This window comes from Galleria mellonella, unplaced genomic scaffold, assembly GCF_026898425.1.
Source record: "Galleria mellonella isolate WM207_F2 unplaced genomic scaffold, CSIRO_AGI_GalMel_v1 utg270, whole genome shotgun sequence".
NCBI classification, from domain to species: Eukaryota; Metazoa; Arthropoda; class Insecta; order Lepidoptera; family Pyralidae; genus Galleria; species Galleria mellonella.
Window position 1 is genome coordinate 1,684,504 of NW_026442062.1, and position 144,179 is coordinate 1,828,682.

At 32.0% G+C, this 144,179-nt stretch overlaps 2 protein-coding genes across 2 annotated transcripts; one reads left to right on the forward strand and one right to left on the reverse strand.

The window, feature by feature from the left end:
- Nucleotides 1-7,009: 7,009 nt before the first annotated feature.
- LOC113523451 (sucrose-6-phosphate hydrolase-like) lies at nt 7,010-8,714 on the reverse strand. Its single transcript, XM_026909432.3, has one exon. It carries the CDS (start codon nt 8,672-8,674, stop codon nt 7,220-7,222), a length of 1,455 nt encoding a protein of 484 aa, XP_026765233.3. The 5' UTR covers nt 8,675-8,714; the 3' UTR covers nt 7,010-7,219.
- A 6,965-nt stretch (nt 8,715-15,679) lies between these two features.
- LOC113509136 (cholecystokinin receptor-like) lies at nt 15,680-103,046 on the forward strand. Its single transcript, XM_026892438.3, has 12 exons — nt 15,680-16,139; nt 44,861-45,118; nt 46,675-46,789; nt 56,824-57,024; nt 64,858-65,040; nt 72,766-72,881; nt 78,219-78,344; nt 79,051-79,122; nt 79,764-79,936; nt 91,804-91,904; nt 93,357-93,473; nt 102,874-103,046. Exons 2-11 carry the CDS (start codon nt 44,873-44,875, stop codon nt 93,389-93,391), a joined length of 1,368 nt encoding a protein of 455 aa, XP_026748239.1. The 5' UTR covers nt 15,680-16,139; nt 44,861-44,872; the 3' UTR covers nt 93,392-93,473; nt 102,874-103,046.
- Nucleotides 103,047-144,179: the final 41,133 nt, after the last annotated feature.

The following is a 144,179-nucleotide window of genomic DNA, read 5'->3' on the forward strand; positions in this document are numbered from 1 at the left end:
CTGTACCCTGTAAATTCACGCCATATCCCACCCTTCAAACCAAAACATAGCCATGCAACCACAACTGTTTTACGGTTGAAACACGAAATTTAGTGTACACATACTATATAAGCTTCGGAACATAGCCTACAATCAATGAACATATCCTCGTCACACAGACGAAGTCGCGACTAAAGGCTAGTACACAATAAATGAAAACATAACGACCCAAAACCGCCCTTTTACCCTAATTAAAAAGAGAACTCCCATCAATATGGATTACGAAAGGGATTGTTTAAAATTTAATTTATAAAACACATTAAACTTTAGAACGCAAAACAATTGCATACCTATTACAAGTTATATCCCGTGGATTCATTCGCGTAAATGAATATATAAATTATACTATAAGTTAATATATAAATTATACTATAAGTTAATATATAAATTATACTATAAATTAATATATAAATTATACTATAAGTTAATATATAAATATCAACATCATTATCATATTAGTCTCTAATTGTGAACCGCTGAACATAAGTTTCCCCTTTGGAACTTTTGCCAATAGTTCTCAAGTTTGGCAGGCAGATTGACAACCGCAGTTAGACTTTGAATTTTTTTTTATGCAACCTAGAATGGTAAACAAGCTGGCGACCCACCTGATGGAAAGTGAATTTAGATGATTTAAGAGGGACGCCTTTGTTGTTTAGTCTCGGCATAGAATAAGCCACTATCTTTACCGTAGGTGTCGTAAGAGGCAACTAAAGGAGGACAGGGATGGGCAGCAGCGTCCTTCTTAAAACATTACCCAAAACTTAACCGCAGTTGCCAACCCGCCTGCTAAACGTGGCAACTACAATATCCCCCAAGGAGGAGGTTTATGTTCAGCAATGGACAGTTAAGGGCCGCTATAATGTTGATGAAGAGGAATACTGCTGCTCATTCCTCAACCATAAACTTAGTCTAATATATAGTGTAATAAATAGTGTTTCTTGTAAATGTTTTAAGAGGGACGTTGGTGCACAGCCTTCGCACTCCCTTACTCGCTTGTTACGACAGCCACGGGAAAGAAAAAATTGGCCTAATCTATGCCGGAACCACACCGCCAATATTAAAAAATAAATAGATGAAAAAAATCAATAAAAATTGATCTAAAAGTGATAAAGTGATATACTTATTAGCAATATAAATGTAAAAGTTCCCTTGTTTAATACCTCTTAGCGCTTTAACAGTTTAACCAATTTCTATGATATTTGATAAACACATACTATACGGGTTGGAGAAGGGCATAAGGTACTATATATTTCGGTCAGTAAACACATCCTGAGGGCCCTACCATGAAATGTTTTCCGTAATTTCGGAGCCAAACGAAACACAAATTTGATGTTAAAATTACATAATACATGCCGTTTGGAAATATTAAACATGTTAAAATGTTCCTTTGGACTTTTATGATAGGATGTATGACGCACGAAATGTTAAACTCCATTTATTGATTCGATTTTGGTATAAACAAAAACACGAAATAGAGTCCGAAATTCTGGAATTTCATTTCATAGTAGATCCGCTGATCATCCGAATGTAGTCGCGGGTAAAAACTAGTGTTTAAAAAAAAAGAGAACGAATTCAGACCTCCTTCATTTTGTAGTCGCAAATTCAAATTCAGTTCAAATCGTCTTTATTTAAATAGAATTTACTGGGTACAGAGGAATAACACCTGAGTCCTCAGAAATGGCAACGCATGGGGGTTATCATGGGCGAAACAGTATACTCTGTTATGTCCATGATACTGTTCATGTCTATATGCGACAGTTACCTCTTTTCATCAGGTGAGCCGTCAGCTTGTTTGCCATTCTAAGTTGTATAAAAAAAAGACTTATTTACAAGTACCTTCAATCGTCATTTTTAAAATTTACTATAGGGCTCAGAAAATAGTTATCTGTTGAGAAGAGACAGAGAAATCTCTGTTAACATATACATATGTATATTATAAGTACATATATATTTATTTAAGTGATGACTATATCTAAAATTACATGGTCATTAAAAATCCTGTTAATGATCAACTAACACCATGCACGCTTGTTATTCAATAAGTGTTTTTTAATAACAGTTTTAAATGTATTAAAAGATAGATAATAAATCTTTCGGTATCTTATTACAACATATAATTCCCATTACCATAAAAGACCTATTAACTTTATCTAAACGATACAAACAGCAAGTTTGTATTTGTATCTAGTGTTAAGATTATTTAGACCACTATTTTTAAAAAAACATTTGAAGATTCCTGTGTATATACAAAATGTTTGTGTATATATACTGTGAAGCTACGGTGAAAATATCTGGTTCTTTAAATTTTTCTCTGAATGATTCACGACATCCCGTAGAATAAATTTCGTGGACAGCTCGTTTTTGTAATATATACGAGTATGGTTTGGATATCGGCTGCTTTATCCCATAATAATATTCTATAGGACAGTATATATAAATATAGAAATCTTGATTATGTAGATAGAGCATCGAGCCTCATAAACGGGTCAACATTTTGTCAGCTAATTGTCAAATTAGCCGACTCGTTTTTATATCATATGAGAATATGTAGGACTGATGTATTAGAATTTGGTCTATCAGATCATACGGCTCAGTTAATAAAACTTCCTGTCAAAAAGATTTTAAAAATAAATTCTTGGCATAAAACAATTCGAGATTATAGCAAACGCAATATTCAAATTTAAAGAATGTTTAGAATCTTTCTCTTATTACGAAATAGATGATCCAACGAGTGCCTATCAACATTTCATTGACAACTTTAAAATGTTTTATGAATTATGTTTTCCTAAAAAATATATTACCATACAAACATATCCAAGTCAAAGTGGATATCCCGCGGTCTAAAAATTTGTAGTAAACAGAAAAGACATTTATTATGGAAATACAGACTAAATTCGACTAACCATAATAAATTAAAATATCAAATTTATTCTAAAGTATTCAAAAAGATTATTAAACTAACCAAACGTGCACAAAACAACTATGACATAAAAACATCAGATAATAAAGCTAAAACAACATGGAAAATTATTAACAATTCTAAATTCAATATACCTAAAGATTTTATCCGGACAATAAAAATAAACAATGAATACGTTAGTAACTAAAAATATAGCAAATCATTTCAACAATTACTTTATCGACAGAATTAATCGTACGACTAACTGTGGAAAAAATATAACTGCAAAGCTCCATCATAGAACACATTCTATGTTTATCCAAGTACACCCCAAGATATAAAAAAAATCATAAGAAACTTAAAAAATACAAACAGTGTTTATGATGGTTTTTTAACTAAAATTATTAAAGAGGTAAATGAACATATATGCGCTCATTTTATTATAAATTTAAGTATACAGACAGGCCTTTTCCCCAGCAACTAAAAAAGAATAGTTAAACCTCTTTACAAAAGGGATGATAAAGAGTAATGGAATCTTATAGACCCATAGCACTGATATCTATATTTTCAAAAATATTTGAAAAATACCTATATACTGAAATTAATGCCTACTTAGAGAAAAATAACATTATCTGTAATGAACAAAAGGGTTTTCGAAAAAATAAAACTATAAATATGGCGATTTATAATTTTTTGGAAAAAGTTATGTCCGAAATTGATAAAACCTCACCTGTTTGTTCTATATATTGCGATATGACACAAGCATTTGATCATGTAGACCACAGCATCCTAATACGTAAACTCGAGGCATATGGGATAAAATATCCTTAATTTGATAAAATCATATTTATTCGACAACAAATTACAGAAGTGACAAGATTAAATTGGAAAACAAAAAAGCAACAAAAGTTTATATCAAAACAGCGCACTGTAACATTTGGTGTTAGTGTGCTGGGTCCCCTTCTTTTCCTAATATATATTAATGACTTTCCTAACTTTTTTGACCAACCTATGACGTTATTCGCTGACGATAGTACAGTTACTGTAAATTGTAATGATATTAATTTATATGAATATATTATAAATAAATCTCTGACATCAATAATTGCTTGGTTAAAAAATAATAATAAGGGAATTAATTAAAAAAAGACTAATATTATGCACTTTAATCAAAGAACACAATCTAAATCTAATATTAAAATAATATATGAAAATAATATTATAAATGAAGTTGACACTGCTAAATTTCTCGGTCTAAATATTGACAAAAAACTAAACTGGAAAACTCATATAGACGAAATAAACAAAAAAATATCTAGCATATCTACTCTACAAGCTGTCTGTACAATTGTATCATGGTTTAGTAGAATCGATATTAAGATATGGCATTATTTTCTGGGGTAATTCAACAAATAAAGATATGACTTTTAAGATTCAAAAAAGATGTATAAGATCCATGTTTGGATTGAATGTCCAGATGTAAGCCATTATATACATAATATCCTCACTCTTCCGTCCTATATATATGAAATGGCCTTATTTGTGAAGTTAAATCCAATCTTATTTCCACGTCTATCTGATAAAAATTATCGAAATAGACGTAATAAAAATCTATTTGTATACATCCAGCCAAATGACTTTATTGCAAAAAAGCATTATATGTATGGCCCCAAAAATTTATAATAAAATTCCAGATGTATATAAAAATTTAAACACAAACTTATTGGAAAAAACTGAAAATGCTACTGATTGACAAATGTTATTATAATATATATACCTTTAATATGTTTCTCTTTCGACATTTGCTATTGACATTGTAATTCCATTTGACTTTTTATTTAGTTTATATATAATCTTCACAAAATATTAATATGTTTTGTAAGGCATGTATATATAAATATAAATTGCCACTGTCCTTGATTATTTTGTAGATAATGTTAGCAAAACATGTTAGGACTATACAAAACAATGAACAACATTTTGTCAGCTACATTTTCAAATAAATTTATCTTTATCTTTATCTTTATCTTTATCAGTGTTCTAAATATTTAAGCGCACAATGTATTTTAACGTATCTATATTTAATTATTTAATGAATTAAATGAGTTTTTGTGCAATAAAATGGTGCAACATTTATAAGATAAAATAAAAAGAGAAGTTATAAAGGAATTACTAATAACTATTTATCACACAAAATTGTATGAAAAATGAATGAATGAATTAGTATAAAGACACTCTATCTTTATAGGGGGGAAAGGGATTGTTAGCAATGGAGTTCGACATTGCTAGCAATATACCCTATCAGGTCGACCTCCACGTAGTTCCCCCTGGAGATTATCGTGAACAATTCTTGTTGAATTCGTCACGATGGGCTAACTGACCTGCTTCATCCTCATCTATCATCCCTCACTGGTGCCCCGCCGGTGTATACCAATAGCGCGGGTGGGGTTACCATTCCATTATCACCCATTAAAAAAAAATCTTTATAATCTAAGATAGAAATATGCAAACCTATTGTTAAATTTAATACAAAATTATTTTAAAATCTTCTAAAGCAGTTATTTGTTATTTTATATAATTTTAAAACGTTTAAAGTACATTAAGGCGTATTATGGATACGGCGATTTTTTATCATCCATCATCATCATCAGATTGTTATTATAACTCTTTCAAGTAAGATAAACGTTTCCTGTAGAGTTATAATCACTGTAATCTAATGTCATATTGTGCAGCCACGAACGTGTAGTATTTACAATTGAAATGTATATTATACATTGTCAGCCATTATATCAGCCATATATCTGCTTAGTATAGACCTTGCCAAAAAGGTAGTTTTTCTAGTACTTACCACGATTGGCAGGTGAATTAGCAACCGCAGTTTAGGGACGTTATATCCAATACTTATTAGACAATTTTGTATTTTTCATTTTCATTATTTTAAGACAGCGTATTTTCACTACACACAGTATAGTTTTTCCGGTTGCTGCTAAGTTACGCATGTAATCAACCTACTTCAAAAAAGTTAAGTTTCTCAATTCGATTGTATTTTTTTTTTATGTTTATTACTTCATAACTCCGTTAGTTGTAAAACGAATTGATTAATTTTTTTTATCTGTTAAGAGATCCTTCAAATTGGGTCCATAGAAGTTTTATCATTTTTTTTATACAACTATGGTGGCAAACAAGCATACGGCCCATCTGATGATAAACTAAGTTACCGTAACCTATGTGAGTACACTGAATAGTTTAGTTTATAAATTAGAATAACGAGTTTTACCACAATTGACGTTGGCTATTTTGTGAAATGTAATTTTAATTATTTTGATAAAAATTTCAGTATAACTTTTTTTTTTATACAACTTAGAATGGCAAACAAGCTGACGGCCCACCTGATGGAAAGTGGTAACCATCGCCTATAGACATGAACAGTACCATGGACATAACAGAGTATATTGTTTCGCCCATGATACCTCCCATGCGTTACCATTCCTGAGGACTTAGGTGCTATTCCTTCGTACCCTGTATATTCACGCCATATCCCACCCTTCAAACCGAAACACAGCCATGCAAACACAACTGCTTTACAGTTGAAACACGAATAGGACAGAGGTACCCAAGCAATCGACTTTTGTACAAAGTCTCCCTCTGGTAATATCATATTTTTAACGATATAATTGTAGAATTTACAATTTGCATCCGTGCAAAGCTGGATTGGATCAGTGATACTTCTTAATTTCTAATATCGCCTCATATAATAAATATTGTTAATAGATACATAGTAATGCTAATCTATGAAATGTTTAATTTGAGCGGTAAATTTAATATAAATTTGCTTGTGTGAAAGCGGATTCACCATGTAAACTTTACTGAATATGTAATGTTATTGGAAACTTATATTTAGGTCGTACCACTTTAAATTGATTATCTATTAACATGTCTGTAAAGTTACTTAATGAAAATGTACTAGGTATTTAGCTTTAGGTATTAAATAAACTATCAATAATTTTACACATAACTTAGAAAAAATATTACAATTATAATATTTATGTATTATAAAAATTATATTAAATAAACGCTTGTCATTCAAAACAATTTACATCTATGAAAAAATTTACTATGTAAAGCCACTTTATTATAATAACACTTTTATACAAAACTTAATTTCAAAATGTTTACTCAATTTTCCTTTTTTTTGTTACAAAATAGAATTAAAAATACACAAAATTATTATGTAATTAAAAATATAAATAAAAATTAATTAATTAACATAGTAAATATTTGTTAATCTTCAGGCACAGGAACAGTACGTTTCATTGTTGCTACAATAATTTCATCAACAAAACTCTCATTACTAAGACGCACTGTTATGTTTCCACTAGGAAAGAATCTACTCGAGAACGTAACTTCACCATATCCGCAGAACAGTTCAATAGAGCTTGCATCAATAAAAATATTCCAAATTAGTATATCTATAGGTTTCCATTGAGTACGTCTAACGCCATCATCTCCACCGCGATCAAGTATAACTAGATCTTCATTGTAATCATAACTGATCGTTAGCTTCGCTAAATCATCTTCTGATTCAATAAATAGTTCTATATTAGACGACGGCCTTGCTTTTAAAGTAATTTCACCTGTATTATCATTTAAGGCTATAGCTTCACTCCTGTATATATTCTTACCGGTATAAATTACATTATCCCTTACAACTGCAATTTCTTCTACAGGCTTCTGAATTAAATCATTTTCTGGAGACAAAGTCAACTCCCTGGGAATAGTCATTTGACCAGCCCATCCATAAATTCTTTCAGGATAATTTTGTTCCCACATACTAAACCAAGCTATTAATATTCTTCGGTCTTGCGAGTCTAAAAACGTTTGTGTTGCATAAAAATCATGACCGTGATCTAGTTCTTTGAATTTAGATATAGGGTTAAAACGGTGTGTCACATAATCAAATGTTCCAACAATATATCCTGTTTGGAATAGATTATTGTATTTATCACTTTCAGGTTCTATGCCTTGAGGAGAGAATAACAAAACAAAAAGCCCATTGATTTCGAAAAAGTCAGGGCATTCCCACATATAACCAAGCATTCCATCCGATTCAGCCAGAACTGAGACTTGCTCCCATGATATCATATCTTTGGACGAATATAGTAAAACACGGCCTAATGTATTATTATTAAAAGAGTTTCCTATGACCATGTAGTAAGTATCTTCATGCTTCCACACTTTAGGATCTCGAATATTTGGTTGATGTTCACTACCATTTATAACTGGATTATTCTTGTATTTTATAACATTAACACCATCTGCACTCGATGCTAAAGCTTGATACTGTTCATGATCATGTTCTTCATTAGCATGGTTTAAATTTCCTGTATAAAAAAAATACATTGTGTCATTTTCAACAATTGCACTACCAGAAAACACTCCTGTCATATCAAACCACTGATCTGGATACATTGCTATAGGAAGATGTTCCCAATGGAATAAATCTGTACTCTTTGCGTGCCCCCAGTGGGTTATACCGGGCTCCATACTACTGTTGGGATTGTGTTGGTAAAAAAGGTGGTACTCATTGTTGAAGTATGAGAATCCATTAGGATCGTTCATCCATCCATACGGAGGGGCTAAATGATATCTTGGATAATACATAGAATTTACATCAGCACTGCTTTTACAAAAATATAACATAAATAGCATAGTGTGTATAGATATTTTTAAAGTCATGTTCACTTAAATATATCCGGAAACTGTGTCAGTGGAGACTTGTACGTCAATAGTTTGCTTCCACTTAGATTATCGTTTTATATAGCATGCGATCTCGTATCGCGCTTTGGGCTGTTTGGTCATCATAGAATAATAACCAATTCTAGTAACCTTAACCATGAATTTTATAAAATATAGTTGATATTCACGTTAACTTTTTGTATTGTTTAATTACATAATTAGATTTGTTTTAAGAAAATAATTTAAAATTTCTAATTTTATATAAAAAAGAGCATTATATAATCATTATACATATATAATGCTCTCTTTTTATATTTCGGAACATCGACTTTTTTGAGGACTCGAATTTGAAAGAATTCACAGAAGTTGGACAGGAGTCGCACCTACTGAAAAACACTCATTGGCTAGTAATCTAAGATAACTTCTTGATCTCATAAATAGAATTGATTCTTGATATATTTAAGGTTTACACTTTTTTATGGAAAATGGAATGACAAACATAAGCAGCACTATGGACATTACAGAATATATTATGATGTCTATGGTATCCTTCCTGCGTCATTCTGAGAACTAAAGTCCTATGCCTTCGTACTATATAATTTTATTACCAAGTCCTTCAAACCGAAACACATCCCTGCAAATACAGCTGCTTCACTACTAAATATCGAATAGAACACAAGTACTCATTCAGAGAACTTTTATAAAAAGTCTCCCTCCGGAAAATTAATACCTAAAAATTGCTTATTTCAGTATTTTACTTTGATTGGAGATTTAAAATTTTTATATGGATTTGTTGGTCCAAGTCTAAATTAATAATCTAAAGTAGTGGTACAAATATATTCGATTCATTTCACACTTACTTTGCCGTTCATTGAGCTCGATGCAACAAATTTTTAGTACGCGCGGTGTACAATTGTAACTTTATAACAACGAAATCTCTAATAGTCTTCCCAGATTTCAGTTATTCCAATTCCTCTGAATTGTTAAAAGCATTTCTTGTTCCCATTAATTTAATTAAGTACATCATAAGATATTTATGATACATTCTAATTAATTCGTATTGTATAATTTATTTTCAAGTACTTTTATTCATATTCTCTCCGATACAGCGATAAATTCGATGTCCATTACTTTGAAATTTATTTTTTCTTTTAATTATTTTCGCTCATAAATTCATCTCTTCTCGTAGGTATGCAAAGTAGATAAATAAATTAGTTAATTTGAGAAATTGGTTTAAATAACCTTTAGAACTAATATTTTTTAAACTACATAAGTGGCACTAGATGTCATGTCATATAGGGAGAACAAAGATATACAATAGTATGGGATAGAGTTGACTGGAAGAAAATGCATGAATTAGTTTCATCAACAAGAGGAAACTCTTAAATGAAAAGATGTAGATGGCAAGCAAGCAGACAGCTGATTATAAACTGTCATTGTAGCCTATGGACGTCTGTTAAAGCAGGGATGTCACATATGCGTTGTCGACCATGAAGAAACCTTGACCTCAACTCTACTCACTCTTTTTGAAGACTTCTTTAACAAAATAAAAGAAGAGATAAAACTACATTGGAATATATATAGTAATAAATAAAATTTAGCATTTACAAGAATTGTAATTGCCATCTGTGTGTTGGAGTTTCAATCATCTGTAAACTCTAGGTAAAATAATAAAATAAAATAATATAATAATAAAAGAGAACCATGTAAATTTTCACTAATAATTCAGTTATATTTTACTGAAAGTAATATGTTATGTCTTCGGTAAGTATTGTTACGTTAACGATTTCAACAAAATAATAACATGATACCAAGATACAATATAGTCGATATTTTTGTATTGTAATAAATGTAATAGACGGAGAATAATCTTATATCCTTGATATATTTCTAGAATTGTAATACTCGTAAGTATCTCTTCGATTTCATATATATATTCAGGTCTAAGACTATTTTTAAGGATTTATTAGAAACATATTTAATGTATAAGTTATAACTTAACCACCAACGGTGTTGTAGATTTTTTCAATGAGATATATATTTCATCAACGTTTCTTTTGTATAAGGGTAATTTGAAACCGTTTTGTTCAAAATTTATTTTTACTACGCCGAATTGTATTTTTGTAAAGAACTATAAACAATTAATGGGCATCTAATCTGATTCGATCCGAAACATAGATTGTTTTCTTAGCATTCTTTTTGTAACAAAAAAAAAAAAACTATTAAAAATATTACAATAAAGAAATAATTAAAAATGGCTCCGTAAGTTAGGAACAGGATTAATACGTCCTTCAATTTTATAAAATTTCATGAAGTTGTATTATCCACCCAATAATCTGCGGAGACAAATTAACTTTCTTCTTGGACTATTCAAGTATAGATTTATACTTAGTTGTATTTTTCTGAATCAATCGTCTCCATATATACTATACAGTTACCATATAGTTCTACAATATAAATGTTCACCCTGTATATCACTATATTCATCATCTCAACCATCATATGTCCAACGCTGAATACAGGCCTCCCTAATAGGCTGCCATAAGGAACGGTCCTGAGCCACCAGCATCCACTGATTCCCTGCAATGCATTTGAGACTGTCACTCCATCTAGTGGAGGTTCGCCCTTCAAGAATCTTTCTTCCCTATTGGTTAAGCTATATGACAAGCCCATTCCCTTCAGCTCGTTTATCCTTAGGGCTATGTCGGTTACTTTGGCTCTTTTACGGACATCCTTGTATCGGATTCTGCCTCGCAAAAAAACTCAAAGCATAGCTCTCTCCATAGCTCGCAGAGTAATTTGAACTTTTTGCATATGAATAAATAGCTATTATAATCGTAACTAATTCCTGATGAATTTGTCACGACAAGCCAACTGATCTGACTTCGTCTTCATCAATCGTGCCACCTTGGGCACCTTTGCCCCATTCGTGTTTCTACCGTAAAGCAGTCGTGTTTGCATGGCTGTGTTTCGGTTTGAAAGGTGGGATATAGCAGTGAATTTATAAGGTACAGAGGAATAACACTTAAGTCCTCAGAAATGGCAACGCATGGGGAGTATCATGAGCGAAACAGTATACTCTGTCATATACATGGTACTGCTCATGTCTATAGGCGACTGTTACCACTTTCCATCAGGTGGGCCGTTAGTTCCATCAAAAAAAGTTATCACTTTTGATCAGAGATTCGTCTGATCATTTCCAATTTCTAAATCGTATAAAATAATATAATGTATTAATCATCCATTGAAAAGATGATGAATGCTTGGCAACATAAGTATACCTAAAGGATCACTCAGTAGCTATTGTTCGTTCCATTATTTTATCATTCATTTATTCATTCCATTATATTATCATTATCCAGAAGGCAATTGTTATTGATGATAAAAATATATAGTAAATTATATATATATATATATATATAGTCGCGATTAAAAAATAGGAGTTGATCGTACATGGATGAAAATTTGATGTTGTGTGTATTTTTTAATGCTAAATCATAATAAAATAAAAATAAAAAATTTTGTCGAAAAAATTAAATATTTAGGGGTGGGTCACCCTTATCATGGAGGGGTATGAAAAATAGATGTTGGCCGATTCTCAGACATACCCTATATGCACACAAAATTTCATTAAAATCGGTTAAGCCGTTTCGGAGGAGTTTGGTAACAAACACCGCGACATGAGAATTTTATATATACATATATATATATATATATATATAAAATAAAATTTTTAAAAAATATATATATATATATATATATATATATATATATATATATATATATATATTATATGTATATATATATATATATATATATATATATATATATATATATAGCCATAAAAATATTCTTCTCAATAGAACTCGAAATCCAGAGAATTGAACTTGGAATATTATTTCGCAAAGCAACATTTCTCCGACCGCGTTTAACATCAAGGAGACTGGAGGATGATATTTTTTATTCATGTATCGTCCATAACTGTCCACTGTTGAACATATTTCATTCATTATCATTGGTTAATTCTATTTGTGACTTTCATTTATAAAAAAACGTTTAAACCTTCATCGACATTTATTAATGACCTTTAAATTCATAGGTAAATTAGACAAGGACTAATCGCGACCGTCTGACCATTAACTGTCATTCAAACCAAAAGATAACTGATATTTATCAGTACTATTATTTAAAATTATAGTTCTGAATATAAGGCTAAGGAAAACGTTATCACGCGACTATGCAATAAAGTGTGAAAGGTACAAATAAACAAATAAGATAAACATTTGTACCTATTTTTTTTAATAAAAATTACAATAAAAAACATCAAATTAATGCAAATACACTATATAATATATAGCCATAAATCTCTGAATGCCAAATTGTTTACGCAAATTATGCTACACATGTTTCACCTCTGAACGAGGCATCTTCAGGCAAATAATTAAATTATTAAATTCGTAATTAGATTCGCAGTTTGAGTGCTGAACGGTTAACACTAGGCTCTTAGAAGCGATCTAATAATTTGCCTGAAGGTGCCTCGTTTAAAGGTGAAACTCGTGTCGGAAAACGTGCGTGAACAAAATGACATTTGGAGATTGATGACTAATATATAAATAAATAAATATATAATAAAAAGGTTGTGAAACTTCTGGCAGTAATAGTGGTAATCAATCTTCGTGTGCTGGCGTTCGTAAAAATACTAATTGTATTATTATTTATTTATTTATTTAACTCTTTATTGCGCCATAAATAAAAATATACAATGACAAGTGAATAACTCATTAATTGTATCGGAATTAAACAAAATAATTCTAATCACATAACCAGCAATTCTCAGTGTAAAATGGGTCACCCCTTCCTTTCCCGTGGGCATCGTTAGAGACGACTAGGAGAGGGCGAGGGAAGGGCAGCAGCGTCTCTCTTAAAATTTTCTAAAAGCCTTTACTGTGGTTGCAAGGCTTATGTCCAGCATTGGACAGTTAACGGCTAAAATAATATCTAATAAAAAAAAAATAATAATAATAAGTACTAAAATAAACTAGCAATTAGGCATGAACAACTTGACAACATAATTTATAAATCTCATTAGAATAAACATTCTTATTATAAAGTAATTTATTCTATATTGGGTATAAATACAGTTAGAAATCAAATTCTTGGAATAGAAAACAAGTTAACGGCCCAAGTTGCAAACTCTTTTGTAATTTCTGTTGCTATACCTTTCTTTTCTTTTTATTGTTATTTTTTTTATTAACTAGCTGTACCCTACAGCTTTATCCGCAGGATTCATTATATACATATATATATATATATATATATATATATATATATATATATATATATATATATATATATATATATATATATATATATATATATATATAGTATCCTTTATGCTAAGTTAGGATATAACCTACCTATGTATCAAATTTCATACAAATCCGTTGAGTAGTTTTTACGTGAAAGAGAAACATCCAGTCCATCCATCAATACAAACTTTCGTATTTATTTTATTTATTCATTAATACATATATATGTACATGGTGTACTTAATGCTAAAAGCATTCTCTCCCAGTCAACCAACAACAAATAGGGAAGTATCAGAATACTCTAAACAACACCATGGGCGTCATTCATCACGGACATCATAGTGTATTCACATTATAGTGTTAGCATTCATGTACTGACATTCATGGACTCTGATGATATGCTTCCGTTCCCTGTAATTTCACTATCGTACTTAAAACTTAAAAATTTATATGCAAGTGTTAGATATTTATTTTAAATTATATTAATTTTCATAAACATCTTGTGTCAAAATGTGTATCTACATTTATTAATAAAAATCAGTATAACAACTTTAATAATAATAAAATATTAAAGTTATTATTAGGTATACCAAATTTTGTAATGAATTATTATTGTAATGTATATAAAACATTCATATTTTAATTGATTTTCTAATTATTTATTATCATGATACTTGAATAAAAAGTAATGAAATTGTAAGAACACGTGGTCTCGCTGACTTGTTTACTCGAATTCGGTCCTGTAGATATAAAAGATTGTTATTTGGGTGGGGAGGCACTTCTTGTCCATCCGTTGAACAGAGCGGAGCTTCCTGGTGTATCGAGAGTGAACAAGTATAGTAAACCACGTGGTCATTATGTAAAATATATCACAATTATTGTTGATGGAAGTTTTAAAGAAATTATAGTTAAATAAGTGTCAATGGATTAACAGAAGTTGGGTATTTATGTTATATTATTTCTTATATGTCATATACAAAGTAAAATAAGTAAATATATAATTTAATAGTATGATATCTAAAATAAATGAACTATGAGAACGTGTGCTATTTATTACCAAGATGCTTACAACCTTTATATTGCTAAAGAATATATCATATGTAAAGTTAGAATTACATAGTTAAATAGTTATATATTAGAAATAATATTTTAAATTATAATTTGAGACAAGCATAGTTGCTTCATAAAGGAAATGTCAATGGGACGGTAGTTTCAAAGCAAACAACTTTTGCACTGTGTAGTCCAGGCATAGAATGAGCGAGCCCTTCTTTTCTCGTGGGTGTCGAAAGAGGCGACTAAGGAAATATAATGGTCAAAGAATGGGCAGCAGCATTCCTCTTAAAATATTACTAAAGCCTTACTGCGTTTGCCAACCCTACTACCAAGTATGGCAGTTACTGACAAAACTCCCATATGTTCAACAGTGGGCAGTTATTGGCTGATATAATAATAAAAAAATATATATGCCGTTTCCCTCTAGTAAATATAATGGTCTTTTTGTTTCTCAAATACTAACTGAATATTTTCAACCGACTTAAAAATTAAGGAGTAATTAAATTCATCAACTATAACTACAACTATACCACAAAATACTTGCACAATAATTACTAGGTTTTATTAATATTAAATAAATATTTGTTACAAATTATTATTAACGTAATCACGTTTGCAGACGCTTTTGTTGGAGAGAAAAAATCTTTTTGCAACCCTTCAACAGGATCTGGTGAGAAGTTAAAATGTACTCGGCGCATGCGTGCCAAAATTCACGGATGTCCACATTTGAGTAGTACATAGACTGCTTCTCCACCCAATAGGTGTGTCTATATTTTTAAAGCGAATGTGAGACAAAACTTTTAAAAGTCGTATCGTATTAAATAAATTACTCGCTTAATTAAGTATTAAATTTTGTAAATAATTAGAACGGTGTAAACATACTTTTAGTGTTTTTAGTGAATGGTTTTTCAATGGTTTCGAATTAAGTTAAAGTGTTCAAAAGTTTATTAGTAAAATGTAAATAAAATGTGTTTTATAAGCGTGTTAAATGTATAATGTGGGTTAATGTAGTGAATGTTACCATAGAAAACCCATTGACGTCCTACTAATGGGAACTGGCATCTGTTCTTAGACAAGATTCTGTTTTTAGTTCTTTGAATACAGTAAGTTTTATTCCTATATTAATAGTTTAATACATAAAACAAGGAAGTAATTAAGATAATTTTATTTATCATTTTACTAACACTATATATATGTATTCTTTTATACGTGAGGTATAAAACGAACTTTATTATTTACTATTAATATATTATATAATAATATAATTAACGTAATCCATTCCTTAAAACTGGGAACACTATTCATTAATAGGGTCTAAATTATAGTTTCTAAAATATTTTTTTTTGCTTCGAAAAAAAAAACATTTTATGTAATATAAAATGTTTTTTTTTCAAAAACTATGAATACATTAAAATTATCAAAAAAAAAAAAGAATAATCTGTATTTGTGCCATCAGAGCTATTTAATTATAAATATGTACCATACCTTGTACTTTGTAGGTTGTTCTTTTTTTTTTCAAGATTATTTTAGTTTGGTAATATAATTTATTTTTTTTTTCTAGGAAAAGAATATTTCTTGAGACCCTATTTATGAAAACTAGTTTTAAGTAATGTTAGGTTAAAGAAATTTCATACAAATCCATCCGAATTTAAAAATCCAAATTTAAATATTTGTATAAGTACGATTATAAAATTAATAGGATTACTAGTCGTGTCCTGTGGTTTTGTCCGCGCGATTGAAGACAAAGTATCCTCTATATTAATGTTTCTTATGGTTTATTCGTAAACTTAAACGCACAATTATATATGTAAGCGTACATATGGCAGACTTAACACCTAATGGTTTTCTTTACCAGTCAACGATGGGTCGAGCAGAAAATTAAATAGGCGGTGAATTCACTACTAAAATAGGTACAAATATTGTTACTTATACATATAATTTATCATCATATCAGCCTTTAAATGTCCACTGTTGAACATAAGCGTCCCTCTTGGGGGTTTTGCCAGTATTTGCCATGCTTGACAAGCGAATTGGCAGCCGCAGTTAGGCTTTAGAGATGTTTTAAAAGCGACACTGCTACCTATCCTTCGCCCTACCTTAGTCGATTCTTACGACACCCACGGGAAAGGAAGGGGTGGCCTATTCTATGCCGGGACCACACAGCATAGAATAGGCCATCCATACATATAATTATCTGTTCGAAATGTAAAGATAACGCATAAATAATTATAGTTTGATATTTTTTTTACTTAAGTGTATAATCGTGTGATTTAACGCCTCAAATAAAATACAAATCAGCAGCTTAAGCGTGATTAAGCATCAATTACTTCAGTTTATTGATTTATCTATATTTTTATACTAATATAATAAAAAGAAAAGATTTGATTATTTATTTGCATGCCATAAATTCTTTCAACTGTAGAAAGCTGCATTATCAGTGAATAATATAGACTATATAATATTTTTGAAAATTCTATCTACACCTTCGAAGCCGAGCTGGATCGTTAGTATAGTATGAATTTAACAAACTAACCGAATTGTGAGATGAATTCTAAATTGCATCAAGACCCAACTGTCTGTAGCATTAAAGAAACTCATAAATATTTTTAACAAGCTTTCACATTTATAATGGTATGAAATATAGTGTGTCGGCCGTTAACTGTCCACTGAACATAGCCTCTCTCATAAGAATTATTTTGCCAGCAGTTGCCACGCTTGGCAGGCGTATTAGCAACCGCAGTTGGGTTTTTAGTGTTTGAAAAGGGACACTGCTGCCTGTCCTTCCACTATAAGCTCCCTTTGTTGCCTAGAAAGGAGGGGGTGGCCTATTCTATGCCGGAACCTACACGGCTAATGGTATGAATAGCAGAATGTTGGGGGGAAGGGATTGTTTCTAATGGGGTCTAATAGCTCAATTGCTATCAGGTCGATCACGTGCCCCTCACTCCCTCCCGACACCAACGTGCTAAATTCCAGGTGTACTCTTTACGATGGGCTAACCGACCTGTTTCTTCATCCTCACCTATCATCCGTCACTGATGTCCCATCAGCGGATACTGTACACAAGCGGGGTTACTATTCCATTATCATCCCATAAAAAAAAATAGCAGTATGTTTTTCATTGATTTTAGCACAGAGTGAAAAACTTAAAAAGACTGCGCTTTTATATTTCTTTTTATAGTGTTGTATAAAATAAAAAAAAAAAAACAATGTGTAGAGATAAAGCCCGCCTCTTTGTGGATAATGGACAAATTAAAATATAATATATGGCTCTCGAAATACATTTAGAAGTATTATTTAGACACATATAAGTACGTGTGTGTCTGATACTGGCTCAATGCTGTCTTTTATATCTTTATTTTTCTCTTTTGTTATATGCTTTGTTTTATATCCGACTTTTTAAATCAAACTTTTTCAATTCAACAAAAGATATTTTTTAAGTATTATTTGTTTATTATGATTAAATAGAATAAATTTTCCATTTTAATAATGTCATATACATACGTAACGGAAAATTAATAAATTCACTGTGTTTCTGCCGTTTCCGACAGTTGTTTTGATTTCATCCGGAAGTCTTCAGGGGGCGTTTGGTGCTTTGTCTTAAAGGCACTGAGAGTTCATTAATTTCCGATATATATATATATATATATTGGATAAAAAATAAACATAAGTTTTAAAAATAATAATCCGAATAATATGTCAGGCCCGTGCTCGCGTCACAGTTGCTCATGACTAAGTATCACGATTTGATTCCGAAACTAGTCGACCCTTTTTTGATCTAATTATACGTAGTTAAACCGGTAGTTATTACATTCAAATAATAATTCTATTAACATTATAAATGAGAAAGTTTGTAAACAGTTTTGGATGTTTGTATGAATTAAATTTTGTACACGACTAGGTTATACCCTAATTTAACACTCTGGATACTTTGTATATTAATACACGCAGACAAAGCCACAGGATACAGCTCGTTATTTAATATTTTTATGTGTATTTCATGCGATATTTTCATCATTAAATTATGCATTTTATATATAGGAAAACCAATGAAATAGACCACCAAATCAAATCGTCAAATCAACAAAAAATATACATTGCACTTTAAACTCAATTTTTAGGATTACAATCGTGAAAATATCATCCAATTTGGTACAGTAGTTTGTGACGTACAGACAAAGAAAAACAATAATTTTAAAAAATATTACCTAGGCTCCTACTGCTCTCATTAAGACATCTTATATAATTTTTCTTAAATATCTCTTGTAGCACTTAGAATATTTTCTATTATAATGACTATGTATTAATTTAAGATATGATATTACCGTATGGTCCCAGCATAGAATGGACAACCTCTTCCTTTCCCGCGGGTGTCAACGGTTCTTCTCAGTAGATAATAACTTTCCGAACCCTATATTATATAAAATATGACAATTTAAAAGTGCTTATAAACAAGCCTATTTGAATAAATATTATTTTACTTTGAATTAATCCAACACAATAGTCTATCTATGTACAAAAATTTATTATAATTTGTTCAATAAATTATGTGTGATTATGTAATAAATATAAAAATACAGTAATAGTAATATTGAACAATATAATATTTTGACTTTGTTTCAATATATATATATGTATATATATTTTTTAACAACTCGGTGAACTTTACAGTCTCCCAATACGCTTACCCAAGGAAGCATCAATACAAGAACATACATATATAATTAAATGGAACAATATTAATTAGATTTAAATCACATAACAATAATAGAAAAAAAAACATGCATATCTTAAATCTCTGAACACAAACACCGTGTGGTTATCAGACGAAACTCCAGTAAGTTGGAGGCAAACATGTCTAATTGCGGATATTGGCTTAAAACATAATTGAGCAGTTTCAATGCAAGAGAAACGGGAGCTTGCTTAGCCAACTCTGTTCCTCTTAATGGAATATCAAATAAGTGCAGTCTACATACTCGCACGTAATTAGTGGGTGCTTCTATTAATGTTGATACTAATACAATTTAGTTACATTTTTATATTCATATACACACACACATTCATACATATACATACACACATGCATATAAACACCTACACAAATACATAAATACTGCTACATGTATACGTAAAACACCAAATTATAATTTTTTTTATATCTGTAGAAATAAATATGCTAACCCGACAAATAAACAATTAAGAAGATGACAATTTACTCAAATAAAAATCGTTAAGTTTTGTTTTAAAACTAGGCAGACATTTTATGTTTCGAATAGAAACTGGTAAACTATTCCACAATCGTAGAGCTTGCACCGTGAACGATTTGTATATATATACATATATTATGTATATATTAAAACATAAGTTTGCATATCGGGTAATAAAGCCTTAACCAGAAGTTTTCTTATATAACTTTAAAGTTTCCAATCACGAAATCCCTGTCAATTCCATACTGGCAACAATAAAACCCACCATAAATTTAACGAATTACCAACTTTATTACTGATGTCATTTATGTGAAAGTTTGTAAATAATATCTAAACTTCATGATGGAATTAAAATTTTGGAAAAAAGGCACTTGGAATTGTTGTTGTTCAAGTAAATGATATATTTTGAAAGATTAATTTACAAGAAACACGATTTATTACACTATATATTAGACTAAGTTAATTGTCGAGGAATGGGCAGCAGTGTTTCTCTTCATCAACATCATATCAGCCCTTAACTGCCCACTGCTGAACATAAGCCTGCCCCGTTGGGGGTTTTCCCAGTAGGTATCATGCTTGGCAGGCGTGTTGGCAACTGCGGTTAAGTTTTGGGTAATGTTTTAGAAGGACGCTGCTGCCCATCCCTTGCCCTTCTTTAGTTGCCTCTTACGACACCTACGGTAAAGATAGTGGCTTAATCTATGCCAAGACTAAACAACAAAGGCGTCCCTCTTAAAACATCTAGATTCACTTTCTATCAGGTGGGTCGTCAGCTTGTTTACCATTCTAAGTTGCATAAAAAAATTCAAAGCCTAACTGTGGTTGCTAATTTGCCTGCTAAGCGTGGTAACTACTGGCAAAGCGCTTTAATAGGGGGAAGCCTATCTTCAACAGTGGACAAGTAACAGCTAACACGATGATGATGATTTATTATGAGGCTAAACAATACCAGAGTTATTTGGGAGATGCATTCGTAATATCAGTACCGATATCTATATATTCGGTTATATAATGTAGTTGTGTAATTTTGTAATATTTATTAATGAGATTGCTGTGCCCTTCCAAGGTTCGTGTTGATTTTTTACCTTTAATAGCTAAGACCTATATTTTTGTATAAGTTTGTAATAAAATTGCATTGTTAGCCTAGTTTAGTATCTAAGGTTAATAACAGATGGCGCTGTCAAAAAGTTAGACGACGCTATAATTTTATTTGTTATGTAGGTTAGATAGGCGTATTATTACTGAATAATAAGCCTTTATTTACAGCGATCCAATACCACGGGTTTGTTTTAATTCAACACCAGAGGACGCTCGTCCGTAGTTCAGTACTGGATTGTGTGTACATTATTTTGGTCCTTCGAACCGGAAAGAACAACTTGAAATAACAATTTTTGAATGGAATTGAATTAAAAAAAAAGTCATCACCCATTTCGATATCGCCCATATCAGTCAGATATCTTTATATATTTCCTTATGGGAATGGGCATAAAATGTTATAATAAGATACCAAATGATATTTTGATACTTCTTTTTAATGAATTTAAAACTGTTATTAAGAAATATTTATGAAGTAAAATCTATTATTACACGCTAAACGATTACTCGAATGGCAAACGTGCATGTTAGTCGATCATGCACGGGCTTTTTAATGATTATGTAATTGTACATGCAATACATTTAAATAAATATATTTGCATTTATAATATATATTTATATATATGTTAACCGAGATTGAAAACTGTAACTGTTGAGTTTCTTGCGGGTTTTTTTGGCAGACAACAACAGTCCGGACTCTAATAAAAATAACAATTTAAAAATGCTTGATTTGAATTTTGAAATTTTGACTATTGAATATTCATATAAGAATATCTTTATTTCCTTGAATATAGATATTCTTATTATATTCTAATTATATTATTTAAAACATACCCAAATATTGTTAACAGAGATTTAAAAGAGCAACTGTTAAATTCCTTGGGGTCTTCTCAGCATATAATAACAAAATTCTAAAATCCAGCGGTAGAATCATAAAAAATGACGACTTAAAAGAGTTTGTGAATAAATATATTTGAATAGAGATAAATTGAATTGGAATTTAGATAGACTGCCATTATATCCTAATTTGAAGGTAATAATTGACAGTGATGGAGACTAGAGGCTCTATTGTTAACCGTATTAGATTTTTTTTTATAACACAAAGATGGAAAAGTGGTTATCGTAGCCTATGAATGCCTAACGTCTACAATATCATCTCATCCATCAGGTATTAGATAAATTTTCTCCTCCGAACGCTCAGGCTAAGGAATAAGCTCCCTGCCGAGGTTTTCCCTAGAAACCACAGTATGGGGTTCTTAAAAAAGGATATATTAAGTTTTCTTCAGGATCGGCAATGCGCACATGAGACCCCTAGTGTTGCAGGCTATAGTTACCGTTTACCATCAAACGGGCTGTATGCTTGTTTGTTACCTTCATGGCATAAAAAATCCCATAAAATATATACTAAGATAATGTTTATTTCAATTTACGTAGACAAAACTACAGCTAGTCTACAAAAGCTTACATAAACGATTTACTTACCAACTTTTACGAGCCGACCCTCACGCTCAGCAATATATTTTATAGACCTATTATTGAAATAAGGTTTGTCTTGTGATTAATATCCTAGTCTTTGACGCAACTCATATTTTTCACGACGTATTTAATGTTTTTTTTTTTTTTTTTTTTTAAGTAAGTTCTTGAGTGGCGACTCCGTACGGACAAATGCAGGGTAGGACAACTGCCCACTAGATAGTGACGATCTTAAATGCATTTCAGGGAGTTAGTGGATCCGAGTGGCTCAGGACAGGTCTTTGTGGCAGTGTGTGGTGGAGGCCTATGTTCACCAGTGAACGGATAATGGATGAGGTGATGAAGATGATGATGATGATGATTTAATAAATGGAGTTTTTTTCTATCATTTGCAAATAGAATTATGCAATGACGTTGACGAATGAGTCTATGTTCCATGAATTTTTATAGCACGTAATTGCTTTTTGTTAAATGTAATCAAATTTATTCGTTAAAACGTTACTGTAGTTTCTTAAGTTGCAGTACTAATATTAATTATATAATTTTTATTGGGTACAGTAGTTGTGGTTTTAGAACTGAACTTCTAAATAGGATAATGTACCTAATAACCTGTGTTATAAGGGACCACAGCCCCAACCACCTTTAGTTTTATGGGGAAATTAGTATTGATATAAAGTAACTACAAGAAGGTTTTAGGAAAGTCTTTGCTGTACCACCCCAACAAGAAATACAATAAGTTACAATAAAGTGGCATAGTGCGAAATGTACATTGCGTAAAATAGTAGAATTCGTTACATGGTGAAGCGTTTTGAAAACATAAATTAATTTACGCACCCTTGATGTTAAAGCGCTAATGTGATTTTTGAAATTTTGAAATCTATCTAATATTATACCGAGATATACATATATAATGGATTCCAGAGTCAATAAAGGGACAATGATATGCAAATTAATAATTGGTTACAAGATTGAACTTTGAGAATTATAGTTGAGTTAATTCTGGTTGAGTAATTGGACTGATGGAGAAAGTTATAAATTTTGTTTTAATTGTATTTAAAGTAAGAGAGTGAGTATGTAGCCACTTTAGCACAGTATTTAATTCCAACTTCATTTTAACACTCTTGTCACGATTTTGCGAATATAGTTAACGCGGTATCATCGGCAAAAGTGGTAATTTTAGTATTTAGGATATGTAAATTACATAAATCGTTTATAAAAAGTAAGAACAATGTTGGGCTAAGAATACTGCCTTGGGAAACACCGTAATTAATTGGAAGTTCATCACTGAGATAAGTGTTAATTTTAACAGTTGTGATCATCCACAGATGTAATTTTTAAAGAAATTGAGTTGGTTGGTTATGTCTGACACCCATTTCCTCAAGTTTGAGTAGTAATGTATCAATGGGTACAGTATCAAAAGGCTTGGCGAGGTCTAGAAAAATAGTAAGTACTTTGGCAAATCCCCCAAGATGGAAGCATATATATGGCAGTGAATAGCTAACAGTAGATCTAATGATGATATATAAACAGAAATTAGCAGCGAACTTTAAAAAAGGGCGGACCCAATAGATCACAGAGGTATTACAGGTTTTTCTGCCTGAAAAAACCCATTTATCAATAATAATATAAAAAATGTGTACTCTACAACTGATAGGCCAGAATATAAGCCAAGATAAAAGGTTTTTGGTTTCCTCCGCTTCGTTTACTTTTGTAACTTTCCCCAAACATCTCACATATCAATGGTTTTACTTATGTAAGATAATTTCTTTTTATTCGAAAAACACAAACGGCTTAATTTCGTGATATAGAATAGTGAAATTGATTTTGTTATTGAAATAAAATATTTTTTTTTAAATATGTTTTTCAAAAAGGTTTTACTAACTATCTACTTACATTTTTATTTAAAAAAAAAAGGATTGACTGACGTGTATTTTTGTTAAGAACACTCCACTAGTTTCGAGATCATAAGAGATCCTTAATTGTGAAATAAAACGATATTTTTCATAATAAAATAACTTTAACAGACAAATATAGGGTACAGGGACATACTAACACTTCAGTCCTCAGAAATTGCAATGCATGAAGGGTATCGTGGATGACACAGTATACTCTGTTATGCCTATGGTAATGTTCGTGTCTATAGGCGACGGGGGCACAGTGACATAATACCTTAGTTCTCAGAAATAGCAACGCATGAAGAGTATTATGGGCGACATAGTATACTTTATTATGTCTATGGTACCAATCATGTCTGTAAGCGATGGTTCCCATTTTCCATATAATGGGCCGACAGCTTCTTTGTCGTTTTAAATTGCATAAAAAAAACTAAAAATAATTTAAATTATAATTAAAATTTATTTCTTTCATTTTGAGTCCAGATGATTACTATATATATGTCTAAGAAACACGTCTGTCAAACATAAAAGGTCACGGTTTAATCATAAAATATAAATGGAAACGAAAATGTATAGGCATGTTGGTAAATATATCCATTCACAGAACGTTTCATTTAAAGAACAGCCGAAATAATTCGTATTTATTTTCGAAGATGCGAGAATGTTAAAAGTCAAAGATGAATTGATATAATATGCCAATTTATCTACATTTATCAACTAAAACAAATGAATCAAAACATTTACTCCTCTATATTTAAAGGTTGCATGAAAGAGATCGGTATTAGCGATAAGAACGCCCTCTGTTTTCTTAGTACGATCTTCTCTTGTAATTTTTATTTTGTTTTTACTAAGTTTTTGTTATGTTACATTTACTGTTTATAATAACTATTGTAATCTTTTGAAGTGAATAATAAAAAGTATCTATCTGTCTTTAAGAGAATAAATGGAATGCTTAATTGGTGTGTATGGCATAAAAAAACTCGTTAATAATATTGGGGTTTTTGGAAAAGAAAGAACTCTTGCAGAGTTAACATTATATTTCTTTTTATATATATTCCTGCTTTGTATATAAATGATTTCTACATAACTCAGCCGTAAAACAGTTATACAAATAATAAAAATGGTTAAATTATTTATTTATTTAAAATTTAATACATAGTGATATTTTATGTACATTTGGCGGACTTAACACCGGACGGTTTTCTCTACCAGTCAACCATTGAGCAAACCGAGAAATAAGTAGACGATGCTTTATTAAATACAGGAAATATAAAGTAATTCTTAATATATTTATATATTATAAACATATAATTAGACTTATGTGAACATACACATAATATAGAAAATAAATAGATAAATAAAAAACACCTAAAGTATTACCATAATAAACAATTAACTATATTAGAAGAGCAAATAAAGCAATCTGCGACTGAAACAGAGTAATCGGCAAACTTAAGTTTAAAGGGAATGATAAAAAAAAGGGAATGAAGTTTATAAATCGGCCTGTTTTGTGTGAAATAAGAGCGCATTTTATGTTTAAAAACTAATTTGTTTGGAGGAGACTTTAGATTGACTGAGTGTTTTTATTTGTTAGTAATTTAATTTAGAGAGTATTTCTGTGGTAGTTTCAAGAAAACTGGAGTAACACTCATCAGTAGTATTTCCGAACAGACAAGACATTTAAACCTTCAAGAAAAGAGCCTATTTCTTCTTGAAAGGTCGACAACGCACCTGCGTACCTGCACTGCACCTCTTTGATACTACGGATCCCTAGGGTAGATGGTAATCACTTACCATCTGGTGAGCAACATGCTCGTTTACCATTTTTTTTTGATGGTTGAAAATGGAATGGTAACCCCGCCTGCGTTAACGGGATACGCTGGCGGAGCACCAGTGAAGGGTGATCGATGAGAATGAAAACAGGCCCGTTAGCCCATCATGATGAATTCATCAGGAATTAACCATGATAATTTCCAGGTGGAACCGCGAGGAGGTCGGCCTGGTTGGGATTCTTAGTCTCCATTACTAACAATCCCTTTCCCCCCACCAGGGATATTACGCGCGCGTGCGACCATGAAGAGACCTCTTCATTGCTTTCTTTCCTTTTCCTTAATCTCAGTTTAATTAGAGTCAATTGAGAAAATTGTAAGATCGGAAAAGCATATTTGAAATAGCGTATATATTTCAATTAATTAGCTCGTAAGTAATTTAGTATCCCTAAGTTTCAGAGAAAATCATCCATTTCGACTATTTACGTAGTAATCAACGAGCAAAGATAGATCGTTCCGGCAATTTCGGTTCCAGCGTCAGGGAAAATGTACGTCAAATGTAAAAACTTTTATGTAAGGCTAGTTTTTGCCTGTGTCTTTGCTCACTTGGTATCGTGTTTCTCCTTTAAGATGAAATTTCCAAAAATCCTTTCTTGATTTGCTGATGTTCCAAATTTTAGCATTCCAGACTTATTCCCTTATTGATGAAAATGTCAAACCTCTCATAAACCCATTTTATCTATTAAACTATTTTGTCTCTTTCTTTTACATTAGATTCTCAATTGAGAAAGTGAAAAAAAAAGTGTAATAGTTTAAGTAATTTGTTTTTAATTTTTATATTGGACTGGATTGGTAGTTTCGGCTGTACGTTAATAGTTGAACAGCCAAAAAATCTACCGCTGTAAATTTTAGAACTAACCGAATTTAAAGCTGTTTTTGTATCCGTACATATAGATGTTATTTTCATGATTTTAGTCAAATTATATTACCTACTATGCAAACAGCATCATAGAACAGCTATCATCATCATCATCGTATCAGCCTTTAACTGTCTACTGTTGAACATAAGCTTCCATCTTGGGAGATTTTGCTAGTAGTTGCCACGCTTGGCAGGCGAATAAGCAACTAGAGTCAGGCTTGAGAGATGTTTTAAGAAGGACGCTGCTGCCCATCCCCCACTCTCCCTTATTCGACTCTTAAGATACTCACAGGAAAGGAAAGGATGGCCTATTCTATGCTGGGACCACACGGCCAAGAACAGCTATAGTGATATAAAAATTAATATTCAAGTTTAAAGTATTATACTGCCATCTTAAGATCATAATATGTTACAAATATATATACAATAACCGGAACTTTGGTAAAAGGTAGGGTTTAATGGAATGAAAAAAAATGGAAAGAAATGTACGGTTGAATGAAAAAGGTATGGTTTAATAAAATCAGAGTCGTTAGATTTTAAATTTTAAATCTGAAGAGATTTTAGATTCTCGCTCGATAATGTTATTACCTCGTGTACGCTCGTAAAGTTATGATATAATTATGTAGTTGGTTAACAAGTTAGTTAACCAGTAATATGGACTTCCGTAAAATGACATCTACTACGAGGGCTGCCTTTTAAGCTGTGTCGTTTGAAATAAATATAGATAATCTAATAGATTATTACCATTTATTGTTTTTCTAAGAATTCTCCGCGATATTTAATATACTTTTGCATGCGTTTCAACCAAAATGACCGGTAGTCAAAATGACCCTCAAAATGACTTTGCTTAATTTTGGAGAACGTAAAAAAAATTGTTTGAGTTTAAGTCAGGGCTGTAGAAGATCTAAAATTTCGATATTTTGGGTGCTCTGAAACATCTTTGTTTGGTGTGCAAACTTGCATTGTCATGGTGCAATATCATACGATGTCTTGAATTGATTTTTTCGAAATTCATTGATGACTTGTGGCAAACAAACAGTGGTATAACAGTCGGCGATAACCGTCTTGCGATTTTCTAGTACAATAGTGGCGACGTGACCACCCTTTGCCACAAACGAGGTAACCATTTTTCGAAGTGCTCCGTGAGCGTATGACTTTCAGTTTTGTCTCATCCTGGAAGACCTAGACAGTTGACTGCTGTTTAGAATCTGGATCGTATCCTCGATCGTACTGCTCTAGCAGTCTATGAGGAGGCCTATATTTAGCAGTGGTCAATTAAACAATAAAATTAAAAAAGCAAATAGAACAATATTGGAGGATTGTAGAGCTTCTGGTAATCATAATACTAGCAGTAAATTTTCGAGTGTACTCAGTTGCTCGTATACCAATGGTAGCGGAATTAAACAAAATAATTTTAAACAAAGAACCAGTTATAAGAGGCTACTTGGGTCCGTCATAGAATGGGCTACCCCTTCCTTTCTCATGGATATTTTAAGAGACAACTGTACTGTGATACTATATATCGGTGTGTCCGACTGTTCTTATCAGTGTTAAAAATAATAAAGGGTAATTTATTCAGGTCACAGCCTTATTAGACTCTAAAGCTATTGTCTCAGTAATAAAGGATTCAGCAAATTAAATTTGCTCGGAACATAATGGTTAAAAGATGGGCAGTAGCGTCTCTCTTATAACGTCAACAAAGCCAAACTGCGATTGCCAATCCGCCTGCCGAGCATGGCAACTACTGGTAAAACCCATCATTAGGTGGAGGCCTATGTTCAGCAGTGGACAGTTAATGCCTGATATGATGTTGACATGATGAACTTGTTATAAAAAAAGCAAACCTGATGTTTTTCAACCGACTTCAAAAAAAAGGAAGATAATCTCAATTCAGTTGTTCTTTTTTATGTATCATCATTCATCATTTCAGCCATTATCCGTCCACTGCTAGACATAAGCCTCCCCCATAGACCGCCATAAAGATAGGTCCTGAGCCACCTGCATCCATCATGCATTTTAGGTCGTCACTCCAGCTAGTGGGAGGTCATCCTACACTGCGTTTGCCCGTACGGGGTCGCCACTCAAAGATCTTTCTTCCCCTTTTCTGTTTTCTTTTTTTATATATACCTCAGTACTCCGTCATTTATAAACTGATTAAAAATAACTTTTTTATCTAAAAGGATGCATATCCTTTCTGCTTTCAGATTGGTCCTATAGAAATTTTATCAAAATCGGCTGAGTAGTTTAGTTTTTTAAATCAAATTAGCTGGTTTGGCCAATATTGATTTTTTTTGTGAAACAAAATCTACTTTAACTGCAGTAAGTATCTAACCTTAAAACCAGGCATAAACACTTAGGGATCGTAGGACCTTTGTCACAGTATTAACATAATGTCTACTCAGACATTCTGAGTCCTTTGCTGTCCTTCGCTTTACACGACAATGGACGTGTAATCAAACCTCTACATTGTTTTATGGCTTAAGCAGACTAGTTCCTAATATTATAAACAATAAAGTAGTAAAGTTATATTAACTTTGCCTTTGTTTGTCCAATAACCTTAGATTATATGGATAGAGTATACCCATACAAATGTTTTGGCAAAAACAGGTTAATTATTTGGCTATGTATGCGTGAATAGGGATACCATAATGAACATATATATTTAGTATATGGGTGAAATTATACTGTAAGTTCAAATAAAAAAATTAAAACGATAAAAAACCTTTTACGAATGTATTTGAAAGAGCATATTGATTTATTATAATGCCTACATTTATTGAGAACTTTGATTTGTATCTAAGTATATAGACATAAAATATGTTTTCATTTTTAAGTCATTAAAAATGCTTACTAAAATAGTGATTACATTATGTGTATTTATTAATTTGCAAACAATATGTATATAATTATTATATTACAATAGAGAAAAATATTTCCCCTTTCCTTCCCGTGGATGTCGTAAGAGTCGACTAGGGAATGGCGAGGGATTCTAAAGTTTAACTGCGGTTGCTAATCCATCTACCAAGCGTGGCAACTACTGGAAAAATTTCCTTTAAAGGAAAAGCTTATATTCAGCAGTGGGCAGTTAACGGCTGAAATAATAAAAGGAAAATAATTCGTAATTCAAATTTTAAAAAATTTACCTGATTAAGGAAAATTTAAATCCAGTTACTAGCAACACTGCAACAGAAATGCGTTTTGTTTTAATATAAAATAAAATGTCAGCCAAATGTCAAATTATCTGGCTAAATAATGACCTGTTTTTGATATTTGACAATAGCAGCAAGCGTTAAAAATGGGGTTAGATAGAGATCTATATAATCTAATCCCCTTATTCATGATATTGTCAAACCTATAAACCTACTTTAGCTATTGAACTGTTTTGTCTCTTTCTTTCGTGCTAAATTATCAGTTTGTATGGAAGTGACAAAATAATGTAATAGTTAAAATACGTTTGTAGGAAGGTTCTACTTTTTATGAATAAAAGCATATGGCTGTAGTTTATTAACCTATAGCCTGTTCCAGATTTGTAAACGTATGAAACTTTTTAATTAAGTTTAGTTCAAATAACAGATAAGCAAAAATATTTCTGAACATAATATACTCGTATTGAAAATGATGTTTTTTTTTTATAAAGGTTATAAAGTACTCCTTTTCTTCATTCATCTTTAATTTATCTGAAGATGCCTTGTTCAAAGGTAAACACGTATCGCAAAACATGCGTGGATGGAATGACAGTTCGAAATTGATAGCTAATATGGAAGGTTGTAGAACTTCTGATAATAATAATAGTAATCATTCTTCAAGTGTTACCAGTCGCACGCATGCTAATAGTAGCGGAATTAAACAAAATAATTCTAATTTGTTGATTGTAACTATTTTGTTTAATTCCGCTATTTGATTTGTTAACTAATGTCCACGCTGTCGTTTATGGCTTTAGCCGACGATTTTCTCTTTCCATCAGGTAGGCCGTCGTCTTATTGTACATCCTACTCGTATTATAGAGAAAATACATGTATTATTTTTCTAAATTTCATAATTATTCGAGCGGTTAAGGCAGAGGCAAACAAACAAACCCATATCATTTGTTTATACTGACAGAACAAAAACAAATTGAGGTCGTAACAAAATTAATGAGAACATATTTTATTGCAATTTATCCCTTGCTGGAAATGATTAAGGTTGTTTTTCCAATAAAATGAAACAAATATGGTCTATGTAAAATCCTATTTTAATGATGGTAACAATGTAATCTTTGTTTGTTACGAGAACAAACTGTTTAGTTGCAACGCAATAGCAAATTGAATAAGTTCCTTCTACGGAGTAGAAGTCCTTCTATTTTTGCTATTTCACAATCTCTCGTAGTGATGTGCCGAGTTGGCCTTTTTGATGTTCCATTATTTCGATATTCATTAAGAAAAGGATCAAAATTTGACTCGAGTCAGAGATTCCGACAACTATTTGAGTAGGTATTTATTTATTTATTCGAGTACTTCTTTAGAAACAATTAATATTTCTAACGTTTTCTGCAGATTATTTTTGTAAAAGTAATATACATTCAATTGTTTTACCCTTTTTCATTTAATAGCTAAGGAAACGCGGTTGCCAACCCACCTTCCAAGCGTGGCAACTACTGGCAAAACGCGCCAAGGTATAAGCCTATATTCAGCAGTAGAAAACGGCTAATATGATAATGTATTTAGGAAAAACAAATAAAATGATAAAACAAAAATAAAAAGCTTTAAAGTCGCGACTTAAAGGTAGGTAATATGTAGCAATATATGTATACTGTATTTACAATATTTGTATATTAATCTAGTAATATATGTATTAAATAATCGATTTTAGTATTCGTCCAACATAATAATATCGAGATAAAGAAAAATCTAAATTAATGTATACTCAAAAAATGATTATTTAGGGTAATCTTTACCTATTTTAATAAATTGCAATTTTTTTGTACTTTATACAAAATATAGTTGTTAACTTAAATACAGAAACTAAAGTAAGAACATATCAAAGGTATCTATAGATCAACTTAGATACTTTTGATGTGTAAATATCCGATTTAATTCAATTTATAGATACCATACTGATCTTATCCATGCCTAATCCAAACATTGTATATTCGATTGTATCGAATAAGTATTCGTCCTAACTCGGAACATCACTAGTCTCTTTAATTCGTAGTTAAATGAAAGTTTTATTGGACTTTTCCTTTTGCTGAAAGATTAAGAAGTTTTAATTAGGCTTTTAACGTTACACTGAAATGAAGAGGCTAATCCTGAATTCTTCTTTTATAAGACTTAAGATCCTCAGGACTAAAATCGTCACAGCTTATTCCATGGTATCTATATCTATAGTGCTGTTAATATCTATCGATAATTTTCCAATAGATTTAGTAGTTTCGGTAGGTTATTTACCATTTATCGGTAGGTTATTTTATTTATAACGTACATTATATATTTTTGGTGAGCTCTACAGATTTACCAATGCACTCACCAAAACTAAAAATATAATATTGTAATAACAAATAATTAATGTTAAAAATTAATGAAAAAAAAAATATATTATAAAATTTATTAATTATTAATACGAACAACCACTATTTTCAATATCGTATGTAGTAAGGACAATGAAAACGATATATTTATTAGTAGCAGTAGTTATATAAGAAAACCCATCGCAAATTATTCATTCCTTAATTTTAACGACGACTTTTGTTCTTTATACAACTTAGAATGGCAAACAAGCTGACGGCCCACCTGATGGAAAGTGGTAACCGTCGCCTATAGACATGAGCAGTACCATGGACATAACAGAGTATACTGTTTCGCGCATGATACCCCCCATGCGTTGCCATTCCTGAGGACTGAGTTTTTATTCCTCTGTACCTTGTATATTCACGCCATATCCCACCCTTCAAACCGAAACACACCTATTCAAACACAACTGCTTTACAGTTGAAACACGAATAGGACAGAGGTGCCCAAGCAAATGACTTTTGTACAAAGTCTTCCTATGGTAAAATTCCCTCTGGTAAAAAGTTATATTTCCATATTAATTGATTTTCTAGACTGTAAGTAATTGAATTTTCGTTAATTACAAATGTGGTAAGTGTGTGTGCTCCGGCACAAAATAGGCCGCCCCTACCTTTCACATAGGTGTCGTAAGAAGCGACTGAGGGAAGACGAGTGTTGAACAGCAGCGTCCCTCTTAAAACATCTCTAAAAGCCTAACTGTGGTTGCCAACCCGCTGTTATAGATTCTTGATTGGTAGGCATACACAAATATTTTTAAATATACACAATATTTGATCTTTAATATGAAGAATATCTCCTAATTCACTGTTCGGTTATATGCTGATTCGCGACGGTACGTGATCTCAAGCCGAGTGCAAGGGCGAGTTAACTAACCGCCCTCTAACTTAATAATAATGTAATCGCTTTATATCCGTGAGGTGTATAGGCATTCGATTAAGAATCGAATAATTAATCTATTGAAGTGCCGTTTGGGATTATACAATATCTGTAAACTTCCATCAAAAATAATAAATAAATTTTGCATTAAAACTTCAATTCCGAATAATTTGTTACCGCCCTGCGAAGCTCTGTACAGTGAAATATATATATATATATATATAATAAATTATGAACTCGCAACTACCTCACCGAGTAGATGGAGCACGTTAGTGGCCCCTGATCTACATGGAATGTCCTATTGCGTGGTAGGGCAAATATTCCGTCACGATTACAGTCACGCTTACTAAGTTTTGCATGTCTGTACATGCAGAACTTATAAGCTTCAAGACGGGCATATTGCATGTGAATATTTATTTTAATTTCTGATTTGCACTATTACGGCCCACTCATTACTTTGTATGCAACTGCGTTAGTTTGACTGTAAGAAATCTCTTTCAGAGATAAGTTCGCCTTTGCTACATTATATATATATATATATATATATATATATATATATATATATATATATATATATATATATATATATATATATATATATATATATATATATATATATATATATATATATATATATATATATATATTGTATTTTCTATTAAATCCCTTTATTTTACATTTTCATTAGTATTCTGTTTTATATTTTGTCATTATGTGTTTTTATAAGTTGAGTGCAAAAAGGGTTAAATAAATACATTTTGTTTTAAATTCATTAAACCCGTCTGATAGTAATACCAGAGGGAGATTTTGTACAAAAGTCGTTTGCTTGGATACCTCTTTTCCATTCGTTTTTCTACCGTGAATCAGTTGTGTTTGCATAGCTGTGATATCGATTTGAAGGGTAGGGTATGGCAGTGAATTTACAGAGTATAGAAAAATAACACGTAAGTCCTCAGGAATGGCAAGGCATGGGGGGTATCATGGGCGAAACAGTATACCATTTTCCATCAGGTGAGCCGCAGCTTGTTTACCATTCTAATTAGCATAAAAAAATAAACCTATGAACTTCTGCAATACCAGGAGTGTTACGTGCGCGTTGCGGGCTCTATGGAAATCTAAAAAACTTAATACTTTTTGAAGTACCGTAAAATGCAGTATCAAAGGAAAATCTTTTACTTCACATCTTGAGTGTTTTCGGGAGGAAACCGCTTTGAACTTATACAATACGCGATTTTTAAGGTTCGAAATTTCATTAGAGAGTTCCAAGTTTTATTATCGATTTTTTCTTCAACTTATGTTCGTACTTTCACTACCATTTTTTTTTTTCAATTTAAAATCGCAATTTGCCGATATTTTCTTCAATCTAGGTTCCGAGATTTTACCAAGAGACTACAGCATGGGGATCTTCAAAAGGGGAAAAAAGAGGTATCTTCAGGGATCTTGCAGGCGTTCATAAGCTACAGTAACCACTTACTATCAGGCGGGTCGTATGCTAGTTTGTCACCTGTGGTATAAAAAAAGGTTCGAAATTTCACTGCCGTTTGTTTTTCTTTACAATTTAAGTTAGAAATTTAACCACTGATTTTTTAAGTCAATTTGAGGGTACCAAATGTATTCGATTCGGTTGATAAAAAGTGAATAAACTATTACCTCAGATCAGGCATACGTTACAAGTAACCCTTGTTCAGTGAAACGTGATATGAAAGAATATTATGTAAACAGACAGATGTTGTGAAAGAACCCAAGAAAGATTGATGAAAGCCGATTTTTTAGCGACTATATGCCTAGCAAAAAAAAAAGATACATCGTATTTGAAAAATGACCGAAATGAAGGTTTTTTGTGAGTTACTTACTTCGATTTTATTTGGACGAAATTAGTTCTAAATTAATATATCATCATTATTATCCCATCAGCCCTTAACTGCCCACTGCTGAACATAAGCTTTCCTCTTGGAGGGTTTTGCCAGTAGTTGCCACGGTTGACAGGCAGATTGGCAATTGTAGTTAGGCTTTAGAGATATTTTAAGAGGTACGCTTTTTTTTTTATACATCTTAGAATGGCAAACAAGCTGACGGCCCACCTGATGGAAAGTGGTACCCGTCGCCTATAAACATGAGCAGTACCATGGACATAACAGAGTATACTGTTTCGCCCATGATACCTCCCATGCGTTGCCATTCCTGAGGAGTCAGGTGTTATTCCTCTGTACCCAGTAAATTCATGCCATATCCCACCCTTCAAACCGAAACACAGCCATGCAAACACAACTGCTTCACGGTTGAAACACGAATGGGACAGAGGTACCCAAGCAATCGACTTTTGTACAAAGTCTTCCTCTGGTAGACTTTGTTCCGGTAGACGCTGCTGCCTATCCCTCGCCCTCCTTTAGTCGTCTCTTGCGACATCCACAAGAAAGGAAGGGATGACCTATTCTATGCCGGGACCACATAGCAACCGGGACCACACGGTAAATTAATATATACAAAATAATAATTGACACTAGCATGGCAAACAAACTGACGGCTTGTCTAAAACATGTAGTAAACACTCACGCGATATAATGAGCCTCTGAATTCTCGCAATGTCAGTGATAATATTTGTGATTGTTTAATTAATTTCAAATTTTCAGCAAAACAATTATATTTCAATCAATTAACAATACCAGCTAGATAAAGGTTCGCGAGCTAAAATAGAATTTGTAATGCAGTATCGTCGAAGAAGACAATTAATAAGTACAAAAGGGTCTAACTAACCAATTAAAATGGCACGCGAAAGAGATTGTACAAGTCGTCTGCTATAGAAACACGAGTGAGACGGAGGTACACACCTCTCATGTAATTGTGTTCTACCCATTAGTTTTTTTTTTTAATACAATAAATTGTCATATGTGACACTAATTATATCCCTGTATTGAAGACACAATGTTAATTGTAACTTTATTACTAGCTTTTACCTGCGGCTTTGTCCGCGTGACTTGAATATGTTTATTGACCGGGATAAAAGGTAGCCTATATCTTTCTCCATCCCATATAATAAATGTATACCAAATTTCATAGTTATTGGTTAAGCCGTTTAGTATAAAGCAATAAACAAACAAATTAACTCACCTTCACATTCATAATATTAGAAAGGACTAGCGACCCTCCCGGGTTTTATTAAAAAAAAAACTTAATAATAATAATTTAGTTTTCTACAGTAGAAAGAATACATAAAATCGGTTAGGTGTTTTTATATTTAACCCATTACAAACAAAACTAAATCTTCCCTCATTGTATAATTTAGTAGACATTCGTTACATGGCAGTACAAAAAAGAGTGTTACATTTTTGGGATTTATATATGTAAGATTCTTTATTCCATCATAACTTCTAAATAGCTGAACAGATATATCTAAATATATTAAGTATTGTTAGAATTATACATCGTTCCCAGTAATACTGATTTTATTATATGACAATAGTAAACTTATTATAAATATATACAATTACAAAAAATAATCACAATGAGAAAACAATAGGTGACCTTATCGCTAAAAGCGATCTCTTCCAGGCAACCTTTGGATGGAGAGGAGTAATTATAAACAGTTTGATCGGAGGCACGATGAAAAATTCTGTTAGTAATTATACGAGTATAGTTCACTTTTATCGTGTTTTTTATTTTTCGGAGCAAAATGTATTTCTTTTAATGATAATTCCTATATATCCGTCACGCTTGTCTTCTGTTCGTGTGGGCGGAAACAATGGAACGCTTATAGTTTCGATTCATACAGAGATCTATCGCTTCCCCCACATTCATCAAACCATTCATGTATGCTCGCCGGATGTGGCTACTTTTGTATGCAACTGAGAATGGCAAACAAGCTGACGGCCCACCTGGTGGAAAGCAATAACCGTCGCTTTTTTTTTGATGGGTGAAAATGGTATGGTCACCCCGCCTGCGCTAACGGGATAGGCTGGCGGAGCACCAGTGAAGGGTGATAGATGAGAATGAAAACAGGCCAGTTAGCCCATCATGATGAATTCATCAGAAATTAACCGTGATAGTTTCCAGGGACAACCGCGAGGAGGTCGACCTGGTTGGGTATATTGCTAGCAATGGGATTCTCAGTCTCCATTACTAACAATCCGTTTCCCCCCAATAACCGTCGCTTAGAGACATGAATATAACAGAGTATACTTGATACTTTTCATGCATTGCCATTCGTGAGAACTAAGGTATTACGATTATGTATCCTGTAACTTCATTACCATAATCCACAAATGCTTTTTTTTTTATTTAATTAGCATCCATAAATACATTAAACAAAAAACTGGATTTTTAGTACCACTTAAACCTCTTGGGCTTGTATGTGATACTTTACGGCTGAAACACAAATGGGACAGAGGTACCCAAGCAGACGACTTTTTTACGTTTCTCAGTTACTAGTTTTACAGACACAGAGATAATTCACTCTGTAGATAGATAGATAATTTATTTACATTACTTACAGCACACAAATTACAATAAAAACATACACATAATACACAGTAAAAGAGATAAAAGAATGAAAATAAAAATTATAAATTGTAATAAATTATAAATTGTAAAATTACTTTAATCTATTAACAATAGCCAATACGAGTAGATAAAGCCTCGCGTATTTTAAATAGAATTTAAATATAACATTTGTAAATAGCAAGTTAAGAATTAAATTAAATCTAGGATTAATATGGTGCATCTAACACGAAAATCTCTAATCCTTACTACTATATTATAGAACAAAAGAGAATAGAATAGAAATAATCTCTTTTCAAATTGTCTTGGGAGTTTTAATACTGGCTGTTAAATACTAAAGTATTTTTTTTTTTAGGAATATGTACTTGTATTGTATTTAAATTTGTTTTGTTAGTATTTTATAAAAAGTGTCTTGTGTTTTTTTTTTAACTAAAATTATAAAAATAATGAAGTCATCTGAGAATTTCCAAATAAATTCATGTTCAAAAGAAAACTTCATGCTCACCTTGTGAACTCAATACAACAATAGTAGTTAATAATCATCTTTTATATTTTATTTATTTATACATATATATTATACATATATATATATATATATATATATATATATATATATATATATATATATATATATATATATATATATATATATATATATATATATATATGCATATTTCTTCATATTTATGTATGTATTATTTATTTTGTATAGGTATACATTATTAGTTGTTTTATCTGTTCCCGTGCCAATAACGAAGTACCGCGTTCGTGATTTCTTGTACATTTTACCAGAGGGAGACTTTGTACAAAGGTCGATTGCTTGGGTACCTCTGTCCCATTCGTGTTTCAACCGTAAAACAGTAGTGTTTGCATGGTTGTGTTTCGGTTTGAAGGATGGGATATAGCGTGAATTTACTGGGTACGGAGGAATAACACCTGAGTCTTCAGGAATGGTAACGCATGGGGGGTATCATGGGCGAAACAGTATACTCTGTTATGTCCATGTTACTGATCATGTCTATAGGCGACGGCTACCACTTTCCACCAGGTGGGCCGTCAGCTTGTTTGCCATTCTAAGTTGTATAAAAATAAAACATCTCAAAGATTGACTGGTAGGGAATGCTACTAACATTAAGTCCGCCTTTTGAACCTTATTTTATTTTGGTCAATAAAGTTATTTAAGTAAATAAATAAATACATTGAATAGTTAATATATGGAAATATCTTTATTTAAGTAACAATATCTATATTTTGGTTTAATAACGAATATGTCAAAAATCTGTTATCCAATATTAGTTTTTTTGCTAACAGACTTTTAATGTATATTGAAAAATAGATATCTGATCAATATGGGCAACGTTCAAATGGCTAATGACCTTTTTTGGCTATCAATATTCTTATGACCAATGAATAAATATCTGATCAATATCTTTTTATTATCCATGCCTAAAATACATATATGTTTTACTACTGAATTCTGCTGTTTATATCAAATACACTTGTTTAAATTTTTTTTTAAGAATCAACTGCTAGGTTGGAGATGTTTTTATCTATTAAAAAGAACTCGCAAGAAACTCAAAAGTTTAACTTTTTAATACTTGTACGTTTATGTACAAAATAATTTTATATTTGTATGGGTACTGTGTCTGTAATTAGTTTTGACTTCTATTTATATATATTATTCATTGTGAAATAAACAAATATGAGCAGACCAGTCTTCAAAAGCAGCACCTGTTCACAATTTCAGCCATACAGATTACAGATTACAGCCCTAATTTAATTCAGTTATTTTAGACAGATTTCTTCTCTAGAAATCTGTCTGATTCTAGAATAAGGGCATACGGGTATAAGACCCCGGCCTCCCGAGCTGCTGCAGTGTCCCAGTCTTTTTGGCAACTGCAGTGTCCCCCCCTCCTTTTCCATATAAGTCTCTTATTCCACTTATTTATTAATTTCCTTTTCGCATTTCAAACGTTCCCTTCCTTTATCCCTCAATCTTTTCCCCGATACCGTAGGTGGCGAAAACCACTACCAAATGCATTCCCAAAGAGGGTTGACGTCAGGCAGGCGGCCGGTCGTAAAACTAAGCTAAATCTTTTTGTAATATTGATAAAAAATATATTACACCGACCCCATATATTAATGGAGATAAATGTAAGAAGAAAAAGAAAGAATGTAATCGCTCATCAATGCGTTTTATACGTTTTACAATCAATACAGTAACATTATTATAGATTATTTAAAATAGAACTCAACAAAAAAGTAATTAAGCTTTGATGAAATTATCACAGAAACTCTCTCCAATTGAATTTCGTGACAAATCCGAACATTCAATCAATTTGTCTGTTTATAATTTGTACTGTTATTGGACATCTGCGGATTGTTTTAGAGTCGTGTCAATTATTCGTTTGTTTAAATTTTAAATATACTTACATTAGTATGTTTAAAAATTAATATTAATTATAAGTATATTAATTAATATAATTAATTAATATTTAATATTAATTATAAGTGTAAAAGTGAGTTTGTTTGTTACTTTATAAAACCTTAATGACTATCACTATGAAATTTGGTATACACGCATTATACGGGATGGAAAGAGATAGGCGGCTCACTCCCGGGAAAGTTGCAGAAAGCGGTGCTCTTAGATTCTGTCCGCATTGTACGCCGGCTTCTCTCCCTGGGGCCCTGAATCCAGGCCGACTGTGCTTCTGCCGGGGGTTAGTTTTCCATCTCCTCTCCTTAATAGGGGAGATGTGATTTTTATAAGAATTTAAAAAATAATAATAATAAAGTTTATTTTCTTCACAATACCAGTATTGCATCCATTATATTCTAATATATTTATTTTTTAATGACATATTATAATTCAGACACCAGTTCATCACAATATATATATATTGTGATGAACTGGTGTCTGAAGTAGGATAAACCAGATATGTTTAAAATGTTTCTAATATATTCAAATCACCTTTTTTAAAATAGACAAGCATTTTTAAATCGTAATTTTTTTTATGTATGCAGGGTTCGGACAGTTGTTACATGTTGAGACGAACCTACAAAAAAATCAACAGTTACTCTTTTAAATCTCTGTTTACATATACATATAGTATATATATATATATATATATATATATATATATATATATATATATATATATATATTAATTAAAATGTATTATATCTGAAATTAAATGGTCATTGGAAAGCCCGTGCATGATCGACTAACAATCACGTTTGTCATTCAAGTAATCGTTTAATGTGTATTAGGATTTATCCAATAAATGTTTCTTTCATAACAGTTTTAAATTTATTAAAAGGTTTTTCCAAAATATTCTTCGGAATCTTATTATAAGATTTAAGGCCTATTCCTATAAAATACTTATTAACCGAGTTTCTTGCGAACTTTTCTCAAAAGATAATAACTTTTTGAACCCTGAACTAGATTAAAAAAAAAAATACGAATTAAAATGCTTGTAAACAGTTCTATTTAAATTAAATTTATAAAATAATAATTTGAATTTGTTTATAAATAGAAATATTTCTGGAAAATATTATTTTAGGAGTGTGTCGGATTTTCCTAAACACATTTTCTAAGGTCAAGTATTTCTTTCTATTAATATAGAAAACATGAAAGTTTATAATAATGTTTGCATACATTTAATATACAAACAAACCATAAACTGGATTGAAATACATAACATCTAATTTGCATACTGAAACTGCGTAGAGATGTTGCATCTCTGTACATCTTCTACCGAATTAATCATGGGGAGTGCTCTGAAGAATTGTTCGGATTGATACCTGCTGCTGATTTTCATCATCGTACAACCCGCCATAAACTAAAATTTCATCCCAACCATCTGGACGAGTGGCGGTCCTCCACCATGCGTTTTTCAAGGCACTTTCTTCCACGCACAACCACTCTTTGGAATCAAATTCCAGCAGCAGTATTTCCGAACCGATACAACAACATAACCTTCAAGAAAAGAGCATATTCCTTTTTAAAAGGCCGGCAGCACACCTGCAATGCCATTGGTGTTGTGGGTGACCATGGGCGGCGGTAGTCACTTACCATCAAGTGAGCCGCATGCCCTGTGTTGTAAAAAAGAATTTCTACTACAACATAATTTATACTAATTCCAATGAGCAAATCAGCTACTTCTAAACAATTACTTCGATAAGTATACTTTTAAACATACGAGATACCTAAACAGATTTAAACTCGTCCATTTGTTTTTCTAAGGAAGGAAGGTCTGTTACCTTATGGCGTTAAACATCTTAATCATTCACTGTAATATTTGCTATAACCTTCAAAAAAAGAGCATATTCCTTTTTAAAAGGCCGGCAGCGCACCTGCAATGCCTTTGGTATGGAAGAAAGATTGTTAGTAATGAGGTCAATAGCTCTCTATTACTAGCAATACAACCTAACCTATTAGGTCGACCTGCACGTGGTTCCCCCTGGATACCACTATGGTGGAAACTGCGTGGAAACGCACGCAGTGGAAATCAATTGGTCACTATGGGCCAACTCACCTACCTTGATCCTCACCTGTACATATTTATATATATCATTAAAGCTAGTACGTAAAGAATTTACCCGAATAAGTTTAACTGCAACTAAGAATAAATATTTTTTTACTAACACCTCTTTTATTGATATCTTTCTATCGAGTCTATAAGAAATCAAAGTGCATAGCATATTTTCATTACTTATACATACCATATATATTTTTAGTTTTTTTATACAACTTAGAATGGCAAACAAGCTGACGGCCCACCTGATGGAAAGTGGCAACCGTCGCCCATAGACATGAGCAGCACCATGGACATAACAGAGTACCACTTCGCCCATAATATCCCCCATGCGTTGCCATTCCTAAGGACTCAGGTGCTATTCCTCCGTACCCAGTAAATTCACGCCATATTTCACCTTTCAAACCGAAACACAGCCATGCAAACACAGCTGCTTCACGGTTAAAACACGAGTGGGACAGAGGTGCCCAAACAAATAACTTTTGTACAAAGTCTCCCTCTGATAAATAGTTATGTATTAACTGTGAAATTTGCATGCAGAGTCTCCTCAGTTTTCTGTCTATTTTCTTAATAATTAGTTCTAAACTTGTGCAATTATCTATCCCTCTGCTAAGTTTGTAATTTATTCTTCAATTAAAGCTATTAACATTTATTACCATAATTCATTAGAAGTATTTAATTTGTTCAACAATTAAAGAACTTTATTTGACGCTACACACAACTAAATGGTGTACAAACACACACACGTACACTGAAATTGCGATTGGTGATTCGTTACTGACATTTAAGTAACTAATATAGTGTTACTAGCTGACTCGGCAAACGTTGTTTTACCATATACATTATTTGGAGAACTATACATGAAAATTTATCGTACTACAATTATTATATTCGATCGCCATCTTGCAAACATATTGCGGATTATAAAAATTGCGATTAAAAAACAGGAGTTGATTGTAAAAGCGTGAAAATTTGAAGTGGTGTATATTTTTCAATGCTAAATCATAGTAAAGTAAAAATAAAAAAAAAATCTCGAAAAAATAAAACATTTAGGGGTGGGTCACTCTTATCATTGAGGGGTATGAAAAATAGATGTTGGCTGATTCTCAGACATACCCTATATGCACACAAAATTTCATAAAAATCGGTAAAGCCGTTTCTGAGGAGTCTGGTAACAAACACCGTGACACGAGAATTTTATATATAAGATAGAATCACATATTTAGCCACATTGTTTTAATGGCATGCAAAATGGAAAAGTCTTATTTACTTGTGTACATTTCAGATATTTTCAGACCTTATACTAACAATATTTATTGTAATGCCAATAAAATAATCAAAAATCAAAATCATTTTGATACAAGTTCTTTTATGGAATAAAAACATTTCTCCTGAAGCCAACGTTTTTAATTGACTATCGTTTTAGTGTCATTGATTTTTACTTATATCTACTTAAAAATGCCAAAGAAATCTTTGTCGTGTTGATGTCATTCACCCTTGTCTCTTAAAAAACTGTATCTCCTCCAAAAATTATCCAATTTTAATAATTTTTCTACAGCGAGCTAAACAGCTACTGATTTCACGTGGTACTTTTAGTTACAATGTGAACGAGCGCAATGGCGCTCATCAGCGCTCAAACGGTTAAAATGATTTAGTGGTAGTTCCCGTATATATTTTGAAATTTTATTATATAACTTTATTGTCACCACTTTTTGGTCATCACATTACCACATTATTATAACTTTATGGTTACCACTTCCTTTCCCGTGGGTGTCGTAAGAGGTAACTAATCGAGGACGAAGGACGTACAGCAGCGTCCGTCTTAAAACATCTATAAAGCCTAACTGCGGTTTCCAATCCACCTGCTAAATGTAGCAACTACTGGCAAAACCCCCCAAGGGGGAGGCTTATGTTTAGCAGTGGACAGTTAAGGGCTAATAATAATAATAATTAGAATTAGAATTATTAAATGAATGTTCCAACTATTATTGTAACTATAGTTGTCTTTGTTACAGATCACCATAACTATGGAGGACTCAAACCTGACAAACATATTCAACATATCATCGCTGCGTATCCGCGAAGTGAGCACGACTACGGCGGCGGTGATCGTCCGCAACGCAACAGCGAACAATGCGTACGAGTGGCGGTTCATTCTGCCACCATACTTCCTGATATTCATGCTGTCCATATCGGGAAATTGCATGGTGATCGCCACACTGACAAGTAACAGACGAATGAGGACCGTCACCAATGTGTATTTACTTAATTTAGTAAGTGCTTACAATTAGGGTTCGGGAATACAGTAAAAGCTCCTTATTCACGCTTCCTTTATTCGCGGTTTAAAAAATTGCGACCCAATTCCTATATTCGCGTCTAGAGATTTCTTTATTCACGGAACTAATCGGTGCATATTAATAAAAAGGATTTGATGTCCTTTGTAAACGAGTAATAAAAATGTAAAACAGGCTTTATTACAACCACGCCTAAAGTATGTTGTCAAATGTTATTACCGCTGTATAAGCGGTTCGGTTTTACATATTCACGGTTTCTGTATTTCGCGAATATAGAAATATATTTACGGAACGTACACCTCGCGAATAAAGAACTTTTACTGTATAGCAATGTCCACGGTTCGTGTTGTAAAACAACGCTGTGTCGTCTCAAGCAGCTGCAGCAATATGCTGAGCAGTCATGTACGCATTTGTATATAACTGTGGATTTACACTTAAAATAAATTCCAATAGATCAATATTGGAATTGTGATGTTGACGCACCCTTGAATTGCGACACTAGCAACTAAATAGTTTCATATTGTTCTAATAGATACATATTAGTGTAATTTGCTAATACAAACTATTGGTAATTGATCCTAATTCTAACCTAATCTCTTGTCATTAGCAATAGATTGCATTGATATCGATAATAAATTCAAGAGTACACCTGCTGTTTATTTTATATATATATATATAGTATCGTATATATATAAATATATATATATAGTGTCCCTGACACTACAGCATAATACTGAATACGGACCATATTCGACCTCAGGTATTGCGACGCACGCACTTTTTTTCTTTTTTGTTTTATATTCTTTATTTATATATAAATATTTTGTGTGTAGTTTCGTTATTATATAATAATTAATATTAATATTTTTTATGCCATAAATAAAGTTTCTTCCTTTCTTTTATTTTTTTATTTTTTTTATTTATTTATTATATATATCAGTAAGTTGACAAAGTATATTTATTAAAACTGGTATAAGTGTTCATTAAAACTATTTGTTTTTTCTTGAAAAAAATTTTATTTTAACAAAAACTAAACAATAAATAAAATCAAATTTTCTAAAAAAATTACAACTCCTGTACTCGTATATAGTATAAAGTATATACATACCCATTATTATGTAGTGCTGTTGACTAGGGATGAGTAATATGTAGAAATATCTATATATTTTAGTTACAATATCTATAATCTGGTCCAATAACGAATATGTTAAAAATCTGGTGTCAAAAAAATAATATTAAATAACAGAGTTAACATATTAGAAAATAAATCTCCGACAAATATGGACGATATCGAAATGGGTGATAACCTTTTTTCTGCCATATATACTCGTAGGTATCGGAGAGGAACCCAATATATAAATATCAGATCGGTATCCATATTAGCCACGCCTACTGTTGACACAGATACAGGTTGTTTTATGATTTATATTTATATAACATTCCTTATCGTAAAATTATTATAAGAAAATATGTAAGAGTATTACAGGAAAAGATCTTATTACCAAGGATTATTATCATTTCATATTTCCTTTCAGGCAATATCAGATTTTCTTCTCGGAGTTTTCTGCCTTCCATTCACATTGGTCGGACAAATATACAGAAGATTCCTGTTTGGTGCTTTGATGTGCAAGTTAATACCATTTTTACAAGGTAAATATTATTCTTTATTGAATTCTAATAAAACTAAATGTAAAGACATTAAATTATTTAAGAATTATTTTTATTATTTTAATGGAAGAACAAGTTAATGTTTTTTGATGGGAAAATGTAAGTTTTTTTTTATACGACTTAGCAAACAAGCTGGCGGCTCACCTGATGGAAAGTGATAACCGTCGTCTATAGACATGAGCAGTACCATGGACATAACATAATAGTACACACACATACTGTTTCGCCCATGATACCCCCCATACGTTGCCATTTCTGAGGACTCAGGTGTTATTCCTCTGTACCCTGTAAATTCACGCCATATCCCACCCTTCAAACCGAAACACAGTCATGCAAATACAACTACTTTACGGCTGACCCACGAATGAGACCTCTGTCCCATTTGTGGTATCTCTGTACCCAAGCAAAAGAATTTTGTACAAACTCTCTCTCTGGTAAAAATATAAAATAAAAGAAGATAAAATATAAAAAAATGTTTTCGCAATGTGTGTCACAGAAACCCAAATATGATTAAATTACATAAATACACATGTATATATAACTAAAAATACATAAATATATGAATATGAATGTACTAACTGAATTATATATAACTAAATAATATAAATATACGAAGTAAAAACTCGTAACACGTGGAAAAAATCAAGGCAAATTAGAGAAATAGGTAATAAGATTTCGCATGGCTCTTGAACGAGGCAAGAGAGAAAATAAAACAAACATTATAAAAAACGTTTTTCTTTTATCCCTAAATGGAATACGTACATTATAATCTAGATAATATGTAAAATGTAAAACAAAATGTCTGTTTTAGATTATTTTTCGTATCCAATTTATCTTATCTGTTTGCACCTTCACTAGACGGTAAAAATATAATGCATGCAGGCACACGAAGGCAGGAAGATCGGTTACATAAATTTATTCAAATTTTCACACCTACCAATTATTGCCATCGTATACATATTAGGTAATATATAGTAATATCTATATATTTTAATTATAATATTTATATATTGGTCTAATAATAAATATATTAAATATCTGTCATTCAATATTTAATGTCAAAATGAAGAATCCAATTGAAATTAATGGGTGATGTACTTTTTTCCCGCCATCAATATCCAAAAGAACATATATATATTAGAGCAGTATCTAATTATTTATCACTTAAATCAGTATTTAAGTGATAAAAAATTAATATAAGATCAAATAAAAAGGCTTCATTTGTACATTTAAAAACAGTTTTTGTTTATTTTTCTACCGCCTAATTATTATTTTTGATCACTCGTATAGTAATATAATAATAGGACAATTGTTTAAAATTGAAATTTCTAATTGGTTTATTTTATTCGCTCTACTCTTAACAATTAAATTAAAATATGAATACTTAAAAAAACTGACATGCGTACTTTTAGAAGATGACTGACGATATACTCGTAAGAAAAAAAAAATAAACCTTTGTCAGGCCTGAAATAAATTGGAATAGGGAAAACATTTTATCTTTCTCTTGCTGATTGCCGTATCATCGCCGGCGTGACCCTTATCTTCGTTTCCCAAAAGAATTTTCATAGCAAATGTAGTGTACAATAAAACAAAAAACCTTTTGCCATAGATATATGTACCTTAGAATATATAGATAAAGTAGCTTTATAAAAATGCTTCACAAGAAACAGGTTAACTTTTTCATCTATGTGTGCGTGAATAGGGTTACCATAACGTACATTTACTTTTCAGTATATGGGAGAAATTATATTATAATATTAAGTTGACAAATAAAAATTACACAAAATTCTTACAAATATATTTGAAAGAACAATAAACAGAACGTAATGGTTAGTACATTATTACTCATCAGTTCTAAACTAGGCATGATCAGGCAGTATTAAAATAAACTTTTACTCTAATTAAATATATATTAATAACAAAACCACGTGATATTACTAGTTTTCCATTTTTGTAATCCCGGCATAGAATAGACCACTCCTTCCTTTTTCCGTGGACGTAGCAAGAGGCGACTAAGGGAACTTAATGGTAGAAGGATAAGCAGCAATATCCCTCTTAAAACATGTGTAAAAGCCTAACTGTGATTGTCAATACGCTTGCCAAGCGTGGCAACTACTGGCAAAACTCCTCTAATAGGGGAAGGCTTATATTTAGCAGTGGACAATTAACAGCTAAAATGATGATGATGATGATAATAATAATTAGTTTGATATAAATTTGTACAAATATCAGTAAAGTCACATTAGATCGTTAATCTTCATATATGTATATTTATACTTTCATATATTTTAATGGAAATAAATTGCAAGAGGATAAACGATAAATAACGATAAATGTACGTTTGTATACATAACATTTATCCCTTTCTCGGTAATAAAAATAGAATACTGCGTTTTAAAACGCGAATGATTACTGATGGGGAAATCTTTTTATTGACACGATTAATAACTTCGAACGAACGAACTTCAAGCTCTGCTGATCACGTTGATGACCACTTTTGTGATGCATAAGCCTGGATGCATCCTATTGTAATACACTGAGCGGTTTTTATAAAAGAAATTATTTATTTTCAGGGGATTATGGTATATATTAGGGGTTATTTTATATATATTCAAGTGCTTACTACATTATTATATTAGTATATTATAGATTACAATCTAAATTAATTATATTTAACTTAATAATAATAATGTCATATACAGTAAAAGCTCCTTATACACGCTTCCTTTATTCGCGTTTTCATTATTCGCGGTTTAAAAAATTGCGACCCAATTCCTATATTCGCGGCTAAAGATTTCTATATTCGCGGCTCTAATCGGTACATATTTTATCAAAGGATTCATTTATTTTTTTATTCAAGCATTCTAGTGCTTGATAGCCTGAATGAAGAGAAAATTAGATAAAAAGCCAGTGCAGTGGACAGAAGCACGAAGCAAGATATTTCTAGAAGATCGAAAACAATGGTTACTAACGTCACTGTGAAATGATTACAATTTAAATTAATTCTATTTAACTTAATAATAATAATATCATATACAGTAAAAGCTCCTTATTCACGCTTTCTATATTAGCGTTTTCACTATTCGTGGATTAAAAGATTACGACCCAATTCCTATATTCACAGCTCTAATCGGTACATGTCATTAAAAAGGATTATGTATCTTTCTTAAACGCGTCGGCAAATGGACTAATAAAATAGTAAAACAAACCATATCACAACTACGCCTAAAGTACGTTGACAAATGCTAACGCCATATTCGCGGCATATTTACGGAATGTAATAAAGAATAGCGAATAAAGAGCTTTTACTGTACTATATTTCACCGTGTGTGCTCCGATATAGACCATCCCTTCCTTTCTATGGTTGTCGAAAAAGGCAATTAAGGGAAGGCGAGGGATGGACAGCAGCGTCCCCCTCTAAAAGCCTAACTGCGGTTACCAACTCGCCTGCCAAACATGGCAGTTACTGGCAAAACTCCTCTTATGAAGAAAGCTTATGTCCAGCAGTGAGCAGTTAACGGCTGAAATAATAATAATTACTGATCCATCGTAACGAATTCACAAGGATGGTTTCCAGAAGTAACTGCATGGAAATCGACCCGATATTTCACTAGCAAAGGCTCTACCAGTCCATATTACTATTTCTCTCTACACAAGATGTTAGAACAATACATTTTCATTGATATAATAGAAAGTAAAAACAAAGGGCAAGAAAGGTCGTTGACTGGCGATTCCGTATAGACAAGTGCAATATAGGACGATCCCCTACTAAATGGAGCAATGACCTCAAATATATAGGATACAGGTAATGCAGAAAAGTTCATTATATTCCTTATTATTAATATAAATATGAAAGTGTGTTTGTTACCTTATAGCGCCTTAATGGCTTATGGTATACTACATATGGGGTGGAGACGTATATCTTCTTCTTCTTTCTTCGTATGTATTCTTCTACTTTTATCCTGGTCAAAAAACATATTCGGACGAATTCATGAATAAAAGCTTATATGATATATCTTTATATAATGATATTAACGTAGATTAAAAAAAAAAAAATAAAGCTTATTAGATATGGCTTAAATGTTTGCGTATTGGTCACAATTTATTACCTTGAACTTACTTTGTTTATTTTTTATGCCAAATTTATATGATTTATTCTCGTATTGACTCTATGGGTGTTTTCAAAGGAGATTCCTTCTGCGAACGTATAGTATATTTACTGTGGAATAAACTCCCTACTGACATTTTCTCTAGAGACTGCAGTATGGAGTTTTTCAAAAAGGCTGTATTAAAGTTTTTTCAGGATCATCAACACTAGAGATGTCACGTACACCTCTAGTGTTGCGGGCGTCCATATGCTACAGTGACCATTTAAAATCAGATGGATTTCATACTTCCCCGCCGTCTTTGTGGTTTGAAATATCAATTTTCTCAAGATTACATAAACAAGATTATATAAACCTACTTTATTTTCACTACACATATATTGATATAAATACACACACTATATATATATATATATACATATATATAATTTACTTTATCATGGCCCAAACTACCATCGAGTGTCTCTGCACAATTTCAAAGTTGAGAATGCACAGCTTGAGAGTGTATTGTATTAAGTCCGCCTTCTGAGCCAAACTTACTGGTCATGAAAGTTCAAATAAATGAATAAACTTATTTTGCTTGCCTCATGGTGCCAGCATAGAATGGGCTAACCCTTTCTTTCTCATTGGCATCGTAAGTGGCGATTAAAGGAACTTGGTCGACGGATGGACAGTAGAGTTCTTTTTAAAACATCACTAAAATCAATTCGCCTGCCAAGCGTGGCAACTAGTATAACCACCTTTATGAGGGAGGCCTATGTTCGATAGTGGACAGTTATTTATTTATTTACACTTTATTATACCATTTATAAAATAATAAATACATTTAAATAATAAATATATACACAAAGATATATATATATATATATATATATATATATATATATATATATATATATATATATATATATATATATATATATAACTTGTCGACAATCCACTTGTCGACCATACAAGTCAACCATTAACCATGTACGCAACATTGGTTTTCACTTTGAGGGAGACTGTACAAAAGTTGTTTGCTTGGCCACCTCTGTCCCATTCGTGTTTCTACCGTGAAGCAGTTGTGTTTGCATGGCTGTATTTCAGTTTGAAGGGTGGGATATGGCCTGAATTTACAGGGTACAGAGGAATAACACCTGAGTTCTCAGGAATGGCAACGCATGGGGGGTATCATGGGCGAAACAGTATACTCTGTTATGTCCATGGTACTGCTCATGTCTATAGGCGACGGTTACCACTTTCCATCAGATGGGCCGTCAGCTTGTTTGCCATTCTAAGTTGTATAAAAAAAACTTTTTTTCGGAGAAAAAATTATATTTATTTATAGGTATGTCGGAAAATATTAGTACTGGACGCGACATGTTAGTAATACGAGGATCGAATATCATCATCATCATTATTTCAGCCATTATCCGTCTACTGCTGGACATAGACCTCCCCCATAGACTACCATAAAGGACGGCCATGAGCTACCTGCATCTACCGACTCCCTGAAATGCATTTGAAGTTATCACTCTATCTAGTGGGTATCCTACACTGCGTTTACCAGTACAGTGTCAACACTTAAGAGCCGATCGATAGGGAAAAAACCCCATCGGTTGTCGGTTCTTCGAGCTATGTGACCAGCCCATTGCCACTTCAGCTTGCTTATCCTTCGGACTATGTCGGTTACTTTGGTTCTTTTGTGGATATCCTCGTTTCGGATTCTATCACGCAAAGAGACTTCAAGCATAGCCCTCTCCATAGCCCGCTGAGAAATATGAATCTTTTTCAACTTATATTTCTTTAAAAATATTCAGAGCTCTCCCTGTAATGTACACTAATGACTTCGAACTCGGTCTGTACTGTATTGCTTACCTAAGTAGGCACGTATTAAGCTCATGTTTGGAATTACACAAGCGAACAGTACATCGTTATGTTAATTGTGCTACACACATCATCAATACTCAGCGAAATGGTTGTTTGAAATTTAAATTTGCTAACTATTCGAGAACAAAGCAGAACCAACGCGGACGTCATTTATTTACAATAATTGCCTACCATTTTAACTAGTTAAAAAGTAGTAAAATTGAAAAAAATAATTTATTACTTTACAGATACCAATGTACTCACCAAATAACCAAAAATAGAAGACTATAATAATACATTCATGGAAAAGTAAAAAAAATAATTTTTACACAGAATTGCATGTTTAAATTCTGCATAATTTGTTACCGCCCTGCGCAACTTTGATGCAATACAATGAAAAAAGTCCGTCTTCTAGCTAGCTCATCTGCGGCATCATTACCATAAGATCCACTGTCCATTGGAGGATAACCTGATTATTGGAAGACGTCTTATCCAATGCTTGGTGGCATTCGATTTTATTTGTCGTTTAAAATAATTTTGTGTTAATTGAAGTTGGCGTTTTTCTTAGTGTAGCATTGTACTTCTTTCTTAAAGCATTCGTTCTCAGCTGTAATTACATTTCGAATAGGCGCTAGAAAAAAATGACTATTCAAAAATGTTTCTAATTAAATTTACTAATGAAATATATTCATATTAGTTGCGAAGCAATAGTTATTTGTTAATACCACGTCTTGGATGAAGTTATTTAATATTAAATTAATTAATTGTAGTTTATTTTAAAACTAACATGGCCAGATATCTCTGTGGTCCTGGCATAGAATAGGCTACCCCTTCCTTTCCCGTGGGTGTCGTAAGAGCCGACTAAGGGAGGACGAGGGATGGGCAGCAGCGTCTCTCTTAAAACATCTCTAAAATCTAACTGCAGTTGCTAATCCGCCTGCCAAGCGTGGCAACTACTGGCAAAACCCCCCACGGGGAGGTTTATGTTCAGCAGTGGACAGTTAAGGGCTGATATGATGACGATGATGATGTCTAGATAATACTTAGTCATATTAATTTTATAGTTTAAAAGTAATTGATTTTTTTTTTTTTGCGAAATATAATTTTATTTTTATTTACTAGTCATTTTAAAACATTTATACAAAAATGTATAAATGTTTTAAACTCAATTTTAGATAATGTACACTCGTAAATTATCTAAAATTAATATTACTCTAGGTACTCACCTAGAACCACATTTCCAAACTTTCTCCATATACTCGTAAAGTTTGCGGAATTTATATTGTATTTTCCTGTATTACATAGTTATTTACATTCCATTTGTTAGGTTTCATCAAAACTGGTGGTCTACCATGAAATGAAATTTCGAATTTTCGGTTTCAATTTCGTGTTTTTGTTTGTAGAGAAATCAACCCAGTAAATCGAGTTTAACATTTTGTTCATTATAAATCCTGTCCTAATAGTCCAGAGGAACGATATTTTAACATTTTTAATAATTTTAAACGGCATGTATTATGTATTTTTAACATCAAATTTCTGTTTCGTTCGTCCCCGAAATTTCGGAAAATATTTCATGGTAGGCCCCCAGTTTCTAGCTTAAATTCAGAAACCTGAGAGAAATATCTGATATTAAATATGATTATTAAACTTTTGAATTCAAATTCAAATTATGATTGTCTGTTAACTTTTTAGGTGATGAATTGTTATCATTAATTGGTAGATAGATTGTTCTCCCATTATTATTATTATTTATTATAGCTTTTTATCCACTTCCGTGGTCCCCAAGGGTAAAAGCCACCTCCATCTTTTTCCACTTCTCCTTATCTATAGCAATACTTGTCCAGTTTTTTCCTGCTGTCTTTATTATGTCATCTGCCCATCTCTTTCTTTGCCTTCCAACATTTCTTTTTCCTGCTAGACCTCGCCATTTTGTTGTTTGGAGAGTCCACCTTTTATCTTTGTACCTCACTATATATACTATATACTCACCATATAGTTCTCTCATACATTACCATTCCGTCCGAGACCGTCGCTCCATCTAGTGGCGGGTGGTTTTACAGTGCGTTACCGAGAGGGAGACTGTACAAAAGTTATCTGCTAAGATACCTGCGTCTTACTTATGTTTCTGCCTTCAGGCAGATGTGCTTGTATGGCGATGTATTAGTTTAAAATGTGTGATGTGGTAAAGAATTTACAAAGTATAGACACAACGTATGAGAAGTACCATAGAGCTGCTTCTGTTTCTGTGATCTCTATGGTGCTGTTATTATTAACATAGGCGATGATTACCACTTTACTTATACAATGACTTTCTATTAAGTGGGCCTTCAACATATCTTTATATTGTAACTAGCAACCCGCTCCGGCTTCGCACGGGTGTAATGCTGATACTAAATAGCGCCGCTGGCCCAACATGACATTACGACATTACATTAGAAATCTCTAAAATATCAATATTCCTCTACTATATTATGCATGTATTATACATATAAACCTTCCTATTGAATCACTCTATCTATTAAAAAAACCGCTTTAAAAACCGTTGCGTAGTTTTAAAGATTTAAGCATACATAAGGACGGACAGACAGCGACTGCGATTTTGTTTTATGCTATGTAGTGATAGTAATAGTGATATAAATTTCCATTTAATGGAAAAGTAATTTAGTTTTGTTGACATTAACACAGAAATACGCTCTAAATGTTTTTAGTAACAAAGGAAACTTTTAAATCAATTAATCTAATTTTAATTTGTATTATTAAACATAAGTAGACTATTTCGTAAGTAAATATTTCAATGTAAAAATGTCTAAGATTCTCGAAGCTAGTCGAGAATTCTCGACTAAAATACACAAAAGGTAATCCGGTATTTTTACAACAAAATATGAGCAGACTGTCTTTTGTTAACCATCATCATCGTATCAGCCTTTAACTTTTCACTGCTGAACATAAAGCTCCTCTCTCATCCTCCTCATCTCGTTTACGGGTTATGCTAATAGTTGCCACGCTTGGCAGATGGATTGGCAACCACAGTTAGATTTTGGAGATGTTTTAAAAGGCCACTCCTTCCTTTCCCGTGGGTGTCGTAAGAAGCGACTAAGGGAAGGTGAGGGATGGACAGCAGCGTCCCTCTTAAAACATCTCCAAAATTTTATGTCAATAATCTGTTAAAATTTCCTTTTTTCTTTTCATTTAAGAGTTCCTTCTTATCGATGCAACTAATTCATGCATTCTCTTCCAGCCAGTTTTATTCCAGGCTATATTTTTGACCGCCCTATATACCCTAGTGTTTCTTTTGTTCTTAAAATTTCCTCTATAATTATAAATTATATATATATTTTTTTAAAAATTTATTAAATTAACAATAGCTATCATATTATTTATAAAGTTTTTATTTGCAACAGTAAGTTTCTCATACAGATTATGTTCTTGAAGAACGAAACTTCATAATACAAGTATCCTTCTTCCTGTAATAATGTTATTTAAAGTGTAATAAAGTACATTTTATTTCACCGTTCAAATTAATAGTTTGTTTATATTTTCAATAAGTTCAGTTGCGAGAAAACTGTACTTAAAAGCACTCTTTTATATATATATACGCAATCGGGTCGTGTTAGACCGATATTTACAGATAAATAAGACCTACATAGCTACTTCTTTATTTCCGACGTTTCGACGTGGATTGTACCACGTCGTAACCACAGGTATGTAGGTGATGTATATCTGCAAAGGCTTTTACGTTACGTTAAGCTCTGATTGTGTATTTAACCACTTAAGCATTTCGAACGAGACCCTCTCGCGAATCAAATGTGTTCCGATTTGCGCAATCCCGAGTACCTCTCGCCACTTATAAATATTATGTTTATATTATTATCTCGAGCGATACATTCTCGCTCGTTTGTATTTCATAGAGCTTAGTGTATACTTATTGTCTGCTCGTTCGGATTTAGTGCGTGCGCCAGTTGACCTCACTTCACAGAAGAACCCTCGCAATAAGTGGTTAAAATATGTGTAAACAACGAGAAAGTTTAAAATTAACAATTGGAATCTTTTTTGTTCTAGCCGTATCTGTGTCGGTGGATGTATGGACTCTGGTGGCGATATCTCTGGAAAGGTACTTCGCAATCTGTCGTCCGCTCAAGTCAAGGAAGTGGCAAACACAATGTCACGCATACAAGATGATAACAACTGTGTGGATGTTGTCAATAACACTAAACTCACCGATACTGATAGTTTCGACACTGCAACCAATGAGGGGCAATGGTAAGTAACTTTTTAATATATTTAAGTAGCTCTAGCAATAGGAATTTCCAAAAATGAGAAAAAAAATCGCAGTAGTCAGTCCTGAAAGTCTTTACGATATTTTAAAACTGTCTTTTTTCTACTGCAGAGCTGATTTGATACTAACGTATAAACTAGAATATATAGTATATATAGATAGAGCATTGAGCCTCAAAAACTTGCTTTTTCTCAGTTAATTTTCAAATTAATTGAATTGTTTTTTATCAGTGTTCTTAATACTTACGCATAAAATGTATCTTGACGTATTATTTAATAAATAAAATGAGTGTTTACGTGTTAAAAAGATGCAGAAATTATAACATAAAATAAGAATAGAAGTTATAAAAATTAAATATAAATTAAAATTCCTTATAATGAAAATTTAAATTGAATTACAGCACTGTTAATAGTTAATAAGATTATATGAAGAATTCGTAGCAAAAATAATTTAATTAGAATAACGATAAACATATTTTATAGGAGACGAGAATTAACGCGATCATTTAGGTAAATTGTGATAATTTAACTGAATTATATATAATTAATAGTCTTAGATTATATACTATATACAGAGCATCGACCTCAAAAACAGATCAACTTTTTATCAGTTATTTGTCAAATGCTGTATACATACACATAGAATGTATCTTGACGTATTATTTAATAAGTAAATTAAGTGTTAAAAATAACGCATTAAAAAGATGCAAAAATTATAAGACAAAATAAATATAAAAGTCATAAAGGAATCACTCGTAACTATTTATCACGCAAAATTGTATGAAAAAGTTGACCCGTTTTTCTCGAAGTATTTCTATGGACACACTCTATCTATATAATCTAAAAATAGAATATATACAATAATATACAAGAATGGATTATATATGTTATTTTGCTAATAACAAAGATCCAAAATGTTATTGTTAGTCACAATTTTGGACTTAAAAATCTACTATTAGTGAAAATGCGTTATAATATTGTTACTTTAAAATTCATTTATCAAGCACGTATCACCAGAAAACAAGCATTCTTTGGTGAACTCTCTTGAATACAAACATTCTCTGGTGAACTGGCTTGTTTGGTGAACCTGCTGAAACAAGCGAAAATTTATTCTTGCCGCAGTAATTTACACATTTTATGTCTTCTTAAAACGTGCCTTCAATTGTAAATACTGAATAAAATTGCAATACCGCAAAATATGCACGATTAAATCTATTTTAATACACATAATGGTAAGAATGCTATTATCGGAGTATGAGAATAACCAATACGGAGAACAAAGCATAATCCATCAATACAAGAGAAGGACAAATAAAAAAGAATTGTACAAAAGATGAAGATAGAGTAATAAACTAAATATTTTTATTGTTTTCATGAATGGAAACTCGTTCACAGCTGTAGTGCTAAAACTTTATTTAAAAGTAGCTTTGATCCGCGACATTATCTGCATGACCTTGATGTTGATTGCCGGGATTATATAGTAGTTCATGGCCTTCTCTACCCCAAGAAGTACTTCTTGGTATACCAAATTTCATAAAAATTGGTTGAGCTATTAGAACGCTTATAGAAAACAAACAAACAAACTTATTATGACATTTATAATATTACTAACGATCCAGCCCGGCTTTCTACGACCAGATAGAATATTCTAAAATAATAAATAGCCCGTTACCTGAGAACTGGTCAGAAGCCGGACTCTTCTCCAGACCTTAATATATAAACATAGACATCTCGCTTGACGAATACAGCTTAGTTAATATAATCTCATCATTTGTATATGCATTAGACATTTCCGAATGCAATATCTTTCTACCCTCCTTACCTATCCATATTCCCTATCAAATCTGGGATCACATTGGGGGGTAGATGTACAAAATCAGTCTGTAATCCAACTGCGCGTCGAGCTGATCAAGTTCCGCTAAGATCACGAATAAATCTCCACCAGTTGCGAATTATTCAATCAGCCACGATCTCGGCGCAACATACAGTGTTACTTAAGCGAATCAACAAGTGTTGGATAATTTGAAGATAGAACAAGAACGCGTACAAAAGACTTACACGCGGGGACTACGTGAACTAGGTTTGCCCCTCTTCTTTTTATACAACACAGCTCGATATTCCAATACGTAATAGCTATACATATGTTAGGAATCAATGATATTAGAGTTCGATGATTATCTGATACTAAAAGCACTAGGAAACAACAAGACAAATAACAAATTAGTAAAATCGAACCGATAAGACATTTACCAATAATCAGATTATCTTCTAGTCTTTAAGAGAGCATAATGGATTTTACGGTAACGATGCCGCAGATGAGCTAGTTAGAAGAGTATCTGGAACGAAAGTAGCAGGCCCGTATCTACTCCTTTCTCTTTAGTTCACACAGTTTCGAACATGGATTCGTCAAAGGTCTACTGATATATAAGAGTATAACTAAAGATAGACTCAGGCAACTGATTGCAGATAAAATCAAAATTGGCAGTGCCAATGTTGAATCAGCGATTGTCAAAACATTTATTTAAAAAATTAAAAATATTAACACTTACATCCATGTATATTTATGAAGTAGGAATATTTGTTAAACAAAACCCACAATTTTTTACAAAACTTTCGAATATGAATAAAGTCACATCAAGAGATCCCACAATGTTGAAACTGCCCATCTGCAGAACCACACTGTATCAACAAAACTGTGATATAATGACTATTAAAATATATAATAAAATACCAAAATCAATAAGAGAACTACCAGTAAGTCACTTTAAATTACGGTTAAAAAAATGGTTACTGGAATGCAATTTTTATTCAATAAATGACTTTTTAAAAAATTAAATGAATGTATGTAAATGTGTAATTAATTTGTATTGTATGACATCTGTTATATTATTGACTTGTTATGTATTTGTTTTTGTTTAGTTTGTATTTGTATTTGTTTAGTTATGCTACCATTAGTATGTGTGCGGCTGCCAATATTTATGGATTGATCCTACTAGGCTATTAATATATGTAAGCCACTAAATTATAATACTAAATTTGCATGCCTTTAGATAAGGCGAAATGTGTAGATCTATTATATTTAAGACCATTATTATTACCACATTTCTAGCAAATAAATAAATTATTATTATTATATGTAGATAGTAAAACCCTTAAAACAATGATAGGGACAATAACGGCTGACTGCTTCTTAAATTGCCACTTATACACAATAGGGGTCACAGACAGCCCTCTATATCGTGACTGTTTTAACGCTGAAAAAAGGGATGCTCACGTAATCCTGAAATGTGTAACTGTGGTGCCTCAACGTTCACAAATTCTCAAAACAGTGAGTTTGCTCCGTGGGGTATTGCCTCTGTAGATACCAGGAAGCTTCTGTGCTTCTGGGAGAAGCTTGACTGACTGTATTAGCCATAACTCACGCATACAACGGGTCAAAGGCTTAAATTCAAAACAAACAATCATCAAAAAATCATTCCTCTTTATAATATTAATATAGACTGAATTTTTTTATACAACTTAGAATGGCAAACAAGCTGACGGTCCGCTTAATGGAAAGTGGTAACAGTCGCCTATAGACATGAGCGGTAACATGGACATAACAGAGTATACTGTTTCGCCCATGATACCCCCCATGCGTTGCCATTCCTGAGGATTCAGGTGTTATTCCTCTATACCCAGTAAATTCACGTCATATCCCACTCTTCAAACCGAAACACAACCATGCAAACACAGCTGCTTCACGGTTGAAACACGAATGGGACAGAGGTACCCAAGCAATTGACTTTTATACAAAGTCAGTTCTTTTAATTAATAATAAATATCATATTACTATTTACTAATTATTACTACTCTATTTATTTATTACAATATGTTTTTAATTGTTAATATTATTCACAAAAGCGACCAAGGTCTACCATGAAGCATAATTTCAAAGATCCGGTTCGAAATTTTCGATACATATTTTATCGTTCGCTGAAACCTTAATGTCATATTTAAATTGGGCTCGTAGATGAAGACTTATAATATTAGATGCTCAAAGAGAAATTGAACTGTCTAAACAAGTGAAATTATAATACCACTGCGATGGCATTTCAAACGAATTTAATGTTCATGTAACGCATATTTTGACATTAAATTTATGTGACAAATATGTTCAGTTTCGATATTTTATGGTAGGTAAACTGATTCGATCAATGTAAATCAAATACGCCTATCGATAATGCATTGGTTTATAACCAAATTTTCTGATGTGAACCGACACATAGAATATTACAGAAGTAACTTATTCCCTGCTAATTCGTTTGCGTAGATTCATAAAATAGGCTTTTTTTACAACACATGGGACAAACGAGTGTACGGCTCACCTGATGGTAAGTGACTACCGCCGCCCATGATCACCCATAACACCAAATGCATTGCAGATGTGCTGCTGGCTTTTTAAAAAGAAATACACTCTTTTCTTGAAGGTTATAATGTCGGTGGTACGAAGGGAAATCAATGAAATAGATCAGGTGGCTTCTAGATGGCGTATTAACATTAAACATGCACCAAATTTTAAGTTAGATCTTTAGAAAAACAACTATATAAACCATATCTTATTAGGTGCAGTATTTTTTGCGCATTCCGAAACAAATATACAGACAAATAGACAGACATGCAGTTACAATTTCTAAAAATTGTTTTAGCATGTACTTGTTATGAACACTCATATATTTTTTTCTTAAATATCTCCTAAATAGAGACATGGTTTAGTTAAAATTTTGTTACATTGTTAAGATGAACATACAGACAAAGTTTAGGGAATAAACTTGTCAACTATTCTCTTTCCATCATCTTTTATGATTACATAATATTCTATTGTATATATAATATTTCCAGCTTTTGAACTAAAACTCGACAAATTCACTGTATTGTTGTTCAATGATTTATTTACAATATTTGTAGTATTAATTTGGCTGATGAATATCTGACACTAATTACCAGATATTCATTACAAGCTACACGCTTCGCTGTATTGATAAATGGATAGATATATAATTTATTTGCATTGCAAGCATACAGATAATAACAGACATAGGTACATATGCAAAAATAAAAGAAAAAAATTAAGTATTGTCCTAGTCTTTGTGAATGAATCTAGTTAAAATATTATACACAAATAAAGATTATATTTCAAAACAAACAAGTGGCTTTATTGGTTGAAGTATCTCGCTTTACTAAAGCTGGTGGGTAAGAAATGATAATATTACGCTTTTTGTATCTTTTTTGAAAGTGTTTGTTTATTAACTCTTAGTGTTGTAACGACTCAATCAATTGTACGAAAAATTATGTGTAAAACTAAGCCTAAAAAGAAAATAAAGACATTTTATTTCGATCTATCAACATAATTTAGGTCTGCGTGACCTAGAATCAAGTCGTGTATAAAATCTCCTATAATTTGTTTCTTACATGCTTTCATTTTTTTTTTACATAATTAATAACATAAAAAAATCATATCACAGTCACGCGAAATAAGTCACCGAAATGGCTAATTCTTACTTATAATCAGTATTAATATAATGTTCACTTGCATTATAATATTATATGTACTTTAGTCGAGAACACTCGACTAGTTTCGGGATAATCCGGGACCGTCACACCCGCTCATGCCTAAAAATGATTCCGACACTAGTCGAGAATTCTTGACTAAAATACATATAAGTTCATCCGCTTGTTCTTGCATTAAAATATGATATACACTAATATTATACATTTGAAACTGAATTTGTTTTATTTTTATTGTTTATTACTTCTTGCCATCATAATGGTTTTTTTAGCATATATGATATAAGCTACTGTTCCAAGTCGATCGACATTAACTCATTCACACTAATGAAGTCGCATGTAGAGTTACCTCATTATTCATAAAATCTTCAAACTTCTCATAACCCTATGTTTTGTCATTTCCTTTTGCAATATTTCTCAATTTGACACCAAAGGGAGACTTTATACAAAAGTCATTTGCTTGGGCACCTTTGTCCCATTCGTATTTCTACCATGAAACAGTTGTGTTTGCATGGCTGTTTTTGATTTGAAGGGTTTTTTTTTTGTGGATGATAATGGAATGTTAGCCCCCCCGCGCTATCGGTATACACTGTCGGGGCACCAGTGATGGAGGATAGGTGAGGATGAAGTAGGTCAGATAGCCAGCCCATCGTGACGTATTCAACAAGAATTGTTTACGTTGGTTTCCAAGGGGACCACGTGGAGGTCGACCTAATAAGGCATATTGCTAGCAATAGAGCTGTCAAACTTCATTGCTAACAATCCCTTTCCCCCCAACGGTTTGAAGGGTGGGATATGGCAGTGAATTTACAGGGTACAGAGGAATAAAACCTGAGTTCTCAGGGATGGCATCGCATGAGGCTTATCATGGGTGAAATAGTATACTTTGTTATTTTCATGGTACAGCGACGATTACGATTTTTCATTAGGTGAGTCTTCAGCTTGTTTTCCATTCTAAGTTGCATAAAAAAAATTTAAAGACAGTGACTAAACACCGTGATAATTAAAATAGGTTTATAGACTATTTTAGACTTTATGAATAATAATGAATTACTCTATAATAATTTATTTATTTTTATTAATTTACAATATATATTTACGAATATCATGCTTAAATATATTTCTGCAGTAGATTTTAACAAAATAACGATTTAAAAACACTTATTAATAAGATAATTTGAATACAGATATAACAATACACAACTATTGCTTAGTTTTGCTGTGTACCTAAAGTATTGCAGAGATCGCTTTTACCGATAAAGTCACCCATTGTTTTCTCAGTGTGATCATATCTTGTAAATGTTCGTATCTATAATAAGTTTACCATTGTAACCTTCTGGAGGTAACAATAAAGAGTATCTTCCAACTTAAATATATTTGCTTACTTTATTTTTGGCACATGTTATTAACACTTGCCAATTTGTAATTTGCGACATGTAGTATAAGATATCCTTGTCACATATTTTTTATCGTTTTGTTGGTGTCAGTTTTGTTAATATGTAATCGATGACTTAAGAAAATGTTGTGTACATCTGTAATTGGTGTAAATGCAAGATGCAAGCCTTGTATATCAGTTCAAATTAATGTCTGTATTTACATTGTTGATGTACCTTTTAAAATAAATAAATAAATTACATAATAAATCAATACCATATTAAATATGCTTAAAAATTTCTAATCTTTCTAACTGAATTTACACGATACGGTTAAAAAAGATTACGCTTCCAACTGTTTAATAGCTTTGATCGGGTTGTAGAATCAATATTGTGGTACATAATGAAATGTGACTCAGGTTTACTTAAATATTAAATACCTTATACCTATTTTTTTAATAGCCGATATTGGGATTATGTCCCAGCCTCGACTAACGGTATACGCCGTCGGAGCACCTAGAAAATTCTTGACTCGTGGTACCTAATTGTCCAAATTGTTGTTGACCAAGTTATTGTATATAATTGTGTGGTAAAATAAATTTGTAAGCCTATGTGTATGCATCAATACACTCAGTATTCACGAAGATCGAACTTAACGCTCCTACTTGCTGCCCAATAGGGTTCATAATTGAAGTTGAGATGTTATCTACCAACCACATTATGGAACGCAAAAAGAAATAAATAAATAAATATTTGGTGTATGTTTTCTCCCAAATATCCACCTATACGAAGTCGTGGAACTTTTTTCTTTTAATTTTACATAAAATTATATGTAAATTTTAAATAAATTAGCTTATAATTACAATGTCACTAATTCTATTTTCTGTTGTTCTAACAGCGTACAAATGTCGAGAAGTATGGTCAAGCTTAGAACTGGAGAGAACCTTCAACATCGGCTTGGACGCTGCGCTTCTGCTGATACCCTTCTTCATCATGTCCTTTGCATATTCCCTCATAGTTACCAAGCTCTGGAGAGGGATGCAGCATGAAATAGAACATAATTTTAACTGGCAAAGGAACAGTGAGTATATTATAATATTTATTAATTTTAAACTATCGCATTGTTTACACACATTTTATATTCACAATAGGGATTTAACATGACGCCATTGTAAATAGTTTTTTTTTTTTGTTATACAACTTAGAATGGCAAACAAGCTGATGGCCCACCTGGTGAAAAGTGATAACCGTCGCCTATAGATATTAGCAGTACCATGGACATAACAGAGTATACTGTTTCGCCCATGACACTCCCCATGCGTTGCCATTCTGGAATGGCATAGTGCAACCCACGTTAAAACGTCGGCAATAAAAAAAATCTGATCAGTAAGTACCTTTGTCCTATTCGTGTTTCAACCATGAAACAGTTGTTTGTATTTGCATGGCTGTCTTTCGGTTTAAAGAGTGGGATATGGCGTGAATTTACAGGGTAAAGAGGAATAACATCCGAGTCCTCAGGAATGGCAACGCATGGGGAGTATCATGGGCGAAACAGTATACTCTGTTATGTCCATGGTACTGCTCATGTCTATAGGCGACGGTTACCACTTTCCATCAGGTGGGCCGTCAGCTTGTTTGACATTCTAAGTCGTATAAAAAATGTTTTTTTTTAAATCATAACAAAACGGTCCTATTTTCAGTGTTGCAAGTGATTGGATTAAAAAAAATATTTGATTTTAGAACATTTTTTTCTAATATAATACATATATGTACTTATTATATAATACACATAAGATTTAAATTATGGCCATTTTCAATTAGTTAAAAACGAAAACATATTTTATGTCCATTAGGATACGAGTAATACGTAATAGTATTCGACGAATTTATGTTTTCACATCATTGTTTGTTTTTAGAATATACCGTGAATAATAATCAAAACAATATCTTTTTAATACGTTTATTACAATCAAAATGTGCCAATAATTAAGGTATAGACAATGACTTCAAATACCGAGAATATTTTAATAAGCTGTCAATGAATTTAATCAAAGTGACTTTGTAAACCCGATTTGAACTCATTATTATGTTCAATCGATGTTATTATTAAGAGGCCCTTTTAGAATGTAATCTCCTATACAATGCGCGTATTATCGATAGTATAATGCAAAGCATCAATGCATCAATGCAAAGGATCAAGAAACTTGAAATCCTAAGGCTTCTCAATTATAAGCGAGTACTAATGTAGCATTTATCAAGATTTATTCTAGCACGAAAAAGTTCCCAATATTACAACGGAATGGCGATGGATGGGCAGCAGCGTCCTTCTTAAAACATCTCTAAGGCCTGACTGCGGTTGCGAATCCGCCTGCCAAGCGTTGCAACTACTGGCAAAACCCCCCAAAGGGGAGGCTTAAAAACAGGCTTCTTAAAAACATTTTATGCTCAAAGATAATAAAACGTAACTAAATATAGATACTTAACGAAAATGTACAAATAAAGTTTGTTAATAAGCCCATAAAATAAACTAATAGGATACTTAGCCAATATCAGACAAAAGCGGCACTCATAACACTAAATGAGGCCTATAAAATCAAAAACAGCTAATCGCCATAAAATCTATTTAATTTTCACTCTGAACTCAAATATAGAGGGAGTTCTATTAATTAAAATTCAAATTATTACTAATATTCTATTTTTTTTTAATTTGGTTTAAAATATAGAATATTGTTCCATATCCATGACAAAATATAAATTTTTGTAGTTCCTTGACATTTGACAGACTTGGATTTTTAGGCTTCAAATATTGACTTATTATTTTACTCCTAAACTACAGTATCTTAATTACGAGTACATAAAGTTCATATTAATATAAATTATTTCTACAGCATTGGAAGATGATAGAAAATAAGTAGATAAAAAAGATAGCAAAGAATATGCCACACATATGTCTGTCAGTACGTAGTACGCTGAGATTATATACATAGATAGAATGTCTCCATAGAAATGCTTTGAAAAAAACAGGTCATCTTTTTCATACTACTCTGCGTGATAAATAGTAATGATTTTTTCCTCTATAACGTCTATATTTATTTTGTTTAATAATTACTGCATCTTTTTAATGCGTAACCACTCATTTAATTTATTAAATACGTCAAGATACATTTTATGTGTAAGTATAATAGAACACTGATAAAAAATGAGTCAGCCAGTTTGACAAGCTGACCATTACCAAAAAGTTGACCCAATTTTGAAACTCAATGCTCTATCTATATAATTTAAGGTAGTACTTTGTTCTATGTCTGTGAAAATGACAGTCCGGACAGTCGATAAGCCAATTAGTGAGTTAGATTCTCATATTATATGAGTATCTACATAATTATATGACATATGGAAGCGATAATATCATTTGGAATGTAAGCTTTGAATATTATGGAGGGTATTTGTAAACTTTTGCACGAAGGCACCTGTAGAACTATTTATTATACTAGTGTTTAGAATGCGTTGAAGAGAGTAACTCATCAAAGTAGATGATCTAATTTTTTTTTTATACAGTGTGCGCTAAATGTTAAAGGAAAATAAATAACACGAATCGAGTGATGTTTTTAGTAGCAATACAATTTTATTAAGGTGCTATTTCAGTGACAGACAGGCACAATGAAAAAACTAACTACCAAGAAGTATTTACACCATAACATCTGATCTAACTTAAAAAACATTATCATATTGTATTTAGAAAACCTTGTCTCTTAGCCATGTTACAGACAATCTTGCACTAGATGGAGTGGTTCAGGATCGTTCTTTATGGCAGTCTATGGAGGAGGCCTATGTTCAGCAGTGGACGGCCGGAGTATAATACAACAAAACAAAAATGGGGGAAAGAGATTGTTAGTAATGCAATTTAACAGCCCCATTGCTAGCAATATACCCTACCAGATCGACCTCCACGCGGTTCTCTCTGAAAACCATAATTGTTAATTCTCGTTCAATTTGTCACTATGGGCGAACTCACTTGCCTTTATCCTGACATGTCTCATCCTTCACTGGTATCCTGCCAGCGTAAATTGTCAGTGCAGGCGGGAATACCATTCCATCTTCACTCATTAAAAAAAAAACGAAACAAAAATAGGAAAACTCAAAGTAAACTATATCGAGCAATCTAGCCAGAATCGTAATGGTATAATAATGTCTTTTCTGATGGGAGCGTGTCCAGTAGGGGTTGTAATAGAACGATAATTTTTATAAGAAGTAATATAAGTATATGGTAACACGCTAACTCCAACATTTTCATATTTCGTTTATGAGGAGCCATCGACCTTGGTTTCTGTTGATTATAATCTTCGGTCATTAAACTAATTCACAGGCTTTCGAGTAACTGTATAATAAAGGAGAGTAACTTAATAATTCGCGCCTAATTTATTAACTAATAAAGTCTGTAATTATATTTATATTTAATTTTTATGTATATAATTTAGAATAGTGTCGTGCACATAAATGAAAGCCATATTTTAAAGAAGGTATGACAGTGTTATTTTTATGCAACTTAGAATGGCAAACAAGCTGACGATCCACCTGATGGAAAGTGGTAACCGTCGCCTATAGACATGAGCAGTACCATGGATATAACAGAGTATACTGTTTCGCCCATGATACCCCTCATGCGTTGCCATTCCTGACGACACAGATGTTATTCCTCTGTACCCAGTGAATTCACGCTATATCCCACCCTTCAAACCGAAACACAGCCATGCAAACACAGCTGCTTCGCGGTTGAAACACAAATGGGACAGAGGTCGACAATCGACTTTTGTACAAAGTCTCCCTCTGGTGATCGTCGTGTCCACCCCTTCCATTCCCGTGGGTGTCATAAGAGACGACTAAGGGAGTTTATGGTGAAGGGATGGGCAGCAGCGTCCGTCTTAAAACGTCTGCAAAAGCCTAACTGCGGTTGCCATCACGCCTGCCAAGCGTGGTAACTACTAGCAAAACTCCCATTATGGGGAAGGCTTGTGTTAAGGGCTGAAATAATAATAATGAAAGTGGATGGATCTAAAAGAGAATAGCCGAAATAAAAGTAGATGATCTGTTCAAAAGATAATATACTGTTTGTGTATTAAATCATATTCAAATTTTATAATTTTACAATTAAAATTTTTTTAATTATATAATTTTACCAGAGGGAGACTTTGTACAAAAGTCGATTGCTTGGGTACCTCTGTCCCATTCGTGTTTCAACCGTGAAGCAGTTGTGTTTGCATGGCTTGTGTTTTGGTTTGAAGGGTGGGATATGGCGTGAATTTACTGGGTACAGAGGAATAACACCTGAGTCCTCGGGAATGGCAACGCATGGGGTTATCATGGGCGAAACAGTATACTCTGTTATGTCCATGGTTACAGCTCATGTCTATAGGCGACGGTTACCACTTTCCATCAGGTGGGCCGTCAGCTTGTTTGCCATTCTAAGTTGTATAAAAAAAAAATCTCTTGTTGTACGGTTCATACTGTGTTACCTGATCATAGATGTTAGACAACGCAAACACTTGTGTACTTAGTTCCAATAAAATAACAGAAGCAAATACACGTCTTTATCTTTGCAAAAATCATAGTGCAAGTCTCATCACACAAAAAAGGACCCTATTGTATAGAACATATACATATAAAAGGAGTGAGCCTAGAAATGACAGTTGACAGTTGTAACAGAAGAAGACAGCGCCAATCTTAAATTACAGGGAAAAATCAAGGCAATAATGATGAACAACAGATAAACTGAGAGCCTAATTTTTTTTTATGCTACTGTGTTGCTAAATAAACACATGGCTTGTATTATGGTAAATTATTACCTGGGCTATTACGCGCTCGTTCCCCATTCTTAAGAAATCTTGCACTCATTTGTGTAATAATATAGTAACCGTCACCTACATATGATATAAATAGAACCCTCCACATCACAGAACAGAGTGTGATACCCATGGTAGAGGTATTTTTTACAACATAGAGGGCAAACGAGCATGCGGCTCACCAGATGATAAGTGACTACCGCCGCCCATGGTCATCCACAACACCAACGGCATTGCAGGTGTGCTGCCGGCCTTTTAAAAAGGAATATGCTCTTTTCTTGAAGGTTATGTTGTCGTATCGGTTCGGAAATACTGCTGGTACTGTAAATTGTTATTTGTGAAAATTACTACAATTACTAGAAGGATAAAATATGTCAGTAAAAGTACTTCGTAATGTCACTGCCATATTCTATCCTTCTAAATAAATCATGCACAGATGTTTTGCGGTAGAAATACGAATCGAATAGAGGCACCTAATATGATTTTATCGAGAGGAAGGAATTGTTAGTAATGGGTATCCAATAGCTCCATTACTTGCAATATCTCTATCAGGTCGACCTCCAAGCGGTTTTCTCTGGAAATAATCTTGAGTTATTAATGTGAATTTCGCCACAATGGGCTAACTGACCTGCTTTTATCCTCATCTATCATTCCTCACTAGTACGCTGCCAGCCTGCACCGATAGTGCAGTAGGGTTACTATTTCATTATAGGTAATTCTTTTATCATTTAAAACAAAATGTAATCTTATTACTATTAAGACATTAGTAAATACTTATTAAACATCGATTTTTTAAATCTTTACTGAGTAAGCGCGTTCTATACTAGATTTTATGTTATATATTAAGTTATATACAAAGTAAATTTATATATTTGATTTCCAGGGGGGACCACGTGGAGTTCGACCTCGTCGACAGGGTATATTGCTAGCAATGACACTAATAGTTGGTTTTATTTACGAACAATCCTTTTCTCCCTCTATCGGGGTTTTATTTCCTGAACCGTTATATCCTTCAATACAATTCTCGAGTTAGTGAAAAATGTTTGAGGTCACCCTTCAGAATGACATTTCCTAGATTGATATATAGACAATTGCTAGGGTTCCTAAATTACATCGTGGGCATCGTATCGGAAACTTCTAGTTTGCCAAACACTTTCTGACATGGACACGGATCAATTTATTTCGTCGTAAAATCCTAGATAAAAAGTTTTTTAAAGGTAAAAACATAAAAAAATTTTAAGATATTTCTAATAATAAATCAAAGGTTGATTTCCATCAATGTACAATCAAAACTATTATGTTTCAGAAGCTAAAATTTGAAATATAAGTTTATTTTATAATATAAGCGAGCCTTTAAAGAAAGATTTTTGAAAATTTCAACTTAAAAAGAAAACAAGATTCCACGCTGCAAAGCCACGGGCAACAGCTAATTGTATAAAATATATTTTTACTTTATGCTTAAATTACTTAATATATTTCTTCTTAATGTTAAATTTAAAATTAAATTTTTAGCAATAGATTTAATTTTAAATTAAATCTATTGCACTCATTTCTATTCGCATTCCGTATTCTCTCCTATTGGGCCATATCATCTTTCAAACGGTTCATCCATGTCTTTTTTAGCTCTTTTTTTACCCTTATAGCCTACCACATGCATAATTAATATTTTAAAACATGCTGTTCATCCCTACACATTATAAGACCATACCTCATTTAAACTTTAAACAAATTAAATATAATTTAATAAATATATGTAACAAAAATATGTATGGCCGTGTGGTCCCGGCATAGAATAGACAACCCTTTCCGTCCCCATAGGTGTCGTAAAAGCCAACAAAGGGAGTAAGAGATATGGGCAGCAGTGTCCCTCTTAAAAGATCTCTAAATAATAATTCTTTAATAAAGGCAACCAGGGCCCACGAAATTTTAACAATATTAATTTGCACCAACTATAAATTATTAAATCAAATTTTAAATTACTTTTTTTTTACATTTATAAATAAATTTTATAAAAAACATTAACTTAACCTATGTTTTTTTTGTATGTTAGCCAGTACATGAATCATTCTGCAACGATTCAAATACTGGCAGTCTGGACGGTCCGCAAATACCCCTAGGATAGCATTAGAGCTGTCGCGGACCCTACGCAACTAAAGCCTAACTGCGGTTGTCAAGCCGCCTTAATAATCGAAGCGAGGTGACTTAATAATCGAAGCATGGCTAGTAGCGTCTCTTTTATGATATTATTAAAAGCCGAACTGCGATTGAAAAAATCCGCCTGTCAAGCGGAGCAACTGAGCAAAGCGGAGGAACAAAAGCAACCCCCCCTCCCCCCCGGGGTAGATCTATGTTCAGCAGTTAACGCCTGATATGATGTGATAAATTATATGTTATATATTATAACCTATGTATATAACTAGCAACCAGTCCCGACTTTGCTTGGATGCGGTATTTATCGTAATAAAAACTGTCTTATCTCTCACAATAAACAAGCATAGCTGTTAGCATATCATAGTTAGTACAGCATCAGTTATGTGTTTTTTTTTATATCGGTGAAAATGCCATGGTGACCCCGTTTGCGCTAACTGTATACACTGGCGAGGTACCAGTGAGAGGTGATAGACGAAGATGAAAAGGCAGATCAGTTAGCCCATCGTGATGAATTCAACGATAAATTAGTCACGATAGTTTCCAGGGAGAACTGCGTGGAGGTCGACCTGATAGGGTATATTGTTAGCAATGACAACTAATCTCCCCATTACTAACAATCCCTTCACCCCACATAGCATTTTTTTCCCTTATCATTGACGGGTATGAAAAATAGATGTTGGCCGATTCTCTGACCTACCCAATATGCACACAAAATTTCATAAGTATCGGTAAAGCCGTTTCGGAGGAGTTTGGTAACAAACACCGTGACACGAGAATTTTATATATAACATTAAAATAGTTTTTTTTTTTTTATATAGTATCAAGACATAGCAGCCATAAGAAGAAGGATGGGAACAATCATTTAATATCAACTACGCCCATGGTACAAAACAACTCCTCCGATGTTTGCTGTAAGAACTGGAATACAAAAAAGGTAATAAGATTTTCTTCTACAACATGGTTTTATCTAGCCGAAATAAAATAAGTAAGATATGTCCAATATGAGTTACCCTAATAGTAATAATTATAACAAAATATAATTAGTAAAATACTGGATTTAAATATTTGTAACTGTAAAATAAATAAATAAATAGTTTTATTTCCTCTTCACAATTCATCACAGTGAAATACAATGAGACATGCTTGTATTAAAGTAATCAAATTATAAATATAATTGTGAGAGACTGGTGCCTGAGATAGGTATAAGAATACCTGTATTACAGATCACCTAAATGAATGTAACATACATTAGTAAATCTTAGATTTAACCAGCAAATCTTAGTATTTACAAACATGAATTGTTAAAAGTAAAGATTTTATAAAAATAAATATAATTTTTAGCACTTTCATCGATCTGAACCTAATCTAACCTACCTTTCTGACCTCGATGAGCACCAAATACTAAACGTGTATAAATGTTGCCAATTTTTAGACATTTATTACGTCCTTGTGGTAGATATCTATGATACAGATCACATGATATTTCGGATTTTTGCCATTAAAAGTTGGTAAATCTTAATATTCGCCAGTTAAACCTAATATTTACCAATACACGCGCTTTTACAGAAATATGTACATATACATTTGATTCTCAATTCGCCTATATTTTTGTGTATATTACACTACGTTACCCAAAATCTTTATCAATTCCAGATTGTAAACAGTCGAGTTTACTTCCTTATCAGGTCTATATTTATTTTGTTACATTAGAGTCATTTTTTTCGCGGAAAACATACGGATTTATTATTGCATCCGTATACATTTGACCCATAATTCCGTGTACTAAATTTACACACAATATATTGTGACTAATGTTTATTTTATTTATTTCTCCTCAATAACAATTCAGATTAAATGTATCTGTGACTAAATAACAATAAAAGCAATACACATATCTAACACGCTTGTCTTCTAGTTATTACGGTAGACAATAGGTGTGGGTAATATACGAGTATAATTTTGTTTGACGTTACCAAAATATCAACTGGGCGATTAGAGTGGTCAAGTAAACTTCATCGGGAAAACTTTTGTATGGGGGCATAAAAATTTTAGAAATGTTCAAGTGGGGCATGGCATAAAAAAGGTTGCGAAATACTGGCGTAAAAATTACCGTGTGTAACACCGCATAGAATGTCGTAAGAGGTGATTAAGGGAACTTAATGGTTGGGCAGCAGCATCCCTATTGAAACATCACCAAATCCTAATTGAAGTTACCAAACCACCTGCCAAGCATGACTACTACTAACTACTGACAAACTCCCCCTTATAGGAAAGGCCTATGTTTAACAGTGGATAGTTAGCGGCTGATTGATGATGATGATGATGATGATGATAGTAAATATCATAGTGTACTATATGTATTGACATAGTGTTGTTCATGTCTATAAGTGATAGTTATCGACTTCTATCAGATGGGCGATCCTTGTAAGTAAAGGTTCTATTAATAATACTGATAGAAACATAGATTGAAAATTTAGAGCTTATATTAACTTGACAGCTAGAAATATTGTTATTATGGGAGGCTTAATTTCTTTTTTTTTTTATTAATTTTGTCTCGTTTTCTTTGAGAAAATTATTGATAGTCTGTGATCATGCCACTGACTTTTACAGACATAAAACCGATAATGAAATTTAGCCGACAGATAGTGTTGCCAGGTGGAACTATATAATAATTTTGATAAATTCGGTGAACATATAAATTTTAATAATATCTACGCCAAATAGAAGTATTTTTTATATAATATAGCATATATAATTACTTATATAAATGGCTGCAAGTACCATTCTTTTAATTCCCCACATCTAAAGTTTTATTTTAGATAATAGTGTTCTAATTTTATTTTTTTTAATATAAAACCTACACTAAACAAAACAAATATGGGTTTACTTGTAAAATGGAGGCAAGCACAACAATTTCTCTCTACCCATATCGTGGAGAAAGCTTAAAAGCGTCTACAAACGCATACATTTTGCTCTCACATTGTATCGTGACGGTAAAATCCTACGATATCGTGAAATTCCACGGAAAAGTATAAAAATGTCCAATAAACTAGGAACATCGTATATGAAGCTATTTTAATACTGTTCAAATATCCCTAATAGAACACTTTTCCGAGTTCAAATTTTATGCATTTCCAGCATTCTGCATCTAACGTAATCCATTCTTCTATAATGCAGGTAGCGGTGTGTGCGGAATAAACTTGTCCCAGAAGCCACCGTTATTGCATACTTACTATACCGTCTTGTTATACTGTATACCCAATCTTGTGTAAATATATTTACTACCAACTTAAAAAAAAGTGGAGTTTTCTGTATTGATTTTTTGTATACAATATACGATATGTAGCAATTCAACATACTGCTCCACCTTCTGATATTTGTTTGTTCGATTAATGCACTTTATAAACATTAGTATTTATGACTGTTTATATGTATAAAACACCTAGACCGATACTATGTTACTGTAAAAGCTTATATATTAGTAAATATATATATATATATATATATATATATATATATATATATATATATATATATATTGTCTATTTTTTTATATATATACGTTTCTGATGTAAATATGGAAAATTTTAGATTTACCGTAATTCGAGTTTTTACAGTAACGATATAACATTAAGACATGTTCAATGCATGGTGTCCTTAATCGTGGTCAGAAAAGTGGATTAGATAAAATTAGGTTTGTTTTAGTAAAAACTCTAATACGATCACTTTTCAAACTACTTTAAAAATAAGAGATAAGTTCTCAATTCTCATAGCTCTGTCAGTTATTAAATCAATTTGGGAAATTATTTCTTTTGTTGAAAGGATATACGATAGGATGAGATTGTAAGATTTAAGACGACTGAACCTTCTAAATTATATTTTAAATCTAATGTAACCATGAAACATTTTTTTTTTGTTTCGTACATGAGGGAGTATTGATTTCAATTTTTTTTTTTTTTACAACACAGGGGGCAAACGAGCATGTTTACCGCCGCCCATGATCACCCACAACACCAGCGGCATTGCAGGTGTGCTGCCGGCCTTTTAAAAAAGAATATTCTTTTCTTGAAGGTTATGTTGTCGTATAGTATAAATTTACAAGTCATTATTAATTTTGTCATAATAGAAGCTGCTGCTATTTTTGGCAGGCTATCTACATCCTACTGCTCAACAAAATTTTCCATCGTGCCTCCCACCAAACTGTTTATAATTACTCCTCTCCATCCAAAGGTTGCCTGGAGGAGATCGCTCTTAGCGATAGGATCGCCCATTGTTTTCTCATTGTGATTATTTCTTGTAATTATTTATATTTATAATAGGTTTACTATTGTAATCTTTTGGACGAAACAATAAAGAGTATCTATCTATCTATCTCCCATAATGAATAGCGTGATGATATGCACCCAAGATCTATCCTTGACCCTTTCACAGTACGTTAGTGAGGGTTAATTGAAATCTGTCCACATCGTATGATTAATAATGTGACCGCAATATATACATGTACTTTAACACTCACTCACTCATAGTCTGCTTATAAAATTTCTTCTCCCTTTTTCATTATTATGTGACTTGCTGCATCCGACTTTATTGCTTTTCATGACATTCCATCTTCATAATGACCCGGATAGCTAACAGGACGTAAATTTATCATAAAAGGGTAGGTTAAGTTCCTTTATTGCACGGAAAGCTGCGATCTACCGATAGGGTTGCCAGATGCTATTTTTTATTTTACCCAAACGTCAAATATCTTTTCTCCAAATCAGTACGATATCGTTCAGTACGATATTTTGTGAAAAAAATTAAACCAAATTGCACCAAACCCATTTCACTTGACCCCAAACATTTCTCCGAAATTTCACGAACAGAAAAATGTTTTACCCAAAATTGTTAAAAAAATACCCAAACTAGCAACGTTGTGATCTGAGATGAGTATAAACGGTTTTTTTTGTAGGATGATAATGAAATAATAACGCCTACCTGCGTTATCGGTGTACGCTAGCAGGGCATCAGTGAGGTATGATAGGTGAAAATGAACGCAGATCAGTTAAACCATCGTGACAAATTCCATAAGAATTAACCACCAGGGGGAACCGCGTGGAAGTCGACTTGATCGGGTATATTACTAGTAACGGAGCTGGTAAATCCATATTACTAACAATCCCTTTCCCCTCAAGTATAAACTGTTTGCTACAGAGGATTTGTGTCGCTAAAATGACTCTGATTTCCCACAATATCCCTCATGCACGTACTTATAGTATTCTAAATGGGTAAATTATTCTATCAATTCACATTTTATATATTTACGTATACATATTTACGTAACTGCCATTTTGTGGCGGTTCCCACAATATATAATCATATATAAATTGTTCTCGAACTTTAAAATATTTTATTTCCCTATAGTATATTTATCAGTCGTATCTTTGATTTATTTATTTAATTATTGTTTATTGTACACAAAATATAATGTTAAGCACAATTCATTTGAAACATAATGTACAAAGGCGAGCTTATCTCTAATAAGAGATCTTTTCATAATTGTATAAATTTCTTTATATAAAATAAAATAAAAATATTTTTTATTCAGTTAAACTTAATTAGGAATACAATATCTATACTTATTGAAAATAAATCCTGTTAAGTTGGTGCAATAAAGTGTTGTAAAAACAAAATTAAATAAAAAGTGCAATAAATAAGTAAATAACCATACGGGGAAACATAGCGTAGAACGATCCCCCACTAGATGGAGTGACGACCTCAAATGCATTGCAGAGATAATATAAAATAATAAATAAAGAAATATAGACTTATTAACTTATTCATAAAGACTAAAATCTTCTACAAACCTACTTTTTTATTACACTGTTTTCTTACTTTCTTTCAGCCTTGGAATTTAGTGTAAACAAATAGCTATTATAGGTTTATGAGAGATTTGAAGTTTCATGAATAAAGAGGTAGTAATAAAAGAAAAAGAAAGTAAAAATGTATTTATTATCAAGATATTTGTGCGCACAAAAATATCTTTTTACATATTAACATTTAAGGTTCATTTTGGCATTTAAGAGCACAAAATTCATGATTGATTCCTTCAATAGACTAAGCCTGTCCTGTAGGAAACAAGATTCGTATTAATAAATCATTTTTATAACTAGGAACACCAATATTAAAATATCGTATATTTTTTTTTCACTTATAATATCATTACTTATGTTAGATTTGTTGTCTTATCAAAATGAAATTCGGAGAGATTTATGTCGATGTTTCCTTAAAGGAAAATGAAGTAGCCACAGAGGAATCGAAGTCTTCTCAATCGTATTGTATGCACACGGCGGATATGGAGTTTCGACACGTTGTTAGATCAACACATATCGATAAGAGCATCGAAGCTAAGAGAAAGGTGAGTGACACTTGTGGCTATTACAAAAAAAAATCCGGTATATAAATGCTAAAGTTTGTAACTATTGATGGATGTTTGTTAGTCTTTTGAGCAAAAACTATTGAACGGATTTTAATTAATTTTGATATATGGATGGTTTATATCCTATATTAACACATAGGATTATATACTGATTCATGCGGGTGAAACTGCGGGATATAGCTAGTATACATTTAAAATATCAATGTACCTGTAATAATGCTATAAAATAGTGAAATTAGTTTATTATAAAATATATTTAAATAAAAATCTATGGAAGTAACTGTGTTCTAACTTATAAGTATGATCTGAAACGCATTACAGGGAGTTAGTAGATGCAGGTAGCTCAGGCTTATGGCAGTTTATGGGAGAGGCCTATGTTCGGCAGTGGAGAGATAATGGCCGAGTCGATGATTATCAAATTATGCATTTACAACAAATACAAGTATACCAAGTTGTAGAAACTAATAATTAATATAAAAATTGAGCTAAATTTGTCTGTAAAATTACAATTTTAATTTAGATAGTTTAGCAAAACTATTGTAGTATCGAAATTAAATTGTAAAGTATGAAATATATTATAAAAAAATATTTTTTTAGAAAAATAATAATTCTTCAGTATCCACTCCATTGCCATCGACTCCAAACAATTATTTGGACTGTCTTAAATAAATCAGTTATTTTTCAGGTCATACGAATGCTGTTTGTGATTATAGCAGAGTTTTTTGTTTGTTGGACACCACTTCATGTCATAAATACTGTAAGTAATAATAATAATTGTTTTTTTTTCTATATATAATATAAATTGTTTGTATAAGCCGTTTACTATCCACTGCTGAATACAGCCTTCCTCATAAGGGGTGTTTTGCCAATAGTTCCACGTTTGACAGACCGGTTGGCAACCGCAGTTCGGCTTTTGGTGATTTTTTTTTATGCAACTTAGAATGGTAAACCAGCTACAGCCCACTTGATGAAAAGTAGTAACCATCGCTTATAAACGTAAACAACAACAGAGTATACTGTTTCGCTCTGTATCCTGTAAATTCACTGTCATATCTCACCCTACAAACCGAAACACAACCATACAAACACAACTGCACACGAATGGCAGAGAGGTGCCCAATCAAACGACTTTTGTACAATCCATATTTTGCCCATCTCTCCACCATAAGCACCTTTAGTCACCTCTTAAGACGCTTACGGGGAAGGAAAGAGTGGCTTATTTTATGTCGGAACCTACACGTTTAATAATAATTATTTAAAAAACTATATTAATGTTATATAATTTTAAGGAATTAAGAGATAATATTTCTATAGTTTTCGTTTGTTTTTATGTATTTTATTCGAACGAAATTTTGCTTACTATACAGGTAAATTAAAAATACCTTTTTTTTTGTCCAGATATATCTATTTTATCCAGACGAGCTGTATAAATACATTGGCTCCAAGGGGGTGGTGTGCCTACAACTACTGGCCTACTGTGCATCGTGTTGCAACCCAATTACATACTGCTTCATGAACCGAAAGTTTCGACAGGCCTTCATAACCTTGATCAAGAATTGTAGATTATTTAGGTGAGTCACTGTAAAAATCTTTATTTATTTATTAGTTGAAAACTACAACTACGGTTGTTCCAGTAGATTTAGCATAAATGTATCATAGATTTTTAGTCTAACATGTTGTCTGTGTATCAAATTTTATTTAAATCGATACAATTATTAATGCTTACATTTCACTCAAATTTGAGTGTAGATAAAGTATGAGCAAAAATAAATTACCAAAAATACCTGCATTCCATAATTCCATATAAAATAATACCAAAAAATATCTCTAATTAAAATTAAGAAAAATATTTACTATATATATATATATATATATATATATATATATATATATATATATATATATATATATATATATATATATATATATATATATATATATATATATATATATATATATATATGTGTAGGAGATATTTAAGAAAAATATTATGTAAAAGTTTTAATATAAAGGTTTAAAGAATCCACTTTCCTCATATTCCTCAAATATTATGTTCAAGCTACTTGTTAATATGCTATATAATTTGCTGTAGGCATCCCGTCATCCATATTCAATATCGAGGACGGAATTCCTTAAATACTGTACCGAAAACTACAAACAAAAAACTCCCAACTAACATGGAAAAACTTTGCATGCGTCACAGAAAACATCCTTTATTTTAAAATTGTTCTAAATACAATTAATCTAAAAATTGTAATAATTGTTTTTTTAGTTAGAATATACAGATCAAAATACTATTTATCTATGTAACACAGAAACAGAAATAAATTAGTTAGAAAAACGTCTATAATTAATTTGTAAATTTATTTATTAATTCTTTAAAAACCATATTACATAAAGAAAATATTACTAAAATGCAGACTTGCTGCTATATAGCATTCTCTCCCAGTCAACTTTTGGATTGCACCTTTAAATTTCCATCCACGTCTACAATGTCCTCGTGCATACACGTCGACAATATCGTAATAGAAAATTAAAAGTCATTCATAGATTTTTTTCTAAAATCGTAATAATAAAATCTTACAATATCATTATGTATCTACTATGATTGTTCAGGACATAGGAAGTTTAAAATGGTAGCACCGTAATATATAGCATTTTCTCAAACATACTTGGAAATGTGTGCATTATTTTGACAATCTTCTTCGAGATAAATCAAAATTTCCGTATGACCAAGATAATAGAAAAGTCGTATGAAAATCCATATCTGTCGTGTTTTTCAGATAAATTACTATGTAAACTCATATCTGTCCTGTAATTTAAAAATGGAATAACCTTTAATAATAAAAGGTAATTAATAAAAGAATTTATTTAAATTTCGAACTGGCTTGCAAATAGAAAGCTGTTTATTGAAAAAAAAAACAAAGGAACATTATGGCGCGTGAAAAATTATTATTGTTCGTTATTCGTTATTGAACTTAAAAAGTAAAATTGTTTTTTATTTCCGCGCATTGTTTGAGAAAAATACTATACACCGTATTGATGGACTCACGTATAGCCTCGATTTCGGCCCACATTTGCACGTTCGTCCATCAATGCCTCAGTTGCTGGCCGCTGCAGTAATCTACTATTACTAGCACGGCTTCGTACGCGTTCCTTACAGAAAATATAAAATAGCTTATTTACAGAAAATAAAATTGATTGAGTAGTATATTCTATTACGCGTGTATTATACATATAAACTTTCTTCTTGAATCACTTTATTAAAAAAACTGCATCAAAATCCGTTACATAATTTTAAAGATCTAAGCATACATAGGGACAGACAGCGGGAAGGTACTTTATTTTATATTATGTAGTGATTATATTTTGTATGTATAGTAACTTTTTTAAAATAAACTAGCGACTTCAATGGAAGTTTTTTTTCATTTGCTCCGCCATTGAACGTTATTTCTGTTCGCTTCAAAGTAAAATTATAAAAGCAATCATTAGAAAATAGGTCAATAAAATATTTTTATATAAAGCGTTGATTTTATGAATACATCGTGGTCTAATCGTAGTATACTTCATCTTATTGCAGTCTTTTTTTATTCTTGTTGTATGTAATCACTGAGCTTTTTCTATGATAAATAATAAGAAATAATAATAAGGACCATTATGTGTCACTTTGAAATAAAAAATTGAGATATAAATTGCTAGTGACAAATTTCTTGTCACTTGCAATTAATTTTTGTTCTAAACTATTTTCCTCTATATCTACAAGATTATTTATATGAGATATAGTAATTAAAGTTCAAATCATCTTTATTCATATAAACTTATTTACAAAGTACTTATAAATCGTCGCTTTTCTAGTATCGATACGAATAAGCCATTACAATTGTGTTTATCGTTCAAATGCCTGTGATCATGATCATCTATGATGAAATCCCAGCTTTTTTTATTATTACGAAATATTACACTATTCAATTTACAGATGTTATCTGTAATTACCCAATTTCATATAAACAGCGTAAATAGTTAGGTCCACTTTTTGTCACTATCAAATAAAAATTAATTGCAAGTGACAAAGAATCTTTTTCCCACTCCGTACAACTTTAAGGTCCTTTGATGAAATATATAAATTCTCTTGTATTCGCACGCACATGTTATTAGTATTCTGTTTTTGTTCAAGTCCCTTTCATTATATCAATGAAAGGAACATGTATAATATAAGTAATATTTATTTTTATTGCACAAAAGAAAACATTGTATTTCACTTATTTGTTAACACTCTTTTTTTATTTATCGAGTGATATACTCGATTCATAAATATAAAATCAGCTACCTGCTTTTGAAAATTGCAAAATTTATCTTACACTATCTTTTGGAAGGAAGAGATTGATAGTAATGTAGATTACCATTCCCATTGCTAACAATGGGACATAAGATCGACCTCCCCGTGGTCCCACTATAGTGGTGAATTCTGATAGGCTAACTGACCTGTCCTTTCATGCCCACTTATTAATCCTCATTAGTGCCCCGCCAGCATATACCATTAGTGCAGGCGGGTTTTTTTTTAATGGGTGAAAATGGAATGGTAACCCCGCCCGCGCTATCGGTATACACCGACGAGGCACCAGTGGAAGATGATAAGTGAGAATGAATGCAGGTCAGTTGGCCCACCATGATTAATTCGACAAGAATTATATATGATGGTTTCCAGTGGGAACCGCGAGGAGATCGACCTGGTATACTATAATATACCCAATATTGCTAGCAATGGGATTCTTAGTCTCCATTACTTACAATCCCTTTCCCCTGTGCAGGCGGGGTTAGTATTTCATTATCATCCATTAAATAAAAAACACTAGTTTTTTACCCGCTCCTCGTACGCATGGATTTCAAAAATAGAAAAATCAACGAAATAAACCAATTATAGATGACATACAAAATATGTACCAGATTTCAAGTTAGACGTTTAGAAACAGAACTGTGAAAACGCATTCAATTTGCTTAAGTAGTTTTTACGTAATGCCGGAACAAACATACAGATAGACGATCTAATGCTCTTGTTATATCTTAAGACGATGGGTCTTAAGATGTACATTTTTCTTTAATATCTTTCATGTACAGGTATCGTTTAGTTACAATTTTATTATAAAAGTAAAATTAAATATTTGCTTAACAATTTTCTTAATGGCTAATAACAAATTAAAAATCTCTATTAAAGTATATTATTGAAAATGGCATGAAAATTTCTATCTATTAATAGAGAAAATACGTATCTATTATGAAATTTATTTATTTATTTATTTAGAGTTACCAACATAAGATACAGTGAAACATTTTGATACATTACACTGGTGGATTATGGCTTACTGTTCTTACATTTAAAGGCAACCACAGCATGCTTTGTGTTTAAAAAAAAATTAAAATAGCATTAAATTATTACAATAGAATTAAATTATTAAACAATTAAATGGTACGAAATAATTAAAAACAATAATTTACATTCACCCGATGACACCTAAAAATTAAAATTATTTAAATTAAATTAAAAATAAAAACAAAACATAATGGCAAGGTACATCAACTTTTTAATTTAGACATGAACAAATAATTTAAGTGATATTGTCTTAAACACAATAACTATATTATTAAGTAAAAAAAAAAATACGTTTTTATTATCTTACCTCCAACTTATTATACCCAACAGGATCCATAATTATACCTGTGACAATATGAATGAATGAATTAATTAATGAATAAAAATGTATTTCAATAAAACCATAACACTTACATGAACTTAGATTATAAATAATAACAAATAAAAAAAATATATATAGAAAAAAAGTTTACATTTATATATTCTTTATATGTAGTAGAAATTAGTCAGTGTTATGGTAAAGAAAAAGGATGCTAATTCAGCTAAAGGTTCCTGCAAAAGCAGAAACGCTGATACCTCATCACCTAGCCACCACATTATAGAATGCAACAAGAAATAAATAAATACTTGACGCAATCAAGTACTTAATCTTAACTTGGATAAAACCGTTAAATAAAAGGCTAAAACTGCTCGCCGTCTGTTTAGCAGACGAGTGCTTAATCTTTTATTATGACAGCCAAAAAATAAAAAGTCTGCTTAGAAACATTTTTAAAAATAAGCCTTTGTAATATAATCCGCCATCTTGTCACTGCATCTAAATTAAAAGATATAAATGACATCTTTTTTTTTTTTTTTTTTTGACACTATCGTTATCTAGTCTTCAAGCTCTTTCATTTGATACCCATATTAACACTTTGCTAAATGGGAATTCGTTCGTCGTTGAAATCTTTGGAATTAAACTCTGACACTCTCTTGAGTTTTTTTTATACAACTTAGAAATGACAGACAAGCTGACGGCCCACCTGATGGAAAGTGGTTACCGTCGCCTATAGACATGAGCAGTACCATGGACATAACAGAGTATACTGTTTCGCCCATGATACCCCCCATGCGTTGCCATTCCTGAGGACTCAGGTGTTATTCCTCTATACCCAGTAAATTCACGCCATATCCCCACCCTTCAAACCGAAACACAGCCATGCAAACACAACTGCTTCACGGTTGAAACACGAATTGGATAGAGATACCCAAATGTAATCTATGGTTTGCGGGAGGAAGGGATTGTTAGTAACAAGGAGGTTAGTCTCCATTGCTATCAATATACCTTATCAGGTCGTCCTCCACACAGTTCCCCCTGGAAACCATCGTGACAAATTTATCGTTGAATTCGTCACGATGGGCTAACTGTCCTGCCTTTTCATCCTCACCTATCATCTTTCAATGGTGCCCCGTCAGCGTATACCGATAGTGCAGGTGGGGTTACTATTCCATTATCGACCAATAAAATCTAGGGTTTGCTAAAATGGTCCCCGCTCAGCGTTGTGCTGGAGTCGTGGAGCTATAGCGCTGATTTTCAGTGGGAGCCTTTTGAGTAGGACTTAATTTTATTTAAACTAATATATAGAGGTATATGAGCATATAATATTGAGCACAGCGTAGCCTATTTACTATTATTAAGGTACAATACAATATAATAACACGTCACCGCCACAAATCACAGAACACTGATTGCATGTTATAGGTACAAATAATATCGTAATTACAGTATCAAAGCCACATCGCAAACACAAATGAGCTATGCATAGTTCTCTTATGTTTATTTATATATATAATACTTGAATGAGAGAATGAATGGGTAAACTTTATTCGCATTATACAATATAGGAAATAAACAAGACAATTAATAAATGTAATGATATAGTTGTATAAGTACTAGTAAGTAAGGCGTTCTTATCGCTGAAAGCACTCTTTTTACCTTTTTTTTTATACAACATAGAATGGCAAACAAGCTGACGGTCCACCTGATGGAAAGTGGAAACCGTCGCCTATAGACATGAGCAGTACCATGGACATAACAGAGTATACTGTTTCACCCATTATACCCCTCATGCGTTGCCATTCCTGAGGACTCAGGTGATATTCCTCTGTACCCAGTAAATTCACGCCATGTCCCACCTTTCAAACCGAAACACAGCCATGCAAACACAACTGCTTCACGGTTGAAACACGAATGGGACAGAGGTACCAAAGCAATCGACTTTTGTACAAAGTCTACCTTCACCTTAGATTTCATCTTAGAGTAATGGATTAATTGTTGTACAAGTAGGTATAATTATACTGTATAATTAGGAAAGTAAAATATTAAGGAAAACAATTACAAGTACCTATTATTAAACTAAAAAAATTTTTTTAATATAATATTGTTGACACTAACTAACAGACCTACTAATACGTTTTAATATCAAATGAGATGAAGTACATTAATTGACATGAAATTGTAATTGACATATTGTTTTTTTTTTATAAGAATTGTTAATTTAATATTTAAGTATTTAAAATTTTGCATGCCTAATTGTGGCGAAGTATGTGGACTTAGTATTATTTTATCTATCTGCATATTTACCATATTTCTTGCAACTAAATATTTATTCATTCATTCAATATATAAACCAATACCATGTTAAATATGTACCTAAAATTAGAACAAATATATATAATTATAAGTATAAGAAAAACAAAATTAATATAAAATAAATAATTATATAAATACGTAAATAAAGAATGCCAATTCATCAAATGAAGAATAGATTAAATAGAGACAAGACAATCTTTCACTTGCTTTTATTTGTGGTTGGCATTTTAGTGACTCAGCCAATTATAAATTTATCATACAAAGAATTATAGATGGAGATATTTATATATTCCTGAGTCCTCAGGAATGACAACGCATGGGGGGCATCATGGGCGAAACAGTATACTCTGTTATGTCCACGGTACTGCTCATGTCTATAGGCGACGGTTACCACTTTCCATCAGGTGGGCCGTCAGCTTGTTTGCCATTCTAAGTGGTATAAATAAAAAATATTATTTCAGCCATAGACTGTCCACCGCTAAACATAAGCCTTCTTCATAAGGGGAGTTTTGCCAGTAATTGCCTTGCTTAATAAGCAGGTTGGCAACCGCAGTTAGGCTTTTAGAGATGTTTTAAGAAGGACGTTGCTGCCCATCCCTCGCCCTCTCTTACGACATAGTCGAATCTTACGACATCCATAAAAGAAGGCTTATTCTATGCCGGGACCACACGGCGAATGGAGATGGAGAGGAGCCAACTTATTATCTTGGTCTATCAAGATATCCGCTATATTACAAAAAGAGCTGTATCCCATAACCCATCCTATGTAGCAATTGAGGGTATAACCTACCCATGAACCAAATTTAATTTACATTTATTCATCCATCCATCATTACAAAAACGCATTTATAATTAATAGAATTACAAAATCAAAAGTTATATTAAGAAATGAGCTTTTTCAAGCAGAAAAACCTACAGCACTACATCTTCTATGTACTTTCATACTCGCCCTTTTTTTTTTTTAAAGTCAAACAAAATGTTACAAACATTCCATTTCTGGCTATCACTATTCACTAGTCACTAGAAAGCATAGACACTTGGCTCGTAAACTTTTTCCTTGGTGATTTTTCAACTCGCCACTAATTCCACTATTTGGTCGAGACGTTCAGGTCCCTCTGGGAATAATCCTACTAAATACGTGCTTTGAGACACTACTAAAAGAACAAGATTTTACGTCGCATATTCTGAAAGGATTTGAAAAATTCTTTTAGCAATCAACAGGGATTTATTCTCGTGTTTGTCCCACATTATTTTTTGTGACAAGTAAAGCTGCAGCACTTATATAGTAAAAAAATATTTACGAATGCTTACTAAATTAAAATACTTTGTACTTTCAAAGCCTACGAATATATAAATGAATCGTATAAATATATAAATCGTATATCATATGAATCGTTAACTGTGTGTGTGTATGTGTGCGTGCGTGCGTGCGTGCGTGCGTTCGTGCGTGCTTGCAAGCATGTGTGTGTATATATACATAAACATACTTAACAACACAAATGTTCTGCGCTGCCGGTATTCACTGACAGGGTACCAGTGAAAGATGATAGGCGAGAATGAAAGCAGATCAGTTGGCTTATTGTGAAGAATTCAACAGAACTTAATCCCGATGTTTTCAGGGGAAACTGCGTGGATGTTGACCTAATAGGATATATTTCTAGCAATGGAGCTGTTAGACCCTCTTACTAACAATCCCCTTCCCCCCAATACTCATAATTTATACTTACTACGACGAGAAATAAATATAGGATTTTATCGGACAAAATGTCGCCACTTAACTGTCATATGACCCATGTCAATATGACACAATTCTTCAATATAAGGATAAGGCGACCTCCCTCACTTCCCAGGCATGCTTGTTTGGTCCAGTCCAAAGTACTTGAACTCCTTACTCGGAAGACTCATTTTTTTGGAAATTCCTTTTGATTTCGCGTTGCGCAACTATGAAACAGGCTACCTTTTAACATTATATAGGTTATAGAGTGTCTCCAAAGAAATGCTGCGAGAAAAACGGGTCAAGTTTTTTATACAATTTTCCGTGATAAATAGTTATGAGTGATACCTTTATGACTTATTACATTTGTTTACAATTTGTGTATATTTATTTTATTTGTATTTACCTTGTATACCTTTTTTTCTATACCTTTCCTGCACTAGTTTTCCCGTTAATTAATAGTAGTTTTTACAACGTTTACAGCGTCACAAAATTTTTGTTCAAGTGCAATTTAGATGGTAGTAAGGGAGGGCGAGGGATTGGCAGCAGCGTCCCTCTTAAAACATCTCTAAAGCCTGACTGCGATTGCTAATCCGCCTGCCAAGCGTGGCAACTACTGGCAGATCCTCTCAAGAGGGAGGCTTATGTTCAACAGTGGACAGTTAAAGGCTGATGTGATGATGATGATGATGATTGCTGTGAATATATAACTCGATATCAATATCCATTTAACACTATATCTTACGCAATTGTAGTGACTATAAAATGCTTATTAATAGATTTGCTTATTACACTTCCAAAATCTATAATCCTTTATTGACATTATGAAATTCAAGTAGGCCTTGAATATAGATAGATAGTTTTCAATAACTAAACAATCTGAAACAAACTTTAATACCAATAAATGTTTCGAACGACATTAAGCTATAAATTTAAAAGCAAGCACCCGAACAATTATGGTATTTAAATATGGAATACTATTTAAATTTATTTAAAAATAGAATCTACTCGTACATTAAGATTTTGAATTTATCGGTGATATGGGATTGCTCGTATTTCATTAGTCATACAAAACAAGTTTAAGAACACTTTCACAGAAATCACCAGCATTTTGGAAAATGCTGCGGAGATTCTCCGAAGACATTTGCCGAGGGTAGCTGGCTTGTGTGTACGAGAAAAGTCGGTCAATTCGCTCCTACATAAGCGTCAAGTATCAAGCGTTATTAGCTATCTATATATACAAGTATCTTTGGCAATATTTGTAAGGTTTCCTGGTTTAAGATTATTTGGAATTTTAACAATTAGGGCATTTGATGTTTCGTTCACATAATTAATGCGGACATAATATTTGGTGGAATATTTGGTATTTCGGCTTACATTATAAATTATTATAATTACACCAATAATCCAAATAAAACATAATAAATGTGGTAAGTGTAGGTATTATGTAATGCAAAAAATATTGCTGCACAAAAAGTAATCAACTTCTCATAATAAAATTGGTTACTTTAAATTAAAAACCAAACTAATACATCCTTTTTAAAATTTATAGTAATTCTTTATTCGATGCCTATATACATATGTAACAGGAATTTAATGAACTCATTGTGCTTTTGTTGTTTCCGACAATTATTTCGACTTCATCCGGAAATCTTTTATAGGGGACGTTTGGCGCTTTACATCACAGCGTCTCGCTTCATAGTTGCTCATAATATAGACATTGGATAAAAAATAAACATAAGTTTTAAAAGACAATAAACCTATACCCCTTGATCAGACGGCTGAGATTTGAATGAAATTTGATACACAGGCGATCTTAATATTATAAGTGTGAAAGTTTGTAAGGGTGATTGGATGGATGAATTTTATTTACTTTTTCACGCAAAAACTACAATAGGAGGTCTTCAAAAAGGATGTATTAAGTTTCTTCAGACTCGGCAAGGCGCACGTAATACCCCTAGTGTTGCAGGCGTCCAGAGACAAGTGATCGTATATCATCAAACGGGCTATATGCTTGTTTGTCACCTTTGTGCTATAAAAAAACTACTGAATGGATTCGAGTGAAATTTGACATACGAGTAGGTTATTAATTTATTTATTTACTAGCTGTTGCCAGCGACTTCGTCCAAGTTTCCGTCGTTTTTCGTTAAATAAGTAGCTTATGTCCTTCCTCACGGTTCATTTTGATGTAACAGACACATTTCCCTTCACTGCTCTGCTCCTATTGATCGTAGCGTGATGAAAAGTATGCTATAACCTGCCCAGGAGTATGAAGAATAATTGTACCAAGTTTCGTTAAAATCCGTCTAGTAGTTTTTGTTTCTATAACGAACATACAGACAGACAGAGAAAAATTTTACTGATTGCATTTTTGCCATCAGTATCGATCACTAATCACCCCCTGATAGTTATTTTTGAAATATATTTCATGTACAGAATTGACCTCTCTACAGATTTATTATAAGTATAGATTAGTATATATATGTGTAAATGGCGGACTTAATGCTAAAAGGATTTGCTCCCAGTCAACCATAGGGAAGTGTTAGAATACTCGAATGCAATTATATCCTCACTTAGCATATAGGATAGTTTATGTATTACTAATTAAATATACATATATAGACAGTACATATCAAGTAAATTTATTTAGACATAAAAGGCTTGAGTATTTATGATATAATGTAGCTTATATGTTTTTTTAGTGGGTGATGATGGTATGGTAGCCCCATCTGCACTATCGGTATACACTGGCGGAACACCAATGATAGATGACTGATGAGGATGGAAGCAGGTCAGTTATCCCATCTTAACGCATTCAACTAGAATTAGCCACGATGGTTTCCAGGGGGAACCACGTAGAGATCGACCTGATATGGTATATTGCTAGTAATGGGGCTATTTGACCCCATTACTAACAATCCCTTCCCCTCCTAGCTTATATGGTTAGATATCTCATTTCCAAACTATATTCATACCAGTCTGTCTAGGCAAATAGCAAACGACTCTGCAGATAGTTCAAACCGGGAAGGGATTGTTAGTATTGGGGTTTGACAGCCCCATTGCTAACACTTTACCCTATCAGGTCGAATTCCACGTGGTTTCCACTGGAAACCATCGTGGCTAAGTCTTGTTTAATTTGTCACGATGGGCTAACTGATCTGTTTTCATTCTCACCTATCATCTCTCACTGGTGTCCCGCCAGCGTATACCGATAGCGCAGCCGGGGTTACCATGCCATTATCGCCCATTAAAAAAATACTCTTCAGATAGATACGTTTTCGTTAATTCACGTGTGTGACAGAGTACCAGATATTACTGTTCTTTTCTATTTCATGAACATGGCAACAATAAATAGTGTATGAATTGATTTATTGACTTATTTAAAAGGTAAACCCTGATAGACAAGTAGAAAAGGAATCTAAAAGAATAAAATGCCGAATGTTGCCGTCACGTTCTATCTCATGCATGCGATAGTAATATTGTATCTATCTATATATTCGTCTGCCACTTGTCTTGTCACTTTATAAGGGACAAGACAAGTGGCAGACAAAAGACAAAAGTGGTTAGGACAAAACAAAACTGTGTATAATATAAATAAATGTATTATAAATATTTGTAAAAAGGCAAATCAATGGTTAATTAAATAGATAACACCTAGTTCAAGAAAGAAATCAAACTAATTATTATGTACGAAGACTTTATTTAATTATATTTAGTATTTCAGGAGGTGTTTTAATGAGAAATCCAACGATAAGCCAGCCACCCCACCACCTTCCAGTCAAGAAGTTACCGCTATCGTGAGGGGAAGTCAGACTGGTCGCACTGGTAAGTTTTACGAGATTTATCCAAAATGGTATGTCATAGAAATAACTCCTTCCGTTAGACCGCATTCAAAGTCGGGCAGCTCGTTTGTTGACGATTGTTGACGATCGGCGTCTTACTGTCCGGCTCGACCCACTGAAACTGCGTAGAGATGTTGCATCTCTGTGCATCTTCTACTGAATTTATCATGGGGAGTGCTCTGAAGAATTGTTCGGATTGATACCTGCTGCTGATTTTCACCATCATACAACCCGCCATAAACTAGAATTTCATCCCAACCATCTGGACGAGTGGCGGTCCTCCACCGTGTGTTTTTCAAGGCACTTTCTTCCACACACAACCATTCTTTGGAATCAACTTCCAGCAGCAGTATTTCCGAACCGATACCACAACATAACCTTCAAGAAAAGAGCATATTCTTTTTTAAAAGGCCGGCAGCATACCTGCAATGCCGTAGGTGTTGTGGGTGACCATGGGGGGCGGTAATCACTTACCATCAGGGGAGCCGCATGCTAGTTTGCCCCCTGTGTTGTAAAAAAAAATAATGACAATGTTCTCTCCTACATTTTTCGAGCTTTCTAGAACTTTACAGAATTAATAGCAAGAATTACTTAACCTTTCTCAACAGGTCTTAAAAAATAACTATAAACCAGTCTGCTGATGTCCAATAGAAGTACGAATCAAATATCGATTGACTGAATGTTAAAATTTATTACGAATATAATTTAGAGAGCCTTTTTTATTATAATTTATATTAAATTCTATTGAAACAGACTACAGAAATATCAGGAATATCATTAATTAGAAAAAATAAGCTCGACGAATCTGCATATGTCATAGTCAATCGGGCTGGAGTCAACCTTCTGCGGAATTGAAATATCCTCAGAATTCACTGCGACATACATTCAAAGAAATTGTACAAGATAACAGTAGTAGATTTGCTCAAAAAAATGAAATCTCTGGAGAAAATTTCACCAAGGATCTAAATAGATTAGTTTCCGCAGTGAAAAAGTCATTCGAAAGTAAAATATAAAACGATAAATTAGCATTGTATTTTATTACAATATTTCTCGTACATGTATTTTTCTGGGTGAGCTGATATTGGAAAACTGTAAAGCTCACGAAAATAAATTGAATAAAAAATAATAATTCCGTTTTTCGATAGAGATGACTTTATTTCGAGGACGAAAATTGCTATAGTAAAGGTTTCTATTGTAAGTAAATTCAATACTCGAACGGTTAAGAAAACAACGAGAACAATTTGAAGAATAAACATAATAGATAAATAGCGTCGCCAGCATTTAAAATTTTCTTGCGGATATCATTTATTGACAAGTTTTTATTCCCGACTGTCTCATTGATAATTTGCAACTTCTCGAAGGTTCAAAGAAATCTCTCAATTCATATATTTCTATTTCGTAAAAACAGAAACTAATCAAGGCCTCTTGTCCATAGAGCTAGATGGTCTGGAGGGAGAGGATTGTGTTTAGCAGCGGCTCTCAAAGCACCGCTGTCGGAAGCGGCGTTCACCCGGCGTTGCCGGCACCTGTCGTTGCACGGCCTGTCACGCAGGTGAGTCGGGGTTCTCAATCCGAATTCTTTTTATAAGCTTTTATTTAACTTGCAATATATGTTACCGTTTGGTCCCGGGTCACCCTTTTTTTTCCCGTGGGTGTCGTAAAAGACGACTATGGAGAGCGAGAAATGGGCAGCAACGTCCTTCTTAAAACCTAACTCCAAAGCCTAACTGCGGTTGCCTATCCGCCTGCCAAGTGTAGCAACTACTGGCAAAACCCCCTCAAGGTGAAAGCTTATGTTCAGCAGTGGACAGTTAAAGGCTGATATGACGATGATGATTTGTTAAGTTTTTAAGTTAAATCTTAAAATCTGAGTGAACCACTTCTTAACATTCAATTAAGCTGAAATTTCGTTATACACCGTTAGTTCTTGTAACAATACAATAGACAATACACAATATTATGATATTTTCGAAATGGTCGCAGCCGCAAAATGACAGATAATATTATAAAAGCTTATATATGTTATCAAAGTGTTTTAAATATAGTTCGGACTATTGTAATGCCGGTACGAGCAACAATTCAACGGTTCGTCCAATTCACTGCATGTAGTTCGTAAATATTTAATAACGGTTCATCATGTTCACGCGAAATTACTCCGATGTCGAAATATCGTACCAAAATCCAATGAAGTTCCACTAAAACGATTGAACGAAAAGAGTCCTTGTAAAAATATGCGTACTCACAAAGTATTGCATTATATCATTTATCACTTTGACACCTCCAGTGAATGACCTTATAACGTGGTCTTATAATTATGTTTGTATATAGTGTACATGTGATATAACGTACTATGTAGTGACAGATTGACAATACAATCACATAAGCAAGACCAGAAAACTGTTGCATTAGTGTGCGTGCTTTCTAAATGTGTGCACGTGACAGTTCTAAATTTATACAGAATTTTAGTTGCAATAATTGCAGGAATTTACGTATTTACTATAAATTTAATGTCAGTTCTTGAACATTTAGAACTTTATTTCCTTTAAATAAGATATATTTTTCTATCAATTATTGTACGAAGTATTTCTGTAATATTGCATTTAAAGAGATAAACATTTACAATATATTTACGTGAAAAATATGCAATTTTGTGTTACTTTTTTCCAATTTATATTATATCCAGGTACAGCACATTTAATTCTAATTAACTTTTTTTTTATACAACTTAGAATGGCAAACAAGCTGACGGCCCACCTGATGTAAAGTGTTAACCGTCGCCTATAGACATGAGCAGTACCATGGACATAACAGAATATACTGTTTCGCCCATGATACTCCCCATGCGTTGCCATTCCTGAGGACTCAGGTGTTATTATTATTAACTACATTCACTTAAAACTAATTCCCCTTCAAAACGTAAGAATAATAAGAACTTGTTTTATTTACACCTCCGACAAATCAGCTTCGAGCTTATATTGTGTAGGTGAATTGTTTACATACATGTTATTATGTTTTCTTTCTTTTACATTACCAATCTATATACTTTATAATCTATAGTGTAGAGTGAGTTTTGGTCGAATATAAAGATTGGATATAAACTGAAGGTGTACCAGTGAATGATGATTGATAAATAAGTCAAGTTAGTTGACTCTTTGCGATCAATTCAGCACAATAACTCACGATAGTTTCCAGAGAAGACCGCTTAGAAGCCGACCGCAATGTTTGACTATTGGACGATTGACATAATATTATTGGTCGCAAATAGTATGCACAATTTGACAGGGCGCATGCAGAATGATCGGTGAAAACAGCAGAATTTTATAAAAAGAGCCTTCGACTGCGGAATCGAATTTTATTTATAATCGCTTCCAAAACAATTTCTTTGTATTTCAGTACAAACACTCAAGTATTTTTCTCATTTTATGAGAAGTACATTGATTCCTGCTACAGATACCCTGAGTAGCGGGGTCGATGAACTCTTTGGAGGTATTTGTTGCTGTCTCGTCAGATTAAATATTTTTCCTTTATCCAAATTCCAAAAAAATAATGATTTATTAATATTAAAGATACTATGCTGGAAACTATGGCCTGAAACACCATTAGTTACATGTATTTATCTTTTATATATCTTTACAGTGTAAAGATCACAACAAATACATGAAAGATAACAATAAACAATAAATACCCACCTACCTCCTAGTGTTTTTTTGAGTGTCAACTTTACAAAGGTAGTCTGTTTATAGTAGGATACTAGGCTATCGAGTAGCATTATTTAGTTGTATATATAAATGTAGAAAAAGTCACAGTACAGTTGAAACATTTTCTAACTGTCATCTGTTTCCACAAATCTCCTAGACAAGTTGTAAACAAATCTATTAATAAAGAACTACGTAAGCGCACACACGAGAAAAGACAGTACGCCAAACATTGCTGTCTCGCTCTATTTCGTATACGCGACAGCAACAACGTGACTATCGACAGATTAATTTTCCACTTGTCTTGAGACGCAAGATGTTTCAATATGGAATGTCAGTCTTAACATTTGAATTAAATAATTTCTCAATATTCAGATTGTTCAAAAATTATTATTACTTGCTTCAAGCTTGGCGCTAGTTCTTCATCTTATACATTCTAAAAATGATTTATTGCCACAGGTCATTGTCTTCAAGAAGAGTATCAAAAGTAATGTCAAGTGTACTCTCCAACTGATCCCTATGCAGCTTAGTGCCCATTGTAATAAGTGGCAAAACTTTCAATAGGCATCTACCTACACAATCCTAAGAGAATTGTGTAAATCTCTTTTAGTTCTTTGACAGTAATTCGAGTTATATTTAACCTTATTAACTTTTAGACTTCCGCACTTATGTTTTATGTTTTATAAGAGACTGAAATTAATGGAAATATTTAAGTGAACCTAGACAGTTTACCTAAATTGTCTTAAGTTTTCGACAACATTGTACCAGCCGTGGTCACGATTAGACCGTTGTACCGCTGTAATGTCTTTCTGACAATAATTAATTTTTTTTGTAATTTCTATTAAAAAAATTTTTTTGTTACCCTCTTATTGTCACTCATTACACTAATTGTGTCACTATACTATTAACTTGATTATATAGATAGAGTGTCTCTATAGAAATGCTTCAAAAAAAACGGGTCAACTTTTTCATACAATTTTGCGTGATAAATAGTTACGAGTGATTCCTTTATAACTTCTATATTTATTTTGTCTTATAATTTCTGCATCTTTTTAATGCGTTATTTTTAACACTTAATTTACTTATTAAATAATACGTCAAGATACATTTTATGTGTATGTATACAGCATTTGACAAATAACTGACAAAAAGTTGATCCGTTTTTGAGGTCGATGCTCTGTATATAGTATATAATCTAAGACTATTAATTATATATAATTCAGTTAAATTATCACAATTTACCTAAATGATCGCGTTAATTCTCGTCTCCTATAAAATATGTTTATCGTTATTCGAATTAAATTATTTTTGCTACGAATTCTTCATAAAATCTTATTAACTATTAACCATGCTGTAATTCATTTAAAATTTTCATTATAAGGAATTTTACTATAGCTTTGCCAGAGGAAGACTTTGTCGCTAGCGTGTAATAAACGTTGGTCCTGTTTTTACATGTCTCTTTTAATTGAGTCAATGTAAAATGTATATACTATATGTGTGATGAATAGGTATATTGATTGAAATCCAGCAATTTTATTAATTAATCCCAGTAACTTTCACCGCGGACCCATGTTCGTTTAGAAAATTTGTCAGTTTCACGAATTCGTGATTAAACCCTCTCTCCTTGCGTCCGTTTTATTAAATTCGTATAATCTATACATTTAAAACAAAGTATGAACTACATAAATTTAATTTGTACCACCTTCTCGTGTTTCGACTGTTCCTGGATGTAGTAATGAATCTGCAAAATCGCAATTTCTTTTCTCTTAAGAACTTTTCTAAGGGAATATTTCCGTCTTATTACTGCCGTCTTTAAAAGAAAACGTTCATGCTCACTTTTTTACTTTATCCGAACTGTAAGTACTTTATATTATTCTCAATTTCGTGTATAATATAGTATATTTTATATATGTGTAAGTATTTTTTTACGAGTATATCTATTTATTCGTTTATATATGTCATTTTAGTATGTATGTATATCAATAATTAGTAGTATCGCATTCGAGTATTCTGACACTTCCCTATGGTTGACAGGGAGAGAATGATTTTAGCATTAAATCCACCATGTACACATATTTGTACTAATGAATAAATAAATATTTTTACTTAAAGCAACTTTTTCCTTTTTTTTTGAGAAATACCATTACTTACCACTCACTAGCTTTTACCCTAACATACATACACATATGTTACATACTCCTATAGCTTCTGTTACATTCAAATTCAAACATAAAACATATTTATTCAAATAGATTTACAAGTACTTTTAAAACGTAATTTTTTTTAAATCTACTGCAGGGTTTCGAATATTGTTAACTTAAACATATGCATACATCTATTCATACAAGGACATTTTAATTTTGTTTTTGCTCAGATTATCTCTACTGTTAATTTGACACTATGGAACGAATACTTCAAAAAGTAATTTAACTGGTTACTTTCCCCCAATCTTATAGTGTCTACAAGAATTACTCATCATTTTAAAATACAGAGACTACCATACTGCATAGTGATTAGTAATGGCATCACACGAATAGTTTGTGATTATCACAGTCAATTATTTACCACTTAGTCACTACGTGCATTTCGAGCCAAGCTATTCCTAATGAGATCATATCTTATGCTGCAAGCTCATATTACCATATAGTGCTATATATATATATATATATATATATATATATATATATATATATATATATATATATATATATATATATATATTAATTAATATAAAAAGAGCTCAACATATCTCTATTAAAACATTTGAACTGTTAATAACAAAATTAAAACTTTACGGCATTCCTGCGATTGTTTAACACTTCTTATTATATATTATTTTAAGTATTTCAAGTATAATTATATAAGTAAGACAAGTATTTTTTATGTTTGTTACCTCATAACTCCCTTATTTATTATAAACTTATTTGAATTCTTATTTTTTCTGACAGCATATTTTTTCAGATTAGTACTATAAAAATGTTGTCAAAATCGATTCAGTAATTTAATTGTTAAATTAAAATTTTCCCCAAATTGAAGACTGCTTTCTTTCTGAAACAAATCCTAAATTGTTATATTTTTATTTTGTACTCATAATATAAAAAAGATACATAAACAAATTCTATTTCATTTTTAATGTAATCATGTGCATGTATTTCTTTACAATATTCTACAATTTTAACTTTATCTTTTAACATTATCTTATAAGTATAAAATATATTTCATAAGTACATTTACTTCGCTTTAAACTCCTCTAATACACACACAATACTAATTCTTCATTTTGATTCTCTTATAGGTCTTTTCGAGTATTAAATTTTAGAGTTTCACGCTGAATGTTTTGTGTTCTATAAGAGATGGGAATTAACACGATCATTTAGGTAAGCTGTGATAATGTACCGGAATTATCTCGACGTCGACCAGGGGGGTCTACCATGAAATGAAACACCGAATTTTCGGACTCGTTTTCGTGCCGAATTCAACCCAATAAATGAAGCTTAACATTTCTTTCGGCATAAATCCTATCATAAAATTTCAAAGAAACGATATTTTATTGTTTTTAAATACTTTTAAACAATATGTAATTTTAAATGTATTATGTTTTTTTTTATGCAACTTAGAATGGCAAACAAGCTGATGGCCCTGATGGAAAGTAGTAACCGTCGCATATAGACATGAACAATACCATGAACATAACCGAGTGTACTGTTTCGCCCACGATATCCCCCATGCGTTGTCATCCCTGAGGACTCAAGTGTTATCCCTCTGTACCCTGTAAATTCACTGACATATCCCACCCTTCAAACCGAAACACAGTCATGCAAATATAATTGCTTCACAATTAAAACAGGAATAGGACATAGGTGTCCAAACAAGCGACTTTCGTACAAAGTCTCCCTCTGGTATGTAATTTAAACATCAAGTTTGTGTTTCATTCGGACCGGAAATTTCGGAATATTTTTCATGGTAGTCTATCAGATTACACCGGCCGTTGCCACGAGTAAACAAATGTAGCGTTGTCATGTCTCCGCTTCCGAGACAAAAGTATTCTCTGAATACTTCTGCCTCGGTTCATATTTTACGTAAATTATCGTATTAATTTCCATCTCTTATAAAACATAAAGCCTTTCCGCGAAAGCTCAACGAACCCTTGGACTTCAGCAACATTTTTCTTAGTTAAACATTGTAGAAAAAGGCCCTAGGTTCCTGTATTTAATTACCTAACTGAAAATATCTGACTTTCCATTTAATTTATTATACATTAGCCATTCTATTAGCCATATTAATATTGGTATATAATTTTCCCTCAACGTACAAAATACTGGAATTGTTTAATTACAGAATAATATAACTATATTTGATATGACATGGTAAATGTATAGGAATTTTGCAAATTGTATATTGTGTAGTGCATGTGATTTTGTTTGATTACAAAAGTTTTTAAGGTTTTCAATCGATTTGAAAAAAAAGTTCTCGATTTCGAATCAGAGACGGGATTTAATAACTAACTTCATGAGATAAGCTAGGAATATATATATAACTTAGAATAGCAAACAAGCTTACAGCTCACCTAATGGAAAGTAGTAACCTTCGCCTATAGACATAAACAGTACCATGGACATAACAAAGTTTACTGTTTCGCCCAGCGTTGCCATTCCTGAGGACAGGTGTTATTCCTTTATACCCCGTAAATTCACTATCATATCTCACGCTTCAAACCGAAACACAGCCATGCAAACACAACTGCTTTACGGTAGAAACGTGAATAGGACAGAAGTGCCCAAGCATACGACTTTTATATAAAATCTTCGTCTCGTTAGTTAATAAACCAATAATAGTTAATTATATCTTAATAAAACATGACAAATTGGAACTGTATACAAAGGAAACCTTAGTCCTTTAGGCAACGAGCAAAAGCAAATTTGCGTATTATCAAAGGAAAAGTTCAATGACCTTCCAATCAAAGCGCCCCAAATATTACAATAAACAAATATAGCACTCACTTCGTAATTTGATATTGTAAACGAAGAATATTCGACTCAAACCACATTGGTTATCACTTTTATGGGGTAAAAATAACTTGTTGATAAAACTGTCACCAAGAACAGAGCCTTCTAAAATTGGGTTACTTTTTGAGGACTTCAGTCTTGTTTCTTTTAATGGATGATAATGGAATGGTAACCCCGCTTGCACTAACGGTATACGCTGACGGGGTACCAGTGAAGGATGATAGGTAAGGATGAAATAGCAGGCCAATTAGCCCATTGTGATCTATATACCTGGTTTCCAGGAAGGATCGCAGGGAGATCGACCTAACGGCGTATATTACTAGCAATGAGGCTGGTAGTTCCAATTACTAATAATCCCTTCCCCCCATCCCCACCTCACCATTAACCTTGTTAGGTTGATAGGCTACTTTTAGTGTTGTTTAATAGTGTTGTTGAAAATCATAATGTAAAAATATGATAGATATCTGAAAAAATCTTTCTGTTCTCGCCCAAAATTTGAGACTAACAAAATATGATGTTTTTTTTAGAAAAAAGTTATTTCTATACTTCTATAATAATGCTATAAAAAAGGAAATATTTCTTTGTTTGTTTATAAAGGATAAACTCAAGAACTGCTCAATCAATTTTTAAAACTCTTTCACCTATAGAAAGTTATATTAATTGTTAGCGAGTAATATAAGCATTTATTTTTATTCTATGTATAAAGAAGAATTGAATTTTAATTTATAAAGAATAGAATCGAATAATACTTAACCAATTTTAATAATTCCATTATCTACAGAAAGCTAGTTACCAGAGGGAGACTTTGTACAAAAGTCGATTGCTTGGGTACCTCTGTCTCATTCGTGTTTCTACCGTGAAGTAGTTGTGTTTGCACGGCTATGTTTCGGTTTGAAGGGTGGGATATGGCGTGAATTTACAGGGTACAGAGGAATAACATCTGAGTCCTCAGGAATGGCAACGCATGGGGGGTATCATGGGCGAAACAGTATACTCTGTTATGTCCATGATACTGCTCATATCTATAGGCGACGGTTACCAGTTTCCATCAGGTGGGCCGTCAGCTTGTTTGCCATTCTAAGTTGTAAAAAAAAGTTTAGTCAGCGAGTAACATGATTTATATTTTATTTTAAAAAAATACAGATCCTACGCTCCCCATTCATTCTGTCATGCGAAACCGAGGCGAGTCGCTAGTCTGCGATAAAGTCGATACCTTTCGCTCCGATACGTGGTGGAGGACGTATACTTGTACTAATTATAAACTTTATAAACTAATTATCCTGTTTTAATTAAGCTATTCCTACATTTGCATAACTGTGTATGAAACATGAATGACAGAATTTCAGTATGAAAATAAATTAAGGTCTAGTGAATATTATTAATTAAAAAATGACTATTCATAAATGCTAAAATTTACGTTTTGCTTGAATAAAAATCTTTCTTTCTTTCAACCTACAAAGTTGTCAAAAATAAAACGATGGCACCAGAATTGTAAATACGTACAGAAATTTGAGTTTACAAAAGGTCAAAAGAAAGTATAATTTATACCAGTGCTTGGTGCAGAGCGGGTTACAAGTTGCTTGCAAAATATCTAAATTTATGCCTCAAAAAAATTTTGCATAACTTTGTTTGGTATACAAATTGGAAATTTGCAATTTGTTGTAATGTATGGTATAAATATATATCAGTTGTTAATTATCCACTGTTGAACATATTCCTCCCCTTTGAGGGGTTTTACTAGTAGGTACCATGCTTGGCAGGCAGTTTGGTAACCGCAGTTAGCCTTTGTTGACGTTTTAAAAGTAACGCTGCTACCCATCTCTCAGCCATTAATTTCGTTTAGTCACCTTTTACGACACCCAAGGGAAAGGAGACGGTAGTCCATTTTATGCCAGTACCATATGGTAGTAATACATTTTAATATTTCTAGATATAAGCTGTTAATTCCAGATGTAATAATAAAATAAAATGTAATAATTATATTTTAAAAACCGACTTCAAACAAGTTATTATGTTTTAAAAACTAAAGTATTAAACGGATTTTGATAAAATTTCTTTGAGACCAATCTGTAAGAATATCTTTTCAGATAAAAAAAAAAGATTTTTCCAAATCGGTTTACAACTGACGGAGTTTTGAGGTAACAAATATAAAAAAAAATATAACCGAATTATGGCCCATCTTTTTTTTGGAGTCGGTTGAAAATAATAAATATCTATAATGTACATTATTTGGGAGCAATTTTTTTTTCAGGTCATCGAAACAGGAGAAGAAGGAAGCCAGTTCCTATACCGGATAACGTGGGCGCGAACCGGATCGAAAGGTTTAACACCGACACAGCCACTGTATGAGTGAAATAAATATATTGACAGTAACATGTACATAATGATGGATGAGTGAAATATATACATATATATATATATATATATATATATATATATATATATATATATATATATATATATATATATATATATATATATATATATATATGTATACTGACAGATACGTGAAATATGTGTAATGATATTCGAGCATGAGTGAAATATATAAACAAATTGGCTAAAGGCGTTAAAATATTGTGATTTTACAACGAGCTTCTATTGGACTTGTAAATATACTGATATTAGTTAGTAAAGAACAAATTGTGCTGGTAAATTGAAGCTATTTCGATTTAATTAATAAACATGTTAGCTTATCGCTCTGAAGTGAAATGTATTCACAATTTTCATTTATCATTTTTATTTGCCCCTCTCACGACAGCGGTTTCATATATGTTCCACAATAAATGTTCCCATTAAATGTAATTGTTCTTTATCCCAACTTCAAATTAATGCGATCATATTATTAATAATGATTGAACCTCAGCCTCATTACTACATTTGTAACAAAATACATATAAGCACTTCTGTCATTTCCGTAGTTGGGGGGGGGGGGGGTATTAAGGTGCAATACCCTACCTTATACTACCTACCTTACCTTGGCTTTTGAAAGACATATGAAGAAACGCCGTATGGGTAAGCGTAATGTAGGACAACCCACACTAGATGGAGTGACGATTTCAAATGCATTGCAGGAGTCAGTGGATGCAGGTAGCTCAGAACCGTTCCTTATGACAGTCTATGAAGAGGCCTACTCGTATATTTAGCAATCGACAGATAATGGCCGAGATGAGGATATAAAGAAACGGAATAAATATTATTTGATACAGCTTAATGTAACCATTTTACTTGTATGATATTTTATTCCTATTATTTTTGTTTGAAAAATTATATATATATATATATATATATATATATATATATATATAATATAATTGTAGTTACTTTGTATAAATATTAATTTCCCCATGATTTTACATGGGGCCTTTAAGAGCCCAGTTCATAAACCATAAATACTGTACTCATTTAAAAAATAATATTATCTAATATTAACGTTGTAACCTATTTAAACTACAGTTATATTTTATACAAAAACAAATAAATAAATAAAATTTTATTTATAGCAATTGATTTAAAAATTTATTACATTTCTACACGTGTATAAAAATTTTATTAGTACATTATTTTTGTTTTTCTGATCTCTCCACAGGTTTCCATGTAATTTAAACTTTATTATCAAAAAAATATTTAGAAATAAGCAAAGACATGAACATATGCAGACACCGACACCATTTTTAACCGACTTCAAAAAGAATGTGGTTCTCAGTTTGATTGTATTTTTTTTTATGTTTGTTACCTCATACATGGGACAGATAAAGGAATCACTAGGTGTCACGTCGTATAGGGAGGTCAATAATATGGCTTGGGATAGAGCTGGCTGGAAGACGATGCATGAATTAGTTGCACTGACAAGAGGAAACTTTTAAACGGAAGAAAGACTTCGTAAAAAAAATATAGAACAATTATTATAAAACTATATTTGATAGATGTTAGTGAAAACAGACAGTAATTGTTTATTTCTTGCTCTAGTTATAAATTAGTTATCATATTACCTATTATTGTTGTGTTCATTAACGTATAACAATTAGGAATAAGTAACAAAAATGATAATAATATTTATACTTAATATTTCATTCTCAATATTTCATACTCAATATTTCATACTCACAATGTACTTAAAACCAATTATAATTTTACGTGATACGTATATTGTGTCATATTTACTGTAAGAACCCATTACTAACACTCCCTTACCCCCAATAATTTAACATTAGATAATTTAACACAGTATTATCTAAAATTGTATCAAATTGCCCTCTAAAATGTTTGTTTAAACAAGATATATGACAACAACAGTTTTGGAGAGCTTAACTTACCGTTTGCAACAATTTGCGAAAGATTAATGGTTCAACAGACACAAACTACATTAGTATAATTAAGAAGATGTTAACCTAGTATATAAGTATGCCTAGTGTATAAATATACGACTGTGTACCTAAGAGATTGTAATATTATCAGTTATAACCGTAAGAATTCTCTTTTCCTTTATCATACCATTAAAACTACAAAGATTTTAACTAATAAATCCATATAACTTAACATCCATAAAAAACTATTAAATTCATCTTGAAATCTAATCAAATTTTTAAAATAAAGTCGTCCAATATCTCTAAGATCTACTTATGTTGTTTGTTTAATAATGTTTTAACCCAGTATCCACAATTAGACATATTTAACTCCAACTTGTTGGAGTTTCGTTGGATAACCACAGTCTGTATTTCTATTATTGTTATGTAGTTCTATGGTATTTTAATCTTATTAATATTTTTTAAATTATAATTGTAAACTATATGTTGTTCTACTGATGATTTCCTGTAAAGCTCAACCCGTCGATCAAATAAATAAATATTTTCCTTTTTCACTAATTTCTCTAAATAAAAGATAGTACTAAAAGGTTTTATTTTTCGGACAATAAAGTACTTTGAACGAAGACGTATGCAAATTATTTCACTTGTGATAAATATTATTAGATATTCTCACAATACCGGTTCGAAGGACCAAATATAGTAGTTAGGTAACTACTATATTTGGTCCTTCGAACCGGACATCGTCTTCGACCACCTAGCTAGCAATGTATTTTTTAAGTACTTTTTATAATTATAATCATTGTGACTAGTCTATGTATAAATATTACACATACTGCAATATTTGCCACAATAAAACAAAATTAACAAATAAATGCATTTTCACGTAAACTGTCCTACAATTCCCGTTCACTATGTATGATTGTTAATCTGTTCAATAGATGTAATAAATAATGGAAAATTATTAATGAATTGTTTTATTTTTTACTAGCTTTTTCCCCGATGCTATTTACCCGTAGTTTTAAAAGTAGGAAAAAACTAATGAAGTACTGCTGTACTTCATTGTATACTGGTCTACTCCACGAATAATCACGAAAAACATAGATTACATAGACTTTGTACAAAAGTCATTTGCTTAGGCACCTCTGTCCCATTCGTGTGTCTACCGTGAAACAGTTGTATTTGCATGGCTGTGTTTTGGTTTGAAAGGTGTGATAAGGCAGTGAATTTACAGGGTACAGAGCAATAACACCTGAGTCCTCAGGAATCACGCATGGGGGGTATCATGAACGAAACAGTATACTCTGTTATGTCCATGGTGCTCATGTCTATAGGCGACGGTTACCACTTTCCATAAGGTGGGCCGTCAGCTTGTTTACCATTCTAAGTTGCAAACAACTATAAATTAACATTATATATTACAGTGTTAAATTAGTCCTTTAAATTTTATGTCAGTACACTCATGTTTCCTTGAGAAAATATTCAGTTTTACTAAACAATTTTTATGCATCCTGTATCATAAGAAGCTACTACATATTATTATTCCTAACACACACACACACACATATATATATATATATATATATATATATATGTGTGTGTTAGGAAATGTTTTCGCCAATGAAAATAAAATATGACTTTTATAAACAGTTTGTAGTTAGTAGTTATTAGTTTTACAATAACTCCAGTCAATATTTTTTGCTGTAACTATATTTTATCTTATCGTAACAATTAATCGCCAAATATGTTGCTAAGCACAAATCTCGAGAATTGCCAAACAAATTCGTTTTTCTTTTCAAATTATTCGTTGAAGTCCAAGAAAGATTTTAAAATGTAGAAAAATTGTAAAAAATATCCAGAATATATAAAAAGCCTATTTTTCTCTATGGAAAATCAAAAATAAGGTAATAACTGAATATCTGAAAAAAGTTATAAATTATAAAACGTCCTATACCACTAATGAACCAATAGATGATGACCAACAGTAAGTAATTTCCCTTTTAAAATTATCATGTATACCCTGTCTTCACAATGAGTCATCGTAAGTTTTAGAAATAATAAATATACTTAATTAATAATTATTGTGGAAATATCACAATAAATCATTGCAAGACAACACTACTCGCCCCGCTAAAAAAAAGGCATAAAAATGGGCGCCAAACGCTTAATACTAGATTCCGAGCTGTGATTTAATAATTTACCTGAAGAATTCTCGTTTAATAAGTCGTCAAATAATAAGTAATAAATGAAAAATCGTTTATTTTTACATTTATCAAATGTTTTTCTTTTTTACGAGTATATACAAATCTTTTACAGAGCAATATCTGTCGAGTCAGATATTTACAAATATCAAACGAAATCGGTGTAACACCCGCTGAAAGCGAGATAAATTTACGTCTGATTACCTCTCTATGTTATCGCCTAATGAACCCGCGTTAGATGTTAGCTCATTAGATTGATAACATCTACTATCACCTAACGAGACTATTTTCGACTAACTTCAAACAGGTCCTCAGTTAAGCATTATTTTCTTATCTATGTGTACATAACGTGATGTCTTTAGCAATTCTGTAAATTAATCCCAGCAAGTTTGCGTCAGCGTAAAAACAGATATTTTATTTGTGATTATGACGAAATTAATTGTGACAAGTAAATACACTATTTTTGATGTCTATATGCATTGTATGGTCTTTCACTTCGTGAATCGTGTAAGCCGGTATTTAGGAAGCTTGATTTATTACCACTACCGTCTTTATATATTTATGAAATTTGTATGTTTGTACACAGCAATAAATGTTTATTTAAAAAAGCTACTGATATATATCCACGGAATCGACGTAATCCAAATAGACTCGTGCTGGATGGCATTCTCTGTCTAGCTAAATATGAAAAAAGTTGTTTGGCTATGTGTGTTAAAGTATATAATAAAATACCGAATGAATTAAAATTGTTAAATGTTAATTTATTTAAAAAGAGAATGTATAGTTGGCTGAATGTAAATAGTTTTTATAATGTAGAAGACTTCTTAAACAAAAAACAAAATGTTAATTGTTAATCTTAAATGAATTTTTGCATGCTATCACCTTGTTAGCTAAGCACGAATGTTCTTTGACTAATGTAACATCTTTGACTTTACCATGTTTAAGCAAATAAAGATATTATTTTTTTTTAATTTTTTACAAAATTCACATCTCCCCTCTTAAGGAGAGGAGATGGCAACTAACCCCCGGAAGAAGCACAGTCGGCCCGGGTTCAGGGCCCCAGGGAGAGAAACCGGCGTACAATGCGGGCATAATCTAAAAGCACTGCTTTCTGCATCTTTCCCGGGATTTATTATTATTATCATATCAATCATTATCTGTACACTACTGAGCATAGTTCTTCTCCATAAACTACCATAAGAAACGGTCCTGAACACTTTGAACTGACTCTTTGCAATGCATTTGAAGTCGTCACTCCGTCTAGTGAAGGGTTATCCTACACTCCATTGGCCTGTACGGAGATGACACCCAAGAACATTTTTTTCCCATCGATTGTTAGTTCTTCAAGTTATGTGACCAGCCGATTGCCACTTCAGCTTATTTATCCTTCGTTATGTTACTTATCCAGAAGTCTTCTCTCATCTGTGATGCAAAGTGCAGTACACCTCTTACGGTACTTCCCGTCATGTCTTACATTGAAATGCTGTGGACTGAGACGGTATGCATGTATGCATCGTTAAAAATGGACATAAGTTTCAAAAACAAGATCCCTATTCTTATTTTAAAACAACGAGTAAGACTGCCTTTTAAGTTGTGTCGTTTGCCAACCTCCCGCGATTATTCAAAAAAGAAATATGACATTTTCATCTCTTTGAATTTAGAATTCGAAAACAAAAGAATGTTTTCAGATTGATCGAATAGTTTATTTGTGTCGTCTAGGTATTCAAAGGCGATAAGTCGGTCGTAAAATGGTAATATCTAAAGAAAATTTGCGTGCGTTGATTTTCTGCAATTTTCAAAGGGGATTATAATATAAAGAAATAAAATAAAATAAATAAATTTTATGACATTTTGCGACACGGATTCACCGCTGAGTATCAGCGGCAGACTGTTGCGTTTTGCGCAAAAACCCTTTTCAATTCTCCGATACATAATTAATATAACCATATGTTTCCGCATCAAAATTTTAGCCTAATATAAAATTAAATACACAGATTAAAGAAAAATGTAGCTATAATTGAATTTTGAAAATCAGTTTTTCGATTTTGGCAGAATTTAAAAAATGATGAGACACTTTTTCTTTATACAATTTATGTAACTTACAATTCAAATAAAATAATTTCAAGCACAAAAATCGAATTTTATTTATTTTTTTTCAGATTTTTACTGTTGGCATAATCTGGGATCGAAGTTTTAAAAATTACCTTTTATGGTACGTAGCGCCTTAAACCAATGGTGTGACCCCCACCGATGTCGTCAAAATATATAAATACTAACCAGGATAAAAAGTAGCCTACGTTTTTCTTCATCCCACATGTGTGTGTATATATAAATATATATATATGTGTGTGTGTGTAAAAATAATAGTGATGATTAATTCCTAATCATCTTGAATTGCAAATTTGAATTTATTTATCAACCATGCAACTTAAAAGTATATTATGTTATACCCATAGTACTGGTCATATCTATAGGTGACGGTTACCACTTTCCATCAAGTGGACCGTCAGCTTGTTTGTCACTCTAAGTCACATAAAAAAAAATTGCAATTCATCTTAATTTGTCAATTTTCAACGATATTTAAATTGTACTTACTAAACTTGGATACGACAATAATGAGTAAACACACAATAATACGTTACTCTTCAACAAACGAGTAAAACAGCGAAGGTAAGTACTTAACCAACATCGTTAGTATACGTTAGTGATAAGCAAATAGATCATGAAAACAAAAATGACTACCTCAACATTTAGACTGAAACCTGTTCTGTCTTACAGTTGATAGCAGGCGTCCGTGAAAGACGCGTATTCACAACGCTGCTCGCAATTGGAAATTAAATTCTACTAATATGAATAATAAAGTATCAAATTGTATGTAATAGATTAGCAATGCAATAATTACTAATTGGTACTATTTATTTGTACAAAATGGACTTAGATAAAAGGTGAGTAAATTTTATTAGCTTGATACTAGTATTTTATCATCGTCATTATTATTTAAATTCATCGTAAATCTACTTCTGAAGATCGCCCTCATATGATTGTTCAATCGTCCAGCGACTTCCTGCAACACTTTTGAAATCTTGCATTGCTTGCCTGCGTGCAGACGTCATACAAAAATCTTTCTTCCCCGTCGGTTATTGGGTCACTCGCGTGCCCTATTTATTGCCATTGCATTATTTGCATTTTGCCTATTTATTGTCACTTTAATTCTACAAATATCCAAGTTTTGGATTCTGAAATAATTTTGGATTTTGGAATATATATATATATATATATATATATATATATATATATATATATATATATATATATATATATATATATATATATATATATATATATATATATATATATATATATATATATATATATATATATATATATATATATATATATATATATATATCAATAATTACTACTACCGGTTTCCAGTATTCTGACCTTCCCTCTGGTTGACTGTGAGAGAATGCTTAATGCTAAAAGCATTAAGTCCGCCATATTTACATATTTTAGTAACTCTTTCGAGAGTAAGCTAAGTAATTTACTCATAATCATATGTTAAGCAATAAACTAGTATTTAATGGAATAGAATCCTTACTAATATTGTAAATGTGAAAGTGAGTTTGCTTATTTATTAATGTCTTAATTTTTGAACCATTTACTACGAAATTTGGAATATTATGTACTATATAGTGTAGAAAAAGGAATATAGGTTACTCTTTAACTCGATCTGTGAATATATTCAGATTACGCAAACTAAGTCGCGAGTAAAAGAGTTGAATAATAAATAAGGTTAAGTAAAATGTTTATTAAAATGTAAAATGTTATATTAAAACTTAAATTATAATAAATTAAAATCATAAAAGATTGACAATTTCTGTATTGCAATTATTATTATATCTGTACAATTAAGGTTTAAAAATTGGATATGTTATTTTTCTCAAACATGCTTGGAAATGTGAGCATTATTTTGACAATCTTCTTCGAAATAAATCAAAATTGCTGTACTGGCCAAGATACATGCGGGCAGCGGCCGGCAAAAGTTGTATGAAAATCCATATCTGTCGTGTTTTACGACCATATAAATTACAATGTAAACTCATGTCTGTCCTGTAATTTCAAAATGGAATGATCTTTTACTTCGAAACATGCCTACCAAGGAGGTAACTAATAAAAGGTTTTATTTAAATTTCGATCTGGCTTGCAATTATAAAGCTGTTTATTGAAAAAAAAACAAAGGAATATTATGGCGCGTAGAAAATTATTATTGTTCGTTATCCGTCATTGAACTTAAAAAGTAAAATTGTGTTTTTGATTTCCGCGCATTGTTTGAGAAAAGTACTATACAAGCCTTGGCCACAACTAGGCATTGATGGACTCACGTATGTGTGCCTCGGCTACGCCTCGGCCCACATTTTCACGTTCGTCCATCAATGCCTCAGTTGCTGGCCGCTGCAGTAATGTACTATTGTCATAACTTATGTAATAACTGTTGCACGTCAGTAATGACAAAATGTGTGAAACCATTATAAAACTACCTTATGACCTTATTGTACCACATTTTTTGCAATAAAATTCATTCATTCATTTATTCATATCTTTAATAATAAATACTTAATTTCGAAACTAATTACTTATTTATCAAGCTACAATCTATCTATCTTATAAGAAACCCAACAGGACAACTGGATCGGTAGAACTATACGGAAACAATCAACAATTTGCGGTACAGTTCAAAACACGGAAAACCAAAACAATTCCAAAACAATTATCAGAGTTCGTTCCCTAATTGAATTTGAGTGAAACCCGAAAACTTTATTTATTTCAAGTAACATACCGCTTCGTCACAAAAGAAGTTTAATAATAAAGTTTTTAAAGTAATTCAAATAAAAAAAAAATAATGATTCTCAAACCTACTGATATTTTCTGTTAATTATTATTATTATATCAACTGTTGACTATCTACCGCTGTATATAGGCCTTCCCCATAAGAGGAATTTTGCCAATAGTTGCCACACTTAGGAGGCGGATTGGCAAATCGCAGTTAGGCTTTGGTGATGTTTTATGAGAGACGCTGCAGCCCTTCCTTCGACTGTTGAGTTCCCTTAGTCGCCTCTTACGATATCCATAGGAAAGGAAGGGGAGCCTATGCCCCCCAGGCTTTGAATGGCCAGCTGACGGCCCACCTGATGGAAAGTGATAACTGTCGCCTATAGACATGAGCAGTACCATGGACATAACAGAGTATACTGTTTCGCCCATGATACCCCCCCCCCCATGCATTGCCATTCCTGAGGACTCAGGTGTTATTCCTCTGTACCCTGTAAATTCACGCCATATCCCAACCTTCAAACCGAAACACAGCCATGCAAACACAACTGCTTCACGGTTGAAACACGAATGGGACAGAGGTACCCAAGCAAACGACCAAGCAGTTAACGGCCGATATGATGGTGAAGATGAATTGCCACAAAATTAATATGGTACCAAATAGGGAACAAACCAAATAAAGATTATAATTTCCAAACTATTTTGTCTTTAAATTTTGTAATCTGTTATCTATATAGATACATATAATAAGATAATACGTGGAAAACTAAGTAAATAAAACGACTAATTTAAAAAGAATTTCATGTTAAATTTTCAAGCGATATAGGCTAAGATCTCGATGCTAACTTCTACAGGTTTAACATTTTAATTGTTTTAATGAATCTTAATTTGAATGAAAAATTACTTAAAATGTACATAATATAAGTATCGATCCAGCCCGGCTTCATACGTGTAGATAGAATTTTCCAAAAATTAATATAAGTAGATATATAGATGCTCTTTATTATTTCCTTCGAAAGATTACAACATATAGCCTATGTTATTCGCTAATAATGTCTTTGTGCTTGTTAGTTATAATCTGATATCTATATTAAAAGTTAATGTATAAAAGTATATAAATAAATACTTTTGCTTATTTTTTATTAAAACGAAATTTAATTAAATAGTCTTATACCTACAGAATTCAGTGGCGGGATCTTAGTCTATTACAGTTACTGCATAATTAATGTATTATGCTCTGATAGTGCTGATAACAGACTTACTTGTTCAAATTATTAATATCTAAAAAAATTTAATTATAGACAAATTATTCGTATTAATAGCTTAATGTAATAATAGCTGGAGAAATAGGCAGCAGTGTCCCTCTTAAAATATCACCAAAAGCGAAACTGCGATTGCCAATCTGCTTGCCAAACGTGGCAACTACTGACAAAAACCCCCCTTATTAGGGATTTTGTTCAGCAGTGAAAAATTAACAGCTGATACAACTAGCAATAACCTAAATTATACAACGGAATGAATGGAAAGTTCACACTTTATACTAGGCATCTGTTTAATAATTTGAAGTGCTAATTACAAACAAATACCAAAAAGGAATAATAAATTTATGAGTACAAACTTTAAAGATCATTGTTACTAAAAAAAACTACTACTACTAGAGGGAGACTTTGTACAAAAGTCGATTGCGTGGGTACCTCTGTCCCATTCGTGTTTCTACCGTGAAGCAGTTGTGTTTACATGGCTGTGTTTCAGTTTGAAGGGTGGGATATGGCGTGAATTTACTGGGTACGGAGGAATAACACCTGAGTCCTCAGGAATGGCAACGCATGGGAGGTATCATGGGCGAAACAGTATACTCTGTTATGTCCATGGTACTGCTCATGTCTATAGGCGACGGTTACCACTTTCCATCAGGTGGGCCCTCAGCTTGTTTGCCATTCTAAGTTGTATAAAAAAAAAATATTAATGGACCCAAAAAGTCGGAAATAAAAGTTAATATTATTATAATTATATATATATTTTTTTTGTACAACTGCCGAAGAAGAAGGCAAAATTTTTCTATTTTTGCAAGCGACTTCATAAAGAAGTTCTCGATTCGGTTGTTTTTTTTTATTTATTTTTTCATAGCTCTGTCAGTTGTAAATCGATTTGAAAATTTTTTCTTTATCTGATAGGATATACTTATAGATTAGTCCCATGAAAATTACACCGAAATCGATTTAAAAGTTTAGTTTTGGAAAACAACTGACCCTGCCATAATTTGGTCTTTCTCGTGGAACATATTTTTTTTTCGACTCACCTGATGATAAGTGACTACCGCCGCCCATGATCACCCACAACACCAGCGGCATTGCAGGTGTGTTGCCGGCCTTTTAAAAAGGAATATTTTTTTTTTTTAAGGTTATGTTGTCGTATCGGTTCAGAAATACTGCTGCTTGAAGTTGATTCCAAAGAATGGATGTGCGTGGAAGAAAGTGCGTTTAATTTAATTATTTTTAAATATATAAATGGTATGGTAACCGCTATAGCTCTGTCAGTATATAATAGTGGAGTACCACTGACGAAATATAGATGAGAATGAAGTCAAATCAAATATCCTTTTGTGCTGAATTCGCCTGTAATTCATGATTTCCAAGGGGATTTGCGTGGAGGTCGACCTGATATTACAGCAAAGGAACTACCTCATTACTATCAATACTCTCTGATTCCTCAATTTAGACCGGTATATTGTGTGTGTGTATGTTTTTTTGTTTTTTGTGGAAATAGTTTTATTTATAGACAAAATTTTATTTATACATTTTCTCCCGTAAACGCTGAGGCTGTGAAATAAACTCCTTGCTGAGATTTTCTTTAGAAACTACTATATAGGGTTTTTTTTATACAGCTTAGAATGGCAAACAAGCTGACGGCCCACCAGATGGAAAGTGGTAACCGTCGCCTATAGACATGAGCAGTACCATGGACATAACAGTACACACACATACTGTTTCGCCCATGATACCCCCCATGCGTTGCCATTCCTAAGGACTCAGATGTTATTCCTCTGTACCCAGTAAATTCACGCCATATCCCACCCTTCAAACCGAAACACAGCCATGCAAACACAACTGCTTCACGGTAGAAACACGAATGGGACAGAGGTACCCAAGCAATCGACTTTTGTACAAAGTCTCCCTCTGGTGATGCATGACGTCTCTTGAAAAACATTTTATTTTAGTATCCTCATTTCTGGGATCAAATAATAAAAACACAAAACTAAGATCATTATTATAATGATATGATGCTGCTATGCAGAAAACAGTGAATCCAATTACGGTACTATTTATATAAAACCGAGATAAAAGTAAACCTCACTGATAGATTAAAGATTAGAGCATTCGGTTTAGATGTGACGAAGATACCGCGTATTGTGCGCAAAAAATGCGAGCGAATTGAAAACGAGGATCCTCTCATTCGAAGTTGTTTACTAAAACGAACGAATCCCACGCTGTGCTTTGAATAATTTCTCTTCAAAATTGGACCCTTTGTTAGTAATAATTAGGCAATTTATTCCTGTGACTTTGCTTAGTACTATGACAGTACAGTACTTTTTATAGTGTCTATGACGGTGAGCATGCTAACATACTTTTTTTCTACAACAACCGACTATTTTATAATATAATGGTTGACTAGAGAACGCTGTCCGATGTTAAGTCCGCCAAATGTACATAGAATTTTATTGTGCATTCAAGTTTAAATAAATAAATATGTAACCACACTTTTGCCATTTCATTATCACCCATTAAAAAAAAACCCTATATAAAACAATACTAACAAATATTTACTGTATTTCTTATTTTTTTATTAGGTGCAATAAAGTGTGAAATAAATAAATAAATATACCTTAGTGTAATGGCTTACTAAGTACTTTTTCACGCTCCATTTGAAAGATCAGTGGTTATAGGATGAAGGAAATATTTTTTTTATTTTTTATTTATTTATTTATGGCAACAAACAGTCATTTACAAATAATTAACAACAATATAAATTACAGTTTTAGAACAATAGACCTAACAGTGCCAATAACAATTTTTAAAACAAATAATCCCTGAAATGACTGTTCCATGTTGTGACGGTTCGCCTATAGTACAATAGGTTTAATACCATAAGTACATAGAAAAGAAACAGGGGTTCCTATGGGTGACCGCTGCGAAAGCTGAGCTATTTAATATAAACAAACTTTAAAGTCAAGGTTCACAATAGCGTACAGAGAAGACGTTACCATATATGAAATATTGACACAGAAGGGAAACTCCTTTTGATGTGTTTCCAAAGTGTAGTAGATGTCACAAGAAAATTAAATAAATTAAACAAAAATATATTATATTTTATATATAACCAAATTATAGTTTACCTTTTATCATCAAGTGTAAAAAGGATGCATACAACACAGTTTAATAAGGTTTATGAGAGCCTTTAAAGTTTTATAAATTCGATAATAAAATTAATAGAAAATACCAAAATACGTTAACATATAATTAAATTGAATTTGAAGAAAAGTACAGTTCGAATAATAGGCTAAATCTGATTATTGAAATATCTACCCTTCGGTGACATAATCTATGACGTTATTAGAGAAAGAATAGAAAGAAATAAAAAAAAAAAGAGAGACGGCAGATCGGCGGGCGCGCGGGAGTCGCTTTTTAGGAATTGCGCAATGAAAGAAAAAGAAAGAAAAAAAAAAAGAAAGGACGGCAAATGGCGCGGGAGTCGTGTTTTAGGGATTGCGCAATAAAATAAAAAAATAACTGGGATATACATCTAGGAGGGACTGGATCGATGAAGGGGTTTGAGATCTTAGTGTATCACTATCGATTAAGTGTGTGAAATTAATCAATAGAAGACTGGAGAATCCGGTGAGCTTGTTCCATTTATTACTACGTAGTTAGATTTTTGACTGTGATCGCAGGCAAAGTCTATACTTAATATTTCCCAACAACTATTAAAATACGTATTTAGTCGAGTCCATATACCTTTAGGTAATGCGTATATCGTTAAATGCAATCACATTTGAACAAAGTTTACATCAATATAATTTACGTACTTACGTTATTCTACTCATATAAAAAATCCAATTATATGGTCGCTTGATAGAACTTCATCAATTTGATTCAATGTTCTAATTGTCCAGTTTTGGAAAATACTTATTAAATCAGCTATTAACCTATTATAATATTAACTAGTTTCATATCTAGTTATTATAAAGTATTTATTTATTGAGGATAATAGACTAAAGTGACTATGGTCTTGTCTCATTGCTAGGGAAACAACCATTGATGAGAGAGAGGGGTTATTGAGTGACGACTCTGTAAATGCAAATGCGGTGTGGGCTACCTTCATTGTTTGGAGTGACTGTTTTATGTGTATTGTGGGGCAGTTCCTTATGTCAGTCGGTGGAGGTTGCCTGTGTTCAGTCGTGGGTTGGTGATGGTTGGGACGATGATGATGATGAAATATTTGTATTTATTACACTACTACAGTGTTGGTTTAGAATATCTACTCATGCTTAACGTCTCATGGTAAAGTGTTTTCATACCATTGCTCGGTCGACTGTACTAATGATTCTTTTGTATACTTTTAATTACCCATGATTACATGTGGGAATTTGTTTTACAACAATGTACAGAGAAACAGCTTAGCTGTTGCAGGTGATTTTATGTGAATGTATTACTTTTAATACATTATTGTGTTAGTAGATAAATTCATGTAACTGTGGGATGTTTATGGTAAACAAGCCTGTATTGTTTAAGTAGATATTTTGTCTTGATTTATTATAAACTTTAATATTGATTTTATTGTAGTAAACAAGCTGATAATAACAATTCTGTGTGTATTACTGGTTTCTAATAATATTTAATTATGCTGATATTATAGGTGTGGATTTAATTCCTAGTGGTAATAAAATTATCAAAGGATTCTCTGACTATAATTACTATTAACTAGGTAACTGTACCTCATGTACAGTATTAAATTAGTACTGAATGACAAGTATGAGTTATGTATTTTACTCATATTTAGGAAGAAAGTTGTCATGGCGATAAAATTTGTATGTGTGTTGTTTGTTCATTCTATATTGACTAGACAAGTTCAGACAGGGTTAATATTAGTGAATCTTTATTGGATTTATATTTAATATACATATTTTGAATATTTATGGGAATAGAATGGAGATATACAAGTAGTAAAATATAAAATTAGTATTTTATAAATTTAATTATTGAGTTAGTTGTATATGTTGGGCTGTATCTAAGGAGATATGATCCTATTAATATCAAGTTAGGACAGTTACTTTAAATATTAATAAAGCAAACACTAACACTGATTATTCACTTCTTTAATAAATTTACATTAGAGGTTAGAAATCAAATAGATAGCATATTGGGAAATGTTCATCACACATGTATTTGAGGAATGTTCTTGATAATTAGTACTGTATGTATATATTATTGCAAGTACAATTGCAATAAGAATGTTAAACTTCTAATCTTCTGTTCATTCTTGAAATTGAGAGTTAGCTTGGCTACTTATATGAATATAAAACTGCTGCATTACTGTATACTATTAATTATTTCTGGTGTAAACCATGATTATTTATGTCACTGATAATTTAAGTCATATATTACGGTTGATATATGATGATTTTATATTTAATTATATTAAACAAATACAAATAAACAAACTTGCTAGTATTTGTTACGTTGACAGTTGTGATAGATAATCAAAATTCAATTCAATACATCAATACGTCATTCAATACGTCATTAAGTGACAAACGTCAAACAAAAGGGAGATGAATCACGTTATGATTCTATATCTAAGTCTATAGAAAAATTTATATAATTTTCTATTATTTTATAATAACTGTAGGGAAATATTAGAATTATTTATATAAGAAACATACTTAAATGATATGATAATTATTTAAAGACCTAATTTCTTAGGGAATTAATCATGATGATTTAAAAACTTGTTTATCTGAGAAATCCTCTTAATAAATAGGTTTTACTAAGACACTAAAAGGAAGTAGATATAGTATAACTATAGTACAGCTACAATAATTGTATAAGACTTACTGTCCTTTCTATACAAATATATATTTAATCTATATCTTTCACATTATAATTATGCAATATATTGCCTCTACTACTACAACATACACAAATAGGACTTATTGTCCTTCCTATATACTTATATATAATAATTGACCTGGCACTTTAATGTGTAATTTATCAGTACTTATGACAACAACCAATTAGGACTTATAGTCCTCTCTATAAAGCTACATAATTATTTAATCTGATTATTTCACAATGTGATTAATCAAACCTCTACAAATATTACAAAAGATCTCTATTACTCTCAACACAATAATAGCTTGTTGGACTTAATGTCCTCAAACTTATAGAAAACCCAACTGGTTATTTCACGAGACGTTGTTAACTTGTGATTAATCAGTGTCTTTTAAAGGACTTATAGTTCCTTTAGATATATCTCTCTGAATAAATAATTGGTTAATTCACAATGTGGTTAATCAACAATAATATTATATATAATTGACTGGACTTATAGTTCATTCAATAGCACTCATTACTTTTAGTAGCTCTCGACCTATGGGTTGGACTACTCGTTCTTAGGCTCCGGCCTAATCAACAGATTTAACTTGAACCTTGAGTATTCTTGGTAATAAGTAAATAATATTAAATTGACAATGCTATGTTATGATATAGCAATTATCAACATTATATGGCTTGGCCAATTCCAGGGTGTGGAAGGTATCCCCTATCACACAAATCTTCATCTCTATCGGACTGTCTTCACAGGTGATCTCTAATGTCACATTATAGGGCCGAAGGGTTATGTCCCATCAAAGTAGGTTCTGGTGTCTGGGTGATCTCGCTTCTTGGTCTGATCTCTTGTGGAGCCGAAGGGAAACCCCCATTGAGTAAGCTCATAACAGGGTGACGCTGGGAAACAGTTTCGTACTGTTAGTGGGTGATCTCTATGTCGCCATATAGGACTGAAAGGGTCATCGCCCATGAGTAAGCTCTCGTGTCGGAGTGATCCTGGGATTTCAGTTCCGATCTTTTTGCCTCTGGCAAACACCAATTTATACTGGAAGCATCGTGGGGCTGGTGGAGCCACTGTAATGTTGAAGTAAATGTACTTATGTTTGGTTTGGAACTGAGAATACTCATTCCCTTATTACCATCAGAGTGCATTAATAAATAGTAATACCCTTCCCTACCTTTTTGGAGGAAGAGTTATAGATAGTTGGAAAGTCTTCCACTGGTCCGGGCGTGTGAGGGGCCCGACCGCTCCCCCATTTTTTTATTATTACAGTTATTCTATAATTTACTATTAAATTAACATAACTTCCTTGTTACATGAATTATGAGTATAATTCATTAATTATTCTTAATCCTTAAAGATTTATCAATTATCTTCATTATTTAACTCCTATCATATACCAATTAAAGAACCTTTTGGTTATTACACACACAACGGGTCCTACATTACTAGACGATCACACATTTATTTATCTGGCCAGATGATCAAGTGTTCTACTATAGATCTGTTCAATATTATATGTTTATTGTAAGGGTTTATATGATTCATGGGATGTTTGGGATATATAAAGCAATATAGGTATGGAGTTATATTGAGGGTGTTAGGCCTTTCTTTAGGGTAGATTTTCATTATATTTTCATAGATTTCATTAGGTAAAGCCTTCGTAGGCTTTTCTTAGGCTTTGTAGGTTTTTCATGTATAGGTTAATTTAGAGGGTAGTTATTATAAGGGGTGCACAGGGGGGGACCATCACAATTGGTGCCGTGACCAGGATATAATTGGTTCATGGCTATTTACATATCAGATCAATAAGAACACTTGGTCACAATTGGAGCTTGTGACTTCAGGGATTGGTTATTAAAATATGAAGGAGTATAAAGTTAAACAGTAATATCTGCTAATAGTATAACTCAAAACCAACTTTGATGATTATGACTAAATAATTATACCGTCATAGATCTAGGATTTGGACCTAATTTCATGATTTCTATGTCTATAGGTAAACTTACTGTTATCTCATGTTTTTAGGATTTAAATTACCAAATTCATTCAGTGGTTACCTATTGGAGTCAGTTATACAACAAATTTACATGATTTGGTTTATATTTTATTTTACTCTATATCAATTGAGTAAATAATATTAAGTATTACACTAATAGGTACATAACAATAGTAGTGAGGATAGCTTACTAGGTTATATTCAGTTTACATTGATCTAATTTTATGCTATAGGACACATTTATTATTCTTTTGCTTCATTAATTCTCAATACTTACTGAACTATTAATTTAACATTATATAAATTTTATAAACAATAATTATGCTATAATGACTTATACATAAAATTTATTAAATTCATTTTATTATTAAAGAAATAAATTAAGATGAATTAATGACATTATTTATTTCTGAGGAAATATCCAATTGATTTTTATTTCATAAACTTTTATGATGCAGTGACATTGATTTTATATATATATAAAAAAAAATCAAATATTAAATAATTATGATTTAATTTTAATTTAGGATGTTTAAATAGCTTATACAATGTTTTATAGGGATTTCAATTTGAGAGTTAGACGTTTCATAAAATATCATTAGGGTTAGTTAGGGCCTTTAGTTACCTTATTTAATTATCTAAATATGAAAATTTTATTAAATGTTTTCATGTTGTTAAATTTAATTCCAACAATTTATTAGGATGCTATTATAATATTTTATTTATGGTTCTATACATAATTTCTTTATTCCACTTTACAATTATATTTCAGATTTTATTTGATTATTCGCTTATTTTGACTTAGACATTTATTATAAAAAAAAAAAAAAAAAACTTTATACTTATATCAGAGGGAGATTTTTTAGGTTATTTATACATATACACTCTTTACATGCCTAAGCATTTTACATACTTAGATGCTGCGCACACTTAGTTTATTTTGCTCTTTGTAATTGCACATAACACAAGACATTTGTATCTTTTTAAATGATAATTTATTGTACAAAATAAATTAATTGATGGATCTAATGTAGTTGTTTGTATTTGTGTTGGGTTTGCTGTTGTGATCTTTTGGAGGGGGCGATGGGGGGTATCTATCTATCTAATGGGGTTACATAATATTTTATTATAAAACTTATTGATCATGTTATTTCTGAGAGTATTAAGAAATAGTCACTGGTAATTTAAGTATATTAAAGGAATTTCTTATAATAAGAGTTTTAAACTATGGGGGCCGTTTGTATTATTTTATGCAACATATTTATAAGAGTCTTAAAATTGGGGGGCCGTGCAAAATTTGTCAGACAGGGGGGCCGGTGGTGATAAATTAGTATTTATATAAGCTTTACTTCTATGATTAAAATTAATAAATAAAAATTAAATTTATTTGAATTTTGTTAGGGACTATTATTTTTTTTTTATTCAATGAACACTAGGTTATTTCTTAGATGAAATATGTATTTGTGGTTACTTAGACGCTTCATAAAGTTTTATTCGTATTGTTTAAATTTATTTTAACAAATTTATTTGAACATCTTCATTTTAATATTTAATTAACTTGGGATTTTATCTAATCATTTATTTACACTTAGACAATTATTTTAGGATTCCTTTCTTTTTGCATTTATTACATTTTAATGCTTAGATTTTTCACTTCATTTCGCTTTAGGTTTCTATTTAGGCTCTTTCGCTTGTTGATACATTACACTCATACATTTAGGCTTTTATTCTGAACTTCCACTTAGATGTTTAACTTGTATCTTTAAATAGATACTTTATCTAAATTTACTGATACAAATAGAGTATCTATTAGGTTCTTTACTTGAAGCTCTTCACATATTCAGGTTTTATACATTTAGACTCATCACAAACTTAGGCTTTTCAAACATTTAGGTTTTATAGATTCCTTTACACACATTTAGGATTGTATTCATTTATGCTGTTTATGACATTGTAATTACATGCATTGAATTTATTACATATAAAACTTATCTTATTGTAATTATCAATTCGGTAAACTTCTTGATAATTAGGGGGCCGGATGTGACGGTTCGCTTATAGGGAAATAGATTCAAGAGGGGAAGGGGAGTGCAACAGAATATTTGTAATTATCAATCCGGTAAACTCCTTGATAATTAAGGGGCCGGATGTGACGGTTCGCCTATAGTACAATAGGTTTAATACCATATAAGTACATAGAAAAGAAACAGGGGTTCCTATGGGTGACCGCTGCGAAAGCTGAGCTATTTAATATAAACAAACTTCAAAGTCAAGGTTCACAATAGTATACAGAGAAGACGTTATCATATATGAAATATTGACACAGAAGGGAAACTCCTTTGATGTGTTTCCAAAGTGTAGTGGATGTCACAAGAAAATTAAATAAATTAAACAAAAATATATTATATTTTATATATAACCAAATTATAGTTTACCTTTTTATCATCAGGTGTAAAAAAGATACATACAACACTGTTTAATAAGGTTTATGAGAGCCTTTAAAGTTTTATAAATTCGATAATTAATTTAATATAAAATACCAAAATACGTTAACATATAATTAAATTGAATTTAAAGAAAAGTTCAGTTCGAATAATAGGCTAAATCTGATTATTGAAATATCTACCCTTCGGTGACATAATCTATGACGTTATTAGAGAGAGAATAGAAAAAAAAAAAAAGAGAGCCGGCAGATCGGCGGGCGCGCGAGAGTCGCTTTTTAGGAATTGCGCAATAAAAAGAAAAAAAGAAGAAAAAAAAATGGCGCGGGAGGCGTGTTTTAAGGAACTGCGCAATAAAATAAAAAAATAACTAGGATATAGATCTAGGAGGGACTGGTTCGATGAAGGGGTTTGAGATCTTAGTGTATCACTATCGATTAAGTGTGTGAAATTAATCAATAGAAGACTGGAGAATCCGGTGAGCTTGTTCCATTTATTACTACGTAGTTAGATTTTTGACTGTGATCGCAGGCAAAGTCTATACTTAATATTTTTCCCAACAACTATTAAAATACGTATTTAGTCGAGTCCAGATACCTTTAGGTAATGCGTATATCGTTAAATGCAATCACATTTGAACAAAGTTTACATCAATATAATTTACGTACTTACGTTATTCTACTCATATACAAAATCCAATTATATGGTCGTTTGATAGAACTTCATCAATTTGATTCAATGTTCTAATTGTCCAGTTTTGGAAAATACTTATTGAATCAACTATTGAACTATTACAATACTAACTAGTTTCATATCTAGTTATTATAAAGTATTTATTTATTGAGGATAATAGACTGAAGTGACTACGATCTGGTCTCATTGCTGGGGAAACAGCCATTGATGGGAGAGAGGGGTTGTTGAGTGGCGACCCTGTAAATGCAAGTGCGGTGTGGGCTACCTCCATTGTTTGGAGTGACTGTTTTATGTGTATTGTGGGGCAGTTCCTTATGTCAGTCGGTGGAAATTGCCTGTGTTCAGTCGTGGGTTGGTGATGGTTGGGACGATGATGATGATGAAATATTTGTATTTATTACACTACTACAGTGTTGGTTTAGAATATCTATTCATACATAACGCTTCATGGTGAAGTGTTTTTATACCATTACTCGGTCGACCAGATTAATGATTCTTAGTCTATATTTGATTATCCATGACTACATGTGGGGATTTGTTTTACACCAGATGTACAAAGAGACAGCTTAACTGTTGCAAGTGATATTATGTGAATGTAATACTTTTAATACATTATTAATTGTGTTACTAGATAAATTCATGTGACTGTGGGGTGTTTATGGTAAACAAGCCTGTATTGTTTAAATAGATATTTTGTCTTGATTTATTATAAACTTTAATATTGATTTTGTTGTAGTAAGCAAGCTGATAGTGTGTATTACTGATTACTAATAATATTTAATTATGCTGATATTATAGGTGTGGATTTATTTCCTAATGGTAATAAAAGTACTAAAAGATTCTCTGACTATAGTTACTCTTAACTAGGTATGAGGTTCAGTATAAAATTGGTACTGTATGACACTTGTGAAGCTATGTATTTTACTCATATTTAGAAAGGAAGTTGTCCTGGCGATGGGGTTTGTATGTATGTTGTTTGTTCATGTTATATTGACTAGACAAGTTCGGACAGGGTTAATATTAGTGAATATTTACTGGATTTATATTTAATATACATGTTTTGAATATTTTATGGGAATAGTATGGAGATATACAAGTAGTAAAATATAATATTAATATTTTATAAATTTAATTATTGAGTTATATGTTTATGTCGGACTGTATCCAAGGAGATATTATCCTATTAATATCAAGTTAGGACAATTACTTTAAATATTAATAAAACAAACACTAACACTGATTATTCACTTCTTTAATAAATTTACATTAGAAGTTAGAAATCAAATAGATAGCATATTGGGAAAATCTTCACCACACATGTATTTGAGGAATGTTCTTGATAATTAGTACTGTATGTATATATTATTGCAAGTACAATTGCAATAAGAATGTTAAACTTCTAATCTTCTGTTCATTCTTGAATTTGAAAGTAAGCTTGGCTACTGATATAAATATAAAACTGCAGCATTACTGGATACTATTAATTATTTCTGGTGTAAACCATGATTATTTATGTCACTGATAATTTAGTTGTATATTACGGTTGATATATGATGATTTTATATTTAATTATATTAAACAAATACAAATAAACAAACTTGCTAGTATTTGTTACGTTGACAGTTGTGATAGATAATCAAAATTCAATTCAATACATCAATACGTCATTCAATACGTCATTAATGTGACAGATGTCAAACAAAAGGAGATTATACACGTTATGATTCTATATCTAAGTCTATAGAAAATTTATATAACTTTCTGTTATTTTATAATAACTGTAAGGGAAATATTGGAATTATTTATATGAGAAATTTCACTTAAATGATATGATAATTATTTAAAGACCTAATTTCTTAGGGATTTAATCATGATGATTTGAACACTAAAACACTTGTTTATCTGAGAAATCCTCTTAGTAAATAGGTTTACTAAGACACTAAAAGGAAGTAGATATAGTATAGCTATAGTACAGCTACAATAATTGTATAAGACTTACTGTCCTTTCTATACAAATATATATTTAATCTATATCTTTCACATTATAATTATGCAATATATTGCCTCTACTACTACAACATACACAAATAGGACTTATTGTCCTTCCTATATACTTATATATAATAATTGACCTGGCACTTTAATGTGTAATTTATCAGTACTTGTGACAACAACCAATTAGGACTTATAGTCCTCTCTATAAAGATACATAATTATTTAATCTGATTATTTCACAATGTGATTAATCAAACCTCTACAAATATTACAAAAGATCTCTATTACTCTCAACACAATAATAGCTTGTTGGACTTAATGTCCTCAAACTTATAGAAAACCCAACTGGTTATTTCACGAGACGTTGTTAACTTGTGATTAATCAGTGTCTTTTAAAGGACTTATAGTTCCTTTAGATATATCTCTCTGAATAAATAATTGGTTAATTCACAATGTGGTTAATCAACAATAATATCATATATATTTGACTGGACTTATAGTTCATTCAATAGCACTCATTACTTTTAGTAGCTCTCGACCTATGGGTTGGACTACTCGTTCTTAGGCTCCGGCCTAATCAACAGATTTAACTTGAACCTTGAGTATTCTTGGTAATAAGTAAATAATATTAAATTGACAATGCTATGTTATGATATAGCAATTATCAACATTATATGGCTTGGCCAATTCCAGGGTGTGGAAGGTATCCCCTATCACACAAATCTTCATCTCTATCGGACTGTCTTCACAGGTGATCTCTAATGTCACATTATAGGGCCGAAGGGTTATGTCCCATCAAAGTAGGTTCTGGTGTCTGGGTGATCTCGCTTCTTGGTCTGATCTCTTGTGGAGCCGAAGGGAAACCCCCATTGAGTAAGCTCATAACAGGGTGACGCTGGGAAACAGTTTCGTACTGTTAGTGGGTGATCTCTATGTCGCCATATAGGACTGAAAGGGTCATCGCCCATGAGTAAGCTCTCGTGTCGGAGTGATCCTGGGATTTCAGTTCCGATCTTTTTGCCTCTGGCAAACACCAATTTATACTGGAAGCATCGTGGGGCTGGTGGAGCCACTGTAATGTTGAAGTAAATGTACTTATGTTTGGTTTGGAACTGAGAATACTCATTCCCTTATTACCATCAGAGTGCATTAATAAATAGTAATACCCTTCCCTACCTTTTTGGAGGAAGAGTTATAGATAGTTGGAAAGTCTTCCACTGGTCCGGGCGTGTGAGGGGCCCGACCGCTCCCCCATTTTTTTTATTATTACAGTTATTCTATAATTTACTATTAAATTAACATAACTTCCTTGTTACATGAATTATGAGTATAATTCATTAATTATTCTTAATCCTTAAAGATTTATCAATTATCTTCATTATTTAACTCCTATCATATACCAATTAAAGAACCTTTTGGTTATTACACACACAACGGGTCCTACATTACTAGACGATCACACATTTATTTATCTGGCCAGATGATCAAGTGTTCTACTATAGATCTGTTCAATATTATATGTTTATTGTAAGGGTTTATATGATTCATGGGATGTTTGGGATATATAAAGCAATATAGGTATGGAGTTATATTGAGGGTGTTAGGCCTTTCTTTAGGGTAGATTTTCATTATATTTTCATAGATTTCATTAGGTAAAGCCTTCGTAGGCTTTTCTTAGGCTTTGTAGGTTTTTCATGTATAGGTTAATTTAGAGGGTAGTTATTATAAGGGGTGCAAAGGGGGGGACCATCACACTGTGTAGTAACAATGATACTTTTCTTTCGTTCCGTTTACCTTTATACACAAATACCTAAATCTATGCGTAAAATGTAAAGAGAAATTGGAGTGTAAATATTATATTATCGAGATGAATTAGGATCAGTCATGACCCACATAAATAATAAATTATATAATTAGTTACTTCTATCTGTACAGCTTAGAAGTTTTAAAATTAGCATAAAGTTAGTTGAAGTCCCATTTGTTAATACTGCGAAAAGATTTCTGGAAATTTCATTAATTATAATACAATTAATTTTAAAATCCATTAGTGCAGGCGACTTTGTAATTTTAATCTATGTTTGTAGAGAGATAATGAAATAGTAATTCTTTCTTCAACTGCGAAAATTAAACCAATATTTACTAAGTCACAAAATCTAGAAGTGCTTGCTCGATCTAGATCTTTAAAAACATTTGCGTTATATTCAAGAGATGGAAAATTCGAAGTTAAACTTATACTTAGTTATCAGACGTGTGTGGGAATATTTCGCCATCACCATTATTATGGTCTTCACCGTACTCCTCTAGAGTGGCATAGAATAAAGAATATATTCTGAAGCGTGCATGGTGGTGATCATGTCTATAATTAATAATTATTACTTTCTATCAAAAGGTTTATCAGCTTGTTTGGTGTATTAAGTATTATAAAAAGGGACATCACTTTAAGCTTTTTTCAACCAATCGTCTAGCGTAGGCTTTTCCAAAATTTTCCCTTTCAATCTAATTAGGACTATTGAATATTACGTTGTATACCACTCTTAGAGGGGAATGCTTCCACAGAGTCCAAACTACTGGGTTGTTAAGATAAAGTAAATCATAATGTGATAATTTGATACTAATGCCATCTAGGTACTTTTGATTATAAATATTTTTACATTACTAGCTACATAAATCGATAAGTACCTACTTCTAAAACAAAAGTATTTAATAAATATTCACGTATCGTGTCTTATTGTAGTAGCCCTAAATTATGTTTGGAACGTTTTTAGTATGTAACTGTTTGTACTTATTTTATTTATAACTGGGTCAGATACTGCATGGTTTATTATTTTCTAGCTTCCAGAGACAATGAACTGTCTGATTATGCATCGTTTCGACGCAAAACACGTACAGAACTGGGGTTCCACGTGTTGGTTATTAAACACGCCCTCGGAATAGTATTTAAAAGATGCACAATTATTTCATGATAAACTTTTGCAATTATTTCATAAACTATACATAACATATATATATGTACAGAATATTATTATTATTTTTAAAACTAATGTAATTTTTTTAATGATGATTATATAAATTACATTATGTACATTGGAGCAATGATCTCAAAAGTATTGCACGGAATCAGTGGATGCAGGTGGTTCAGAATCGTTTCTTATAAGTCTATGAGGGAAGCTCACATTCAGCATTATACAATTAACCGCTAAAATTAATAAATGATTTCTGAGTGACAATACCCAGACTTAATTAAACACTGCAGTGCATCAATAATTGCATTGCATTGTTATCATTTCAGTGAACTATTCTAAATATTTAAATTGCAGTTTTTCTTCTTTCAGTGTATGTTTCTTCTTGAATTTAACATTACATATTAAGAATATCGACTTTCGATTTATAATTGTTGAAGAAGTTTTTCTAATACAGTAGAGTCAGTGGAGTACATACATAAAGAAATTATTAGCATGACTACTTTTCTTAATTCGCCTGTATTTCTTGTGCACATGTTTTCAGACAAATATCTTCGTTAAATTTAAAATTATTTTGATGATTCATGTTGTTATCGAAATAGTGCTATAGTTTTAGTTTTTTATGTATGAAAATGGTGTAGTAACCGCATCTACACTGGATATTGGTACCGCTACCGGATGAGAAATGATAGGTAAGAATAAATTAAAGTCAATTTTACCCATTATGAAAGAATTACCAAAGAGAGACCACGAGGAAGTCTACCTGGTTACCTAGCCGGCAGTGGGGCCGATAATCTATATAACGGACGATCCCCTTACCTCTGTAATCTAATATTACATGCATACCTACGTACAGAACCCAATTTGTTAAAGGAGCACACTTGTCCAATTTCTTCCAACAATATCTAAAGTAATTTATGAAAATCACGTTGTATAATGAGAGGCTCACATAATTGATGAATTCGGTCGAAAAAGTTTGCGAAGCGTATACTCTGCATTGTTTAGGAATGAAAAACAGCCAGTCACTCAAAGCAAAATGTTTATTTATTAACATAAGCCCCAGCTGCTACAATATGACTTTATTTCTATAATGATAGTAAATGACATATGTTCACATTAATTTCTTGACTCTCATAATAATGTACCTGTGTTTTTAGAAATTAGAGGGAGACTTTATCCAAAAGTAATCTGCACATGTACAACTGTGTTCGCATATGTGTATTTCTTGAAGACATTACAAATGATATGTACTGGCGATGGCTACCACCTTACTTCAATTGAAACATAAGCTTGTTATTCTAAGTAGCATAAAAAACAGAATTATGAAGGTAACAACTATGTATTTTAAAATAAAATCTTTTTACTTCATATTCCAGCAAGGAAGGAAACTCTTACTTTTTGTATTTTTGTTTTCTACAGTTATGTGGCTGTGTGTAATGGTGTGTATTGTGTAGTGTAATAAAATATATACATAAATAAATTTATAACAATAATATGGTCTTCAACATTTGTTCATTAATTAGTAATGATATAGTATTAGACATATGCAAAAAATACAATTTAGAACTTCTTTTCTTCTCGGAAGTCAGTAAAAACGTTCATTGTCGTGCAATCTTAACACATCAATTTAATCATTGGAAGTGATAGTGAGATTGGAAGAACAAATAAACTCCACTGTCGGATGTCAGATATCGTCCTTTCTCAACGGCAAATTAATTTGCCTCGAATTTCGTCTCAATTCAGTGCGCGAGAAGTCCTCTTTTTTCCTCTTCTTAATCACGGAGGAGTGAAAGCCGATCTGTCATTTTCCTTTGTGCGCTTTTTTCATGAAAACGTTCCCATTCTTGATGTATATCGTATTGATATTATTAATGATTAAAACTATGTTTGATTGGATACTATAAAATACATAAATTCAATTGAAGTCTAGTCTAGTTTGTTTGTTAGCATATGCATCATTATATGGCTTTGCTTGTTATGAAATTACACTTACTGAGGTGTTAGAGTAAAAAATAAATTAATAAAAAATAAAATAAAAACAACAAAAAATAAATAAATAAATGAAATGCGTAATGCTCACAACTATAATCTTTAATAGGGTAGTTAGAGACTTTTGTTGACTATTGCTGTTATGATGTATTCATATTTAACACTGGAAATTCATTTTGTCAATCAATACATATAATGATATCTTAACTGGACGCTGTCTGTACATGGAAGATATATAAGAAAAAACTATTATAAGGGGCTTTATGAACGCAATAGAACCCAAAACAATGATTTTTAGAATTTTTGTCTGTTTGTCTGTACGTTTATACACGTCAGTCTCAGAAACAGATTAACTGATTTGAACGCAGTTTTCACTAATGCGTTGCGGTTTACTTCCTTAGTATTCAGTGTCTGTTTTATTTCAATCGGTTCATAAATAAATCAGTTATATTAATCTAAAGAATCATGTATAAAATGCTATAAAATAACTGATCAGTTGAATTGGCTGACATTTTATGAATGTATTAGGTATATACTTATTACTTAAGTATATACTACAATATAAGACCATATTCATAAAGAGTTCCAATTGAAATTCTATACGAGAACTACATAGAAGCGGACAACGCCGCGGGAAACGGCGTGAGTAGGTGAGGGATAGTGTGAAATCAATTAAATGGAATTATTATTATTATTGTTCCAGTTACAAACCCAGTTCAATAAAAGAGATTGTGGCCTCCAATAATCAATAATGTGTGGCCCTCAATGCGAAAAGAGGTGGATCGTACATGTTAGAAGGCATTGGGGAAGCCCATATCCACATGTGGATAGATACAAACTAAAATGATGAAGAAGATGATTATTTTTATCTGAAGAAACACATTGATTGCATTAAAGGAAGCGTAGGAGCTATTTGAATCGTAGTTTTAGGCTGTAACGTTTGAAAAATGTTACGTGGTACGTTCTAGAACAAGCATAGTAGTGTTGTATACATTTCATTTAGAAAATCGAAAACAACTTTTATATTGGCATCGGTATCCATTATCGTCCAATAAAAATTTACAATATTTTCATATAAAATATCATACAGGATAATCCAGGGAATGGCTTCAAACGTGCGTTCCGTTGAATCAGCAACATACAGGAACCGGATTACTTTTATCCGGATCCACCCCGGGAACGGATATATGGAAAAAATCTATTCACCATTTTTTTTCCTTTTAATAAAAAGGAACTGGAGCTATTCATAGTTTTATTTGTAATTGAAAACATTATTTTAATATATCTATTGTCTTTTTCATTTCCCTTTTCATCGGATGTTGACATTTTCGTAGGGCTTTGTCGAAGTATAAACATAAAAGTGAAATATAAATATAAAAGACCGAGATCATTATCAAATGTAAATATTATTCAACACTTGAATGAATAGGAAAAAACTATAAGATCGAATGAACTTCTTTAGGTGAACAACTAGGCGTATATAATGTCTTAGTATCGTTGATTTATAAAAAATACTATTGTGATAACTTATCGTAAGAAGATTCAGAGTTTAAATCGTGGGCTTGTGATCTCTATCTCAGACCACATCATCGCTTTCCATCAGATGAGATCGTGATCAATCGTAAAACTCATTATGAGTAAAAAAAAATATGTGTTAGAAAATGAAATGAAATGATATTTATTCGTATAAACATAACTGTAGTTTCTTAAGTCTACTAATATTAATATTATAGTTTTAAAAGGGTGCAGTAGTTATGGATTTAGAACTAGACTCCTAAATAGCTTAATATAATGACCTGTGTTAAAATATATACATATGTATATTATATTTATACATATTAGATGAATACTACCACATCTCGTTTCGATATATTATTGCTCTGAAACGTATGCTTGTTAACGCGTACGAAAAACGAATGACGCTATCAACAGTGACTAAGCTACGTGAAACTCTATGAAGCAGTAGCTAGAAGTTCCGTAATAACGAATTTATTATAGTATCAAACCACTAGGTCAAACATATAGATTTTGCTCCAAAAAAAAACACCTTTAATAGTGACAAAACTAATTATTTTGATTTGAAAACTAAACGACTGCAAAGATTTTGATGGAATTTCTACGAAACTAAGTAAAAGGTAATATACTTTTAGATAAAAAAGCAAATTAGTTTATGAAATAGGGAATTCTGAAGTAACAAACATAAAATATACAACCGAATTGAGAACCTCCTTCTATTTGGAGTCGGGTGCTAGAACTTTTAATTTGTCTAAGGCAGGATTCAAGAGATTATGATGTAGTAAATAGTTAGTACCTATATCTTCATTTTATAATTTAAAGTACCTGTACTCTTCTTTACTAGATGTCATGTCGTTTAGGGAGGTCAAGGATATGGTCTGGGATAGAACTGGCTGGAAGAAGATAGATAGATAGATACTCTTTATTGTTTCCTCCAAAAGATTACAATAGTAAACTTATTATAAATATAAATAATTACAAGAAATAATCTCAATGATGATGATGAAGAAGAAGAAGATGCATGAATTAGTTGCACCGACAAGAGGAAACTCTTAAATGGAAAGAAGAGAGTATTCTTTAAGCCATGGGTTCTTGAAAATATATCGCAGAGCATCACAGTAACAATAAGTGAAGAAGTGCCGTCTCTTTAGTTGTTTGCGTTTATGTTGAGCTACAAAATATATATATATTATGCGACTTAAAATGGAAAACAGAGTATAGTGTTTTGCCCATGATACCTCAATGCGTTGCCATTCCTGAGAACTTAGGTGTTATTCTGTACTCTGTAAATTCTCTGCCATATCCCACCTTTCAAACTGAAACACAGCGATACATACACAACTGTTTCACGGTAGAAAAACGAATGGGACAGTGGTGGCCAAATAAACGACTTTTATACAAAGTCTCCCTCTGGTAAAAAAATAAATTAATAAAAAAAATGACTAAAAAGTTTGTAATTTTAATGACTAAATATTATTGTTTATTTCCATTTCAATTGCTCACCGAAATTATATATAAAAGGATATTATTTCAGAAATTTTTTTACAAAATGCGTTCTTTCTTTCTTTTCTACCAACGTAGACCTAGAGTAGCAGTTTAGCTCACAATTCAACTCCTTAAAGTTTTTCAGATAAAAATTAATCATATAAACGAAACATACCAAAACTTTAGTTAGCAACGCACGTAATACCTCTGGTATAGCAGGTGTTCATAGGCTACGGTAACCACTTACCATCAGGTGGGGCGTATGCTTGTTTGCCACCTCAGTGGTATTAAAAAAACACAACAAAAATTACCATGAAGAGATTTTGTACAAAAGTCCCTTTGCTTGAGTACTGAGTATTTCCCTTTGTTCTTAAGAAGAGGGAGTTCTGTTTAGGTTTGAAAGGTAGAAAAACAGAGTATGGAGGCATAATGCGTTAGTCCTTAGGAAAGGCAACACATGAAGGGTATCATAGGCGTTCAGTATACACAGTATAGTCTATTATGTCTATGGTACTGTTAATCACTATAGACGACGGTTACCGCTTTCCATCCGCTGGGCTGTCAGGTTATTGGCCTTGCTGTAATAGCATAAAAAATAAATTAAAATAAAATGAGAAGAAATATTCATACAAATATCATGGGTAAAAGTTGTAAAAAGTTATTAAGGATAATATCACATGGAAATCCCACTGTTCATCTACCTCTAAAAAATAATTACGAATTTTATTTATATTAATATCTGTACATGAACGCGGCTCTTACGTTAGGTACATAAAAACCCGCGCGGTTGCGGTACGGAAATCTTGTATTGAACAGAACCCGGGTAGAGCAAATTGTCCTCTAGACAGCAATTCCAACGGTTACTTCTAGAAGAATTACTGCGCGGCCCACAGCTACCATTACGCCATGTGTTACTGTGTTCGTAATTACGAGCCCGTCTGGGGCACATAATAATGTTCCGTTTTCAGGTTTTTAAGCGACATCCCAAAGAAGGAGACCAGAATTTTGTTTTTCGTCTTCACTAATTTTAAATCCATTTTTATACTTGTTTTGTTCATCAATAGAGGTTATGTCCGTGTTAAGTCCAATTTAATTTTGAGATAATTAAAAGTGCTGTTATAGTCAGAAAACTTCTTTAGATTTAAAGAATATTGCTGATCACTACTGGCAATTTCTCTGTTACTTTATATATCATTTAGAGAACAATGTCGACAGCATATCGATTATCTAATATACAGGTAATTATTAAGAACTGCCAATAGATAAACCTGATTTACCAATTTTCAGTCTGTCACGAGGTGTGAAATCTACTGGGTAAACAAATTAAATCCAGTACCGGTATTGGAAAACGATTAGACAGGAATCGAACTGCGATTAATCGGCTAATGGGTAAAATTATATTCGTAACTTATTGAGATTCATATACATATGTAACGTCAGCGTGGTATTTGATTTATGTAGCATTTAGCTTGTAACTTGAAGATAAGTTAGATATGACGACGCTTTGATAGGTAACCCGGTATATATGATAATTGTTATTATAATATTCCATAATACTCCTTTTGAAAGATCTCGCATAGTGGGCTAATGATATATGTAATATCTCTGATTTATTGACATCAAAGATTATGAGTTCGTTCTGAACACCAAACACTTGTTTATTTATTAAAATTCTAACTCTTTAATGATGATGAAAATTACTGAAGATAACAAACCAATTGGCAAATTAATTATATGCTCGGTGAAATGTAGTGTGCTTACATTCTCTCTAATAGTATGATTACTGCTGAACATATAAAAATTTCTTAATGTAAAATCTAATGTTAAACAATGTTACGCACACAAATTACACTTTAATATAAATGTACATATATCAAGGACAAAATCATTTCTGCGAAACTTTCTAAACAAGCAAAAGTTACAAAAATGTTTTCTCCTTTAGATATTCGCTCTAACGTCGCTAACGTATTTGAATAAAAGCAGTGGAATTGCAGATATTGAACCTGTCAATATATGTCTCGTGTGACCTTATTATTCTGCTATGTCCAAATATATTGGTTAAATATTGAAATCTGATATTTTTATTCAAATCACGTTGAATTTAAGTCACTGAATAGATGGAATGATAACAACTCTTAGTAATATTACGCATTGTGGTTTTACAACAAATTAGGTAATATGGTACTTATACAGGTAGAATACAGGTGGGTACTGTATCATTTACTACTATAAGTTACGCTGTATTATGTAGTACTTAGATAATAGATAAACTTTGCTAAATAGTTGGGTCGAGTCTAAGTAATCTGGATTATGCTTCCAGAGTGAATTTTGAAACGATCGAATTCGCATATCGCATAAAACGATGAAAAGGCATATCCGTAGGTATCTCTATTCTACCCATATTTCTACCGTAAGGCAACTGGGTTTGCTCATTTTTATTTTGCTATAGAATTTCGATATGAAATTGCAAGGCATGAAACCATAACTCAGTCTTATCTTAATCTTAGTTCTTAGAAATAACAATACTACCCTATAGCAGATATTGGTAGTAGGTGATGTACTTACATCACTGCCTATACTATGATGAGCAAAGTGCCGTTCATGTATATAGGTAACGATTACAGCTGTAATCTAAGTTACATAAAAGAAAAATAGAAGTCACATCATATATTAGATGTTAAAGTTAGATTTGGTAATATGTCCATTTAAAGTATATACAATTTGGATTTGAGAAAGATATTCAAAGAACATTATCTGAAATTTTTAAGTTCCCAATGTATATAATAATAAAACTACCTGCCTATCCCCTTTCTTGTGGGTGTTGTAAGAGGCGACTAAGGGAATTAAGGCGAGGGATGGGCAGCAGCGTCGTTCTTTAAATATCATCGAAGCCTAACTACGGTTGTCAACTCATCTGCCAAGAGTAGCAACTACGTGAAACCCCTTCCCAAGGGGAGGCCTATGTTCAGCAATACAGTTAACAATACTGATATGATAATGCTGACTTGTCTATTTGTAAAAATAAATATTATTTTATTTTGTTATTTTTTTGTTGCAGGTAAGCAAAGTGAAGTCCGGACTGTGAGTGTTATTACAAAATAGTAAAGATTTATATTGACGTGAGTACGTATAAGAGTGAAATAGTTTGTAACTATTCTCTTGAGCTAGCATAATTACAATCTAATACAGATAGGAAATAATTAAATATTATTTAATTATTTCTTACCTGTATAACTTAACTTTACGTAAGAGATCGAAAAGAGTATGACTTGACTTATATATAAAATAAAAGGCAATAATGAGTATTAACAATCTTCAAGGGGAATCCTAAAGTTGCCTAACACGGCACGCAATGGATCCAGGCTCACTCACATGCATTACAATCCCTCGAAATTCAATCAACGGACCCTCATCTCTCACCAATCGGAAAATAACAAACTCTTTGTTATTCCATGATGCTCGCTATACCGTGAAAATATCAAGATAATATTACATAAAAAGGTCTGTCCATCTGTCATTTAGTAAAGGATCAAAACGATAAAATAGATACCCTTTATTTTGGATACCAATTGTTTTTGTTGATATTATAATTAGATAATTAATTATTACTCATTTTAATCCGCGACCTCGTTCGCCTGACCGGGATATGTTCACTGATCGTATTAAAAGTAGCCTATATCCTTGTACGTGTGGTCCTGGCATAGAATGGACTACCCCTTCTTTTCCCGTAGGTGTTGTAACATTCGAATTAAAAATAAACATCATTAGAGAGACAAGAATCAAACGTAGAATTTCAAGATAATAAACAAAAAAATTTATTATTACCAGATATACAGAAAATACAGGAAACCTATCTTTAATTTCGCCGATTGCATAGTTAGTAAATTTTCTTTTTGTTACTGTTGATAAAACAGTACTTACGAATGTAAACACAAAAAGCAAAATTAATGAAATTAATTTCGCAAAGGATTGTGCATACCAAACTTTGTGTCTGTACAAAATCAATCGAATTTCCATGAATTAGCAAACAAGTCGAATACCAGGAGGCTTTTAAATTAGATTTCTTTTTATAAAGATCAAAAAGTCACTCCAAATAGATTTCGAATTCTTATTGTGACGTTGTAAAGAAATTGCGAATTGTCTTCTGAGGATTTGTACAAGATACAAATATTTAAGTAGGTAGTCGAAGCATTGTATTTTGTGATTTTATCTCGTATTTTAAAAGATATATTATATACATACACACACGTCATATATTTGGATAATGAGAATATTACAGCTAGTTTATTGAATAATGAATATAATTTTTTGCCCACGACTTGTTGAATTGACGTGAATCATGAGCTTATTTTCCATTCTAAATTATTTTAGCAAAATATAAAATTAGTTCATAGAATTTTAATACCTAGTGTGGCGATGGAATGGCACCGATAAGGTCTTTTTTAGTGCGTGATAATGGAATGGTAACCCCGCCTGCGCTATCGGTACACGCTGGCGGGGTACTAGTGAAGGATGATAGATGACGATGAAAGCAGGTCAGTTAGCCCATCGTGACGAATTCCAATAGAATTAACTACGATAGTTTCCAAGGGAAACCGCGTGTAGGTCGACCTGATAAGGTGTATAGCTAGCAATGGGTTCATTAGACCCCATTACTAACAATCTCTTTCCCGCCAGTAATAACAGGTCATCTGTCTCTATGTATACTTTTAAAAATTGTATAGTGGAGTCTTAATAATATTTCAGAAATTTTGTCTGTCTGTTTGTTCCGGCATCACGCAAAAATTACTGCACTTGTTTTCCCACTTCAGAATTCCACGTGTAGGAAGTAGAGGGCCAAAAGCTAATTATTAGTAAAGTAAATAGTTAAAAAGGAATTTAAAAAGAAATATACGTAGATCAATATATATTATAATGTATTTTAAGTAACATAATAATCAAAATAACCTAAAGGTATTCAATAAAAATATTGCATTGAGATATATTTGGCAACAGGTGAATTCATATTTTCCGTTTATGCCCGTTGCTAAAATTAATAATTCTGAATGTTATCAAATATCTTTTTTGCATTTCAAGAAGACATTGATTTTATTTTATTACGAATTCAAAACAACAGGAATGTAACGTTGCAATTATTATAAATTCCATTAATATTAATATTCGGCAATTAGATGTTAAAAAATAAATAAATATATTCAGTAGTATAAATTATAATGGCGTGGTCAGAGTCATTTGTTAATTGTAATTATAATTTTTACATTTTGATGATTACTGACGAATACAAATATTTGTTTTCGTATTCATTGTGTTACTAGTATTTTGTATTAACTAGTACTATATATTCACTGTGTATGGTAGATGTAAACATAAAATAAGATAATGTTTTACAGAATTTCCACAGACGCTCTGAAAATGTAGTTGTATGATAATTTCGGAGAATTAGGGTGCCACTCCATATCATTAAAACTGGCTTCCATAGCCATTGAAACATGTCCTTCGCTAATGACAACTTAAATAGACATACTTTTGTTCACAAGATATTACTGGAACGTTATTCACAAATTCATCCACCGAAATTGAAACCGCCAATTACGTTTAAGTGACGTTATAACCCTAATTAATATTAGGTCACTTGAACCCTTTCGTACAATATGCGATGGGTCAAAAACATTAATTTAATTAATTAATATTATTAATCCTTGAATAAGTAGGTATCTTTCTACATTTCTATGTTTCAATTTACATATTACTTGTTGTAGTCCACGTAACGACGTCATATGGACACAAAGATGAAAATAGAAGATTTTTGCAAAACAGACTAAGGAAATATCAAGATATTCGCTTAATGAAAAATAGTAATCTATCATCTATATATATAAAAGTACAATGAATATTATAAAATATATGATGACGCCCACGGCATTCCTCGTACGTTGCCATTCCTAAGAACTAAGTGTTATATGTATTCTGTAAAATCACATAGTAAACAAAGTCATAGGTTCAAATAATGTGTTGTAGCTTATAAGAAAACCTTGGAATAACTTAGGTACCTTACCGACCAAAATTCCACGGATGAAATAATACTCATAATAACCAAATTTAACTCCTTTTGACCGTTCATCTGCGAATAAAGGTATCGCTATATATGTGAAGGATTACCAAGGGATTAAATAATCCCATAAAATTTATTTCAGTCTTAAAGGTTACGTGAACATTTTACATGTATCCAAATTATTTCGGGCCAGAAACTGTTTTGAAGAAATGGTACCCTGATGGCTTATATGAATGTATATAGGTTACATTAGGTTGTAGTTTATTCGATAGATTCTTTTTCAAACAACGCATTAATTATTTTTTTTATTGCACCAAAAACATAAAATATTTATAATGACAATTTGCAAATTCAAATAAAATATAGATTTATAGATACAAAAGGCGGTCTTATCGCTAGAGCATCTCTCACATACAATTTGTGGTAGAAGTACGTAGGTGGCACAAGAGTAAATTAATATTTTTTACATGCATAAAATATAAAAAGAAAACAAGATTGTAGTAGCGACTCGGTGATTAAATTTATTCATATTTCAAAGTATTACGTTTATTACGATGGCAAGAATGGACACATGCATCTGACTACCCTGTAAGGGAATACAATTGTGACCATAATTTTTTACAAAAATACTAGAAAGACAAGCCTTGATTCCACTGTCCAGCACCGGTTTTATTCTGTGCATATGTCAGTTACGTCTTCAAGTACTTAACAAATGAAGTTATGGAGAAAACGAAATTTCTAACTAAAATGTTCTACAAACATATTTTAAATAGTAGTGTTTTGTCTCTATCATTCAAATTGAGAAATTGGTACAAAAGAAAAGGACAATGCATTACAATAGCTAAAATAGGTTTATGAGAGGTATAACTTTGTTTATGAACAAGGGGGTTAGTGTATTTTGTCTAAAACTACTGTTACTACTAGAAAGTTTTAGTTTTTATGAATAAGAAAGTTGACCTTTTTTACAGATTATTTGTATTTATTTATAATTTCCTTAAATATCAATTTTACTTAACATATTTCTAATTTTATTTTTCATATTAAATTAAATATTTATTTAATCTTAGTCATTTATACAAGTTTGTGGTGTCAGTTGACGATACTCTTGTAAGGATGGCACTATTAGGCAGTATCTTATTTCATTATAGATATTTTGTGCACATAAACAATTAATCATTTTGGATGAGATGTCTATTTCTTCTCATAAGTTGTTATACATATGAACATTCAAATATATCGGGGTGCGTACGCATTGCAGAACAGTTTTGGAGACACGCCAGACAAATATATACATATACTAACAAATGTAGGACAGATATAGCAAGAACTTCGTAGGACCCAGTATTTGATAAAATATTACGATTCGTTTCATAAGGAAGGCTTTTATCTCCAAGTCTTTCGTGTTTTTTTGCTGTGCTACGCAATAATGGTAAAATAACGAAAATTTCTGGTAAACGACAGTCTTTCACAAATACGAATGGCACGGTTTTCTCTAGATAATAAGAAAGAAGTAAAATAATAGATGTCTTACATGCACATTGCTTTTGATATACTACCTAATGCATACACTAACTGGCGTGTGCTTTTTTTCTTCTAGTTAAGTCTAGCTCTGTCCTTTCGTCATAGTTTGTTAATAAATTGAAACATTTTATCTATAGTTAATTATATTATTGTCTTGGTATGTCATCATTTATGAAATGAGATTGAGGTAAATTTATTTTCATTAATACCTAAGAAACCTGCACGCAATATGATTTCAGCTATTTACATTTTATGTGCATCTTATTCTTTTTGTTTATACAACTTAGAATGTACAATACTGGCGGCTCACTGATTGAAAGTGGTAACCGTAGCATATAGACATGAACAGTACCATAGATTATAGCACAGTATACTGTTTCGCCTATGATACCTCCTATGCGTTGCCATTCCTGTGGACTAAGGTGTTATTCCTCTGTACCCTTATTGCACCTTATTCGTTTAAAATATTCAAGTATAATATATAGGTATTATAGGGAGTCCCTTAAAATTACCCTTCCTACCTTTACAAAGTACTAAACCCTCACGTAATACTTACAAATTGCAGGTGTACCCATCCGATTTGTAATTCTCGCATTTCCTTAGATCTTATCATAGATAAATAATGTTGTAATATTTTTTTCGAATATCGTGTTAATAATTATTATTTTAAGAAAATAAAGTGATCTCACACAAACTGAGCATGAAATTAGAGAAAGAGAGGGAAGGAGAGAAAAAGAAAGAAAAAGAGAGTGAACATTATTTTATGGACTGCTCTACCATTGAACACGAAGACTTTCTACAAAGAAGACCTAAAAATCATAAAAAAGCTTTGCGTCTTTTTTTCTAACTTGGTAGATGAATGCGCCAAATCATATGGAATGTGTATATGTAAACATGTATCTTTGGGAAAAACCTTCAGTTTTAATTAGTTTTAATAAACGTATAGTTCCAATTTGCTCAATATATAATATGTACTAAATCTTGTTCTATGTCAAACCAATTAGAAAATATCGCCTATTATCTAAACTTTTTTCAAATCAGTTTAATGTAAGAAAAAGTCCACATACATGGATTTGGACATTTTATGTGATTTTCGCTTATTCAGACAAAAATGGCACGGCAAGTATAACTGTGAATTAAATATTGTTTTGTTGGAACTTGTTTTACAGTTTTGCCAATTAGAATCACGGTATCGTGTGGGTTAATTGTTATTACAAACTCACAGAATTTCTCTTTGGGACAAAAGGGAAATCCAACGTATACAATATTCAAAGTATAGTTTGATTATAATGCAAAATTTTACTATTATTTTTGTTACTTACTATACTTTATGTTACGAAAATTATGCGTTCTATATTCCAATATTTTCAGTGCCAACACAAAATACTGTCTTTCATTGATTTTGTGTGCACGATTTAAACTTTTTTTTTATTTAAACTTATTATAAATACAAACAATTACAAGAAATAATCACAGTGAGAAAACAATGGGCGACCTTATCGCTAAAAGCGATCTCTTTCAGGCAACCATTCGATTAAAAGAAGTTATTATAAACAGTTTGATCGGAAGCACGATGAAAATTCTATCATTTCCAAATACGGAGATGTAATAATATAAATATATATATATACACATACATATGCGTGTGTATATATATATATATATAACACATAAAAATATGCTGCTTACATGTATACGTAAAACACAAAGTTATAAAAATTTTAGATATCTAAAGAAATAAGTATACTAACCAGACAGATAAACAAATTAAAAGGATGACAACTTGCGGAAATAAAAATCCTTATTGTGTTTAATGTAAAATGTAATTATTTAGTAAACAAATACCGTTAGCGTATTTTTTTTATTTGTCGTCATACTCTATTTGATGGACAAAAAAGTACGTCGCGAATTATCTCGTGTCAGTGTAGGCCATAAACGTAAAACCTCGTCTATATATACTCATTCTTAGCCGTCACTTACAATTTGAGTGCGTCCAGCCCTCAGAGGGCTTGGCGGTACTCCGTCTGAATACGAAACAGCCTAATTTTTGTAACCCGACGTATTACGGGCCATTGTAAGCGATTATTGAGACCCTGTGAGATCTGCACACTTTACATGAGGTGTGAGGGTAGGTAGAATTGGGTTTTATAGATGGTATCAGCTGTTGAAGTTTGGTGTTGAATAAAGATTTTTTTAGAATGAACTATATATTATATCGGTATAACAAGGTATTGGATAGACTCTATATGCGAAAGACTTACTTTTATAATTTAGTGATTTTTATGATTTGAGTACCATCGTCGTCTTGTGTATTCAATGAAGTCCATGGTACTATTCTTCTCTGTTATAAAATAAACAACAGTTTATTTTGAAGAGATTATCTTAAACACTATACAAGGTTATTTTTAAAGTTATTTTTAATGACTAAACTCAATAAAATTGAGCAACTTTCTCGTAATCTA

What these genes read in the sequence shown, in the direction of transcription:
- LOC113523451 (XM_026909432.3), bottom strand. Translation starts at nt 8,674, where the DNA reads ATGACTTTAAAAATATCTATACACACTATGCTATTTATGTTATATTTT.
- LOC113509136 (XM_026892438.3), top strand. Translation starts at nt 44,873, where the DNA reads ATGGAGGACTCAAACCTGACAAACATATTCAACATATCATCGCTGCGT. An exon ending in AGAACTGGAATACAAAAAAG is followed by an intron (nt 72,882 to 78,218) that starts GTAATAAGATTT and finishes GTTTCCTTAAAG; the next exon opens with GAAAATGAAGTAGCCACAGA. An exon ending in AAGTCAGACTGGTCGCACTG is followed by an intron (nt 91,905 to 93,356) that starts GTAAGTTTTACG and finishes TCTTGTCCATAG; the next exon opens with AGCTAGATGGTCTGGAGGGA.